This window comes from Centroberyx gerrardi, chromosome 21 (assembly GCF_048128805.1).
Source record: "Centroberyx gerrardi isolate f3 chromosome 21, fCenGer3.hap1.cur.20231027, whole genome shotgun sequence".
NCBI lineage: Eukaryota > Metazoa > Chordata > Actinopteri > Beryciformes > Berycidae > Centroberyx > Centroberyx gerrardi.
In genome coordinates this window covers 18,141,877-18,285,739 of record NC_136017.1, presented here as the reverse complement: position 1 = coordinate 18,285,739, position 143,863 = coordinate 18,141,877, and the positions used below count along the sequence as shown (strand labels likewise).

Genomic DNA, 143,863 nt, shown 5'->3' with positions numbered 1-143,863 from the left:
TTGCTCAAAATGCAAATGTAATCGTTAAATGATAAATGCAATAATTTTGTACTGTATCATATTATTTTTACTGTAATGGAAAAGATTGAATGACCGTTTGAAAAAGCAAAGTGAAATAGAAAACTTCAAATGGATTTGAAAATTGACATAGAAAAGAGAAAAAGAAAAGATTAAAAAGAGAATTGAAGATGAAAAGTGAAATCCAAAAAGTTTCTTGGCTTTTTCTAATTGTGATTTTCAATTTTCAAGGTACTGTTAGTTGTTTTTGGAAAGAGTAAAGTTAGGAGGCAAACTTTGACATTTTTTAAACAACGTTTGAGAACACACCTTTTTAACCTTGTTTTTCACAAAGGAAGCATGTGTTTACTACTTTCATTCATTTTATTTTCCATTTTTTTGTTATTCCTCTTTTGCTTCTCTTGGTGTCATTCTTTTATTTTCTTATTTTAATTTGGCTTTTATTGTGATTGAAATTCAATTTCGGGCTTCCTCAGATCTTTCCTTAACTCCATACTTATCCTCAATCATCCCCTCATTTTTCCTCTCATCTAGCTCATCCACACACCAACGCAGTCATTCTAATACTGATTAATGAGTAACAGACAATGATAGAGTTTGGCCTTTGACACACTGCCACCTGCTAATGTCAGGAGTTACCTTATTCCCACAGTGGCCTTTTTTAACTCTACCCTTTTCTAACTCTACCTGGAAGATTGGCATATGTATAAAACTGCCATTATTATTAAAGTGAGGACTTTAGATAGACCTAACAGTTATCAAATTGGCTAGCAATTTCGGGAACAACAACTAACGATTGCTTGAATTTAGCAGGGAAGTTAGCTAGCTTATTAGCTAGTTCGCTACTAGCTAGCTATCTACGCTAGATTCAAGTAGCTTTTCTAATCAGTGTTAGAGGTAATGCATTATACAAAGTACTGGGTTACTGTAATCACATGATCAATTCTACAACAAATATATAATCAAACTGCATCATATCCATCATATCAGAAGTGGACGACACTGACCGGACCAGATCTGGTTGTTAATAGAAGGCCAATATCGCCTCCATATATCGGTCTAAGTGCAGTGTAAACCAGCTAGGAAGCACAGCTGGCTGGGTTGCTGGAGGCTCTTGACACCAGCTGCAGACTCTTGTGCAGAAAGAGCCACCAGGTGTCGGGGATTTCACGCTCCTTCCCTCCTCCGCTGGTTCCCAGTGCGGCCTGCTGAACCGTTACTGGGCTGGATTAACACCGGCTGTTCCTCCACGGCGCCCGCTGGGTCCAAAGCCCACCATGCTTGTCTGTCTCCTGTCTCACCTGAAACAGATATAAGGATAGATATAAGAATAGGACAGATATAAGAAGGACAGATGTAAGAATAGTAGGTTCTATTGGTTTTCAGTTTCAAGTTTAGTTTGATTCGTCATTTGCTGGTATTTTGATTTAACCTTGCTCTCTTCTCCCTCCATCCTTCCTCTCCTCTTCTTCCCTCCTTCCTCCATTCTCCCCTTTCCTCCTTCCTTCCTCACCTTCCTCTCTCCTTTCTCTCCTCCTTCCTCCTTCCTTCCTGTCTTCTTCCTCTCTTCTGCCTCCCTCCTTCCTCTATCCTTCTCCTCTTCATCTCTCCTTCCTCTCCCCCTCCTTCCCCTCTCCTTTCTCTCATCTTTCCCGTCTTCTTCCTCTCTTCTTATTCCATCCTTCCTCTCTCCTCCCTCTCCTTCCACCACTCTATTCTCTCTCCTTCCTTTCTTCTTTGTCTCTCCTTCCTCCATCCTTCCTGTCTCCTTCCTCCCTCCCCTCCTTCCTCTATACTTTTCTCCATCCTTCTTTCCTTCTTCCTCCCTGCTTCCTCTCCTTTCCCTCCTCCTTCCTTCCTCTCTCCGTCCCTCCTCTCCTCCCTCCTACATCCATCCTCCCTTCTTCGTCCCTACTCCCCCTCTTTACCCTCCTTCCTCTCTCCTTCCTTCCTTCCCCTCATCCCTTTTCCACTCCTTCCCCTCTTCTTCCTCCATCCTTCCTCTCCTCTTCTTCCCTCCCGCCTCTCCTTGCTCCCTTTTCCACTTTCCTCCTTCCTTTCTCACTTTCCTATCCTTTATTCTTTCTTCCTCCATCCTCTCTCCTCTTTCCTGTCTTCTTCCTTTCCTTCTCCCCCTTCTTTCCCCATCATTCCTCTCCTGTTTCCTCTCTCCAACCTTTCCTCCTTTCTCTCCTCCTTTCTTCCTTCTTCATCCTTTCTCTCCTCCTTCCTCCCTCCTTCCTTTCTTCTTCCTCCATCCTTCCTCCATTCTTCCTCTGTTCCTCTTCCCTCCTTCCTCTCCTTCCTCTCCTCCTTTCTTCCTTCTTCCTCCATCCCCTCTCCTCCTTTCTTCCTTCTTTCTCCATCCTCTCTCCTCCTTCCTCTCTCCTTCCTCTCCTCCTTTCTCCCTTCTTCCTCCATTTTTCCTCTCCTCTGTCCTCTCTCCTTCCTTTCCTTCTTCCTCTCCCCTTCTTCCCTACCTCCTCTCCTTCTTCCCTTCTTCACTGTCTTTTCCATCGTCACATTCTTCTCTCCTATTTCTCCATTCTTCCTCTCTCCTCCCTCCTTCCTCTACTCTCTCCTCTCTCCTTAATTTCTTCTTCATCTCCCCTTCCTCCTTCCTTCCTCTCATCCTTCCTACCTCCTCCTTCCTCCATCCCCTCCTTCCTCTATCCTTTTTCTCCATCTCTCTTTCCTTCTCCCTCCCTACTTCCTCTCCTTTCCCTCCTCCGTCCTCCATCCATCCTTCCTTCTTCCTCCCTACTCCCTCTCATTACCCCTCTCCTTCCCCTCTCATTTCTCCCTCCTTTCTCTCTCTTTCCTCCCTCCTTCCTCTCCTCTTTCTACCCTCCTTCCTCTTCTCCTTCCTCTCTCACTTCTTTTACTTCCTCTTTCCTGTGTCCTTCCTCTCCTTCCCCTCTTCTTCCTCTCCTCCCAGTCTGTCCTTTATCTAATCACGAGTGTTTGAAGCTTAGCTGGGATGTAAACACACAGAGGAAGTCTTTAGAGTAGTAATCACAGCCTCACTCTACACACACACACACACACATGCTGACACATATACACACACATGCATGCGCACACAAATACATATTTGGACACATGTATACACACAGAAACCCACATAAATATGCACACACCTACACCCATACTCATGTGCACACACAGATACATACTGCACACAGACACACACACACACACGCACACACACCCACTTCAGCCCAGTGCAGCCTATACTCCCAGCCCAGACAACTGCTAACAATTACGGCAATTAGTGGCTCGGCATTGCCAGCCAGCCACACCGCCTGTTTATAATGTGATCGAACACAAATGTCATAACAGTGGAGTTTTGAGAGAAACAAGATGCATCAGCGAGATGAAATTCGGACCGTCACGCCTGCGCTAAACTATTAAGAAAAGGAGGGCTGGTTAAAGAGGAAGATATGTAATCAAGCCGTTCTGGATGCATCCTAATCCTCTTCCTTTTAAAGTCCTCTCTCTCTCTCTCTCTCTCTCTCTCTCTCTTTCTGCCTCTCTTGCTTTCTAGCTGTCTGTCTTCTTCTATTGTTACACACAAATACATACATATAATTAAACACACACATGCACATGCGCACAGGGTGAACTCCTGTTATGAGAAAAACAGACTGTAACAACAGTGTGACTGACTGACTGACTGACTGAATGACTGACTGGCTTATTGCTTTCCTGCCTGCCTGAATAAGTCACTGACTTATTGACTGATTAACCAACTAAGTGGCTCATTTACTTACTGACTGACTGTTAACCAACTGACTGAGTGACTTACTTATTGACCGACTGCCTCTAAGTAGCTGTGTGAGTGACCTCCAGTCCAGTTGGGGCTCCTCACACTGTCTGTCAGCTAATCAGATCAGTGAGCGGGGGATTTGATCACGGCGGCCATATTTATATACATGATAATCATTGTAGCAGTCAAACTCACTGAGACACCCACTAATTGGAGAGACACAAAGACAGAGACACTGCACCACTTCTTTAAGATGATTTCTATTTGGAATTTGCAACATGTACAGTATATAATGTAATGTATAATGCAACATGTAACATAATATAGTATATAATATAATTGAGCAGTGCATGTGATCTGTCTCTATTCATCTCATTTGTATTGTCTGTTAGCGTTTTCTTTTTTGGCATTTGTGGTGCTCCATATTGGTTGATTGTACAAATGATGCAGTCACCTCTTGAGGTGATTAGTAAATAAATGAAAGTCATGCGGGAAAATCTGTTTTTGAAGAAACTCATAATGGGGGAAAATCCGATATGCCGTACATTGATCGTCTCAGAAGCAAATTTGTAGAGCAAGAATGGATACATGCACCAAATTTCATGTCATTCTAATTTGTGGTGTGGGAGATATGACTGTTACGGCAGTCATATTGTAAATGTAAAATATACATCAAAGTGATCCTTCAATATTGTTGAGCGATGAGAAGAGCTGGAGAAGGTCCAGATCAAGATCAAAGATAACAACACTGATGAAACATCCATGATGCTGAAATAAGACCTGCTAACACCAGCTTCACTTATCCATAATGAATGTTAGCAGTTAGCTACTTCATGTTGTTAAGTACCTCCAAACCAACTAGGTTGAATTGTGTAAGTTGTACCCAACAAGTCGTTTTAGTGGTAACAGTTTTAACCAACTAAAATCACCCAGCATTATCTAGCAGACAAAGCTAACACACAATTTGACCAATGTTATAGCAATAGGCTATAAAGCGTAATGTTACTATAACTAATGGGTGATGAAGAATTCAACCTAGTTGTATTGGAAAAAATATAACACTAACATCATGACATAGCTGACATTAGCTAGGACAGCTAGCATTAGCTAACATTATGGATCAACAACATGGATGTATCCAGTTCTGCTCATCTTTCCGTGATAAAATATATACTTAAAAAAAAAAAGTGTAATGTTACCATATAACTAATGGGTGATGAAGAATTCAACCTAATTGTATTGGAAAAAATATAACACTAACATCATGAAGTAGCTGACATTAGCTAGGACAGCTCGATCAACGACGTGTCCAGCTCCACTCATCCTTTCACAATACAATTACACAGACAATTTTAATGTATACTTTATTTATTTATTTATTTATTTATTGTAAGCGGAATGTTACCATATAACTAATGAGTAATGAAGAGTTCAACCTAGTTGAAAAAATATAACACTAGCATGAATTAGCCTAGCTGACATTAACTAGGAGAGCTAGCATTAGCTAACACTATGGATCAACATGGATGTCTCCAGCTCTACTCATCCTTCCACGATAAAGGACAACTTTAATGTATATTTTAATGTTTTTTCTAACAACTGTTTGAGTTTGCCTCATCTACTTCACTGTCTTCCAGGTAGGGTTTCCCACCTTGTGTCTTATGTTGTAGCCGTGTCCCACCCAGGTGGGTATGAAGGTATGGCTGCATCATGTAATGGTAGGAGGGCATTATCCTATTAGGCTTGCCGCTGGAATGAGCAGCTCTAACTGGATTAACCGGGGGAGGCAAGTGACTAAAATGAGGTTAGTGGGCATGAGTATGAGTGTGTGTGTGTGTGTGTGTGTGTGTGTGTGTGTGTGTGTGTGTGTGTGTGTCATGACCACCGCCATGAACCCACCGCCGTCCAGGGACCAAGCCTGGCCTCATGCCAGTGCCCATTTCACCTCACAAACTCCCAAACATACACACACACACACACCTATGTGGCTTTATTTCCACTGAACACACACAAAGGCTGTGCTGTGGGATTCAGAAAACACACTGATTGAAGCTCTGGTTTGTGTTCTTCGTCGACATCTTTTCTGTTTATGTCTAGTGACTATGGCAAGTATGTAATTCCAAATATAGTATATTGAGAAAACTTATAAAACTTATGCATTATTAGGGTTTGACCAATATTGACCAATGCCGATATTTTTGGATTGAAGCTGCCAGTATTCATATTTTGCGCTGAAAATCGGACTGTTTTCATAATATTTTCAAAAAATATAAACAATGTAGAAATATTCAGTGTAATTCCCCCAGAACTGTATTATTTTCAGGATGGAAAAGCCTCTGAAACAGCATTGAGACCAAGGGACACTAACTTTCCATTGAAACCCAGGGTATTACTACTACTACTACTAGTTTTAATAATAATAATAATATTTATGCATACAATATCGGCTCCATATATCGGTCTAACCCTACTCATTCCGAATTGAGAAAGAAGATTAAGAGGCTTAACAAGTTCAACAAACGACGACGGCCTTCCAGCGGATCAATGATGATCAAACTGTATCTGTCCGTGTCTCTCTCTCTCTCTGTATGTCCTCTTCCATCTCTCCAGTCGTCTGTCTTCCTGGCAGGCAGCAGTCTATCCTGCGCTGGGACCGAAGCCTCCTCGGCAGATAGCGCCCCTAATTTCATTAATTATAAACCAATATGCTGCTGGCGGGCCCCTCTGGAGAGGACTTTACCCAGCGCTGGCATCTGTTCAGCGCAAACACAGCGAGGGATGGAGGGATGGAGGGAGGAGAAAACAAGGACATCTATGACTCCTGCGATGGGTGAAGCATGGTGGTGTACATGGGGAAGGTGTGTGTGTGTGTGTGGGGGGGGGGGGGGGGGGGGGGGGGGGGGTTTGAAGAGGTTGGCGGGTTTTCAAATATTTCCTACACGGATGTTTAAAGTAATAATCCGTGACACTTTTATGTAAATAAATGTCTCTATCACCAATTGATGGTGTCCGAAATGAACTTTTTGGCTCATCCTTGAACTGTTAAGCTCATTAAATTTCCCTGGCAAGACTTCTCATAGAAATATATTACCCTACCAGGTTTCAGTGTTATTGCCTGTATAGAATCAGCTAATTTAGGGTCAGGGTCTGGTCATTTCAGACCCTGACCATTGATATAACACAATAGTGATTCAACCTATATCCAGTCCATGCAAGCTTTTACATTGTCTGTTCTAAACACCCGGTGTCTGGTAGCTCTTTCCTGGGAAAAATCCTCTGCCACACAGGAAGTGATGCCTTTTACATTTCCGGTTTGTTTGGAATAAACAGAAGAAGAAGTGGGTAGTTAGCATCAGCCACCATGGGTGAACAGACAAAGAAAAGAGCGCCACCTACAGAACCTTCATCAACAGAAAATCCAAGGAAAAAGATGTCACAGTCTTGGACACACTGTTTGATTGACAGGTGAACTCTGGGAAGTGCAGTGCAGTTTAGCACCAAAGATGGAGACAAAAGAAAAAGGAGGATCTTGATGGTAGCCACTTTAGCAGTAGCAGTAGTAGTAGTAGTAGTATCCTATAGTCTTTTAATGGGAGAAGTTGTGGAAAAGTCACAGGTAACAGATAATCCCAGACAATCCCAGTGAGGAAAGTCTTTGATCCTCTATGAACCAGTAATCTCTTAAAATAACCTTACATTTACATTAAATTACCCCTTAATTCATGCAAAATCCCTTTAAAATGAGTTAAGGGAGTTATTAATGGAGGACACTTATTAAACACCCCTTAATGTTTGATTGCTTACTTTTTAATTTAATGTAAAATTCAGGAAGACAGGAATTTTACATTAATAACTCATTAATAACCCTGTAAACCATGCATAAAAGGCATGAAAAAACCCTTAATTTCTAGTGTCTCCACGAACCAACCCATGAATAAATCCCTTAAAAACCCATGATACTAACCTTACTTTCTTAAAGCTATGTTATTTTTAATGGATAATTAATGTTTATGTAATAAGAAATTAAGGGCATTTCTGGGATAAAATTAAGGAGTTTTGGTTTCATAACTAATTGGTAATCCGATTAATCTTACAAACCCTTAAAGCATGTTTCTGATAAATCAAACAAATAAACAAGTACTACTTTTTTACATTACAGTTGCTAATATTTTTTGTAATCACATTATTGTAATCCTATTACATGTGATGCATTACTATAATCCCATTACATGTAATCTATTAAGGAACAGAGGGGTTGGTTGGTCGGTCGGCACTTTGGACTTCAGGTGGCATCAGGATAATCTTATAGGCTCATAAACGTGTGTGTGTGTGTATGTGTGTGTGTTTGTGTGTGTCCCCACCATGCCCAGACGGATAATGGGGTGTGATGAGAGCAGATGTTGGGCTAATAACCGCCTGGTAGCTCTCAACCTCGCTATTAGGCCACACAGGCACACACGCACACACACACACACACACACACACACACACATACACACACACACATCACCACCAGACGGAGAAATTCCCATCCACACTGTCCCTCATGATGATGCATGTGTATTGTTTCACATTCTATTCTATTCTATTCTAGGCTGCTATGCTATGCTATTCTGTTCTGTTCTGTTCTACTCTACTCTAGTCTATTCTATTCTATTCTGTTTTCCAATTCTGTGGTGTGACAGGCTGCCCAATTTTTATTAGTATTATTATTATTTTATGTTTATCTAATTGAGGCTGCTTTATTCTTTTGTCACTATTTATGATTCATTCCTATAAACTTACTCCTTTGTAACACATATTGTAAGCAATGTTTGTATTTTTACTTAATTTAAAGTAAAGTTTGATTGAATTAAGTTACATTTATTTTATTTTATTTTTTTAATATGGTTTATTGTTGTTATTTTTATTTTATTTTATTTCATAACAGCCACAGTAATAAGTAGAATCAAAGCCGACACTCAGACTGTTGTTATGAACTGATTTACTCCTCCAAAACAAAACAAGCTTCCAAAAGAAATGCACCGTCATAAATCATGTAAGCCAGGAGGATTTCCGCCTTTTTTTCTGTCTCGCACCGTTTTTAGGAGCGGCTTCTGCTTTATTGTAGTCAGTGATTTCAAATTCTTTACCTTCACTTTCTGGTTTATTGGAAAGAGAAATCAATACTATCAATGCTATCTCACTTACAGCATTGTTACTTATATTATTGTCAATTACCATGTATATTTTAAAATAGACAAGACTCATTTACAACATAATTTAGTCTTATGGGAGAAAGAAAGAAAGAAAGAAAGAAAGAAAGAAACACACAAACAAACAAACAAACAAACAAAAACAGGCAGAAAATGAGGAAGAAAGAAAGAAAGAAAGAGAGAAAGAAAGAAAGTGCATAGATCAGATCAGACCAGACCCAACCCCCTACCCCCCAACACACACACACACACACACACACACACACACACACACACACACACACGCACACACACACACACACACACACACATTCAAAGTGCAAAAGCATGTCACCTAACTGGAAACTGTTTACTCCCCAGTTTGCCTCATCAATCATAAATTATACACACACACTCACACACGTACATGATCACAGACAAAGGCGTGTGTGTGTGTGTGTGTGTGTGTGTGTGTGTGTGTGCGTGTGTGTTTGAGTGTGTGTGTGCTTTAGTTTTGTTTCTGTGTTGTCTCATTGTCAAATGACAGACATGGTGAAGCCCATGAAGACATTATTATTATTGTTATTATTAGTATATGTTAAGTAGAAATATGAGTGCAGCAGTAGCAGAAGCATTTGAAAAAATGAATGAAAAATATCTATGAATGATAATAAAAATAAGTGAAAACTTGTAATATATAACATAGAATATGAATAATTAAAAGTATGAAAAATATGAAAACATATTGTCAATACTAATACAAACAATAAAACATTTATTGTTCAAATTATTAAATTAAGTAGATTAGAATTAGAATACAAAATATAAAAATCAAATTATTATAGAATCTCTTTTGCATTGCTGTTCATTATTTAAAACAAACTTGAGTCAGTACAATGATGACAATACACATGGTCGAGCTTTGAAAGGTAAGCATTTCAAAAACAAAATCAACAATGACAACAGTGAGCGACGGGGAGCGGTGAGCCACTTCCTGTATTGTTGACGAGGTTTAATGTGATTTTCAGCTCTAATTAGAATTAAGCCACTTAGTGTGTTGTAATGATGTTTGGCTCACAGAGCAGCAGACACCGTCCATCAGCCCAATGAAATATTAAACTGACCTGTGTGTGTGTGTGTGTGTGTGTGTGTGTATATATATATATTTGGAGTTGTGTCTTGAGACCTCCACATAGCGCACTGTGGGTCCATTGCTGTCACATATTGTAAACACACACACACACACACACACACACACACAAAGATAGACAGATGCACACACACACACACACTTCTGACCTATATTCACTATACACACACAACAGGGCGTCATGAGGGGCAAAACAACAAATTGGAAATGTGTGTGTGCATGTGCGCGCGTGTGTGTGTGTGTTGGGGAGTGTAAATGTGCAGGTGCATTGGGCCGTGAATCTAATGCAAAATTAGTGTTATCTTCGTGCCAAATAATTCATGATCCCGTGTCAGGAATTTTAACAGAATGACTTGACTTGTTGTTCTCAGTCTCTGTCACTTTCCCCCATGATGTTTTATTCAAAATGTCACAGGGAAAAGAAACTAGTAAATAAGCATGGCTGCAAGCGCCCTCTGGCGGCCATGTTCTAGGTCTTAAACTATAGGCAGCAAAGGCTGAGAATGAATGATTGTATTTCTTAGCATAGGCTATTACTTACTTTACTTAAGTAATAATTACTTAATTACTTACTCTCAACGGTATTCAATGGACATGGTTAATGTCTTGCTGTTTAGCTGGAGACTGATCATTTTACCATCATCAAACTAATCAGTTTTGTGTTAAGATAACAGCGTGTTAGCTAGCTAACCACAGTATACTGTCAGCTAACTATCACTGTCTTGTTAATATATTTGCTTTGCCAACCCAGTCTCATAAAATATTTTGAAATGAGCGCCAACTTTGAAACGGACATTACAAATTGTGGATGAATTCTGTTCCTCCACCGCAAATTGAATTATGTGACAATAGCACAAATTGGACATGCCAGTTTCTCTTGTAAAGGTTAATAAGCAGTTACGTTTGGCAAGTAAAACAACTTATTGTTCTAGTTGTAACTAAATGTTCACTGACAAAATTGACATGTGAACTTCATCCACAGTAATCCCAATCAGATTTTCTATAGATGAGCACAGGCTCTGACAATTATCATTCAGTTACCAAGAAGATACTGGAAAAAAACTTCCATGAATTATTAACAGCAAACTGCATGGCAGCGATACCCAGCACATTCGCAGATCTGGTCCTCCATGAGTACAACCAATGGAGACATAATGAGTATTGGATTCTTCCTCCATGCCATTTTCTTCACCAACCTAGGAGACCAGGCTCCATTTTCACAATAGCTAATGTTACATTGGTAGCTAATTGTAGTTTGGATTTGCATGTTAACATTTAACATTAGTTGCTTAGTTATTAGTTGTTAGCTACCAAAACTAAAAAAAACAGGTTATTTGAGGTTAGTTGAGGTTAACTGAGCTGTACTCTTGTCAAGCTACAACTGTTTTGGAGTAGAAGATAGTACTAAATTGACTAGAACTAAATGGACTAGGGCTAAAGACAAGACAGTTTACTGCGTCACAGTAACCAAAATTCAGAAACAAATCTACTTTATCAGACTACTTTAAGCCTCTAATGAGTAAGCCATGTCAACACACCCAAAGCACAACCAAACGTAACATTTACTAATGCTTGTGCCTAGAGCATGTGGACCAAATTTTATGAAATTCCATTCATCACATTGGGAGATACAACTTTATGGTATTTGTGGCGTCCCCTGTTGGATGATTTTGGAATGCTGTTGCAGACATACTTGACCTCTGCTGAACATACAAACTTTTCTGTTCTGTCAGGTCATGCCCACTGACAAGTTCACTAGTTGATGGTGGCCATATTTTGCAGCCGAATTTGCTGAAAAATGGTTACAGATTGTATCCCTTTGGCTATAACCCTGTATTCAAGTGATGTCCTGTTGTACTTTTCTCCAAGTTGGAAATACGTTACAACTTGGCCACATGAGTAGTTTGTGTTCACATGCACGTTTCCTCAACTGTTTACACTGTTCACAATGTGTGTAAATGAAATGTTAGCAATCAAGCTAGCGATAGCCTAGCTAGCAAGCAATCTTCGGCTATTTCAGGGGATTACAAATGTAAATACCACAGCTTATTGAATGCCATAGCACTATATATCAAGGAATATCCATGTCTTTTAAATTTGTACTTGTAGTTCATTTTCAGCTTTATTGTATATTGTATTGTGCGACTCTGCGCTCTGTTCAGCATGTTGGAAAGAACGGTTACGTCACAACTCCAATTCACGCTGCATCTACAATCCTGATTTCTCAGAATTGATCATCCAACATAATAAGGTGTTCATGTGGCACTTCCTAGTCGGAAACTTGTTCAGACCATAAATCCGACACCATTTGAATGCAAGGTAAGTTAAAAAAAAAAAAATGCAAATGAGTAAAAAATATATCAAGGCAGACATTTCTGGTCCAAATTTGTAGAGCAAACACAGGAAATCTGTTGGATCTGTAATTTTAGCACCACTGTCAAGCCGATTTGAAAAATATTTGAGCATTTGGCCATAATTTCCAATCAATATGCAAAATTTAAAGTCTCTAGCATGTAGCCTAGTGTCTCACGGTTAATTGAAAAAGTGGAATTATTAATCATTTTTTATCGCTGCCTGTCTTGATTCATGCTTCCTTGACTTCCTTTTCTTTCATCCTGAACACTGAAGGTCCAGACACTACAGTAAGCTTGCTGCCATTTTTTTTTATAAAGTAGTTTGAAACACTTTTTCTTAAGTAACTTGAGTCAACAAAACTATATTTATCTTGAGGGAAGCTTTGCTGTAGATCAACGTCTTCCAATATGAATGAGCTGGTAGCTTGGAAAACTAGACTTTCAAAGTAGATTCCATAACTCTGTTGATCAGGAATGTGTAGAGATCAAGCTGATAATGTCCACTGGCTTGTTGGATATGTGTTTGTGTATCTTTCTGCCTCGGTATGTGTGTGTTTGTGTCGACAGTGGCTTTGTGCACACCCACTAACTATAGCCAGGGCCCCAGCATATAAAACCCTAAATAATATGTTTACATTTAGAGAAATCAATGGGTGTCGCTGGCCAATGGTGCAATCCAACACCATTGTGGTGAAATATTTTCACAAAAGACCAAACAACCAGCTGTGGGAGACGGAGGAGGGACGACCCATGCTGCCCTCTCCCTCTCTCTCTCTCTCTCTCTCCCTCTCCCTCTCTATCTCACTCTCTGTGTGTGTGTGTGTGTGTGTGTGTGTGTGTGTGGTGGATATATCAGTTTGTCAATATAAAGGGCCAATATTAGCCTTTTATTAAAGATTAGATCTGGTCCAGGCAGTGTGGTCCACGTATAATATGATGGATATGATGCACTTTGATTGACTTCATATTTATTGCAGAATTGATCAATACTACACTGTTTGTCAATGGGAAGCCTTTAACTAAAATTTCAATGGAGAGTTTTAGCATCCCATGGTCTAAATGTCGATTTAGAGGCTTTTCCACTCTGCCAAGGAAACACTGATATTTGTTGTTTTGGTATGAAAATGGTCAAATATAAAGACACAGAATATCGGCACAAAATATCGCTTCAGTACCAATAACAATAACAGTAACAATTGTGTTATCGGCATTCCAAAACCCATTATCAATCAAAAAAAGTTTCTAGTTCGTTTCCGGCCATGGATAGAGTGACAGACGCTATATCACTCTATAGTCTCTCCTATCAGCAAAATGGCATAAATCACCTGTGAAAGTTGTAGATACGTAATAATAATGATGAAATTCTGAAAAGCTGAACTCTCTGCAAGTGAAGGAATTGTCTGCACTATCTTTTCTATTACATTACGGATAAGCCAAGGCTAACTTTGTGCCAGTGCCAATGAGTGGAAAGAGCAGAAAGACTAGACAAAGTGAACAAGAGCCACAAACTTTAACTAGTCAATTAATGGAAACAGAGCGTTTGCAACAAGCTATACCATCGCTATTACAACGGAGGTGAAGAAATTGTCCATTGACAAACTACAGATTTCCTATATGCAAAGCTACAACCTACTGTTAATTCTCAAGATGAGAAAATAAAAAACAACTCGAAAGGGCAGCTACACAGGTCAGAGATTAAATAACTGAAAAGAATGGGTTCTTGTCCATCATATGTTTTGTGTGTGTGTGTGCGCGTGCACATGTGTGCGTTTGGCAGGTCTGTGTTCTTTTTACTGGTGCACAATTTCATGCTTTGCCATTGTTCAACAAATGTATGAAATGATTGTCAATTATTAAAAGCTTCTCTTTTTTCCCCCTGGTATTAATAAAATATGGTTAATTGAGTTGAGTTGAGTTGAATTTAATCTCATGGAATGTACACAGTATGACAGGAAGAGTGAGGAGGAGACAAATTATGAATTATTTAAAAAAATGTGATACAGCAATGCTGCAAGAACCTACTTAAAGCAATATTCCACTTAATTTTAACATGGGGGTTACTTCGCACTTGACCACCTTGAAAACCAGAATATAAACTAATCACCAAGATTGGATGGAGCTGGACGAGTTTGTAGCATTCAGATTTTTACTTCCCATTCATTTGAATGAGGCCACCAAAATAGCCTGAAAACTGACATTTAACACGTTTGTGAACATATTCAACAACAGATCCTGCTTTTAAGACAACAAAGCAGTCCTGGGTCCATCCTCATTTTTTATTTCTATTCTTGGTTTACACTAAAATGTAAACCAGATCTAGTTTTATTTAAAAATAACAGTAGATCCGGTCTCCCAAACAGGAACTATCTCTCCTAAATGGTATCTCTCCGCTATGTTTTCTTCTATCAATAAAAATGCTATTTGGCAAAATGATGTTCTAAAACGCTGGAACCACAGTCAGTTGAAAATCACAGTAGCAGGATCTGTTGTCGAATCTGTTTACAAACGTGTTAAATATCAGTTTTCAGGCTATTTTCATGGCCTCACAGTAAAAATCCGAACACTACAAACTCGTCCAGCTGCATCCGATCTTGGTGAGTCATTTATATTCTGGTTTTCATGGCGGTCAAGTACCAAATAACCCCCATGTTAAAACTAAGTGGAATATTGCTTTAAGTATACAGAGACTGATGGTGACTATCATTCTCTCCTAAAGCAAGCGGAGTAGCCATAATTAAAAGAAATATGGTCCCAATGAGGATTCATCCTTTTTTTAACTGAAATCCAAAGCCAGCTAATTTCCTGGCATTCCTTATCAAAGGCGGTGACTTCAATGAAGTCAGATATGTATAGGTCATGCAAGGTAATGGCTCATGCCTCTAAATCTAGGATATTATTGCTTGACCTTATGGAAAATACCTCAGTGGAAGATATATGGAGATTATTGCATTCAGACGCAAGGGAATATACTTTCTATTCACCTGCTCACAAAGTTTACTCAAGATTGGATTTCTTTTTACTGTCTAATTGTGTTGTGCCCAAAGTCAAACATGCCATTATTGACAAGAATATCGCTGACATGCCCCCATTAAATTAATAATAGAAATGAATGTCAAGTCAAGATTTATTCAAATCTTCTAGATTTGTCTGTTTGTTTATTTGTTTGTCTGTTAGCAGGATTTCTCAAACTGTTTTTAATGGATTTGCATGAAACTTTGTGGAAAGATTGGTCATGGGGTAAGTAAGAACTGATTAGCTTGTCGTACCAATTGGCCAAAGGAGGGCTTGGCTTCTCACAAAAAGGCATACATATAACGTACAAACAGATTCACATAACACCATGAAACTTTGTGGCCAATCAGCAGACAGAAGAAGAGGCAAACCCTCCATTTTTGGTCCAATCAAACAACATGGGGGCACTGGAGAGCTCATTTCCGGTTTAGACAGAACTGATTTTGCAAAACTTGGTCCAGTGGTAGAAGGGCAGCACTAATGGAAACTGAACAGATACAGTATAGAGGTGATTGGCCATGTGTTGTGATGTGATGTATTGTGTTGTGCTGTGTTGTAATGTATTGTAATAGTATTGTTAGTAAAATAAAATAAAAAAAAATATGTGTGTGGTGGTTTTACAGCTTGTCTGTCCTTCAAAGGTGATTATAGATAATCATCAACAGAGAGCGAGCATAAAGTTTATGTGGGAACCCAGTTTTTAGACTTTACTGTTATGCAACGCCCCATGTTGAGGTCAGCGCATGCTGAGTGATGATGGATGAGTTTTCACATGGAAAATCACAGTACAGAATGAAAGATTGATGAAACTGAACTGAGTCGCAGGCATTTTTTAAATAAAGTGAATCTGATTTTAACAGAACAAAAAAATCCAACCTAAAACACTGCTAAAATACTAGCCAATGGCAATGTACGTCGCATTGTTCGGTCTATTTTGTTGTTTGGTAGTGTATTTTTCTAATTTCCGTGGATAGCTGGCCAAACATGACATCAAGTTGAGATATTTCCAGCACAGATACAATGGAGTTTGAAAGCAGAACATTTTTTCAGCTATTGAAAAAATCAACATCACAGCTGAATGTTCACACTTTCAAGCTATTTATGCGCCCACCTTGGACTGAAAGCACGTTCATGCCCCTCTCTGCATTCTGGGAAATGTAGGGAAACTACTTACTTACTACTTAACTAACTGCAGTAGAAGTAGATTCACTTCATCAACACTTCATCACAAAGTAACTCCTGGAATTCATCATGCAAGGACCAAGCAAAAGATGACAGTGACAAAGAGGTTAGAGAGGCTCTTTCATTCTTTAGTGTGGAAAGCCTACAGTGAAATCTGCCTCACCCACCTGAAAGAATTTCATTAGTTTGTCTTTCAGTGGAGAGTTTTAGTGTCCCATGATGGGTCTAAATGCTGTTTTCAGAGGCTTTTCCTCCCTGACAAGACTAAAATTAAAGATATATGAGATATTGAATATCGGCACAAAATAGCGACTATTGGCAGCTTCAGTCCAAAAATATAAATATCAGTATTGGCCTTCAAAAATACATATTCAGCATGTACTTACTGATCAATAAATACCAAAACAGATGCATGAACCAACAACATGAAAACGTTTGTGAAGGACCTAAGAAAGTAATTATTTGTAAGTAGGTTAGACTTAAAAAAATCATAACTAATCATAAACGAAAGAGTCCAAGGGTTACGTTTTTCATTGGACAAACATAAAAGACAGAGTCCATTTTCAATAAATCAGTTAGATAGAACAGAATTCAGGTGACAGTGTTGTAAACGCCTCGCCTCACAAGCTGCCTTATCTTAATAGATCACCACTAGAATTTATGAAAGGGTCAAATGTTGTTCGGAAATGATGAATGTCTTCGTCTGATGCTTTCAACTCAGCATGTTCAATACACCAGCCCATAAGATATTAGCAATGATGTAGTGTTAAATAAAAAGGAGGGTAAACTATGACCTCCTGTTGATTATCATCATGAGGCAAACATCCATTAATACAGCCAAAATCTATTCTATTTTCTGAGAAGCCGTGATTTATGCTTTTTTTCCTCAAAATACGCTATCTTCATATAATTTATGACCAGTCTGATACAATTCTGTACATTATGAATGTCTGAAAAGGTGATCAACTCTATTCTGCAAATAAACATGTGAGTAAACTGAATGTTAGAGTTGACCCTCCTCTGCATTTCTGGATATGAACAACATGTAGCCCATAATCTGAGCCTTATTTTTTATAATATTATGCCTAAAAAATAATTTAGATACTTATTACTTATCCATAAAAATCATTTAGATACGTATTACTTATCCATAGGTTATCATTTCAATAATGATTACCCATAAATTCATTTAATTACCCATTGCACTAACAGTCAAAAGTTTGGACACACCACATTTTTCTTTATTTTTACTATTTTAACATTTTAGAATAATAGTAAAGACATCAAAACTATGAAATGACACAAATGGAATTATGCAGCGACCAAAAAAAGTGTTCAACAAATCAAAACTATCTTATATTTTAGATTCTTTAAAGTAGCCATGTAGCCTTTTGCCTTAATGGAAAGGCATAGGCATCAACTTCACTATTTATATTTGTCAAAGAAACTAATTTCAAGCATTTAAGCATAAGCCTTTAGATCAAAATGGCTTTAAGTTAATGAAAAACATAATACATTCAATCAGGTGGGTCCAAACTTTTGACTGGTAGTGTAGAAAAATTTGTCGTTTTTTAATCTATAGATAATCATTTAATTAGCCATTACTTATCCATACATAGTTATTTAGATAATCAGTTAATCTTGAATAAATAAAAGACTGACATGTCCTCAGATAACACTTCGTCTTTACAAGTCTGTAAGATGTATCAGTCAAATGACAGATCAGGCCAGTCTCATGATGCCATCATATTTGCCGACCCTTTATATGCGATGTAAAGTGCTATCAACCTCAGAAACAGCCTCAATAAACTGTAATATCATAAGGATTTACTACATGCGAATAAATCCTGATTACATCCCCACCCTCCCTACACTGATCTCCCTACAGCTGTGAACTGACACTGTGCAGAGGCAGACACACAGACAAAATCACAGCATTCTGGCTTGTAGTTGAGGTTTTTTGCCTCGTTCCCACAGAGAGACGGACTATCAAAACGCATCAGATCTCAGCCATGCTGCACTGCCATCTATTGGACCAGGATAAGATAGCATACATGAGTAGATGAAGCAAAACTGAATGGAGAAATGAAATTATGGACAAAATATGGCAGGAAGCAAAAACAGTAAGGGACTGAAGAGTCATGCAAAAAAGTAGAGTACTTAGAATGGAGTTGGATGGATATGATGCCTCCTGGTGAGGCTGTGCATATATTATTTATGTATATATGTCATATATTTTTTATATTGTCAATAAAAAATTTCAATTCAATTCAACTCAAATCATCTATCATTATGAAGGAGGGCATAGAAGGAGACTTTGGTAACACTTCCTATGACTGGTATATCTATTTGCGTTGGACTGATATATCACCTTGCTGATGTATGGGGCCGATATTGGGCTTCTATTCAAAAATCAGATATCATACCTCTGATATGGAGGTTACTTCCTGACCACACACTGTAAAAAAACAAAAAAACAAAAAATGGTCAAAGGCTTGGCAGCACAGGTTGCCAAATGTAAAGTTACAATTCAGGATAGTATTTTTAAATAAGGTGATTTTTCTGTGAAATAGCACTCGTGTATGTTAATGTAAAAAAGTGTCAGATACTGTAAATATACAGACTGCATGCTAACATGTTATACAGACTGCATTAACTGTCATTTTACAGTTAATGTTTGGCAGCCCATTCCACAACATTTTACAGTTTTTTAAGGGGATAGACTCTTAAAAAAACAGATGTTATCTGTACTTTTCAATTACAAACAAAAATCTGTAAAATGACTACAATATTGGTCATCATTTTGTTGACATATCTTGTATACAATGCTGCTTGTAAAATTAGCATATTGTCTTTTATAAAACAGAGAATGTCTTTACTTTTCAACAAAGATATAACCTGTTAAATTACAGGACAGAAATTTAATAAAGGGTAATAACTGTAATAATGCAATTTTACAGTTTTTGAAAATACATGAAATCCTTGTGAAAATCGACAGTATATTGTCTGGTTTTTTTTACAGTGCAGCTACAGAAAAAAGCCTAGTAAAGCTGCAGTGAAATTTGATTTTCTTTGCACATTTTATTTATTCATGTAATTTGTCATTAATGTTTTTGGTGAATAGGTGTAGTGGGTCGCCCTGTCCACTGGTGCAAGGTTAACCAGGGATTTGAACCAGCAACTTTCCATAAGCGGCCAGCTTCTCTAACCTTTGGGCAAACCTCCCCCATGGCATGAAATACTGGTGGGAATACGTGGGATACGAAGCCCGGATCCTAAGCAGGCCACATATGATCTTTATTTTCTCTTGATAAACAAAGGTTGACAGAAAACACAGCCAATGGGAAAGTCCTCATTGTAAATAGGCTTCTCTGATCGCCTAAACACACGCGCATGCAAAGACACACACACATGAATAGGTATACACATATTCACGCACAAAGCCACATGTCTTAGTTGATCATATTTACCAGTGAAGTCCTATGATTGCAACATAAACAAGCCGGAGCACAAAGAGGGAGGTCTGAGGCTCGTAGTCACCTGAGTGTTCGCAGACGTGAAGGTGTGTGTGTGTGTATGTGTGTGTGTGTGTGTGTGTGTGTGTCTGTGTGGGTGTGTTTGTCTGTGTGCGTGCGCTTTCTTTTACACATGTAAGAAAACAGCTTTCAAATTTAGTTTACAAAAGCCTTGCATACATGTTCATGTACGTTCTGCCAGGCTATAGATTTCATCTCAGTTCATACGTGCTCTTTTGTTGAACCATCACATCCAACCAGCCACCCCCCACCTCCTTGAGCAAACCCTCTGCCATTTGGAATAACAGATGAATGAACGGACGAGGGGGAAAAACAGTAGACTGAAACCACAGTGGAACACAGTAGTGGTCAGTCAGACCCACCACGCCTCAGCAAATGTTTGTCCAAACCCGTTATTTCTGGTATTGTACTTTCTCAAAGAGATCATTTTATTCTCCAAGAGGAATGCAGCAGCTATAAATAGCCTGTAGATGAAGGAGGGGAAATCAGAGATTTGTAGAGTAATTATAGAGTCAGGCTCAAACCCTTCTGTTATGGTTCATTTTTCATCAACCTCTGTCTCCACTACTGTCTGACTAACTGACTGACTGACTGACTGACTGACTGACTGACTGAGGGAAAATGCCCGTTTTTTTGATGTGACATGCATGTCTGACCTGAAATCTGACCCCTTCTATTCCTTCTAAATCTATTTTTACTCTGCAAGTCTCACATCTAACATTTAGCAGTTTTTTTCTTTATTGAGAGAGTAGGGAGGCTGAGAGGGTGAAGTTTCTGACAGGGTTCAATCCAAAACCAGCAGGGTTACATGTGTTTCCAGAGGCAGAGGTCTTAAAGGAATACAGCAAGTTTTTGGTAGATTGTGCCATTGGTCAACGTATCCATTAAATGATGAGAACATAGACACCAAAATCATCCATGGGCCACCAGTATATCATTGGCTCCAGTGCTCCCTGCTAACACTTTAGCATACACTATGTTGAGTGATACTAGGCTCCATGCTAACACTTTAGCATACACTATGTTGAGTGATAGTGGGCTCCATGCTAACACTTTAGCATACACTGTGTTGTTAAGATAAGATTGCACTTTATTGATGCCCTGGGGGAAATAAATTTGGGTGTCACAGCAGCAATTGGCAGAACAACGTACATTGGCAGAAAGTACAAAGTACAGGAAAGGTAATAAGGTAATAAAAATAGTACAGGGAAGATATAAGGCAATATAAATAAATATAAAACTATAAAACTATGAAGATAAAAATATAAAACTATTAAAAGTGTCTCAAGTGTCTAAAGTGGTGTTGATCATCATGTCCGGTGTAATAAATAACTCCTGTGTACAATTGAGTCCAAGGATAGTCAAGAGGTGCATAATATCCATATGCAACATAGTCCAGATCAAGTGTTAGTGCAGGCAGAGGGGGGTCAGGGGCAAGGGTCCAGGGTCCAAGTTATTGTTCAGATTATGGGAGAGGGGCTGGGGCTGGGGCTGGTGAGAGATGGTCACAGCTGACTGGTGCAGGGGTCGCTAATGGTGTTTAACAGTCCAATGGCCGCTGGCACAAAGGAACATCATCATCATCAGCCTCAGCTCATCGTAGAGAGGGTGAAAGGGGTTCTCCAGGATCATGGTGATCTTTCCCCTCATCTTGAGTGATAGTAGCGCCCATGCCAACACTTTAGCATACATTATGTTCAGTGATAGTAGGCTCTATTCTAACACTTTAGTATACACTATGTTGAGTGATAGTAGGATCCATGCTAACACTTAAGCATACACTATGAGTGATAGTAGGCTCCATGCTAACACTTAGCATACACTATGTTGAGTGATATCAGAGATTTTTTTTTAATTGAGACAAAGATTCTGGGCAGTGTTTGTCCTCCAGAGGACAAAAGATTTAAAGAGCTTGTCTTAGTTTTTCTTTTTCTCTGGGAAGCTACAAACTGGGTTAAAAATTTGGCAAATAAACAATTTCTATGCTATGTGTTACAACAAAATAACAATCCTAAAGCTGGTAGTTAAAAAGTGACAATTGGAAATAAGAATGCAATCAACTTAGAAGGAACATTGCACATGAAATTAACAGCAAAATCCTCAATTATTTCACAAAATGCTACAAATACTGTCAGTCAAAACCCTGCCACCTCTTCTTTTGCCTCATTCGAATCTCTTTATCTGAAAACACATTGGTTGCCAGTGCAGTCTAGTATTATGAACAACTGTCAACCATTGGTTGCTATTGGGAACTTGGGAGGGATAAACAAAAATGTACATGATTATTATTAAAATGTAGATGTTTGTGTAGTATTTAACAGTATTAGTAGCATTTTGTGAAATAATTGAGCACTTTGCTGTTAATTCCATGTGCAGTTTTGCATATCAGTGTTTGTTCTAAGTTGATGAGACATTTGAAACACAAACATTTTTAGTTCACTTTATCTGTTTATTGGTTCTATATTACCTTTTGCTATGTTCTTTAAATTGTGTCTTATTTCTTTATCCCTAAGGGGAAGATTGCTAATGTTTTTTTTTAAAGTAGCCTATATAGGACCTTGTTTCAATTCTCATATCCATTTCAGGACATTGAGGGTTTAGCTGGTTATCAACTTAAAGACTGAAAAGCAACAAGCATTCTGTGTCTCTAAGCAAACTCCATTGTACCAGGAGCAATTTGCTGTCACGCTATATCAATTTTAGTCATCATCCTAACCCACCAGTTTTGACACATGAGAATCACCACTAGCGCTGTGGGAATCTCCCAATCTGTAGGATACCTGTTCTTTGAGGCCTAACAAGCTGCGCAATTACATTTGTTTCCTCCTCGTCCTCTCAATCAAACCTTGTGTCTCTGCAGCTGTCAATCACAGTTCTCCAGTTATTCTGCGTATTCATTGTCTGAGCTGCCAGGAAAGGATAACAGCACAGGGTTTGTTAAGTACACATGGATCTAAAGCCTCACGGGGTTGGAAATCAGGGAGGGCAATCTAGCACCACAGGAGGCTAGTGGACATGATGTCTGTAGAGAGAATAAAAAAAAAAAAGTATCTTGCTGAGTGTGTCAGGGCTCGACAGTAACATTTTTTCATAAGACAGAAAATTTGGGACTTCCGGCAGGCGCATCCAGCATGACAGCAACCTAGAAAGTGAGTTTCCCGATATTGAGTTATAAAAGCCCTATTAACTAATAGTACACCGTGTGGAATAGTGACAAACATATCAGAAAGGGCATTGATTATGAATAAAGGAAAACAAAGACAATCCGTGAAAGGGAAAATAAAGGTTAATACTGAGAAAGACAACGAGCCAGCTAAGCTAACGCTAGGTGAAGAGCCAGCTAAGCTAGCGGAAACACCGAGCCAAGACTACGAGGAAACTCAGAACAACCAGAGTATGGCAAACCTGGACACGATTCTACAGGAAATAAGGGATTTTCGTCGCGAGAATTCCGAAACTCTTAAAGAAATTAAAGAGGACATTATTAAGGCAAATGGGAGAATAGATGACGCGGAAAAACGCATCGCGGAATCGGATGAGCGTATCCAGAATATCGAGGACGTCACATTGGAACTTCTGAACTTCTGCGGAGGAGTCTGCGGACTCAATGTGTACGTTCGTAGAAACTCTTCTCAGGGAGAAATTGGAACTGCCTCGCTCTTTTGAAATCAACATTGAGAGAGCTCATCGCGCTCTGGTTCCGCGACCTCCCCAGGACGCACCGCCAAGATCCATTGTGATGAGACTGTTAAGTTACAGAGTCAAAGAAGAGCTAATTAAAATAGCTTGGCAAAAGAAAGGCTTCTTATACGGAAAAAGAAAGGTGTTCTTGGATCATGATTATGCACCAGAAGTGTTGAGAAAACGGAGAGAATACACCCAGGCAAAAAAAGTGTTAAAGGAGAAGAAAATACGCTTTCAGACACCATTCCCAGCAAAACTACAGGTGTTCTACCAGGGAGAGACGCGGACCTACATCACAGCAGAGGAGGCGACTACAGATATGACGGCGAGAGGATTCCCAGTGACAGTTGTCAAACCAGCGGATAATTTGATGGAGAGGATTCAACGCCTGTCATGGCAAACCAGCCAAGCAGGGAACCGTCAAGGTCCGACGGACACAAGAGCATTATACAAACAGAAGTTGCAAGCCTTCAGAAGACCGAGGAACTAAAAGAGACGGGACACCGTGCTGGATGGAAAGATCCTTTGAACTTTATGTTTATTTTGCTCAAGAATTAAGGTGATGTACATGGCTCTATTTACGTTAAGATTTAATTGGACGGTATTTCACATGTTATAATAATATGTTCTATTTCCCCAAACTATTCTAAAGATAATGGGGATAACTAGCGGCTAGAGATCAATGGTCTACGTTAATGACAGCAACGAGGGCCCTCTGCCCCTGGGGAACAGAGGACATCCCTCAGAGCCGATTTACCAACACGACTCGAATAAGGTCGAGAAGCAGACCTCACCAACGGAAGTGTTGTTTTCTTGGAGTGCGTTCACTCCAATGTTTTGTTATGATTGTTCAACTGTTAACTATTTTGTTTGTAGCGTATGGGGAATACACAGAAAGAACGGCAATATAAAGACACAAAATGGAAGTAATGAAAAGGAATGGCGACGCAAAATAGTTTGATTAAAATAGCTTCTTATAATATAAATGGAGTACTTAATCCAGTAAAAAGGTGTAAGATATTAAATAGGATGAAGAAAGAGAAGGTAGGGGTAGCTTTCCTACAGGAGACCCACCTAACTGAAAAGGAACATGAAAAGCTTAGAAGAAACTGCTTTAACCAAATTTTTTTCTCATCTTATAAATCTGGACACAGAAGAGGGGTGGCTATATTAATATCAGGGAGAAATTCATTTGACAAGGTATCTGAAATTAAAGACGAAGAGGGGAGATATATATTGGTTAAGGGGAGACTAGAAGGAGAAATGGTTACTTTCCTTAATATCTATGCTTCTCCAGGGTCAAATTGGATATTCTACAGAAAACTATTTGATCTGATGACATCAGAGGTCGAGGGTATTCTGATAAGTGGGGGAGATTTAAATTTAAGACTAAACCCAAAACTAGATTCATCTGCAGGGGGAGCACAGAACAATACAATTAGTAAGAAAGTTACAGAGCTAATGTCTGAACTAGGTATTATTGATGTATGGAGAGATTTATATCCTACAGGCAAGGATTACACATATTTCTCATCTCCTCACTTAGTATATTCAAGGATAGATTATTTTTTAATGTACAATAAGGACAGATTCAGGATAGAGAACTGTGATATTGGACTAATGGATTTATCAGACCACAGTCCAGTATATATGACCTTAAGTCTGACAAATAAGAGGAAAGCAACTCTCTGGAGACTAAACCCATATGTGCTGAAAGGAAATATGAAGGAGGAGATGATACAGGAAATCCAGACATATATAAGGGAGAATGATAATGGTGAGGTATCCCCGCCCATGCTATGGGATGCATGTAAGGTTGTGTTAAGAGGGAAAATTATTACAAAGTCAGCATATTTAAAAAAGTTAGACAAGAGAAACTAAATACACTACAATCAGACTTGAAAAAGTTAGAAAGAGAAAACAAAGATAAATTAGATAAAAATAGGACTCAAGAAATTAAAAACAAGAAAAAAGAGATAAATGATATCCAAGCACAGGAGATACAAAAAAAATTAATGTTCATAAAGCAAAGATACTATGAAGCTGGAAGTAAATCAGCAAAATTACTGGCTTATAGACTAAAAAAGCAGCAGGCAAACAATAGTATTTTTAAGATAAGGGACCCTCGGTCCAATTCAACAGTGTATAAGGCAGAAGATATTCATAATTGTTTTGAAACGTATTATAAAAAATTATATGCCCAACCAAGTGTTAACAACAACAAAGCTCAAATGGATTCCTTTTTAGATTCTATAAATTTACCAAAAGTAACTGAGGAACAGAATATAGCCCTGATAGAAGAAATTTCAGCAGAAGAAATTAACACAGCAATCTCACATCTTAAAACTAACAAATCCCCTGGTACAGATGGATATACGTCAGAGTGGTACAAATCACTCAGAGAATCATTAATCCCCTTACTAAAGAATACGTTTAATTGGGTTTTAAAAGAGGGGGAAATTCCACCCTCTTGGAGGGAAGCTATAATATCTGTGATTCCAAAAGACGGTAAGGATAGGTTGGAATGTTCTAACTATAGGCCCATAAGTGTCCTTAATCAAGATTATAGATTATTTACTGCAATCCTGGCCAGACGAGTAGAAACAATTCTGCCAAAAATAATTCATATGGATCAGACGGGTTTTATAAGACAGAGACAGACACAAGACAACATCAGACGTACATTGCATGTAATGCAACATGTTATTGAAAAACGAGTAGAAGCAATAGTGGTGGGGTTAGATGCTGAAAAAGCTTTTGACTCAGTGAAATGGGATTTTTTATACAGAGTTTTGGAGCATTTTAACTTTCATGACACGTTTGTCAAGACTATAAAGTCTCTATACAACAAACCAACCGCTAGGATTAAAATTAATGGGGGACTCTCAAATTCTATCATACTGGAACGTGGTTGCAGGCAGGGATGTTCGGCTAGTCGACTCCTCTTCGCGATTTTCCTGGAACCGTTAAGCCAATGGATAAGGCAAAATGAAAATACTAAAGGTATAGTCATGGCAGGGGGAGAACAGAAGATAGCTTTATTCGCCGATGATGTTCTGGTTTATTTGTCTAGACCGGCTACTTCCCTTCCTGCACTCATGGCTAGTCTAACAGATTATGGATTACTATCTGGTTATAAATTAAATGTACAAAAAACCCAGGTCCTTACTTTTAATTACAGCCCAGATCAATATATTAGAGAAAGGTATAGATTTGATTGGGAGATGAAATCAATGAAGTATCTGGGTGTCAATCTTCCAAAGGAGCTAAATCAATTAAAATCCATAAATTATAACCCATTAATCTCTAAAATAAAAAATGATATTTTAAGATGGAACTTAATTCCTTTCCTGAGTATGACCTCAAGAGTGGAGGTGATTAAGATGAATCTACTCCCCAGGCTGCTGTATTTGTTTCAGACTCTTCCAGTGGAAGTGACAGAAAAGGAGTTTGATGAATGGGACAAAATAATTTCTAGATTTATTTGGCAGGGCAAGAGACCGAGGATTAGATTTAGAACATTGCAGTTACCCAGGGATAAGGGGGGGTTAGCGGTTCCTTGTTTGAAGAGCTATTATCAAGCTGCACAAATAAAACCGTTGGTGAATCTGTGTAATCCAGCATACTCTGCAAGATGGAAAGAAATCGAGTGCAATACATCTGATGGCACCCCGGTACAGGCTATAATAGGAGATGGCAAACTTAGAGAACACCTGGGAGAGGAGAGAAACCCATGGTTGGGAATATCCCTTAATATTTGGTTCACAATAACAACTAAAAACAAACTGAGCGGACCTATTAAGATCTTACGTTGGATTGCATATGATTCAGATTTTACTCCAAATATAATGGATAAAAGGTTTAAATCTTGGGAAAGGGGACCTACAATTTACTGGGATCTCTTCAAGAGGAAGGAAATCAAAAGCTTCCAAGAAATGAAGGACCAATTTGGCTTAGCTAATCAGGACTTTTATAGGTATTTGCAATTGTGACACTATCTAGAGCAAATTATAAAAAAGGATAATCTGGGTGGGACAGAAATGGAATTGATTAAAGTTTTTATCTCAGCATATAAATCAGAAACAGGGAAAAAATTAATATCAAAACTGTATACAGGATTGGAAAATTTAAAAGGAAATGATACATTATATATAAAAGAGAAATGGGAGAAAGAGGCAAATATTGTGTTATCAGTAGAAGAGTGGGAAGAAATTAATAATATACAGTGGAAAACCACGTGCTCTCTATCCTGGAGAGAATACGCATGGAAAAATATCATACGGTTTTTTATAACGCCTGCACAGAAGAAATATTTAGATATAGGTATGGGATGCTGGAGATTATGTGGAGAAAATAAAGCGGATCACTTCCATGTTTTTTGGGGTTGCCCTTTGGTTAATCCTTATTGGTTAGAGCTTAAGAAATGTATGGAAAAAGTTTTAAGGGTAAAGCTTCCACTTACTTTTGAGGTATTATACCTGGGAAAAATAAACAAGGCACTTGAAAGATTTGGAGACAAATATATGTTTAAGATAATGTTAATTGCAAGTAAAAAAACTCTTACTAAAAACTGGTTGAAAATAGAGGTACCTAAGGTTGAAGATTGGATTGAGGTAATACATAATATATATAAGATGGAAAAGCTGACTTTCTCCTTAAGGTTGGAACAGGACAAATTTAATAGAATTTGGGAAAACTGGATTGAGTACGTCACGCCAATTAGATCTGACTTTACATGATAGACACGGTAATACAGATGTGAAAGATGTGAATCAAGATTCCCTATGTTCAATGCTACAATGTTCTACTATTGTTTTTGGAACTGTAATACTTAACTGACTCTCTATTCAAGAGAAAATGTAGTTATAGATACAACTGTTAAAAAAGAAAAAGAGAATGTTGTTATCCTGTACTTTTAACTAGTTTTAACTTTATGTTTCTTTTTCTTTTATTTATTACCCTTTTATTTATTTTATTTTTTTTGGAAGACCAAGAGTAGATGTTGACGTCTATAGAAATATAGGTTATATAAGTAAATATATATAAGATTATATGGAGATATGTTAATACAGATGTAAATGGATACAGTATATATAGAAATTGGTCTTCTATTGTTCTTATTTGTAAAAAAAAAAAAAAAAAAATGTAAAAGACAATATAATTACAGCAATAAGTGATTTTGTCAATGTTTCAATAAAAAGAAATTTGAAAAAAAAAAAAAAAAAAAAAAGACAAAATTTGGGAGCACAGAAAGAAATGTAGGGGCGCACTTACAAATTAAAAGCGGCAGGTTTTAACCAATAAATAAAAGAAATATTTGTTTTTGAGTCGTGCCTGCGTGACGAGTTTCAGAGCACTAGCTTTAACAAGCTCGCGGGAATTCGTGAAAAACAATTGCGACGCCCCCTTTTGACCGTTTTTAAGGAAACTTGTATATATGGGTTAAACCACTTATGTTAACAAATCTACTGATTTCACGAAACTGACATGGAGTTCTGGCCAATTATATAGGTGGCCATGATTTTTTGCAAATTTATTTGTTGATAACAATGGCCAAATGGTTCATGCGATCGGGTTGGCTTATAGTAGGTTCAGTAGTAGGTTCAGTCTCCTGAAGCTGTCTACCAATTTTGGCGCAAATAGGACAAAAATTTAAGTAGTCTATTGGGAAAAAAACTGTTTTCCATAAAATACAAAATAGTGGAAAATCAAGAAGGCGGACATGGGAAGCTCCCATGGCAAAGTTGTACATCTAGGACGCCCGGATGTGGACAAAGTTTGGCATCAATTGGAATTGCGGTATAAGAGTTATGGACCAAAATGTAAATATGTGCACTATAGCACCACCATCTGGAAAATATGCATGGGCTGCCTTGCCTTAGTAGTGGGGGCCATAGGAGCCTACCTGACAAATATGGTTGCTGTAGGACTTACCATTTCTGAGCTGCAGACACTTTTAGCAGAGAAAAAGAAGAAAGAAAATTCCAGCAATACAATAGGGTTCCAGCACTTATGGTGCTTGGACCCCCAAATAGTAGCATCTTGCACACCTTGTTGTGAACACAATAACTCAAGAACAATACATGCTAGAAATGTCACACTTACACCAGATGTGTAAGTAAATGATCTGATTAGATACATTTGCATATTAATGAGGAAAAACTGATTTTCTTGAAACTACTATAACTCCTTAATGCTTTAAGATACAGACTTCATATTAATACTACACGTTTTATGAGAAGAAAAGTATGTTGACGTAGAAATATTTGCTAATTAATGCATTCATTAGCTTAATTAATGACCTCATTAACATGGCTGGTTATGTTTAATATATCATGGTGTTTATGGCAGGACATTAGGCAGCTCAAGTGTCTCTTGTTGAGGCACGAATGGCAACAAGGACAAAATCGTCATCCTCCTCTTCCTTGTCCTCCTCTTACTCTTCCTCCACCTTCTCCTCCTCCTCCTCATCCTCCTCCCTCCAAATTTCCTTTGTGACAATATTGGCTCCTTTCTTATTTGTGGATATGAGCAAGTATGTTCAAGTATTGACTATGATCACTTGAGGGATTTGATATAACTGTGCCAACCATCCAAAACCTAAAATACTTCTTTTCAGTAACACTCTACTTGGTGCTCATAAGCCATCATAAGGCATTATAAACACATTATGAGTGAATGATCATTATTATAATCAAAACATGATATAATAAGAACTATGTGGAAAAAATTGTGGTTAAATACTTTACGCGCCAACTGTATAGTTAATAACATGATATTAATCTAAATGTAATTTTCTTATGTTTATCTGGTGATGATATTGTAAGAACAGTTTATCTCTGCTTCTAATGGGATTATCTTCTGCTGGTAATGTATCAAGTGTTTCTGCATTCTCACAACACAACCCAGACGCCTATCAGTTGCTCAGTGGCAGAAATGAATTGCTGTTTGCATTTGTGTTGTAGTGTAATGGATTAGCTGGGTCGCCTTCGGTGTCAAAGCTGCCTCAAACAGTCCAGACGTTGACCATCGCCGCTGGGACTGACTGGGATTTACCTGAATCTGAGGCCTGGAAAAAAGTCCCATGCTCTGCTCTGTGTTTTCTATTGCTGTCTGGCCTGGTCTGGTCCTCCTATTCCAGCAGCCCTTATTACCCACATAATGCTCACTTCAGAGCCCCATTACTCACATCCTGGCATTTCAGGTAAACAACAACGTAGATGATGTAGTGCATAACTGGAAATGGGAAATGAAAACTTGCTGTTGTATCAAAAAGTCAAGCACATGGTTTTTGTGTGCAATGGTGAGAAAATATGATGTGATGAAAATGTGACACCCCCTGCTGACCTGTTGTCGTTTTGTCTCTAATTAAAATGAATTTAAAAATTGATCCTGAGATCAATATTAGATTAGATTTAGATTAGATTAGATTAGATTAGAATTTTAATGAAAATGGGGGAAACTGGATTGCTATAGCAGCAAATGGTAATAGGATACAAGGAACATGCAAGGAAACAGGATATAAATAAGAATAGAGCAAATGGGGATGATATAAACATACTCAACTGACAATTCCAGTCCTCAGACAGTTATGTATAACAGACAAATTATATATACTGTAGGTCCAAAATCTTCAAACTTATCCTTTAAAGTCACCTGTGTGGCCACTGTGTGGCACAGTTTGAGAAACCTTCTCATTGATTCTCAATGCTACGGATTTACTGTATAGTTTACTTAGTGTGATTAATAATTCACCAACAATAAATGGATAAAAAATGAATGCATTGTATTAATAATTAAAAAAGGGAATCATTTGCTTGCCTGCTTCAACTTATTGAAAGTTAAGCGGTGATCCAGCCAACAGCCTTCTCCCAAAATAAACTTTTTAAAAAAAATTTTTTTAATCATTTTTAAAATGCAATGAGACAACCACTGAAGTTAGGGCTACTCTTTTGTTAAACTGGCTAGCTGATATATTCCACAAGAGTCTGTCTATCACTTCATCATTGCTAACTTGGTAGCATTATTTTCTGATGGAGATCAGTGAGAAAATTAATTTGGAGATCAATGAGATTTAGATATTTTGTTAATTTGAATGATTTCCATTCATGAGCGTTGAATTATTGAGGTCATACTGTAATCTGCTTTTGCATCATTTATCATTTTCTGTCATCCTTTATCTGTATTGAGAGTTATGTGATGATCATTTATTTATTCAGTTGTTTATTTATTCAAAATTGATGAATTAGCTAAAGGCTTTTGTCATATACTTTGTTACGATGCTGTTATTGTGGTTGCTGCTGTTGTTGCTGTTGTTGTTGGTATTGTTGCTGCTGTTGCTGTTGCTGCTGTTATTACGGTTACCGCTATATATTATTATCACCTTTATTGATATTGTTGATGGTGCTGTTGTTGTTGATGATGTTGTTATTGTTGTGGTTGTTGCTGCTGAAGATGTTGTTGTTGTTACTGATGTTGCTGCTGTTGTTGCTGCTGTTGTTTTCGGTGTTGTAGATGATGTTGCTTTTGATGGTGTTGTTGATGTTGTTTTCATTGCTGCTGTTGTTTTTGATGTTGCTATTGCAGATGTTCTCAATGTCATTGTTGTTGTGGTTGCTGCTGCTGTTCTTACTATTTTTGAGGTTGTTGCTATTGTTGTTGCCATTGTTCGTCTTCTCCTCCTCCTTTTTGTTTTTCTTATTGTTCTTATCCTTCTTCTTCAAATATTATTTCATAGATCAGCTTTAATCTACTTCTCTTTTGTTTTCAGTGAAAACTCAAACAGGTGAGCTGCCTTGACAGTACTTGTGTCTTAAATGCTCTATGTGGGATATAAATCGACTTTTAGCTGGTAAATTGCTGTAATTATCAAACATACCCTTCTCATTTTGCACAGTCAGACCTCATTGGCAAATTCATCCAACATTTAACGAAACCTGGAAATGAATGACAAGTGGGCCTACCACCAATGGTGTGTCCCACATTAAATAGAATAAGGACAAACAATGTGGAGAAAGGACGGTGTAATAATGGAAAATGAGCAAGAGAGGCAGAGAGTCATTACAGACAAAATTTCATGAGCCTTTTTTTGAGTGGTAGGGAGCTGTAAATTAAAGCTTTTGTGTGTGTGTATGTGCGAAAGTGAGAGCAACAAATCAGGAGAAGTCAAGAGTGAAGTTGTAAAAAAAAAGTTCAAAAGGAGCAAATGGAAAGACGTACTTAACATTTAATAATAACTGGCATTTAAAACCTGGTTATCTCTCCATAGGTTGAACTGACATTGTACATAATGATAAAAGAAAAAAAAAACAACTGAGAAAACTTAAAACAACAAACTTTTCCATACCATTGCCCCTGTTACGAATCGTTAATTCATTACAGGTAATGCTAGTAGTAAAACGGCTGCCTTTCTCTCTGTTGGAGACACTTGGTAGGTTTTATACTGTCGCTTTGTTGTGGTCCGGGGGAGGAGGGGGAGGGGAGAAAATAAGATGCAATTTACAGTCTTTCAGAGCGCGCGCTCTCCAATCATAGAAAAATGATAGCTCCATGAGACCTGTAATCAAAGTCCAAAGTGGCTCCTCAAGGATCTTTTGCTCCACTGTAAACTGGAGCGGAACAGCAGACGTCTGTTGATGCTCCAACTGCTTTACATGAATCCACATTAATTCTCTGAGGCTTTTGTTACCTGTGAAGTAAAACTCTTCCCTCATCTGTCCGTCTATACCTCCATACCTCCATCCATCCATCCATCGGTCATCAATCCAGAGCATTCACATCAGAATTAAAAGGACATTGATAAGGAACCCTGAGGAACACCTTTTATCATAATGGTAGGAACATATCCAACAATGATAAATAATATAATAATGATAAAAGCTACAAATAGGTACAGAAGTCAAGTTGAGATGGTCCTGGCTTGATGCTCTAGCAACTATTTTTAACAATCCTTCCAAAATGGGGCTCAGTGGCGTCAAGGGCACAGGCTGGAAAGAAAAGAAAAAGAAATGCCAAGTGAAGTCACTTAATAGGATGAAACAGCAAACTAATTCAGTTACTCAGTCAGTTTCAATTTGGTCTGCTCTCATGCTGCATTTATGTCATATGGGAAAGACAAGCTTCTTCCTAGAAACTACTGTTCAAGTGTAGGGATTGATATCATCATTACAAAAAATAAATTACAGTTTGTATCACATAAGTAATTTTGTGATTACAACAGGCAGGACACTACTACTTGCTGGATTTTTGGTTTGTGCTTGACATTACAATGTTTGGTTTGCTGTAAAACATGAATTCAAATGTATCATCAATGTATCATCAAGTTCATGTGTGTAAAGTGTGAAACAAACTGATCAGGAGCAACCAAATTCTACAGAAAACTTGTGAAGGTGTGAACACTTCCAAGTTGTTGCTTTTAACTGCCAACTCATTGTGATGGTTATTTCCATATTCTATATTGGCTGTCACTCAGAGCTACATAGAGAAACAGTGACACTCTGTGGCATGTATTGATTACTGCGACATCTGACTCTGAGTACCTTCATGAACTATTTTCTTCCATTTTTTCATTTTTTTTAATGTTATTACATATATACCTTTTCACCAATTTCACTAAATTTTGGTCAATCAAATGCATGGAACAACACAGAATCCATCCAATATAATGTAGTCTGAATGCTACAGATGGGAAACATCAATGTGAATCTTGGTATCAGATTGAAAATTGATTTGACCTGATGCAACATAATATGAATAAACTGAATATATGTTTGTGACAGTGACATTGACAAAGGGAAATTAAAATACTTTTAAATGTGCTTTTTGGTACATTTAGTCATTATTTGTGTATTTCCTCTTCATTTGCTTACCCATTTGTCTTGTGAATCTTGACTGTCAGCCTGACCTGGGCCAGGAAATGCTTGCAAGTGTCACGGCTCTTGCCGTGACTCTAGTTTTCCTTGTGTTTCTCTTTGTTCCCTGCCCCCTGTGTGTCTCCGCCTCCCTGGTTTGTCTCTCTGTGTTTGTCTGTGTCTGTTATGTGTGGCGTGAGCGTGGCTCCCTCTCCCTCCCAGCTCCTGGGCTCCAGAATTACCTACACACCTGAACCTCATCGCTCATCACCTCCAGTATATCTACCCCGGCGTACCTTCCATTCTTCGCCAGATTGTTCCACCAACTCCGTGGTAGACACACTCTCGGTCGCTCTGCATTTTCATGTCTGGACTGTTCTTGTGTACCTAGTTCTGTACGTGTTGATCGTATCTCTCCTGTGTCCAGGATTTCCCTATGAGTCTCTCCACCTGCCCACGCCACACCTGCCAGTCTCTCAGCTTTCCTGCCTGTCCGCCAGCTCGCCACACATCTACCCGAGCTCCAGCCAGCCTGTTCGCTCGCCTGCTCGTCAGCCAGCCCAGTCCGGATCATCTCCTCAACTCCGACCGGCTGCCTTCATCCCACTACACCCAATTCCAACCTCCAATAAACCTTTTTCCTTTTTCTCTTACCTATTGTCTGTGTCTGCATTTTGGGTCCAAGAAAACAACCCCCTTAACAGCAAGTACTTGCAATTCCAGTGAAAATGTATGATGGAAAGTATGCAAAATGTGAGTTACATCATTATGAGGGTGTGCAAAATAACAGTATATAAATATACCAACAAATAAAATAGCCTATATGCAGAATGAAATGAGTGGAATGGCCCATTGTCCTTCAAAAATGACATGACTTATATTCTACAGTGATGCACACTATACAAACATTTCCCCCACAATAGCTCCCAGTGGACAGATACCAAAATATCCTACTAAGGGAGGAGAGAGTGTTACTCATTTCCCCAGTCAGTCTAGGGATTTGAACCAGCAACCTTTCAGTCACAAGTACGCTGCTCTGGCCTCCAGGATGCTGCTGCCTTTAAATATTAACTTAGGCCATTACGTGCGCACGTTTTATATTTATTTGCATGTTTTTTTATGCAACTCCAGTGTACATTTTACAGGCTACACCGTGTAGCCCGGTAGCATGTCCTGCTTATGGGTTAATACATTGTTACCACAAAATAGCCAACATGTTTCCCAGGGTGGGGGCTCTTAAGTATGGCAGGAGGGTGATAGGCTGTGTTAATTAATTTGTTCGCACGAATTACAAAATAATGATAATGGGGGTCATTTATTAATAATAATTAATTGACCAAAACGAGGCCACGTGGTCTATGTCGTGTGCAGGTGAAAACACCGCGTGACTCCAAGTGAAAAGTCGTGGCCGCGAAGTGTAGGATAATTTTTCCTGCGGCCAATTCCCGGGCTTCGCAGTGCAAGTAATTTATTTTATGGATAATACAATTCCTCCACAGGCCTACAGTGTTCATATGTTACATTAAAAAAGATTCAGATCTAATCCGGATAGGGACGCGAGAGCTTCAGAAAAAGTTAGCGGTGTGCTGGAAGTTCCCGGTCCATAAATTGTGCAAGGCACGGTTGAAAGCGGACGCAGGAAACACCGATTCGTTTTTAATAGGCTATGGTTGTTTTGGGATTATAATCAGCCTACAGTCTTTTTACAGATAGAAAGTAAAGTCATGATGGATATGGAAAGCCAAACTGCGGTAAGTGAACTGCTAACTGCCCCTACCGCTTTGCTAGCGAAGCATGTCCAACTTGCTGCCTAGCTAGCCCCAATTCGTGCACTTTCCACGGAACGCCAAACTCCATTCAGAAATCTGACAATTTAAAGTGGCCTTGTTTATTGGCGGCATACCTCATAAAATGCCGTTTCTGAATCGATAGGAGCCACTTTTCAATTCGGCATACCTATAATCCACCAAGCAGCACTTGATTTCAATAAAATGTAAACTTTCAAACCGCTCGTTAACTCCCACCACAGTGTATTTTGGTAGTAAAAGATTGTGGAAGTAATAGGCGAGCCAGTTCTAAAAGTTGAAATAGCGTTAAGTGCTCTTGGAGGTTTATATGTAGCTATACCGAACTAACGATTCGGAAAAGGTCTTGAGTCATTTGTTACAATGTATGTAACGTTACCTTTGCTGATAACCTTAGCCACATCAAAATGACAGATTTTTGAATGGAGTTTGGCCCTACATACAAGAGAGAACGGCGCGTACCGGGACTATAGTTCAGCTATAATGTTAGTAATGCTAGTTTATATCCAGAGATGTGGTGGAATGTTAACCCACCTAAACTCAGTTTTACCTTTTTTTTTTATTAATAGCCTGACACAAATCTTTATGATGTGAATTATAGCATTGCCTACACTACAGTAAGTAACATCAAACGGATGTAAGCTATTTGAGGATAGTTTTTTTTTTAATGAGAAAAACAAACAAACCCATAAATTAATATTTTACTGAAAATATAACAGATTTTTGTTATTCTTGGTGGTTGTTAGCCTTATGATGATCACCGACTAGATGTCATAGTGTACCCTCCTTTTCATTTAACTGCTTAACATCTCTGTTTATATCTTAGCCAACAGTATTCAAAATGTGTTACCATACCCAGGTATCACCATGTATTCTAACCTTCTATTCCTGATCAAACTACACACTATACACAGCTTGTTGACCGTCCACACATCAGCTGAGTTTCCCTGGAATGTAGTATATCCCATAATCTCAATAGCACATGGATGTCCAATAAAAAGATCCAGTCTACTGAGCAGCAGCTCCTCTTAAGTTCCTCCTATCTGTGTTCTATATAGGCTCAGAGGGTGGGCCACAGATGTACTGTTGCCTTGCTTTCACTGGGTCTTTTTCAAGTTTATGTCTTGCTGTCCGTCCCAGACTGGTACTATCTCCCCCTCCCCTGACCCCGCGTCTCCAGAAAACCACAGCAGCACCCCCACCCCCACCCCCACCCCCACCCACCACACCCCCTGCCTCGGCACCATCATCCCCAACCGGATCTTCGTTGGGGGAATCGACTTCAAGGTGAGAAATAACCACAAATTTGCAGTGTGTTATCAAATTTATTCACCTCCTTCGGACAACGAGGAGGTGAATAAATTGGTGATAATACTTCAATGTACAGTCAAATAACTGTGTGTGTATGTGTGTGTGTAGATGAATGAGAACGACCTGAGGCGTATCTTCTCTCAGCATGGTGCAGTTAAACAGGTGAAGATTGTGATAGATCGCTCAGGAATGTCAAAGGGGTGAGTTAATTATATTACTCTTTCCATATGCAATCAGTGACTGAATAACACTGCATGTGACTGCCTATGACTGCCTATGACTTTGTAACTTTGCCTTCTACGATTATTTTCAAATTTGGTTATATTCACCTTTTTTAACCTTTATTTACCAGGCTTGCTGAACACACATGCTATGTTTTTTTTCAGCAACTCTTTGCTTTACATTCACACATTTAAACTAAAAGGCCCCATAAAGTCCCTTTATATTTTTCCCCAAATGTTTCATTTTTTCCTAAATTTGAAATTGTCAGTTTTATTTTCCTCCAGATTTTATATATCTGTAAGATTGTACACCCAATAATGCCTGTAATCCCAATTTTGTCATTTTTGTCAGTATATTTATGCCTACAGTGGGCATACAACACATTTAGCTCTCAACTTTTTTAGCATTGGTACATTTAAATCTAGGCCAGAATATTACATCCATCAGAAAGAGTAGAGTTAGCATTAGGCTTTATTGAAAAGAAGACTGTCCTATGAAGGTGCACACTTTATAAAGAACGCTTCCAACACACATTGCTGCTACATACTGGTTGTGAACAGTTTTAAAGCACTTTTAAGTACTTGAGAAAGTATGTATTTTTGCTTGTTGCCTGTTCTAAATGGTTTGTACTATGGTTGTCCTCTTTCTTATACTGCTCACAGTATGTTCAATCAGAGATTGTCTCTTTTTGTCAGTATTGTTTCTTATTCTTGGTTTTTAAATTGGTCTTAACTTGAGGTAGCATTAAACAGGTCTTAAAAAAACTACTTTTGGCTTCCTGAAACCTGCAGATACCTTGTATTTGAATACATTTCTGTTTATGTTTTTATGATGGAAACTACTCGAAAGTTGTACTATTTGCACAATAATTGTGCCAAAACTTCAGAATCTGAATCTGAATCAGAAAATTGTATTCGCCAAGTACAATGTACAAGGAATTTCTCTTGGTGCAGATGTCAGCATAAAGACTAATAAGAATAAGAAAAATATTAAAAAAAGTATATACTACAATACAAATAAAAGTAACAATTCTGAGGTACTTTTCTATTATATCGAAATTACATTTTTATACCCAGATTCTGTGATTTTGTCTAAAAACCACCACAAAATGGAAAACACAGGATCGTATAGGGAGTTGCACAGTACAGTCACAGTCTTCTGCTGTTGGCTAATGGGAGCTGCCACTGTTTTGATTATGTCTTTTGATCAGATATGGGTTTGTCACCTTTGAGACCCAAGAGGATGCACAGAAAGTCCTTCAAGTAAGTAAAGTAGGCCATTAAAGTATGCTGCAATATTTTAGTTTATTATTACCTTGTGTACGTTATGTACCCTACTTTATCACCTTATGTGTTTTTCATCCCCTCAAACTGACACATTAAAGGCTGATGCAGTCTGCTTCAAAGATAAGAAGCTCAACATTGGCCAGGCGGTCCGCAAGCAGCAAGCTGCAGGACACAGTAAGTAGAGAGTCTGATACTGAAGGACCTCCGACACATGGCTGCACAAGGCAACAGCAAATGTGTCGTCACCTCCAATGATGCATTTACCCTTTGGACCAATCAGTAATTATACACTAAGTTCGGTATTCACCCCACACATGATAACCCAGACACTAGTACCTGGACTTTGACAAAACCTTCAAGAATGACGCATTTCACTTTCAACATTTTCAAAATGACACGGATTAATCAAAAGATACAAAACATGCCTCTAGGACCATAAATGTACAGCATATTGGATTTTCTGCCATTTTCAGTTTCTTGAGAGCCACTTTTCCCCCCAAGGCTTTTTCATTTATTTATCGATTGGCTGCATCATTTGCAAAATCAAGCTATATGGGACCACAAAAGATGAAAAGAAAAGACTAGCAGACAATGGCAATGGTCAAACAAAATGTATTTGCGTTGTTCCATAGGACACTTGAAACTTTGACTTTTTTCACATTTGTAGAACTTTTGCTGCAAGACAGGTGTTCTGGATTTCCTTGGTCTTCCCTCCACACCTTTGTACAATTAAAGGTTCTTTTATATTTTCATGTAATATGTGAATGATTAACTGGGTTCCCACTGGTCATGAAATGTTTGGAATATCATTAATTCATTCATCATTTGAGAGGTGTATTTCAGACAGGGAAGTTTTTATTCATTTTCTGGGACGTCAGGGAATATCAGGACTTTACAGGAATAAAGCAGAATGTATTTTCCAACTTGTTTTGCACATTCATTGCATTAGATGGTTTTCAGCCTAACTAGAGTGGAAACCAGACTGAAAAACAATATTAACAAGGAAGCAGGACAGAAGAACATTCATGGAACAGTCATGGAAGTGTTGTGACTTAGTTTTGGACAGCAGGGCCACGGTAGGAACCCTGGATTAAATAAACTAGTGCAGTGCCCGTTCAAAATGTACCGCTCGGGCCCGTAGTGCAGCTTTCTCGAGAACTGCGCGTGCCCGTACCGCTCATGCCCGTAGTGCAGCTTTCTCGAGAACCGCGTGTGCCCGTACCGCTTGAGCCCCGCTGTTGCACAGAGCGCTGTCCGCTTGTTTATTCAAAGTTTCGTAAAATTGAACGTGTCGCGTGTCCAAATTGCACCAAATCCGACACTGCACGTCCTTGGGTCCCCAGCAATACGCCCGCCAAGTGTGAAGTCAATCGGACGAACGGTTCTCGAGATATGCGACGGACACACACACACACAAACACACTCACTCACTCACTCACAGAAAGAGATTCCTTGCTTTATAGTTAGATAAGTCATTACTAAAGGTCTAGTCCACTGAGTGTTAGCTCCTCTTCAGTTCTTCCTGGCCCACAAAGTGACATATTTGTTCCTGATCGGCCCAGAGGGGGGCCACAAATTTACTGTTGCCTTGTTTCTTTCTTGTCCCAGCCGCCAGCGGCGGCCCTGCCATGCCCCCGCCGATGCCCTGTGGGACTTTGCACCTGACCACCTCCACCGGCTACCCCTACACCTACCACAACGGAGTGGCCTACTTCCACAACCCCGACATGAACCCTCCTGCTCACCACTGGCCTGTCAGTCCTCACTCATATCACACACACACTTAACAGACCTGGCTCAAACAGCAATAATAGCAATACATAATTCTTATCGGTTATTTAAAGCTGCTTGAATTACCACCACAGGGCCCAAACCCCCACCCTTCTTGAACAAGATACTGAATCCCTACCAGCTTGAGGGGTGCTGCTGTGTGCTGACCCTGACCTCTGACTTCCCTGTAGAGGGGACAAGAGAAAAGAGGATTCCTGCACAGTATCATTATTATTATTATTAGCGTTCATACCCCGAAGGGGTAGAACCCTATTGTTTTTGTGCTGGTTTATTATTATTTGTCTTCCGCCGCGGCTCAAATTGCCGTGAGCTGGAATGAGCGAAAACCACGAAACTTGGCCCAATAACTGGAAATGACTTGCAAATGCTTCCCCAGAAATATGAGCCCAATCGGCCAGATGGTGACGCTGTAATTAAGGCCAGCTGAATGTGCTCTACAACCATAAAAGACCATAAAAGTCCGCCTAGATGGATTTTTTGCTAATTTGCATAATGTGAAAAACAGTAATGTGACATCTACTTTTTGGATTTTGACCAAATCAACATCAAATTTGGCATAGGGCCTTGGGGGACTGCGATACACATTTCTATTATAAATGAGCAAGATCGGTTGAAAAACATGGCCGCCATCAACCAAAATATCTTCGCAAAGGGCAGGGCTTAGCAAATATTGGCCATAACTCATTAACCATTTGTCCGATCATCATAAATCTTGGTAGGTAACTTCAGTCCGTGTTTGGGAATAGGTCTCCCAAAGCATTTTGAGCCCGACGCCACAAATGGCACAAACGCCACAAATGTGTATCTGAAAACCCTGTGGACAGAATTTCACCAAAATTGGTGTGCATGCTCTGGGGGCAAGTATTAACCAAAATCTGAAGTGCCGTATTGATCGGTACAAGTGGGCGTGGCCTATCACATATTTGCTCATAACTCAAGATGCCTTTGAGCAATCCTGATTAAACTCACTAGAGACATCCGGCGCTATCTCCTGAACATACACAGTGCGCAATTATTGAAATGCTGCAGGCTTTGTGATGATGAAATAAGTGTGTGATTGGTCTCGCTCCTTTTTTAAACAGAATTAAACTAGCTGAAGTGACTTTGCTCACCTTTGTGAAGCCTGAAACCCGCTCGTTGCTGCTCGCGGCTTTAATTTTGGCCGATTGAGCTGCTTCCTTCTGTTGAGCGCAAAAAGGTATGAACCCTCGAATTGCCGCTTGCAGCTATATTTATTATTGTTATTATTATTTAACTATTTTGATGGTGAAGACATGCAAACAGGAAGTGAAGCATCATTTCTAAACACTTGATGCTAGAGCAACCAAATTTCACACACATGTTTGGGATGGGCCCAGAAGTGTGTCAGATCACATTTGGTCATGCTGAATGGCACCACCATCTGGTGGTCATCAGGTGGTCTGACATATTGTCATTTTTCAATGACAATATGTCAGACACCATTTCACCTGCAGTTGCAGGACTTTCACTAAAATTTTCTATCTTTGAGATGGTTATCTTTTACAAAATGATGAATCAAACTTACATTCTCACTGTCAAATCATTTGCCCCATGGGCTTGGACCCTATATTTAATCATTGTGTTTTGTATGGTTCTTTGGCAGTCTGGTTCTCCAATGATGCTCCCCCACCCTCATCAACCTGTCTATCAGCAACCAGCCTATCACCATTATCAGGTCAGCTCAACCAACTAGTGCTCCGCTGATATAGAACTTCCAAACGATGCTTGCAAAATTGTCAAAGTTGATAGTAGACTAACTTGCCAGTCACAGTTTTAATTTACTAGAAGTTCACTGGTGGCTAATGGTGATTTCCTACCCTGCCTATCACCCCATTGCGTCACAGTGAACCAATATGGTAATATGGTACTTACTGGTTTGCTCTCTCTCTCTTTAAACCCCCCCCCCCCCCCCCCCCCCCCCCAGTGCGTCCCAAACTACCTTCAATGGAATGTCCACCAGGTAGGCAAAAAAAAAACACATTTCCAGGTGCAATAGGTCAAGTCTTTCAGCCACCATGGCAGATTGGTAGTATTTTTGCATTGGCTCCACTTTCTATATGCGTTTCTCTGAATATACTACATATGTTGTTCAGACTCCAATGGCCTCCAGTCCAGTAGTGTACACGCAGCCGTCAGACTACCTGTACCAGCCCACTGATGGCGGCTCTGTCCAGCCTCCTCTGCCTGCCCTAGAGGGCACCATACCAGAGGTACAGCTTCATCAAGGAAAATCTAAAACATAAGTACAGCCATTAGAGAAGTCTTGTTTTGTTGCTGTATGCTTGCTTAACCACTGCTGCACTTTGGATCCCTTCCCAAGTGGAATTGTTTGGAAAATGTTTTCCTCTCTTAGCTGTTGGAAGGTACAAGGAACGATTGGTTGATTGAGAGTGGTACACTCTATAAATTTGTAGTGTTTGTAGTGTAGTTTGTATTGCCGATACTGATACCGATATTTTTGGACTGAAGTCAGTGATAACAATTTTGCGCTGGTATTCAATGTCATTAAATTTGACAGTTTTCATGCCAAAAAATAAAAGTATTCAGTTTTACCCCAATAATTTTAATCTTGTCAGGGTGGAAAAGCCTCTGAAACAGCATGTAGACTAGGGTGGGCGATATGGGCAAAAAATATTTTCTGACATTTTGACAATGTTGCTATTTGACGATATATGCTGACTGTGTGCAGACTGTTGCTGACCCATAGCGGCTTATGATGCCATCTTTCCTCTCCAGGATCAAATGTTTCCCCCCTCGCTGGTCCATCTGAAACCAAAGTACCACCGCTACACCAACCACAAAGACTACACCTACCTGCCAGAACCCTCCGAGCCAACAGACCCCTCCATGCTTCACACCGCCCAACCACTCATGTAGGCTGGATGTCCCCCCACCCCCTGCCACCCCCCCACCTAACAGCTTTTCCAGGGAACATGTAGGCTGGATGTCCATAGCACTCACCAATCTGATGCTGCATTCATGTCTTATGCAAATAACTCTTAGAATGACTTGATGGTTAAAACCTTTTTTCTGTAGACTTTAGTTGCTCCTGAGCAACTTTTTCACACTTAACATACACAAAGTTAGCGATGTGATCCCAAAATGTCTTACGTGATGAAAATCGCACATTTTGTTGGTTTTACTTGAAATTAATCATTGTCTACATTTGACAACAGGTACTTCCTTATTGGTGACATCAAAATTCAGCAAGTCAGAGAAATCGGGGTCCATCACTAAACCCAAAGTAGCATTAACCAGCTGAGTTCTGACGTGAACAACATTTTCAAGTTATATCTACCGTCTTTCCCATATGACTTGAATAGAACATAGAGTGCTAAATGCTAAGCTGTCAGCACTGTCGGCAGCGTGCAACTGCGCCTCCCTTCCACTACGTACTGTACTATGTACAATTGAGTTGAAAGCCAACTGCTCAACTTGCAAGCACGATGATACAACAAGAAGTGTATTCAAGATCAGTTTTCTTTGTTACAAAGGAATACTACCATGTAAGCTCATTTATTTCACAGTTCATTTTACTGTCAGAAGGGGGTGACACTGTAGATCTTCAGAGTATTAATAATACATTCATTTAGTAGGATAAGTAAAAAGGCAATACTGTTGATTTATACACTTGCATATACTGTGTATTTTTAGCTCATGGGCTGAATCTGCATCTCAAAGAACTCTTATACTTTCTGAGTGAGAGACAAGGAGGCTTCGGCAACATTTGTCCGGCTTGAACCGTGGCAAACACCGTCAGGATGTTCTATATAAGCGCCTGGATCTTAGAAACTACAAATACCTGTGTATGGATATCAACGAGGAGCGACTCTTCCCTCTGCGTATTGTTGCCTTTCGGCTCTGTCAGTTTTGGGACGTTTTTAGGATCCTCTGATCCACTTCCTGGTTCGTCCTCAGCCAATTCATTTTGGAGCTGTGCTTAAATCAGCATATTCTGTGATTTTCAAGTTTGACGAAGAGAAGAAATGTGTCTGCAGGATTGTTCCTGGGCTCTGGCCTGTATCTGCTTGAAACCACCTCCATTGATTAGGAATTAGTAGCCATAATACCCAGCAGAGGGGTTGAACTGAGAACCCTGGACCTCGACAGCGGCCCAAGCAGCTCACCAACTTAGAGACAGTGCAGCGTCATCAGCAACAAGGCTTCATCTGTACTTTTTGTATTTTGGCATGGCCATATTTTATATAAACTAGGCTGACTGTTATGTGTACTTTGAAGTGCATATTTTTGCGCTGTTACACTGTTAATCCATGATAGTATATTTGTAACCAGATTTATGGTTACTTAAAAAAAAAAAAATCATAATTTTATTACATTTGGAAACATCATCAGCAGTGCAATTTCTCGTCTAATGCAGCTATCTGGATGTTTCACTTTGTATTTTCAAATGTGCCCAGTAGAAGTCAGTGATGGGCAAACATGCCATGCCATGAATGTAATTTCCATAACTGTTTTGATCACCTTTAATTTCTTATTCAAGGGTATCTCCTGTGTGATAATTGTGGTTTTGTATTTAGAGAACTATGCTTCTCTTTCAATTCTATGCCCTTTCCTTTTAAAATTCTTGGTCAACAACTAGGTAAAGAAAGCCAAGATCAAAAAATGATGTCATTTTTGTTGGTGTAAATTAGTTACTCACTTTTATAGTTTGATAAAGCTTCTTGGGGTGTGTTTATGTTCTGGATTTGGAGGTTACATTGTTGAGGTCAAACAACTTAAGAAACTGGGATGTTTCCTCATATTTAATAAGTCAGCCTTCCTTTTCATTGTCCAATTTAACATATTTTACTGGATATTTTATTGTGAAACAACTCAGTTCTCATCAGGTTGATTTCAGGTTGATGTTTGAATTGATTGTTCTCAGATAATTTTGCTAATATGTACCTAAATGCCTTTTAAAATCTACAGGAAAAACAATTTGCAGTGTTTTGATGAGCCATAATATTTTATGTATATATTTGATTGTTTTACTGTTTGTACAAATATATTTCAAGATATGAAGACTACAATGACTACAATGATGTCTTTGGGTCAAACTCAGGGCTTTTTTTTTGTTTTCTATTAAAATCAGTGGACAAAACATATGACTGAAACACATGACCTAATTAAAAATCTGTTTTTGGAAATTTGGTTATAAAAAACTAAATATATGTACTTGTTTCACTTTACATGACACTACACACTACATGAGCACCAAATATTGTTTTGTTTTTGTGGCAGCATCAACTAAAATGTTTTAGTTCAATATGTTTTAAGTTCTAAGGGATGTTTTAATGGAAATAAAGGTTTCCCTCAGTGTAGTGGCTGAGTTTTAATTCTTAACACCATGTTATCCAGTTGACATTGTATGGTAAGTGACAATAGAATGTTTATGATCATGCTTGAACATTTCCTTTTGAATTTGCCCTTACAAAAGTTTTAAGATCAAACGTCTGCAGATGCTTTCTGTTGAGCGCCAGCTAATAAAGGGTCAGCTTTGTTTTACGCCAAGGCAATAAGTAGTGTCCCATTTTGATATTATTGGACTGGCATACTTCCCCAACCTGATCTGATAATGTATTTGTATACTGTGTACTTGGTACTGTACTTAATCTTAAATGTCAATTGGTCACTATATAAGCAGGCCTGATATGAATCTGTGGACTGCTTTAGCATTGTTTTACCCCCATTTACAAAAAACAGTTTTTCAGAAATAATTAAAAGGCGTATTATTCCCAAGGGACAGCAGTACGTCAGGGCTCTATAAAATACACTTGACACATGGTTGCAAATATACAGTATATTTTAATTAGAAAATGTGAATGCTAATCCACCAGGGACACATAACAGAAAATACACCGTTTTAATGTCATTTGAGTTAATAATTCCTTATCAAATAGGAATATAGAAATTGAAGTTTTTAAAAACCTAAGGCAGTGCTGAGCAGTTGGCATTAATCATTCACATAAACCAAATGAAAACAATAAATTACTCATTATGTATAAGCTGTTAAAGAAGGCTAGCCTTACCAGCAGTATAGCTGCGCTAGCCATCCCAATCATCCATTTGGTGTCATGTACAACTGAGTGTAACAAATATTAAGCTGTGTTTTTTGACTGTAGGATAGTAGCATACCAGTTCCAAGCTACATGTACAAAGTACCCATAAAATACCCAACTATGAAACCAATGACCAAGCTAAACAAAAACCTTTCTAAAGAGAAATCAAGGGCAGAAAAATCAGATAAAACTAGTGGGATGTATGTGTCCCAGTATAAAATTATGATTCATTATTCCACCAAGATAAATGGTTTTAAAAGTATATGTGCTCCTACACTGGTCTGATGTAAATCAAGCAATGTGGGGTAGGAGGTAAGACCACTTAGAGAACAGGGTGCAAAACACAAAATATTTGGATAAACACAAAGTCACATGTCTCAAACCAAGAAACCAAGAAAATTTGCAATGTACAATTTTCACCTTGATTCTTATGATGTGGTCAATGTTTTGTTTCTTATTTCATAGCCGTTTCCATAGGATTTCTCAAAGTACAAAGAAAACACGGCCACCAATGCTCTGTTCATTGAGGTATAGAGCCAAATATTTAACAATTGTGGCTCTCCTTCACTAAATACAAACATCTAAGTACAAGTACTGTGTAGAATACAGAAAGCAGAGCAGAGCTATAGTCAGGTGAACACATGATCCAACCACTGGGTATAATGTGTGTGTACTCTCATTTTATACTTCCTTCACAACACTGAAGTTTCCCTTTTCTTACAAAGATGCTTTATGCTTTGCATTTGAGCTAAAATAATTGGTAGTCCCTTAATGTATGCTTGGTGTCCTGGGCCTGTGCCATAACATGTCAAAACATATTTTTGGCTTGTGTGCCCCTCAGAAAATCGTAACCTTTTCATGGTTGGAAAACAAGGAGGCTCATAAGTGTACTTGGTACCAGAGTACCTTGAGCCAAAGTTCGATGATCAACTTTGTTGTTGCGGGTTGTCAAGCTGAAAAAGTAGGCCTTCCAGGCCTGTTTGGCAAGGACTCCTGATTCAGCGGATACCAGCAGGCCAAAAAGGCCACCGCTGCTGTAGTTGCTGAAGAGAAAGCCTGGTTGGCGAACGAGTTTAGAGAACGACTTTCGTTCTTTCCTCAAAGAGGTTTTGGCATTCCATATGGTGATATACTGAAGGCTCTGGATATTGCTGGGGTATCTTGGGTGCTTCATCTTTAAGAAAGGGGACTAGAAGAAGTTTAGTCCCAAATACCAGGGAATCGCACTACTCCCTGGGAAAGCCTTTGACAAGGTGCTGGAAAGGAGATTCCAGCCCATGGCTGAGCCTGAGATTAACAAGGAACAATGCGGATTCACTCCTACCTGTGGAACAGAGGACCAAGTTTCTACCCTCTCACAGATAATTAAGGGGTGATGAGAGCTTGCCAATCCTGTCTACATGCATTTTGTAGATTTGGCTTATGACCATGTTCCCAAAAGTATCCTGTGGGAGGTGCTGTAGGAGTATGAGGTACCAGGGCTGCTGCTGCAAGCCACTCGGTTCTTATATACACTCAGAGTGAGAATTGTGTTCACATTCTTGGCATTAAGTCAAGCTCATTAGAGGTGGGTGTCAGACTCCAACAAGGATGTGCCTTGTCCCCTCTCCTGTTCAAAATATTCATGGACAGGATATCAAGGTGCAGCCGAGGTCAGCCATTTGCAGATGATGTCGCCATTTTGGCCTCATCTGACTGTGATGTCCAAAGAGCATTAGAGTGGTTTGGAGTAGCTGAGCTCAGGTATCCAAGGGTCTTTTTCACAAGTGAGGGTAAAAGGGATTGAGAGATTGACCAGCAGTTAGGCTGCAGTAATGCTGGTGACTGGTGGTCATAATGGACCATGATGGTAAAGAGAGCTGAGCCACAAGGCAAAGCTCTCAATTTACCGGTCAACCTTTGTTCTGACCCTCACCTGTGGTCACAAGCTCTGGGTAGTGACTGAAAGAATGAGATCGCTGATACAAGTGACTGAATTGAGTTTTACTGATGACTGACCTCCCACTCCAAGACAGGGTGAGGAACTCAGCAATCCGGGAGGACCTTGGCATTGAGCCCCTCCACTGCAGAGGTTCAGGCACCTGGTAAGGATGCCCCCTGGGTGCCTCCCTTTGGAGGAATACTAGTCATGGCTAACTAAGAGGAGATCCTGAGGAGGACCCACAACACACAGGAGGGACTACTGTACCCAGTATGGGAAGAGGGGTTGGAGGAAGTTTCTGAGGAAAAGTACGTCTGGGCGGCTCTGCTTGCCCTGTTGCTCCGACGACCGTGACCCAATAACCAGCAAGACAATGAACAGATGGATGGATGGCTTGTGTGTATTTTCAAGAAGACAACATGTGCATCATACCTGGGTTACACTGTAGCTATCTGTTTTAATGTGGTTGGGGTGCCAGATGGGTGAGGTTTACTGCAGGACAATTCAGATCATGTTGGGAAAGTATTCTTAATTGACTTTCAACTACTTTCCTGCGATTGCCTGTCCTTTCTAGGCCTATGTGGACAACACCACCCTCTGGCATTTAAAGAGTAACCAAACCCCTCCAAAATCTGTGGTGAAGTCTGACACCTAATGGTGAAAAGTAGGGTACTGCACTGCTCATCTACTATTGGCTGGTGTTTGTGCCAGGTGATGTCACAGGTACAACAGGTGGTGACATCACCTTGCACAAAGACCAGCCAATAGCAGATGAGCAGTCATTAAGCGTCAGGCTTCACCACAGATTTGGGTTTGGGCTTTAGTTACTCTTGAAGTTGGCTAAAACAAACCGTAAAACGTTTTTTGCAAATAGTATTTGGCCCAAGTGTGTGTGTGTGTGTGTGTGTGTGGGTGGGTGGGTGGGTGTGCGTGCGCGTGTGTGTGTGTGTCCTCAGGCTTCGCTCTCTGCCTCCGCTTCATTCTGCATTTCATCCTCCATGATAGGAACTATCAGGTTGTCTTTTGACATCAGGTTGTACTTCATCACAAAGCGTGTGAAGCGATGGCACAGGAACGTCTCATTCTAGAAAGGGAAAACAAGGAAACAGTAGTTCACCACTTAAAGTCATTGTGTATTATATCCTCTTTAGCACCTACACAATAAAGAATGTATGTGATAAGAGGCACTTATTTGCCATGTAGGCTATAATTACTATATAGGAATTGACATTGGTGGAATTGGAGACATTTTGACCATCATTGGACACCAAAACTCTCCATTGTAACCCATGATGATAATAATAATAATAATCATATTCATGCACACTTGTGTGGAATCCAATGAAAATGTCACATCAGAAACAGTTCAGGTTAAGGGCTTTCCATAGACAACCAGTTGGTAATAATTACATAATACGGAATCAATCAAACTGCATCACATCCATCATTTTGGAGGTGACTGGCCGATATACAGTATGACTTTTAATAAAAGACCAATAAAAAGCAAACACATATTGATCTAACCTTAGTACAGACGCATGTTGGCAACATATAACTCAGTACATGTGGCTCATCATTTAACCTGTTGGCAACATTTGAAGGCTTTAATCACTTGTATTCCATAGAAAAAAAAAACAACTAATCTCTCTACCTCATACTTGTCAAAGATTTGGCGGTGGTGGAAGTAGGCATGGGAGAATATCCGGTAGATCCGCCGGCACACTGAGCCCAGCTTGGCTACTGAAGATTCCTTAATGCTCACCCTGTAGAATGAAACACCACAGCACCAATTAAGACACAGACAGAAAATGTAAAGAAAATCTGATTTCACTAGGCACAAGGATGGGCAAGAATCCCTCCTGGTCATCTCTGGACAACAGTAACAGAGAGCAACAGTAATCAGTTAAACAAACAGTACAATATATCGAATGATTATTATTAGTGCTAGCAGAAACAAGCTTATACACTGGATTGGAGAAGTAGGGTTTATGTTGGAGAAATCTTTTTCACCTGCTGGGGAAGTACTTGTTACTGTTGAGGAGACACGCAGCTCCGTCCAGAGTGTGTCTGGTGTAGTCGATGGCTGGACACTGGGGAAAAAAGAAAATGAATATACTTGTATGTGTATATATATATATATACACACATACACACACATATATATATATATATATATATATATATATATATATATATATATATATATATATATATATATATATACACATATACATATACATATATATACATTCAGATGTGAGAAAATTATGTGACTGGTGAAAAAAAACAAAGAAGACAAAGAAGAAATCTTTGCTTAAGCTTCAAGTGCCGGATTGGGGGAATTTATTCAGTTATGTTGAGATCAAGTCTAATCAGAAGTAGGCTAGTTGAAGTGAAGGATTTGTAATACACAGGCAATCTGGGTACTTGCAGGGTCCAGCCAACTATCTAGCACAGTGCACTTTTACCGTGGGAAAGCTTTTCCTAGTAACATGAATTTATTTTTAGAGCATCATGCTACTAAAATAGCACCACTGTAGCACCCTGATATATAGTAGCCTATTTTGTAATTGAGACATGAATAATGGAGGTGTGAGCATGATCACACCTCGTGTTGGCCATGAGGGCAGAGATTCTCTCAACTTGGCTTCTGTCACACTTCTAAAGAGTATTACAAATGTTGTCATTGTAATTTGTCTAGGTCCATCTTCCTGGCTTGTAGAAATAACTGGATGCTTTTTGTTGTGGTTGAGCCATGCTACCTTCCATTGAACCAGACTGGCTTTTACCTTCTTGAAATTTGTGTGGTTTTGAGAAAACTGCTTGTGAAAGTGGCGAGCAGAGGATGAGAACAGAACACCACCAGAGAGAGGTTGAGGGTTTTTTAAATGACAACAGCAACCCTCTAGTGGCAGGTCTATGCCATGGCTCTTATTCAACAGTATGAGCTCTACATAGTTCCACGGTTATTTTAAAAGGTCCCATATTCTACACTTTTCAGTGTTTTTTTTTTTTTTTTAAGATTTATTTTAGGCATTTTATGCTTTATTGATAGAGAGACAGTGTGAGAGGTATGAGAGAGAGAGGGGAGGACATGCAGCAAATGACCGCGGGCCGGATTCGAACCCGGGTCGCTGCGGGAAGGACTGAGCCTTATGGTACGCGCTGTACTCAGTGAGCCACCGGGGCGCCCCTGCTTTTCAGTATTTTATGTCTTGAGGTCCATTAAAAAAACAGTTGTGTGGTGTTCTCAATCCATTTTTACACATTCATTTTTCAGCATCTCTCTGAGCCTTGCCAAGAACAGGCTGTTTCTGTCACTGTGTCTTTAAGGCTCATTAATATTAACAACCCTCTGTTCTGATTGGCTAACCATTTCAAGAGTGAAACATGAGACACCACAAACACACAGACAGACAGCGACAGGTAGGGTAAACTCCCCGGTAATAAACAATGACAACCGCTCAACAGATTTGAAAAAAATGCTTTTAGCCTATTATTTCTTACAAAAATGATAATGAGCAAACCTTTGTGACGCCACAAAGTTACGGAAGTCCAAACAGCTCGTTTAGAGGCTCGCTTTTCTAATATGGATTGTGTGGATTTAGTTGGCGACCGTGCGTTTTGATACTTTCATGATGTTTAGCTAGCACATCCAACTCCTTTATAATCAAAGAGGCAAGGGGAATCCTGTTTTCCACTATATAGGACCTTTAATGGCACTTCTGTTAAGTCAATGTTGGTCCCCATGAATGACTCTTTAAATATTTGGTCTTTATGACCCATCCCTAATATGTTAGCGGTGGACATACCTCTTTGGGAGTCTTGTGAGCTGCACAGAGGAAGATCCACTGCTCAGTGGCGGTCATCTGGGTGCATGTATCTGGATGGCACTCTCCCTATTGACAGACAAAGCAGAGGACTTCAGCGCTCTTCATGTGATTCCCAAATAGAATGGCTAGTATGGGATACTGCCTTAGTATAAAATGCATAACACAAGCTTGATAAACCAGTTGCCAGAGGTCTGTTCATGTTAGACAGTATGACCAGAGAAACGTTGGCCAATATCAGCTAGGGTTTGAATAATATGGGTTTTAAAAGCTAACGATACCAATATTTTTGTACTGAAGCTGCCGATTATATTGCAGTTTATATTCAATATCTTTTCGATTCATAATTTTCATGGCAAAACATTAGGATCTTCTTACACAACTTGGCGTATACATAGGCCACTTCATTTTGGGATGACGTTTGTGGGATCCTTTCAGGTTCGAATTCAGGAAACACTGATTGTAGTAGAAATATGCAAAATGATACTGAGGAAGCATACCTGTAATTTGACTGCCAGGCCATTCAGCTCTAAGCAAAACTGCCTGAAAAAAAGAACAGGAAGCATAATATAGTATTGGATTTTTTTTAGGTGGGGAGAAGTTTGCAAACAAGCAAGCCCTATATCTAATATGCCATTACATTATCACATCTCCATTCATTGTAATCAAATGACAGCCTCAGCCAATGATAGGAGGATATGGCATTGTGCCTTACTGCAAGAAAATTAATTTAATCCCATCAGATTTGGCAGTTTTCCACAACATTTACAGGATATTGATCCAGGGTGTATCCAACAAAATGAGGAATAGTTTAGTCCCACAATATTCTGCAATTAGAGAATGAATAAGCATGGCTATCTTAATCATAGGGTTCCCTCTCACCACTATCATCTCCCCCATGTGCAGTGTAGACAGTTTAATTCAGTATAATTCAATACTAAATCAACAACTAAAATCTTCACATATGGCTCTGTAGAGCTAAATCGGATCTAATGGGAGGCTGTTGCTTAACGCGTGTCTATTGGGGGGGTCCATGATGTGAACATGTTTGAAAACCCACATGGGAACCTTAACACTATCCCAGTACAAGTGTGTACAGCCAAGGTCTTTTGAGGAGGAGGTTACCTGAGATGTTCATACTTCCAGACTCCTTCATCCTGCCCTTCCGGAGGCTCTAAAATCTTCTCGATGTCGGCACAGTCTGACCGGATGTTCTGCTGGATGTACTGAAAGACAAAGTTAGACTTGAATGACAGTAATACAGTGGTGGAACCAGTAATGGTAAATACAAATTTTATGTTTACACCGCAAACATCATAAACTCATGGGTCGCATGAGGGAAAAAAAATGTTTTGGGACAATGTCAGCTGCAGTGTGAACGCAGCCTGTGACCTATAGGCCTAGTTGATGATCATTATCAGGCAACAACCACCAATATGAACAAACATATCAGAAAAGCATTCATTTATGTTTTTTCCTTGTTAACCACATTACTTTGATACAACTTAATATGATATGTATGTATGTATGTATGTATGTATGTATGTATGTATGTATGTATATAATTAATGTCATACACATTTACATCAGGCTAAAAACGTGGTAAACTCTATTCCACAAATAATAAAAAGGTTTGTTAAGTGAGTTTAGGTGGGTTTACCCTCCACTACCTCACCATCAAATCCAGTAACACTGCATTCTGTATCTTTCACCACTGCTTCACACGCTGAGACAAAGTAAAGCTAGCAGGATGATGTCTGTATTTTGAACTGTTGTACTGTTTAGGCCTATGTCTAGTGATTGCTCACCTGCTGCACAGCCAGGGTGCTGTCCATGTCTTCGAATGACTCATCAGGCCAATTGTAGAAATCCTGAAGCCACATACAGACACACAACAGTCAGCAAACTCTCAGACTATTGTTACCTTCACAGCCACAAGTCCATTTCTGTTGTGAACCACTCAGGCCTCTGTCGTTGCTGGTTAGTTTGCTAGCAGCTAAATTAGCTAACCGGAGTAAGTGGCTCAGCTGTCACCAAATGACAGCTGCACTAACATTAGCCAGTATGCTAATGTTAGCTAGAGCTAGACATTACTATTGCTATTGGTTTAATGATTCTGCAATTTTGATAGGAAACTTAGAAGTCTTGGTTACCAAAGATACGATAATTTGTCTAGTTAACATTTCAGTCGAAGCAGTCTACTGTAACGTTACAGTGTATCTAGTCCCGATACGTTCAGGTAGTGTCTTGCATGGAGAGAACGTCAAGCCATTCAAAAATCTGGCGATAATGTAACGTTAGCCGTGCTTATGGGCAAACGTACACACCTCGTAAATGGCCTTTTCTAGATCGACTGGGTCTTATGGTAAATTCGGCTAATATACGATCCATCGCATTGCTGTTATTTCAATAAAATCTCAACTTTTAGAATTCAAGAAGATTGTGAGAATAACAAGCGAACCAGTTCTTAAAGTTGCCACTATTGCCAAACTATTCTCACTACTCAAACTATTCGTAAAAGGTCTAACGTCTACGATGTATGTATGTTTACCGATAAGCAAGGCAACATTAAATAATGAAAATTAAATTCCCATATTTTTTAACTTAGTTCAGCTGATCTCCATGCAATAGGGAACCTATCGGGTGTACAGTGACTTGCTTGCTACTTTGCTTGATGGAATCGATTGGACAAACTGTTGCAAAACAGATCCAAGGTAGGCGCATAGTTTGCTATCATTTGCTCGCATACGTTAACTCTGAAAATAGCCTACCTTGGCTTTAGTACCCGGTCGATTCCTCCTCAAGACGGCTGTACCCTCCGCCATGACCATCTCGCCTGGAATCCGGACACTAGCTGCTGCTGCCCAGCTCCACCGAGGAGCGTGAAGTTAGCCACAATAAAGAACTTTACTTCCGGTAGAATTTCGTTCGTGACCATCAAAATAAAAGTCCCGACGCCTTACACCAATGCAGATGTAGGCGTGACATATAATGCATTCAGTAAAGCATAAAAAAACACTATTTCCACATTAAATTATTGTGATTGGGAAAACGATAAATTGTGCCCCCTTGAATTGGAGGTGAAATTTAATCTTCAAGAGGAGAGGAATAGCAAAACGTATAGTATATAGTATAGTAATTGGTGTGGGAATGTTTCTTAAAGTTGCAGCAGGTAACTTTTATAAATTAACATTTATTTGGAAGTAATAAAAATAAATCACCACGTTTAGCCAAAGACAAGCAGGATAATATGTTAGAATTTCAGAAACAGTGGTAGCCCCTTTCCTCTGCTATTCTCATTTCAAAGTGAAATGTATGGAAGCTCATCCGACCAATGAGGAGAAGTCTGAGGCAGAAGGCGTGACTCAGTCCTGTCAATCACTCCTCTTGTCACTCACTAGGAGGAGTGACACTGAGATCCGGATGTAAACATTGTAGCCTTGTAAACAAACATTAAAAATTAAGACTTTCTGAACATCTTTGAAGGTATAGCCTACATTTATTCAACATAATCATTGGGGTCTAACAACATAGGCCTCTGTGTCTGTATGAGTGAATTTATAAATGTAAATAAATCCACGTTGTTTATGGAAAACTCCGTTGTTCATCTTTAACGATTCATTTCTGCACATACAAGCCTTTTTTTTAGTGGCAGCCTCGCGGAGGTTTTATGTTGAAAGGAAAATGTGTTTCGGCGACAACACCGGAAATAAATTGTAGCTAACTTCACCTAGTTTTACGGTACTGCGACACTGCATGGAAGTGCTTCTTCTTCTTCTTTTAATTTTTATGGCGGTTGGCAAAGAACTTATTGGTGCATTACCGCCACCAATTGCACAGGAGTATGAATCGGGAAAGAATATAAATCATCTTTATTTAACCACACCAATTAATAATAATTAATTCATTAATAATATATAAATGAAGTAAATAACTACAGATTAAATAAAGACTAGCTCAGAGCTGTAGAGCTTAAAAATACCCTTTTCTCTCAGGTGTTCACATAGTTGGTCTCTCTCTTCCTTAAGGCCAATTTATACTTCTGCGTCAAAGTGCAAAGGTCGTGCCGGGGATTGATGGCCTACCTGTGGACTTTTATATGGCCTTCTTGGACATTGTTGGCCAGGACTTATATGGTGTTCTGTATGAATGTGTCGAGGCAGGGTGCTCATAGTTAATAACTTGGTAGCACTGTCCCTGCCTGGCTGTACTATCCCCTCCTAGTGGTTTTCTGGTGGAGATCCAGAGGACACTGGTGGACTTCTTTTGGTCAGAACATCATTGGCTGAGGATTGCTGTCCTCTACCTGCCTGTACAGGAGGGTGGTCAGTGATTGGTCGACCTGGAGAGCAGGGTGACAGCCTTCCAGCTCCGGGCAGCTCAGAAACTATTATACAGAACCAACATCTGCTGGAGAGAACCAGTGTTTAGCTTCCTGATGGAGTTGGAGGAGCTGAACACCGCAGGTTTCTCAGGATTTTATATAATTTATCTGACCTGAGGGCCTGGTGCCTGCTGTGGAATACATTTGTGGAGGGTGCAGTGCCTGGACTGTGGGTATAGGAGGAACCTCTATTCCATAACCTAGTGTTTCTGTTGGAGTTGGTTCATTTTGTCACCCTAAGGTTTATGAGAGGTGGCATCACCGAGCTGGAACATCTACTATCTCCTGTCGCGGGAGGTTGGAAAAAACCCCAACAGCTTGGCCAACAGACTGGGCTGACCTCGCTAAGGGGTTCATCAGGGAAGTGCTGGGTTTTCTGCTGTGTGTTGTAAGGGGCTGCCTGGTGAGGCACGGGGGGAAGTCGCTGAGTTCCTTCTACTGAGGGTATCTGAAAACTAGGGGCTGGAAGGAGGAAGGGAGGCTGCTGTCTGCTGTCATGGCAGCAACCCAAGGACCCACTGGTGACCCCAGTGGTGAGGGAGGTTGTCAATCTTGAAGAACGAGGCCTTCCAGGCCTGTTGGCATGGGTGACTCCAGCAGACAGACTAGAAAGGCTGCAGCTGCGGTAGTTGCAGAAGCAAAAGCCCAGGTGTGGGAGAAGTTTGGAGAGGCTATGGAGGATGACTTTTGGACAGCCTCAAAGAGGATCTGAAAAACCATTCGGCAACTCAGGAGGGGAAGGCAGGACATCACTGAGGCTGTTCTCAGCAGGGGCAAGGAAATGCTGGCCTCGAGCGGGGATATTGTGAGAAGGTGGAAGGAGCACTTTGAGGAACGCCTTAACCCGATAGACACGTCCTGCAGACAGGAGGCAGAGCTGGAATATTCTGAGGATCAGTCTCTTTCAATGTATTTTCAATATTGCATGGATTTGGGGAACAGTGCCTTTGGATTGGCTTCTTCAGGGCATACAAGGTAGGATGAAGGCCTACTTGACCGAAAGCTTCGTTTAATAAAGAAACTCGCATGGACCTACGTGTGCAGAAGTTTTGTCATCTTTTTTGACCTCTAGCACCTTAGCAATAGATAGTAGTCGAGTGTGCGGTGATCTTCCTACGGTCCCCATTTTCAAAAAAGGGTACCGAATGTGTACCAACTATCGTGGAATCACACTGCTGTGTGATTCCTGGCATTAAGTCAAGCACGTTCAAGGTGGGCATCAGACTCCTTCAAGGGTGTGCCTTGTCTCCTCTCGTCTATTCATGGACACAATATCAAGCCAAAGCCAAGGTTTGGAGAGTATCCAATTCAGCGACATTACGATGGAATCTCTGCTGTTTGTACATGATGCCGTCCTTCTGATCATGGGATTGCGGAGATGCAATCTCATTCAAACGGCAGAGATGAGGTTCCTCCACAGGGTGGTCTCATTCTGCGTGACAGGGGGAGTAATTCTGAGAGGACCTTGGTATCGAGCTGCTGCTCCTCCACACTGAAAGGAGCCAGTTGAGGTGGTTCAAGCATCTAAGGATGACCCCCGGGTGCCTCCCTTTGGAGGTGTTCCAGGCACGGCCGACTGGGAGGAGACCTCGGGGTAAACCCAGCCTGGAGCACTTGGGGATCCCCCAGGAGATGCTGGGAGGAAGTTGCTGGGGAAAAGGACATCTGGGATATTCTGCTCGCTCTGCTGCCACCACGACCCTGACCCGGATAAGCAGCTAGAAAATGGATGGATGAAGGGATTACACTAATGTCTGTGTAATGTGGTAATGAGTACAAGTACACAAAAAAGCTACTCAGTTACAATAACCAGAGTAATTAGTAGTAGTAGTTTGTTACTTACACCCTTGACTGGGGACACAGTGGAGAAACAGGATTCTCAGAATGTCTCAAAATTAACGTGGCAATCATTTATTGATGTTAAAAAGCTACACATAGCACCATTCACATTTATTGTTAATTTCATCAATTTATCCTCAATTTAACTCATCTGTCATTCTCCTTTCATCTCTTACAAGAAGTATTGCTAGTGTAGGCTGCAGCCAGTAGTACCAAAAAAAAATGATCAGGACATCCCTAATTGTGAGTGTCTTGAAACTCCAAAGTGCCAGCCAGAAAGTGAGTTTTGAAAGCCAGAAATCTCAGCACCTGGCCAAGTAATGGTTGAATCGTTCGGTATTGATCAACAACCCTGTCAACCTCCTTTCCTTAATGCACCTTTAAAACTGAGCAAGGATGTAGTGGAGTAAAAACATCTAAACATAGTTTACATCTTTTTTTGTTTGTTCAATATAGTTTACCCACTTAAAAGCTGAAAAGAATCTTCTTGATAGTATGAGGCTCCTGAAAGTTACATGAAAATAGGGTCTTTTCAAGCAAATAAAAGAATAATAATAATAATAATAATGTAATCCTACTCCAAAAAAAAAAATATTTTTTGTTTGTTTTTATTTGTTTGCCATTTGTTTTGTCATTTGTTGTTTGCCATATGGTGAGCACTCACTGGAGTTCATAGTGAAGATGTTGTACATTTTGATGGTATAATTATATTAGTAAACTATTTAATAACTATCTTTATTATGGTTGGAAAAAATGCTTAGTTAAATCAAATCAAATCTTCACCTAACCCTTTTGCATTACAAAAACACCTTTTCAATTTTATTGAACATAGTGTATTTAAAATTGCACATAAATATATTCAAATTTGAACTAGTGTGTACACTGAGCACTGAAGACTGTTTTGTTGTTACCAGACAAAGTTGGTACAGTTGGTCAGGGTAATAGAAATTGACCGTAATACCATTACCATTCTCTACCATGGTTTACAGTGAACCCAGTATACCTGCCTGGCCTACAATCTAGCACTCATTTCAAGTGGCTGCAAAGAGTGATGATTGTTATTATCTGAAGCATTCCAACCCTAAACATGCATCCACTACACTGTGGATTACTTTTGGTGGGCAACCTATGGTATAAAAAGAGAGGAGAGTCAATAATGTGCCAGGCTAGGCCATTTGCATTGATGATTCAGGGTTTTTATCTGTATGGATGGGATCAAGTTCTTGGCAGGGTGGCAAAAGCGTCAAATCCCCGCTCATTAAAATAACAAAACATCTAATCCAATGACCTTTGATTGTGGTTTATAAAACTGCCGCATGTCTCTGCTACAGTGAGGAGAATTGCTTCAGCTGTCTGTGCAGGATGAGTAAGGTAAAGTACAAATAAATAACTTATTTGGAAATGTTAATATACCCATTATATATCTTTCTACTATTTACAGTGACTTTTAATAATTTCATGTTTTAGACAGTTTATGAGTTTCTAAAAAAACACTCTCTCATGGCTATAATCAAAATGTATTAGAAAATTGCTATGTGGCAGAGTAACCATTCAGATGCATTGAATATTGCACAGCATTATTTCAAATACATTTGCTACATTGAAAAGTAGTAATTCAAAAACTACACTAAAATTCAAAATAGGCTTTTGAGTGACATACTGCTCAATATACAGCATGACTTAACCTGGATGGAAATAATGCATTCATTTATATTATCAAACCCAATACGTACATATGTATCGGGTTTGATATTTGCATGTCTGCTGTTTTCCCATGCTTGAGTTACAGTCCAGGAGGTAGCAGTGGTGTTGATATATGTTTAATCCCTCTGCCTTTTGACTGTAGATCATCTTCTATGAGGACAAGAACTTCCAGGGTCGCTCCTATGAGTGCGACTCTGACTGCGCAGACATGCATCCCCATTTCAGCCGCTGTAACTCCATCCGGGTGGAGAGTGGCTGCTGGGTGCTGTATGAGAGACCCAATTACACCGGCTACCAGTATGTCCTGACCCGAGGAGAATATCCAGAGTACCAGCGCTGGATGGGCTACAATGATACCATCCGCTCCTGCCGGACCTTTTCTTACGTGAGTATCTGGGAGGTAGGAAGAGGGATTTACTGCACAGTGTGTTCAAGGTTCACAGACTCATTTGTTTTGGCACTGGCACACTGACACACTGCCTTGCTTCAACTGAGGTCCATTCATCCAAGAGTATAAGAAATTCTAAATGAATAAACTAGAAATAAACAAAAAAAACATGCATTTGCAACTGATTTAAAAGATTATCTTGTATAGTTGTTTGGATAGTTTAGTCCTTTTGTAACTTTATTTATAAAGTGCCTTAAACACAAAACACTTTATTCCAAAGCATTCCACAGAGTTTAAAGAAAAAGATAACAGAACAAGAAACAATCTGAACACTCAAAAGACAGAGAACATTTCCAAAGTGCATGAAAGAGCATGCTTAATGCTGAGAGATCTGGGTAAATCATGCAATATGATCTCCAGGGTTTAAAGCAAAAGTGACATTTTCCTTATTTTAAAGCAGAGCAGAGTTTTTTTTATATAAAAAAACCAACATAGGAACCATTCATACTTTCACACACATCAAGATTCAGAAAATGGATATTTTATAAATAACTGTTAAGTGTACTTATGTCCTTCTTGCAACAAATGTAATGTTTTTTTTGGATTTTCCAATTTATTTTAATTTTGCTTACAATTACAAATCAATGATATGTAATGCTCATTTTCAGCTAAAATTGACGTCCCTTTCACACCAAACCATTTATCTCTAGACACACCTTTCTCAAAAACATCAATGTGAATCCTGTTGTATTTAGTCTGCTATTATTTGACTTAGTCATCTACTAAATTTGTCTCCTTTTAGACTTACTGTTGCTGCTGATGGTTCAGGCAGTCTCTCTGACAGTTGACCTGTGTTAACCTGTATTTTGCCACTGTCCCAGCAGACCAGCGGAGGGCCTTACCGTATGAGAATCTACGAGCGGCCTGACTTCCAGGGCCAAATGATGGAGTTTAACGACGACTGTGAGTCGGTCCAGGAGCGTTTCCGCAGCCGCGACATCTACTCCTGCAATGTCATGGAAGGCTACTGGACCCTGTACGAACACCCCAACTACAGGGGGCGCCAGTACTTCATGAGGCCCGGCGAGTACAGAAAGTTTAGCGACTGGGGAGCGACCTGCGCCACGACCGGCTCCTTCCGCCGGATCACGGACTTTTAAAGAACCGATCAACCTCTCAGCTTGCTAGTAAATAAAACAATGCTTCAAACGGTCCCTGTTGTCATTGGTTTCTTTCCATTGATTCAGATCTTTGAGGTGATGAGTTGTTGTCTGCATCGCAAGAGATGAGTCATGTTTGAGCAATGTTGTTCAGAAGCAGCGATACACTAGGCAACTGTTATGGCCAGTAACGCCTAAGCATTGCCTCAGGTTGTTTTTACACTGTGTCTCACTTTGTTGCCTGGTGCTGGGAGCATTGTTCATCTTGGCCAAAAAAGTGCCTTAACACTAATCCTGTTAGGATCCACACTACCAAGTCAAATGTCTAGTGATCATTCTGATTTAGTGGAGATGCTGGCTCCTTCGGCACAGATTCAGTGGGTCCAATCAGGTCAATAGAGGCTCAACATGCCTCGCTGGCAGAGCGCCCAACCTGAAAAGCTCATACACAATGCTTTGCTGGAGAGGAGAAAAAGACCTTTGTCTGCAGAGGAAAACTGTGAGGATGAACACATTCGTACTGATCCCCTTTACATAACCCATGGTAGAAACTTCCCCCTTTGACACCTACAAGAGATCTTGTTGGCTAGATGACTTGTCCATTATATTTCAAATGAATAGACACATATCTAAGTAATATATTTGTCTAATTCAGCATAAGATTTGCCATGGCAAATTCCAGCTATGATTTGGGAGTCAATCAAATCAATTGATCGAATTGACAAGATAGGCAAATGAAATGGCATGTATAAGTACTGATTACAGCACAGGTTTAAATAAAATTATATTCTTAATGTTCCTCTGATCTTATAGTTTTTACCTACATAAATACTATGAACCATATGACACAAGTTTCATTTTGCCATAGTATCGCCCATAAATAACAGGCTTAGCATTTTAGCTAAATTGTACTCCAATGAGGGTTTTGTAACACTTTGATCTCCAGACTCTTGTGGTTATCACTCTTCACTGTCATAAGCTACTGTTGTAAAACCATCCGAACAGACGACAGAGGAGAAAATACCGGTGAGCACTCTGCTGACTCACCTACCTGCCTATTTGAATGACAACAGTTAGCATCACACCTTTCCAAAGCTCCCACATATAAAAGGTATTTCATCGATGCAGTGGAAGCACAGAAAGAGGCTCACTTACAGCAAATATGGGCAAGGTATACAGTATGTGTTTTGTATTCTAAATGGGACAAATAAGATGTGCAAATACATTTCATGGTTTGTAGTCGCTTACTCAGGTGCCAGATGGGCAATAAAGTTTAGATAATGACAAGAAAGTATTTGAAAGTCAATTTAGTATGTTTTCTGGGACTGACAACTAGCCTGACACTATCTGAATTGTCCTGATGTGGTGGCAAACCTCAAGAATTTGTCACAAATAGTACTTTACCTAGATGTGATCCTTCATGTTTTAGTACCAGAATGGCCTTTATGGATGATGTATACTGTCCTATTTTATTCTCTCTCCTCAGATCATCTTCTATGAGGAAGGGAACTTCAGCGGCCGTCACCATGAGTGCATGAGTGACTGCGCTGACCTGCATTCCTACTTCAACCGCTGCCATTCGATCAGGGTGGAGAGTGGCATGTTTATGATCTACGACCGCTCCAACTACATGGGCCACCAGCACTTCCTGAGGAGGGGTGACTACTCCGACTACCAGCGCATGATGGGCATGAGCGACTGCGTCAGGTCCTGTCGCATGATCCCCATGGTAAAGAGCTGTCAGGTTATCAATAAATAGTAGCACGCACACCCGAAGAGGTGCAGTATTAACTCCCAGCGTGCATTTGGCGGACAGTGACATGTAGGAGGTGCCCATGGCCAACCCCTTAGGTTTACATGAGGTTTACTGTGAGGTTTACTGTGTATATTTAAACAGCTTTGGAAACTGTTTTGAACTGATATCAGAGAGTTAATTAGGTCCAAATTTCACAAAACTGCTTGTACACTTCCCGTCAAAAGTTTGGGGACACCACATTTTTCTTTATTTTTACTATTTTCCACATTTTAGAATAATAGTAAAGACATCAGAACTATGAAATAACACAAAAATGGAATTATGCAGCGACCAAAAAAGTGTTAAACAAATCAAAACTATCTTATATTTTACATTCTTTAAAGTAGCCGCTCTTTGCCTTGATGGAAAGACAAAGGCTTTGGAAAGAAATACATAGGCATCAACTTCACTATTTATATTTGTCTAAGAAACACATTTCAAGCATTTAAGCTTAAGCCTTTAGATGAAAATGGCTTTAAGATAATGAAAATCATAGTACAATCAGGTGTCCCCAAACTTTTGACGAGCAGTGTATGTATGGATGTCTCAACAGTTATTTTGGTGCTATATTTGCAGCATGTTTGCTGAGCCATGGGAAAACAAAAAAGAAAAGTTGTGCACCCCTTAGATTCACCGTTACTCACCCAGCAAACATTTGGACATTGAATAGAGGTGGATAGGACATCCTGCACCAACATTGAAAGCTTGTGTAAATATAGCAGCCTAATGAAAGTTGAAAGTCATCCATAGCTGTGTTTTGTGATAATCTGATCATTTTGTGAAATCAGGACTTAAATGTCTTTTCGAAATCATTTCACATTTGTTTTAATCTTAATCTTTATTATGCCATAATATCATATTGTTAAAATGTTTTGCTTGTTTGGGTTGACACTGAACCTGCATGCACTGTAAACCTAAGGGGTTGGACTTGATCTCCTCCTGCGTGTCACTGTCCGTCAAGCACCCTAATGAAACCGTTATTGCTGAAATGTCAGTACATAAAATAAATGTCACAGCAAATGTAAGGGTGTCTGTGCAACTATTTCTTTTTTTTTTTTATAAAGAGCTGTTAGGACCCGACAGTGGCTCTGGTTAAACTTGGGTTTGGCAAATGTTATGCAAATGATTTTAGAGTTAAAGTGGCAAAATCATTTGCATAAAGAGGTTTCATCCATCATTTTGAGAGAAGCCTACTGCAACTCAGATTAAGTAGTTTGACAGACGAACGCAGACAGACGTTTGCGTTTTGAGTAGGTTTTATTTAGCCTAGTGAATTAGACCTCCCATCCAGCTGTAGCTGGAAAGTGACGTTCTGGAAACCTGAGACAGAGCTTAACAATGTGCTCCAATCAGAATGCGCTCAGTATTTGAGTGTTAAGTTTTATTGGTTGCCAGATATGTCACTCCAGCGAGGGTAGGCAGCATAATTTAGTTGCTAAGCACTTGGAAGTGAGCAGTAGATGCAGCCATCCTCACTTTTAAAAAGATTTTTTACGTTGTAAAGTGCCATTCATTTTCAAGTTGTGCCCACACAGTCTACATAAACTTTTACAAATTGAAACAACTGTAACGTTCGTTATTGCTATAGACAGCATCAAAGAAAGTCCCCAGACTCTTTAAACAGTCTGGCAAGGTTTTACTTGAATAAGAGGCTTACATGGTCGTTAATGTGCCGACCCATGTGCTGAGTGAGCGTCATGACTCTAGAGCCCGTGAAACCCATTCAAAAACCATTACATCATTTAAAAATTGAATAGTTGTCAATCCGAAAATAGGATGGCTTCTCTCAGTTATTGAAAAATTTACTTTAGGGGTACAGTTTCCACCCAGTGCAGTGAAATGCTATTAAAATTGATTAAAAAAAAATAAAAAATGGTTTTACAATCCTACAGTATGTCATGTTTATGATATGATATGCCAGAATTAAAGTTATTGGTTAAACACAAAAAAAGAGAGAAAGCAACAAATACGTCAACAATGGAAGAGTACAGACGAGGTCACAAGCAACTAGGCTACACCACAGTGAAACAACAGTCTATTCATGTTTTTGTGTGTTGGATGCCCCCCCCCCCCCCCCCCCCCCAGCACCGTGGAAACTTCAGGATGCGGTTTTATGACCGCTATGACATGGCAGGCCAGATGATGGAGCTGAGCGACGACTGTCCCAACATCATGGACCGCTTCCACATGTCTGACATCAACTCTTGTAACGTGATGGACGGCCACTGGCTAATGTATGAGCAGCCCAACTACAGAGGCAGGATGTACTACCTGAGGCCCGGAGAGTACCGCAGGTTCGGCGACTGGGGAGGGATGAGCTCCAGGATCGGCTCCATACAACGCCTCATGGACCTCTGAAGAGGAGGTCCTCATCAAGTGTCTACTGTATGCCTTTTTTCACACATTGAATAAAATGGTATCAGTCCCTCGTATCTCTCTGCTGCCTTGTTCTCCACTTCTTACCTTATCCATTCCCTTACTTATAACACAACTTCCTATGTCCATATTGACACCCACAAGATATTCTTTGCCCAACGTAAAATACTTTGGTAACTGAATTTCCTAAAAATGTACCTAATCAACAGTTCCTTTCTAGGAAACTATTAGGAAATTGTGGTCCCAGGAAATAAAGCGTTATCAATACTTTTTCCATGCAACAGCTGATGTTATGTCAGCTAGCAACATTAGGTAGCTAGTTGTTAACATAGAACATTAACAATTGTAAGTGCAACTTTACATTTCAATTTTATATGTTTGACCGTTTACCACACAGGGCTTTTTGAAAGATTGACAGTCATGCAATGATGAAAATCGAGCTGAAGTATATTTTGAAACGTGTAAACATGTCAAAAGTAATGTCTGTGTTAACGTCAGATAACCTCATCTCTGAAACCTTTTCCTCATTGGAGTTTGGAGTTTCCTCCTTGGAATTCCAACTTGAAGGGTCTCTCCATTCCATGGTAGGAAGTCAGAATGACCAATTTTCCGACATCTCTGGAACGCAGCATGAATGTCTGGTGGGGATAGAGGTGGTGAAGAACTCACTTACTGCTGTTTAGGAGACACTTTTGGATTTCACTCTTAAACTTGCAATAAGCGATATCAGACTTTAAAAACCAATCCTGAAACTAATGTGTGCTATGTGGAGATTTAATTGAGACAGATATGAACCAATATCCACACACGCAGGCCAGCTATGCTGCTGTTTTCAAAAAACATAAAAACAAAAAACAAATATGTCAATGCATTTTGATAATTTTATTATTATTAGCAATGACACCATGAATTAAAAGCAACATGATGCATTCAAAGTTTTGGTGAACAAAAGGAAGAAAATGCCTTCTTTAGAGGCCAAAATGATATATCATTGAACTGCAATTCAACAAGCCAGAACAAGGAATTGAATCCATCGCTTAACTAATTACATTGTGGAAAATATGGATAAACGTGCATAAAGGCATATAGCTTTATAGAAATCTTTTGTGAATGAAAAGGACACAAATAACGTCTGTTGTTTTGCTGATGCTGTAAGCAGTGACCCCTCGGGCGCTAGTGTACAGTGGTGTTTTGATCAATAGTGATGAACATGTGAAAACTGGACAAGAACAATAACTAATCACACTGTGAAGCATAGCTATACATAACCAGATTTGTGTCCTTATCTGTAGATAAAACCGATTTGAATGACAATACTTTATGCTGTGCAATCACACAGCTGCTTTTTTTTATAAAAGGACAGCAGCACAGAGAGCATCTATTGAGTGTCTATCTGGGCCCCACTAATATAACAATGGGAAAGGTAAGCTTGTTACATATTACTATTAAAAATACAAAATTAAAACATGCAGAACGAAAGCCATGATAAGCTTTTAACGTAGTGGGAGTTGAAAGTTAAGAAACGATGGTTTGAAAAACATTTGCAGATCATCTTCTACGAGGACAGGAACTTCCAGGGTCGGCACCATGAGTGCATGAGCGACTGTGCCGACCTGCACTCCTACTTCAACCGCTGCAACTCCATCCGGGTGGAGAGCGGCTGCTTCGTGGTGTATGAGAGACCCAACTATCAGGGCCACCAGTACTTCCTCCGGAGAGGGGAGTACTCAGACAACCAGCGCATGATCGGCATCAACGACTGCATCCGGTCTTGCCGTATGATTCCTATGGTAAGCCTCAGTCAGCTGTGGTTTCACCACCATGAGTTAAGATGAGATGAAACTATATTGATCCATGTGGGGAAACTGGGTCGTTGGAGCAGCAGCAAAAGTAATAGGAAAAAGTAAACTATGATATAAGAATGCAAATAGAAAATAAAGTAGGCAATAAAAACAATAGAGACAATAAGAATATTAAAAACAATAAAACAATAAAAAAATATATTTTGAAATATGTCCAGAGGAAATACAATGCAGCAAATAGATGTGAAATCTGTGCAGTATTATTAAGTAAATATAAATCTATGTAAGTATATATAAATATGGGAATGCATATGTGTGTATAAATATATATATATTTTTTTATAAAATATAAAAAAATATCTATGTATACAGTAGGAAATAGTGGAACCCTTATGACAATAAAATATCATTAGTATATGCAGAATATAAAAGAAGCCTGAACTAAAAAGTTCTTCAATGGACATCTTTCATAATATACTTAAAGAACCAAGATTGTGAAAAACAATGTTTTATGTTTTCAGTTAGGTCCCTCAAATACAATAATGCAATAACAGCTATGTCGTCTTTGACTGATCCAGGAAAATATGTCTGACCGTTATTGAAAAAAAGGATGAAAGATGAAATGATAAAACAAATGACATGAACAATGACATGTCCCAAGAAAATGAACCTTGCCATAAGACTAGTTCCAAGAACCTTTCTTGAACCCTCTACATGTGCAATAAAGAAATGATCGGTGTTGGATAGAAATCCCCCAAATCAAAGACCATTATCATCCAGAACTGAGTGAAATAGCATATGCAGATCATTCTTGGTGTTTGCTTTAACCTGCATAGAGTATTAGATAGGTGGGGTTTTACCACATAAGGACTATTCAGTGAGTGTTGGGTTGACAATGACCAAAAAGCATGCTAAAATGAATTTCAAATACTTTTCTGTGATTGTCTAAACTTTGTGGAACTCATTCACTTGTATCATGTGACAAACCCAACCCATCTGGTACCTTAGTGAGCTAAAACAAATACTATTTGACTCATGTAAATGATGTTCTTATCTTCTTGTAGTACCGCGGCGCCTACAAAATGAGGCTGTACGAGCGTCCAGACATGGGCGGCCAAATGCAGGAGGTGAGCGATGATTGTCCGAACGTCCAGGACCGCTTCCGCATGACTGACATTAACTCATGCAATGTGGTCGATGGCCACTGGCTGTTGTACGACCAGCCCAACTACAGGGGAAGAACATACTACCTGAGACCCGGCGAGTACCGAAGATACAGCGACTGGGGAGGTCTGAGTCCAAGGGTCGGCTCATTCAGGCGAATCACTGACTTCAACTAGAAGTCTTCATACCTCCTTCCTTCTGTCTGTTCTCAATAAACTGCTGGGTTTAAACTGTGTGTGTTTGTATCCAAAAGACATGAACATGGGATGTGTGTCTATCATGTGTTTTTAAATTTTACTTGCTGTTGTATGTTGAAGTTCCTTTCCCCTAACATTTGATTATATACACCAAGAGGTCAGATTTAATGTGCGATCCACTCATGAAACAACAAGTGTGGATCACAAGAATTGTCTGGACCTTTCCTTTTGTTACATCGGTCTAATCCCTTGTGTGTTGCTGTCTGCACTTTGAAAGGCAATTCATGACAAATTAACCGCCAACTAAGCAAACTTTGCACCCTATGAAACAACCCAACTGGTAATATAAAATATTTTTCTTTGAATTAAATGCTTTCAAAGAGCCTCCAGATAAACCAAAAACAAAAAAATGCAGTCCACAGAACCGTGGTATTTGGATGGATTTATTGACAGTACCTAACAAAAACACTGTTTGGACATGAACTCGTCTCACATAGTGATGCGTCTGATAGAACCCACCCTAGCGCTCGTGCTTCCCCACTCGTTAAATCTCCTATATTGGCCAGGGCGCATCAGGTACTGGCGTCCCCTGTAATGGAGATGTTCATAGAAGATCCAGTGGCCATCCATCACGTTGCAGGAGTAGATGTCGTTGTAATGGAAGCGCTCGAAGAGGGAAGGGCAGTCATCGGACAGCTCCATCATCTGACCTCCGAACTCTGCGCGCTCGTAGATCATCATTCTGTGAGACCCTTGGTGCTGCAGAGAAAATAAAGTGTTTATAAAGTTCTGGACCAGTGAAGGATCATCAGAGAAGCACATCTTATGATGATGCGGTCCCAAACCAACTGACTGAAGCTTACCGTAGGGATCATGCGGCAGGATCGCACGCAATCATTGAATCCCATCCAGCGCTGGTAGTCTGGATAGTCACCCCTCCTCAGGAAGTACTGGTAGCCCATGTAATTGGGTCTCTCATACACCATCCAGCTACCACTGTCCACCCTGATGGAGTTACAGCGGCTGAAGTGGGAATGCAGGTCAGAGCATTCACCACTGCACTCATAAGAGCGACCCTGGAAGTTCCTGTCCTCGTAGAAGATGATCTGGAAACAGATCAATCGAGGGATTTTTGGGGGGGATTGTAGGTATTTTCAAGCAGTTAGCCCAAATTAAGGAGAATATGCAGATTTTACCACATGACAATGGGACTCAAATGACCCCTGTTCATTGGTTTCGGTTGAATAATCTGTGGAGGTACGCAGAAGCACAAAAGATGCATAGCAAAACAAGCAGCCTTACCTTTCCCATTGTGTTGGCTAGCCTTCGTCACACTGTAGCAGCAGTTGTGGTCTCCGCGCTGCCTTTATAACCCATGGATGACCTGCGGCATTGTCATTCAAATCAATGACTGGGCTGGCTCGTCAGCTTTTTTCACAGAACAATATATTTTTTGTTTGTGTGGTCAACAAAGCAAATCAGCTGTTTTCCTTTGAACATTGGCTTCCTTTGGAATTTGTTTTGGTTGATGATGAAACAAAATGAAATAAACTACAAATAAACTATAAATATATAATAGCTTGTATTTTGTATCAAACATGCATATTTGTAATGTCTTAAATTGTATTGACTGTGGAGGTTGGCATAATGGTTAATAAGAGTGAAAATCATATTTGTTTGTCAAAATTTATTTTGCCTTCCACAATTTAAATACATCTTTATCTATCAGTGCAGTGCACAAAAGACCCTTCAACATGTTATGGCCATTTTAGCTTTCCTCAAATCCAGTTCAATATGGTACTGTACATACTGTATCGTCAAAGCTGTCAAAAACCACAATATATAGATACAACAGTTATCAACACAGCGATTCTTATCATGAAACCATTACGTCAGCAAGACGCTTGCCTCAAATTGTATGTCCTTTATCTATCCCATTCGATACATCAACCAATCACATGACATATTGAAATAATTGAAATAATACAATTCTTTCTAAATGGACACTATAAAGGTATGAGTTCTGTGAATATTTAAAATGATGCCACATTTAGAAATCTTGTAAACTGCACACAACCACTGCCACTGCCTTGCTTCTGTACACTTAGTGACAGCAGCTGCTTTTATACTATTTACGGTTCAGTCACCATTCATTTCTTTATGTCAGCATAACATGTTCTTTTATGTAGTTACTAGTTCATTCATTTTTGCTTTTGTTTGGCTTGAATCCCCCGTTTTGTGGCACTCTCTATGGGCTAATCTCTAGAATGTTATTTAAATACAGTTTGCATGTGACAGATTTTATCCAGTAGAGCTGCTCAACTAAGAATAGCGACAGCATCAAATGTAAACAGTTTTTTATCACACATATGAGATATTTAATTTAAATCCAAGCTTTATTCTCTCACAATTTACATGAAGAAAAATAATTGCTTGTGCATTTACAAAATCAAATATCAATCAAAATAATACACAACACATTAAAGTGTAAAAGAACAGGGTACTAAATGTTTATCTGTTTTTGTCAAAGGTGCAATCATTACATGTTGCATGCCCTTAATGGACATTTTAGATGGTACGACAATAATGGTTCAAACATACATGCATACTAACCAGTGAAGTATCATGCAGCACATCTGGAAATCAATACAGTCTTAGCAGTTGCCTCACAAATCTCCCAACAACCATGGATGGCAACATCATGGAGGTCCATTGGAGAACTAGCTGTGTGCAAATAATGGATATTTATATATAATCAGGCTAGAAACAAGATACCTGAAAAACTTGTGGTGGTATGGGAGTAGATCCATTCAGTAGCCTAACGTTATAAGCAAAAGTGAATAGTTGTTTCCAGATGCGAGTGACCATGATTATAGGAGCCAGGCACAATTATTTTATATGACTGCGATCATTGTTTTGTATTCACCTTAAGAACTGTCCTCTCCCATGTTAACTTTCAAATAAAAGCAAATATGTTTGCAAATTGGTCAAAATTTATATCCCGTGGCTGCCTCTTAAATAGCGTAAATTTGTGCAGGGAGAGTATGGAGGAGAGGTTAGACGATTAGCACTTGAAAGGCCGTGGGCTGATGGCTAACTGATGAACTTCATGGAAACGAATTGCACACATGATTACTCACATATCTGAACAATTGTGTGATGATGCGCAAAGAGGTTTAAAACAACATTTCTATGTGGTGTTGTGTCAGAATTTGTTGGCAGCAGGTAATTAGAGTTGTTAAACCTGCAATAAGCGATTTCAGACCCTGTAACCAATCCTGAAACTAACGTGTGCTCTGTGGAGATTTCTGTGAGACGTAATGATATAAACAAATAGTCACACACGCGGACCAGCTGTGTTGTTGTTTTCACCTCTTCGGCCCAGGTCGTAGCTTTTCCTTTCTTTAAAACTAGCTAGTCTCCTCCCTCGCTGTTTGAAAGCGCCGCTCTCCCACTCCCATTCTTGAAAAAAATTCTGGTAATGGCAGAATCGATGAAGCGAGTGAGTAAACGTTTTCAACTAGTAAACTTGTTACCTACCTCTTCACTTGTCATTGTGGGACATGTAACCTTCAGCAGGAGAAAAATCTGGCAAAGCAAGACTGGTACCGGCAATATTTCTCCGTAGGTAAGTTTATTTTAGCCATTAGCCTTTATGCACGGTTTGTCTTTAAGGGCTTCCGTTGCCCAGTAGTTCTGCTGTGTATGTTTACAAAATGTGCTGTGTGTCACCCTCTAGTGGTCGGAAAATCGCTTAGTGTAGCTTTAACTATCTCGCAAACCCATACTACAAAATTCTAGGTAGGAAAAGTAGCAGACTAATGTTAGCCCATTAGCTGTTAGCACTAGCTTGCACTATTCATACATTGGTGTCATACTTAGCTCTTGTTGATTTCATTGCTGGCACCATAGTTTACAGCTGTATAATCGCTCTGTTAAATAGGTGATGTTAGCATAGTCAATAACCTTGAACAGTACCCTTGAGTTATGACTATTTTTGGAAATCATGTCTGAGAAATATCCCTAACTACATTCTGACAGCTGAGCATTTGGTCTTTTGTGATTAGGGCTGGGTATCTTTAGGATTTTACCGATTCCGGTGCCACTAGAGGAAAGAAGAAGTTTAGAGAAATAAAAGTCATGTAAGATAAATGTCTTATTGGACAGAGATCTAACATTGATCACTGCAAAGTTCACAGGGGTATCAAGATGCACCAAGTTGGAATGAAACACCAGGTTTACTGTCTGAACAACCACCAACAAAATGCAGTGACCACAGGTCGGGATAGGGCCAGACAGATGAAACAGCCTCCCGAGACCCAAACTGTTTCAACAATGACCTCAAAATAGTCATGTAGGTTCTCAGATTGTCTGAGCCTGGTGCTATTAGTGCCAACATGAACAATAACAACGTGCACACTTGGGTATAAGTCAATCAAACCTGGGATGTGCTCATTTATATCCAGGACTTTTGCACCTGAGAAACAGAGGGTGATGCTGCCCTTATAGATTTCCATGTTCCGGGGGCGTGGTTATGGCTCTGAACTAGGCACACGTCTTTTTGTGAGCTCCTGGCGATACTCGATTAAATTCCTGTACAATATCCTTTAAGTGTACGGACACGAATACCAATCGTTTGTAATAACTTTGCAGTGTACACAATCGTTAATATGCCGTTGAGAAAGGCAAAGAACAAGAATAAAGCGGACTATTTCCCGATCGAGGAGGACGACGAGTTGGAAGCTAGCAGCCTCGCTAGCTCAACAGGTGACACTAGCCCTTCCCTCCAGTCAGAAGTGCTGATTGTTGAAATGGCTCAAAACTTGGATGTTATTCAAAGACTGGACATGATGAGAAGTGACTTTGCCACAAAGATTGATGGAGTCCTGAATGCAATTCAAGATGTTAAGAGGGATGTGCGAGACTTCTCTGGTCGCATGGATGAGGCAGAAGAGCGTATTAGCAATGTCGAGGACATAGTTAACTCAGAGAAAGGCAAGACTGAAGCGCTAGTTAAACAAGTGGCTCTCCTTACATACAAGCTTGACAAGCTCGAAAACCGCTCGCGGAGATCCAACCTTAGACTGGTTAACTTGCCCGAAAAAGTGGAAAAGAACGATGCAATCACTTTTCTCGAGAAATGGCTACCTGAAGCACTGGGACCTGCAACCTTTCCTACACCACCATCGAGAGAGCACACAGGCTCCCCAGTCGGGCACAATCCAATCGAACCCCCCCACCAAGAGTCCTCATTATGAAGTTTTTGAACTTCCAAGATAAAGTCTGAGTAATGCGAGCAGCCAGGGCCAAAGGCAAGGTACTGTGCGGCGAACAAGAGGTCATGTTCTTCCCGGACCTATCGGCAGAGCTGCACCAGAGGAGGCGTTTCGACGGGGTAAAACAACAACTGAGATCCCTGAACATTCGCTATGGAATAGTGTACCCAGCCAAGCTTCGTCTGACGATTGATGGACAACCACGTGAGTTTGAATCCCCAGCAGACACTGAGAAGTGTGTTCAGGGCATACAACGCACAGAAGTCACACAGAGGAGCTAAATTGGAACTATTGAGAATAGCACTAATATCTAGCGCCATGCAAGAAGTGACATTGTTTGACCTGCTGACTAATAGGTGAACCTACAAATGCAAAGGGTAACGTTTTCACCTCTTTATTGTTGTTTTCCTAATTTTTACTTATACCGAGTTATTATGGTGTTAGCTTATCGTATGATGGCCGATATTTTCATTAAGATTAACAGTGAGGTGCACGTTTCGACGTTCACCCTAATAGCTGTTACCTATAATCTTTGTGAGAAGTGGACAGGCACTCTATACGGCCGGTGTCCCTGGAGTAGACCTATACCACAAGAGAGACTACTTTGATTATTTCATAAATGCTTGTCCGTGAAAATATCGATTTGGTGCCAGGAGACACAATTGTCTCGTTTGTTTTGTTTATTTTAGTGTATTAATATACCGATAGCTTAGTTTGGTTTATCTGCTCTCTTGCTTGCACTGGATCAGTTTGTGCACTTAATCACACCCCAAGATAAGGGGGAGGCTGGGAGGGTGCGAGAGGCTGTCCTGTTCGGGACGACAGCTAAGGGGATTTGTTTATGGCAAAATTTCGTTATTCTATTTGTCTGTCTGTATTTCTCACAATATAACTCCGTACGATGGCACATTTTTAAGGTAACTTCCACAACGAAGCAACAGGTTTGTTTACAGTATAGAGCTGATAATATGCTGTACAACCTGGTTTAACATTAGTTTAAGATTACTTCAAATAAGGAACTAAAATTCACCTCTTGGAATGTAAGGGGGATGGTTAAAATGACTAAGTTGAAACAGGTTATTACTAGGCTTAAGCAGCTTGATTCATCTATTGTTTTTATCCAAGACACTCATTTACTTAGGGACGACTTACTGAAGGTACGAAGGAGATGGCCGGGCCAGGAACTGGCATCATGTTTTTCTTCTCACTCTAGAGGGGTTATGGTGTTGGTTCACAAGTCTGTGCCATTTCAAGTGAATAATATTATTTCTGATAAAGCTGGTAGGTATTTGGTGGTACAGGGCACCCTTTTGAGAGAAAACATCAATTTGGTTAATGTCTATGGTCCAAATGATGACAATCCCTAATTTTTTGAGAATCTATTTTTACTGATTGCCTCCCTTCCAGGTAAAGTAATGATAGCAGGCGATTTTAACTGCACTCTAGACCCCGATGCTTGATCGTTCATCGAGGTTGGATACCTTTCATTCTCGAAGTAGAAAGAAAATACAACAATTCATGAAGGAACTGAACCTTTGCGACCCATGGAGGATGCAAAACCCAATTAAAAGGGAATACTCATGTTATTCATCATCATTTAAAACCTATTCTCGTATAGATTATTTTTTAATCTCCACTTCTCTGCTACCCAATATAGCTAGCTGCATATATGATAGCATTGTTTTGTCAGATCATTCCCCCACCTCACTATTTTACAAAGATTCGCAGTTAATCAAAGGTTCCTCTAGATGGCGCTTGCACCCTAAATGGTAACAGGATTCTGACTTCATAAAATTTGTGGGGGAGCATATAGATATATAATATAGTTTACTTTGCAATAAATATGGATCAGACATCTGCGGCCACCAGGTGGGAGGCTTTTAAAGCATATATCCACAGGGCAAATGATTAGTTTCACTAGTTCCAAATCTAATAAATTCAAACAGAAAATGAACGAGTTGGACTCGGAAATCAGAGAATTGGAGAGAGTGGCTAGCCTTGATGATTCAGTACAAACAAAACAAGAACTATTTGCCCTTAAAGCTGAATATGAGGAGCTTTCCACACTAAAAGCTGAAAACAGTCTAATAAGGCTTAAGCAAACTTTCTATGACCAGGGTGAAAAACCTGGTAAATTGCTAGCCTGGCAAATTGAGAAACTTAACTCAGAAAGAGCCATAAATGCAATTAGGAATGAACAGGGGGAAATAACTACAGATCCATTGGAAATTAACCATGCTTTCGTTTCGTTCTATAAGGCCCTCTATCAGTCGGAATATCCAATAAATTCAGTAAACTAGAACATTTTTCTAGATAGACTAGACATTCCCTGGATCTCTGAAGACACAAAACTTGAGCTGGACAGGGAACTGGATTTAGAGGATGTTTCCAACGCCATTCTTAACATGAAAGGCGGTAAAGCGTCAGGACCCGATGGGCTCCCAATAGACATTTATAAATTATTTAGAGAAAAACTAATAGCCCCATTGTTAGATGTGTATGCGGAATCCTTCGAACAAGGTTACCTTCCTCCTTTGCTACGAAGTGCCCTGATCACTCTTATTCTAAAGCCAGGTAAACCGCCAACAGAATGTGGCTCCTACAGACCGATCTCACTTTTGATGCAAAGAACATTGCTAAAGCCTTGGCTATGAGACTTGATAGGGTCCTGCCACCCGTGATACATGCAGATCAAAACAGCTTTGTTAAAAATCGTCAGGGGTTCCACAATGTGAGGAGGGTACTCAATATAGTCCATGTATAGGAAGGGTCCCCTGACACTGCCATCTTGTCACTTGATGTGGAGAAGGCGTTCGACAGAGTCGAATGGCCCTATCTACTGGAGGTGCTTAAGCGTTTTGGGTTTGGTGACTACTTTCATAGATGGGTTGAAATTCTGTTTGTTGATTCATCTGCAGAAGTATCTACAAATACTTTGATTTCACAACCGTTTAAGCTCTTTCGCGGCTCGAGACAAGGCTCACCAATTTCACCTTTACTTTTTGTAATAGCCATGGAACCGTTGGCAATAGCAATAAGATCACACCCTTCAATTTGTGGTATTAAAACAGGGGACCTAGAACATCATATCACGTTGTATGCAGATGATACCATTGTGTTTTTATCAGATCTTGGAAAATCAATACCATCCCTCTTAAAGTTGATCAGTCAACTCTGGTTTTAAGGTGAACAAAGATAAATCATCTATTATGTTTCTAAATGAACAAGAGAGAAGAAAACCAACAATACCCCACCCATTTGTAAACGCTGTGGAAGGTTTTATCTATCTGGGTATTAAAATAACACCAGAGATAAGCACCCTTAGTTCAACTAACTATGAGCCCATCTTAGCTAAAGTGTCGGAAGATGTCACAAGATGGACGCCTCTGTCTATAATGCGAAGAATAAATATAATTAAGATGAATATATTACCTAAATTTTTATGTTTTCCAATCGATTCCATTGGCTCCTCCACCTTCATTTTTCCCAAAAGTCAGAAAGCTGCTTTCAAATTTTATTTGGAATAACAGGAAGCCAAGACTTAGACTCTCTCTTTTGTATCTGCCTTACGATAGGGGAGGGTTACAACTACCAAATTTACAGTGGTACTACTGGGCTGCCCAGTTGAGGGCTGCAATGTTTTGGTTTTCTAAAGAAGTTGCTCTGCCCTGGTTACAAATTGAATTGTTGCCCTCAAGGGGTTTGGCGCTGGATAGCTTTTTATACTCTGCTCCCTTTAAGAAATTAAGGAAAAACACAGTTAATCCTTTTGTGAAAAATACTATTGTTGTCTGGCATGAAGTACATAAATATCTGGGCGACTCCCCGGTGTTGTCTTGTTTTTCACTGATTTGGGGCAATGAACACTTCAGCCCGGCTAAAAATGACATGGGATTTAAAACATGGTTAAGTAAGGGCATAGTTAAACTACTGGATCTCTATGAGGACAACAATCTAATGTCATTTGACGAGCTGAAAGTGAAGTATGACTTGCCACAGAAACACTTCTTCAAGTATTTGCAACTTAGAAGTTTTATTCGGGCACGCTTAAAGAATTCAGTGCAACAACCTCCGATGTCCACACTGGAGATATTTTCCACAGGAAATTGTTTCAGTAAAGGACGGGTTACTCAATTATATAATATAATGGTGGAAAACCATAAAGACAACTCTGAAAGTAAGAGACAGGAGTGGATACAAGATTTACAAGAGGACATCTTAGAGTATGAATGGAGTTTAATATGTTCAAAGGTACAAACACAAACCATCAATACCCGACTGAGATTAATACAATATAATTGGATAATGATAACGTACATCACCCAGGTGAAGTTAAATAAATTTGATCCTAATATTACTGACCAGTGTTATAAGTGCAATATTTATCAAGGTACTTTGTATCACTGCTTGTGGGAATGTGGAGAGATTCGAGTTCGGTGATACATTATATCTCTCAAATTACCTTTTCTCCATTACCTCTAAGTCCTAAACTGTGTATACTAAGCATTTATCCAGACAAGTGTTCTCTATCTAATAGGGAAAGAAAAATGGTTGACCTATGTCTACTACAAGCCAGGCGCTCGATTGCCCTGTGTTGGAAGAATGTGAGTTGCCCCTCTCTAGGCCACTGGTTGAAAAACTTAACATCAAGTTTGGCTCTTGATTAACTCACTTATATAGTTAGGAAGAAAGCTTCTGAGTTTTATAACATCTGGGAGATGTTTTTGGAATTTGTTAAAAATGGTGACATTGAAGAGGCATTGGAAGTGTGAAGTTACAGTGAAAATAACTAATCTATTGTGAGGAATGTGTGCTGTACGCTGCTCTATGTTGTGACTGTATTCTTAATTTATTTTTTCTATTCAATTTATTTATTTACTTAGTTAATTTTTCTTTTCATTGTAAATCTTTGTCCTTTTTAACTTGATTATTAGCTAATTAATTATTTTCAAGTGATATTTTATTATTATTTATATACTGCCATATGTTTGATTTGGGGGAAGGTTCAGTTTTGTATGTACAATATGTTAAATGTATAAAATCAATAAATATATGTTTAAAAAAAAAAAAAAAGGTGATAAAAGCAAAGTTAAGATAAAACATAAAACCATAGTCACATATAGGGCTTCCAAGTTTCATACTACAAAAGCGGCCACATTCATACTGTTAAACTTATAGAAATCATATATATTATAAACCCAAAATATATACAAATCATAGAAAGCAGGTGTACTATAGGTAATGAGTAGAGAATTAACATCAGTCAGTTATAAGGAGGAGGCCTATAGAAATGTATGCACCCAGGCAGAATCTACCTAACTCCAACCAGTGAATTCTCCTATCTTTATCTTTCTACTATACACTATGTAATGCAGCAGAAATGCCATAAAAAGAACAGTAGGCTTCCCCAAAAAAGGAGCACAATTTAAGTATAGTTTGTTTTCATGGGACATTTCACCTCCATGTACTGCATTTTTTACTCAGGGAAGGCGGCAGGACCGCGTGTAGAAATACACTTGTGGTGTGAACAGCCCTGATGTGACTCATGTGCACATCTTCCGCTCCCTGTCCGTTCTGCGTCTGGTGTGAACCAAGCCTTACATTTCAAAATTATATGTTTAACCAATTACCACAAAGGTGTTTTGATGGATTTAAGATCATGTAATGCTGAAAATAAAACTTAAGTGTATTTTGAGGATTATTAAGATGTTAAGAGTAATGTGTTTACAGTGTATGCTGCCATTTTTGACATTTCTGGGATCACTTTCTCAGTTTTTGTTATGTGGTGGGAGCAAATCCATACAATTATGTATGTCTAAATGAAAGAACAGGGTGGTCGCATTAATTGGATAGTTAGCAGACTTTCGTCCCACCCGGTCAAAAATTTCAATAGCAGTCTATAGAGACTGTCTCCAGTCCAGATGGATAAAATAACTATTTATTACTGGAAAGAAACAACACTTTAGAAGGGTAATGGGTATATCATGCATTATAAAAACCTGAAACTGTAATACACTAAATGTTATCATCTGCATCATGAGTATTTTATTGTAGTTACTTACAAATTCAATTCAAACTTGATGTTTCATGCACAAGCCTTTATTAAAAACGAAACAAATTAAATGTTCACAAAAAATCATGAATTAACAGGAATCCATGATGCGTCTGATGGAGCTGAACCGCATGTTGTCCATTCCCATCTCTCTGAGGTTCCTGTACTCTCCTGGCCTCAGGTACATCATTCTGCCTCTGTAGCTGGGCTGCTCGTACATCAACCAGTGGCCGTCCATCACGTTGCAAGACTGGCAGTCAGACATGCGGAAACGATCCATCATGTTGTCGCAGTCGTCCATCAGCTCGTGCATCTGGCCTTCAAAGTTCTCCCTCTCGTAAATCCTAATCCTGAACTCTCCCCTGTGCTGCAAAGGGATACATATGCACCATGAGCTAAAGGAAAAATCCCCTCTTGGATACTCTTGCACTGTCAGAAATCATCAATTTATGACATTCAGTACATTTTGTGATGAAGTGTTGTAATTTACTTTTTTGGTGTACCCACTTTCTCTCAACCTGTCATGTCTACTTCTACTTCAGTTAGTGATTTCCTATGTTTCCCTGAATGCCTTTTGACAAAACCCAGAGAAGGGGTGTGAACTTGTTGTTTTCAATCAAAGGTGGACATATGGGCCTACAAATTTAGCTAGCTAGCCAACTAGTTTGTGAACATTGGCACGGCTGGCTATAGTTGTGGCCATGTCCCTTACTCAAAACATAACTATTATTATTGTGAACTGTTATCTGTTGAGGTTACTGTAGGTGAAGAAATTGCCATCTCTACCTCCTCTATGATGGATATCTCCTTGTATGATTTTTGTCAGTGCAAAATGGTGACTCTAGAAAGAAGTTCTTGCTCTTTGATTCTGAGGGACTGGCACCAAAACCATTTATGATTAACATAAACATGGAAATATACACCACCAGCAACCAGATGGGCCCAGAAATGCAAGGTACATCACCAATAGCTGTTATTAAGCACTAAAGTGTTTTAGGATGAATTTTTCCTTCAAGAATAATAATTATAATGATTCCAACAATTGGAGAACAAACAGGGTTGGTTAGCATTCTCTTAAACTTTGTCTACCTATTCCATGATATGATTAGATCTGAAGGCTTTTGGATTACCATGGGGATCGTACGGCAGGACCTGATGCAGTCAGTCATGCCCATACGCTCGTAGTCAGAGTACTCTCCTCTCCTGACAAAGTACTGGTTTCCCATGAAGTTTGGCCTCTCATAGACCATGAAGTAGCCGCTCTCCACCCTGCAGGAGTTACACCTGCTCAGGTAAGAGGTCAGCTCAGGACAGTCACTGCTGGTCTCATAGGAGCGACCCTGGAAGTTCCTGTCCTCGTAGAAGATGATCTGTGAAGGATAAAAGAAAATAATTTCATTATTGAATATTTATTGAACCCCATTATAGAGGACTTACAGGTGATGGAATGCATCCTCAGGTGGCCATATTGGAGGTCCTCAGCTCTTGGACTGAGAACGGCTGTGAACAGCTGATTGCATTTCACATTGTAGCCTATGACTGCCTTTTTAACAGAACTGTGTGCACATGGTTAATTTCTGTGCAGAACTGAGTAGACATGGTTAATTTCTGTGCTGTTTTTGACTGGGAACTGATCATATGATGATTTCACCACAGATGAATCTGATTTAGTGATTTGCACACTAGCTAACGTATCTAGTAGAAGCAAACATTAGCAAAAGTAATGGTTAGTAACCACATGTTAACATTAACATTAGTTGCTGAGAGATAATTATGTGTTCCCAGAACGAAAGGGTTACATGAAGGAGGCACGACTATAAACAGGAAGTAGTCTCACATTGAAATAGTGCAGTAGAAAGTAACAGTGTGGTTGGAATGGTCAAAGGACGTATGCATTTGCCTTCAATGCTGGTGACCAGGGTTTGAATCCCAGCTTGTACAGAGGAAGAGGATTTCTATCGTAAGTCAAATTGTAATTTTTAACAAAATTTGTACTTATTTAACCATGACCAAAGCCTTTCCCTAACCTTAACCAAGTTCTTTTAGTTGCCTAACCATAACCATAATCTAACCTTAACCATAACCTCAACCAAAGTTGTTTTACTCGCTGGGAGATTTGCAACACAACTTCTAAGCCTCTATAGAACTACTATTATCATTAAAGGTTTAATTTAAATTTCCAGTGCTTAGCTTACCTTGCCCATGGTCATGACGAGATGTTGCGTATGGATGAATGTAAAATGATATTCAGCCAGTAACAGTGCAGCTAATGCACTGCATTGGGTACTTTTATACATGGATTAACATCCAAAGAATCTCCATATCCATTGTGTAAAGCCCTGACTGGACAGTATGATATAGGGGCACTAGTATACTGACACACAGTCACCAGATTGTTATTGACCATTGTGTGCAGATGTAATTGGTCCCTGCTATTGTGCCTTTTCAATGGGAGAAAAAAAGAAATTCTCACATTAGCACAGTGTCATGGCACATATTGATGGCAGCATTACACATACAGTACACTTTTTGGCAAACATCTTTATTAACAGGTAAAATACAGCTGTATAAGCAGATCCATAAATAATGGGTAATTATTTTGCTGTGCTGTACGTGGTGAACCTGTCAATTTTAATTTGAACATGATGGTTCAAAGATGGTGGAACTAATTGTCTCACTTAGGTTAGATACATGTCATTAGTTTAGTGTTAATACATGTAATAGTTCCTCTTTGCATTCTTGCAGTTTGACCTCTGCTAGGTTAGGGTTAGGGTTGAGAGGAATGTATGCCTCTATTTAGCAGCTGAACGTGATGAATGAAGTCTGATGAATGAAGTTTGGTGACATAACAGCAGCTCCTCTGTAAATCCAAACATCCTCCCAGACTATTATTTTGCCTCACTGTCACTCCATGACAACACGTGCTACACTCTTAAAAAGGATGTGTCACTTTTACTTACATCTGTCTAGTACAGAAAAAGCCACACTTTTCACCAAAACATAACAATATTAACAACTGGTAGCCTTCAAATCATCACAGTGTTTGCAGAACATACTTTGTCACAAGTAAGTAGATTATTTATTTATTTTCGTTAACCATGTCTGCTTTAGCCATTCCATTGCTGAACCTTTTTGTGCTAGTTAGTTAAAGTGATAATAAAGTGATGCTGACTTGTTTTTCTTGATTTTGGCAACACCTTTGGTGATAAGTGGTCATTGCTTTGATGTTTTGCACTCAATATAGCTGGCCCAACATAATAATAAAGACACTAAATGTAGACTACAGCTGTCGCATCTGCATAGCTCCTCATCGTCCCTTCTCATCATGGAGTGCTTTTCATCTTGGAAAGGCAATGCTCATGTTCACCATAGTTTGGGCTTGGAGATGGTTGCTCCTCATAGTCCCTTCTCATCTTGAAGTGCTTTTCATCTTTGGAAGGCAATTCACTCACAATTCACATTCAAAGGATGAGAGGACAGAGTTAAATATGTAACATTGTACATGTTGTTATAGACTATGCTGTGTGTGTTATAAAAAATAAATAATGTAATTTTTCAATCTGTTCTTTGAAAAAATGCCCATCGCCACTATTACTACATTTATGTTTATTTTGCTATTAGCTATCCAGTTAAGGCTAGCGAACTAGCTAGCAACCAGGCAAATGCAAAAAAATAATAGCTGGATGGATGTTAGCTACTATCATGGATAAATAGGGAGCTGAAGCACATGTGTAGGTTGAAGCCTTTTCACACAATTTTCCAATGACCGCAGAACAAAGTAGTGAATGGTGTTGAGATTCACCTCTCAGCACACTACCTAGCGCAAGCTTTTAGACAATTTGCAGTTTAGTTTAGGTGTAGAAACTTACAGAAAAGACTTTATTTGTATCAATGGAGAACTACAACATAGAATGCATCAACTGTTGATAGTGGGGTTGATCCACCTGAGTAGGGAGAAGATGCTGTCGTGCATGGTTAGGTTTTCACCTCTTGAGATGCACTTTGGGACTTCACTAAAGTATGAGTTGACAAAAATCACAAAAATCCAGGGAAATAAGCTAGCTACTGTAGCTTGTTTCCTTTGCAGGAGATGAAACACTCCAACTAGCGTGACTAGGCTGCCGGGTAGTGTAGTTTGGTAACTAATTTTGTCATTCATGTAAATAATACTGAATGGATGTGTTGTGAGATGTGTTGGTGCTTGCTACAACATATTTCAAAATCAAAGCCATATGCTTTTTAGATTGCTTATAAGTAACCTCCCACATACTGACATAGGGTAAAGTGCTGACAGAAATTCCGTCAACTTCAGCTCCCTATTTGAGTTATTTGTTACAGTTATCTAACTTAACATTCCCTCCACATGTTTGAACAGGTTTGTTGCAGATACAGTTTGCAATGACACTGGTTTCTGATGCAGCTTTCGGTGAGACTGTTTGGGTAAAGCATTAGAAATGGGAGTTAGGTTTTCGAACAATCAATTGAAGCTTCACTGTCTGGGTGATTTTTATACAAGGGTTTCAAAATAAAAGTGAATTTGTGGTGGTGAGTACAGGTCTGTAGAGAAACCAGTATAAGTGGTTGTCAGATAGGTGGTATCTCCATATTCATTAACAAATATAGAAGTGTAGCATGGGCACAAAAAAATAAAAATGTTCTGTTAAAGTGAAAATTTGCTTTGTTTTCAGTAAAGAGCGATTACTTAATAGGTATGGGTTTGAACAAAATTTCTAGATCTATGTATGTACAGTATGTATGTATGCATGTATGTATGTATGTATGTATGTGTCTATCTATCTATCTGATAAGACTGGAGAATCAGATATCTTATATTTCCATACCAAAATCTAAGGTATTCTCTTTTCATTTTACAACATCTACATATTAGTACACCAATCTACTTATTAGTAGACCTCTTAATATGAATATGAGCACATTTTTTGCACAACCTATATATGCTGTAATTTCACATAGTTTTTCCTCATATTGTAATTTTCCTCTCATTTGTTATTGCATATATACTGTATATGTATATATATATATGTATTTCTTTTTCTCAATAAGTTCTGCTGCAGTTTTGCACACCCTCTTAATGCTGTAATCCATATCCTTTCATTCTTTCATTCATATATTTCTATTTTGCATGTTCTAGTGTTGTAGTTGTCATTGTGTATGTTTATTTAACCCTCATTTGCTATGTTCCCATTTATATTCTTGTTTTCTTTGCTGTATCCTATTACTATTTACTGTTGCAGAAGCATAATTTCCGCACAGTGATTATCAAAGTTGTATCTTGTCTTATCATATGTCATTAGTTGGGTAAATATATTTAGGGATATGTGAATATATGTTTTAAATATAGTAACAACACAATATGAGAAAAACATATAAATATGAACAAAAAACATCTTTCATCATTAGAAATTGGTGACTCAAAATAATTTTGCAAACATCTGTGGCAAATCATTTTATTTTGTGCATCACATTGCTTGAGTAATAGAAGTAAATGCACTGTGTCTGATTTGTGCAGTACAGCTGGAACTAGAGTTATACATGAAAACAATGCACAACTCACTGTTTCTGGATGCAATTTAAAACATGTCCTTTCTTTCGTTAAGCATGAGGTAAAGATGCAAGGGTGAAAACAAAAACGTGGTGGATCTATACCCTTGCCTGACACTTGTACGGCTAAGAGAAATATTTTCTCAGTCTTACAGCTGTACTGTTTAATGATACATTTATCAGTGGTAGTGGGGTTCAGAGGGGATCAGCAACTGCTAATTAAAAGTTGTACCTGTTTAAAAATCATCAGACAGTTTAATAAGAGTCTGTGATGCGTCTGATAGAACTGAACCTCATGTCCTCATTGCCCATTTCTCTGAGGTTCCTGTACTCTCCTGGCCTAAGATACATCATCCTGCCTCGGTAGTGGGGCTGCTCAAACATCAGCCAGTGCCCGTCCATCACGTTGCAGGACTGGATCTCGGACATACGATAGCGATCCTGGATGGAGTCGCAGTCGTCCATCAGTTCATGCATCTGGCCGCCAAAGTTCTCCCTTTCGTAGATCCTCATCCTAAAAGGTCCTCTGTGCTGTAAGAGCAAATGGGATATTGCAAATGCACTATATAGATGAATACAACAAAAGAGTCTGCTTGCAGGTTAAAATTATAGCTAGCTGCTGTGATATAAAAACAGTTTATGTACTGCATCTGTGGCAATAAGCAGCTAAATATAATATAATTGCATAATTTAAAGCGTAACTAAACCTCACCCAAATCTGTGGTGAAGCCTGACACCTACTGGTGAAAAGTAGGGTAGCCAATAGCAGATGGTGAACTGGCCATCTGTTATTGGCTGGTCCTTGGTGCCAGGTGATGTCAGATTTGGGTTTGGGGTTCAGTTACTCTTTAACGCATGGATTATCAAGTGCACCTAACAGGCATACTTGTCTGTCTTTGGCTGATAATAACATGCACACATATTTACCACAGGGATCATGCGGCAGGACCTAATGCAGTCGCTGAAGCCCATCATGCGCTGATACTCTGGGTACTCTCCCCTCCTCAGGAGGTATTGCTGTCCCGTGTAGTTGGGCTGGTCATAGACCATGAATGTCCCGCTCTCCACCTTGCAGGAGTTGCATCGGCTCAGGTGAGAGGAGATCTCAGAGCAGTCGCTGTTGCACTCATACGAGCGACCCTGGAAGTTTCTGTCCTCATAGAAAATGATCTAGAGAGAATGAAACAGATTGCACAAAAGCTCCTGAGGTAAATCTTCAAGTCAGTACTGTGATGGTCATAAGGCCGATCACAGTAATACTAATTCCTGCATTGAATGGCAGCAATTATTATGTGGTACATAGTATTTGGGCCAACACAATAACTAAGACTGAGGATTGCAAAATTGAAATTGCAAATATCATTGACAGCTTGGCAAGCTGCTTCTATTTGCAATAAAGTTTCTATCTCCTAAATTGGCTGGTGCAGAGATCATGATCTGTTCCCTTCATTACCTTTCCGTTCATGGCCACGGTATTTGATTTCTGTTGTTCTTCTCACTGGCCGGCTGCCTTTTATGCATGATGTGACATCAAAACAATCTGCCCCTCGATTGAATTAAATAACTGAGTCAGCTCAACAACACAGAGGTCCCTACTGTACTACAGTATGCATCAAAGCCATGCAGACTGCAATCATCGAGTTTAAATTAAATAGTAGGGGTACGGATTTTGCAGTAAGAAGCAAGCTCCATGAATTGGTATGTGTCACTCAAATACTTAAATTACCCAGGAAATTAAGTTGCTGTAAAATTCTTTTTACATTTGTGTCATTATAGTCAACATTTAATTGGCCACTATGTTTGTAGAACATTGTAAAAGAGGAAGACAGTAAGACAGTGGCAATATGCAATTACTGTAAATGCAAAAAAATCTTTGACCTATAGTTGTCTACATGAAGATCAGTATTGATGGTGTTATGCATGTCTGCACAAACCAGTTTATTGTTTATCTTTACAGAACAAGAGTGGAACAGCTTTTTTAAATTGAATTCTGCAAGAATTTTGCAGTGTTGTGCATGAACAAATAAAGATGCAGTCTTATGTGGGAATTCATCTACATTATTTATTGATGATGTCCGCTTTGCCTGCAGAAACCGATTTCTTTTTTTAACTTTCCTGTGCAAAGGTCAGACAGTTTTCATATACTTTTGCAATGATTTTCCAATGTTGTACATAAAGTAATGAAGATTTGCATATATTTTATGCAGTATAATCCAATGGATTACCCAAATTCATTAATGTAATCTTCTTACTTTAAAGTATTTTTGGATTACCATTCCTACAAAATATGTTAAGTAAATTATGTTCCATTGGCATTTTATTACAATTTAAAGATTTTAATTTGAATAATGTACTTATCATCACATCCATTATTAACTTTTGCAAATGCTGAATGTGTCCATAATGTCCCTGAGAAATGTCTTTTTCCCTTGGTGAACCCGAAAAATCTTTCAGAATTACATATTATCTACTTACTGTGGGGTATTTTTGCACAATAAATGTGAAATCATCAGTAATTTCTGTAATCCTGGTTTATGTAATCAGTTACTCCCCAACCATGGGATCAAACAATGCACCTTCTGTCCTTCCAGCAAAAGTTTTAATAATCTGTATCCCTTAAAACTTTATTTATCCAGGGAAAGTTGTTTGACCTCAATTCCCTTTTCCAGCAACGCTCTGTTTCACATTCACACAGTTCCACACATTCACACTGGGAGCTGACCAGTGCAACTACAGTCTTCTGCTGGTGGCGACTCAGCAGCTCCTCTGGTGCAGCTGGGGGTTCCTTGCTCATCTGCAACCCTAATGTTTTGCACTAAAGGTCCCATCAAGATTTTTCCAGTCAGTCCAGAGATTGCAGTGTATTGCACTGCAGGCATAACATGCATACACCTACCTACACTACCAAATATGGGTTCTCTACTGTAGAAAATTCCACCCTCAGTTACTCTTACTCTGTCATCAATCTGTGATGTTCAATTCAATCCATTTTGTGATGAAGTGTTGGAAGTTACTTTATTGTTGTTCTTGCTTTCCCTCAACCTGCCTCGTCTACTTCTACTTCAGTTAGAGATATCCTACATTTCCCAGAACGCCTTTTGAGAACCCCCAAAGAATGGTGTGAGCTCATTGCATTCAGTATGTGTAGGTGGAGAGAGCAAAGACAAGACAGCAAGAGCTTTTCCACTGCATTTTGGTCTATTGAGGTTACTGTGACAGGACAAATTGGTCTCTCTCCTCTTCTTTCTCCCTGTATGATTGTGACATTTCAATGGCATAGGGCAGTATCCAGTCTGGTTCCAGACTCCTGAATCGCGACCCGCCCACTCTTCAGATTTGGTCAAGCGATTCAGAGAGTCTGGTGTTGCTCTATTCAAAGGCAGTTTCTCGATCGGAAAAACGATCGGGCCAATCAGCGCCTTTGTGGGCGGGACTAAAGTTTGAACCGTTTTTTTTTTACGGTTTTTCATTGGCGTTTCGCAGAATAATTAAATAATTCCTTAACCAACATATTGTCTTAGCAAAGACGATATTTTTGTCAAAAACGACCAACATTCTTGGTAAAGTTAATAAATATGCTCAGCATCAGTGTAACTGAAATTAACGTCAGAGCGGCCGGAAATGTCAGTCACTAGTGATTGGTTCAGGGAAAATCAACCCGTCCCCACACAGAAAACAGCTATCATGGAGGCAATGTCAGACTGAATAATGGAGTGAGAACGAAATGGCCATTCAGTCTGAATATCAGGCTAGGTAGTATCAGTACCAGAGATCAAACCAGAAACCCTTTGACTGCTAAGCAGCAGCTGGCCAACATGCCATCCAATGGTTCCATAAATCATCATTTTACCCACATTGAATGTCCATTGAACCATCTTTTTGCAATATACAGGTGTTTGAGTACCAGTTATATAGAATAGAGAATAAAGAGGATACCATTTTCATGTACTCTTCCCATGATTTTTTAATGTGTTCTCAGTAAAATAGTAAGACCGCACTGTGTGTATGCCAACCTATTACCTTTCTTTCATATATAATCTAGCGAAAAGTCTGCTGGCATAGTAAAATGCAAAATACTGAGCAAGCAACATGCAGCAAAATGAGCTGCCACTGTGGCCCGCTATGCAGGATTATTATGCGCTATACTTTGTATTGTGATGTGTTTCATTGTCTTCTTTTAATCACTGAGGCTCAGAACATTCGACATGTTGCAAGGTTAACATCCAAAAACAGGTCCACCACCACTCATGCCAGAAAGTGATGCTGGAAATACGTGTTTATGTTTAATGAAAACAGTTTATATGATTCAGCTAATGTCTTAATTAATAAACATTACTTACAGGCACAAAATGACCATAATATCTGCAGGGGGTTGATAGGGTTGTTGCTCAATACCAATGACTCCTCAATGACCATTGACTTCTCAATGACCAATGACTCCCCAATGACCCCCCAACTGCTCAAAATTGGAGGACGGTGGTATGAGCGAGCGACATCGCAACACATTTCAGCTACAAAGGCTAAAAAGCCTCATTCTCAAGAAGAACACCACCCGCCACACACACACACACACACACACACACACATAAATGTGACTATATTTGTGTCAATAACAGGCCACTATAGCTCAAATGGGGGAGGGGGAGTGGCAGTGGGGGAGGGGGTGGATGTCGAGTTTTGTGTCATGTTGTTGCAATTCAAACTGGTTGCTGATAGAAGTTGACAGAGGTCATAGATTGCTTCAAAAGAGCCCCTTTAAAAGAGGAAGAGTTTGCAAGAATATATATTCACATTCAATAAATGGCTAAAATAGGCAGTAGAGCTGGTAGTTAAAATGGAGGAAGATAAAGGTAAATGGTTGAGGTTTGGGTTTGTGACGCGAAGGTGACAAGAACAAGCGTAAATGGACCAATGCTTGATGAAACCTCAAACCCCGAATATGCAGGACTGCAACAATATTTTCTTTTTGTTTTGTTAATCCAACCTCCTACAAAACAACAAAAAAAACTTTGGGAATTTGGGAGCAACACTATATTTTTCATTATCGATAAGTGAGAAAGGCATCTCAAGCTACCTACCAGCTCTTCTCTCCGTCCAAAGACACACATACCTACATAGCTATCACACATTTGCTTTCTTAAGAAAAGAGCTTTGGAAATTGGCCTTCAACAGCCATCATGTATCTCTTCTTGTAACACAACTTTAGGAAATGTTCAGTTAAATGCTAGCATTCTAATATCCTACATATCCTACATATCACTGTCTGACCAATGGTGCTGCAGCTTACAGTCGATTAGCAAGTAGCAGGCAACTGACATAAATGCAGCACTGTTGTATTCTTTTGAAAGATAAATACAGTAACTGTTCCCCATGCGCACAAAAGTTCCAGTATCCAAATAATGGATCACAAAGATTTCTAGAACTGCAAACACTAAGGCTCAAGAACCAGTAACTGAGGACCAAAAACAATACAAATAAATGTGGGAAAAATACACAAAGTCTTGGGTATTTCTTTATTGAGCAAGGCAAAAAATTGCTGTCCCAGCCAAACATTCAGGATCGGGGTGTGATGAGTTGGCTGCTTGGAAACTCAAGGCAGGACAGTTCCATGATCTTCTAAAACTTCGAGGGGCAGCCAACTATGATAAATAGCTCGCATCAATTAGGCTATCAAAGAGAAACTTTAAAGTCTGGATGAATGACAGTTGTTCTCATAGAAGTTCCCACATCTTGAAACACTTTTTAAAAGTTTACTGGGAGTGGGAAAGAAATGTGTTTGAATAGTTTACAAAATTGCCAAGAAATCTTGTAGTGTTCTTCCACCCAAACAATATTGTTTGATGACAAGTTGTAGATTCACAGCAAAAGAGATAAAATAGGATTTTTATTTCTGACAGACATAAGATTTCTCATCCTGAGCAAGAAATAACACTTCAGCACATATCCATGATACGTCTGATGGAGCTAATTCTCATGATGTTGGTCATTCCCATCTCTCTCATGCTCCTGTACTCTCCTGGCCTCAGGTACATCATCCTGCCTCGGTAGTTGGACTGCTCGAACATCAACCAGTGGCCGTCCATCACGTTGCAAGACTGGCAGTCAGACATACGATAGCGATCCTGGAGAGACTCACAGTCATCCATCAGCTCGTGCATTTGGCCTCCAAAGTTCTCTCTTTCATAGACCCTCATCCGGAACTGTCCCCTGTGCTGTTGGAGGAAGACCAGGCCAAGGTGTCATGAGGACAACAAGTTTGTCATTCCAAATTGTACACAATTCATGCACGACAATGAAAAACCCCAGTAGCAAACCTAATACAGCATGTCAAATGTCTTACCATAGGGATCATGCGACAGGAGCGAATGGTATCCATCATCGCCATGCCCATCATGCCCATCATGCCTCCCATACGCTGAAAATCAGAGTACTCCCCTCTCCTCAGGAAGGCTTGATTACCCATGAAGTTGGGGTGGTCGTACACCACGAAACAGCCGTTCTCCACCCTGCAGGAGTTGCAGCGGTTCAGGTGCATGTTGATATCGGAGCAGTCGCTGCTGCAGTCATAGGAACGACCCTGGAAGTTCCTCTCCTCGTAAAAAATGATCTGCAACAAAAAAACACGTACAGTGTATACTATCCTCTCCAAGCCTGGCAATAGTGAATCCACTTTGCAAGTGGCAAAGCATAGTATAGTATAGTATAGTTGCAAGTATATAATTCTAGGACAGTATATATTTTGGCTGGATAAGCTGTTACTCCATTACTCTGGAACAGACTGCATAGTTAACATGCTCTGCCCTTGCAAAACAGATAAACAACAATTTGCAATGGCAATTTTGATCTTATCTCTAACCTACTGATGAATTTATTACAGCTTCTGTACATAACTGATAAATGCTGTCACTAAGGATCATGTAATTTGCAAGTGAAGCATTGAATAAAATTGAAGCACTAAGTAAATTGGACTTTTAAACATTCACTTTTCTAACCGAAGTCAGATTCTAAGTGAGTACTTTACAAAAATATGATAAATATTACCCTGCCCATGATGACGGATTAGGTTGCTGCAGATGACCAAGTGGCATGTTCGATGCCAACCCAGTGCTATTTTTATATTGACTATCAGCCACAGACCACCTTGCATACTTTTGTGTGAACATCATGAGTCATCACAAGGCCCACGTGGGCCTGCATTCATTTTTTTTCACATCAGACCTCAATAGTTATTATTGTATGTTGATTGCGGTTTAGGGAGGTCATACCAGAGGACATCGTCCCTACACTCCCCCTACGCCCCCACCCCCTCCCAGGTCATACCAGAAGCAATCATATTTTCCTCAAATCACTTTCAATGTCATGCTAGAAATGGCATTTTTACCATTCAAATGATATAAGACCTAAGCATTGTTGTTTTGTGAAATCCACTGTATATCTTGCAATTTGTTGAATGCATTTAGTGTTATCATCAAGTTCAGCTCACGTCTTTGCAAAACTGTGATCACCAACCCTATTTGATAATGCTGTCTCAGTATACCACATAGATTTTTACAGAAGAGATATGAATTACATAGGATTGGTGTGAATTGAACTAGCTGGAAGGAAAACATAAAACCCATATTCCATCCACAATAACAAGAAACAATAAAGAATAATAAGAAATTGTGACATACAGTAAAGTCTGCCATCCTATGGTTCTGCACTGTGCCACAATATAGAATGATGACTCAAAGGTTTCAGCACAATACATGTGGGGATACTGTGGCTGTGCAATGTATAAAAAGGGAAAAGGGTCGATGTCGAAACACTGCATCTGAGATTAGCTCACAAACATCATGACCATGGGCAGGGTAAGTAAAATTTTTATCATATTCCTATTAACATCAAAGGCATGACAACATTCAGTACTATAAAACTTAAAACTCACTATCCTCTAAAGTGGACTTCATACAGACTAAAGTTATCACAGACAACATAATGTTACCAATAAAAGTATGGAGGTCATGAGTTTACATATATAAGAATGCAAGAGTCTGTCATCTGATTTCTGATAAGATATTTAATTGACCAGGCACACTTGTTGTTGTTCTTTGCAGATCATCTTCTACGAGGACAGGAACTTCCAGGGTCGTTCCTATGAGACCAGCAGTGACTGTCCTGAACTGACCTCCTACCTGAGCAGGTGTAACTCCTGCAGGGTGGAGAGCGGCTGCTTCATGGTCTATGAGAGGCCAAACTTCATGGGCCATCAGATGCTGGCGAGGAGGGGAGAGTATCCAGACAACCAGCGCCTGATGGGAATGAGCATGAGCGACTGCATCCGATCCTGCCGTATGATCCCCATGGTAGGTGGAGTTTCAGTTTCACTGCTCTCAGCCTTAAAGCTGTACTAAATCTGCATGTTGGCATCTCCAAATGGCAGTGAGAGATAACTGTAATAAAAATTAGAACTTCACTACCCAGAAATTCTGTAAAGTGACGTCAGTAAATGGCACACCAGCCTCGGCCAGTCTGTGATGCTTTATCCCGAAGGATACCAAAGGCACAAGAGAGGAAAAAGTTCTAATGTTGGTGAGTCCAGCTTTCTCTGGACAGAGCCCTTGCTCTCTTCTGCTTAGGAGACAGTTTGTAGTTTGCTCTTTTTTGTTTTGATTCATTTCTGTGCCCGGAGAAGTGAACATAGCCAACACAAGAATTTAATTTGGGCAAAGAGGGTGAATCTGCAGTATCTCAATTAGTGGGGATGGGATGCTCTTCTCTGTTGCAGACTCACTCACTCAGGCTGATAAGACGGCTGGATTTTTACCTACAAATCTTGCCTAGAGCAGAGGCATTTAATGGAGGTCTTGTGCCATTTTTTAGATCACCAGTCTCATAAAAACAAGTTAAGATTGTGTCAAGTCCCACGGTGCATTCATGGCAATGACATATAGACCTAATTAATGTGGTAAAAAAGGGTGAATCTGTTCAAAAGGTTCATCGTCATTTTCATGGTGTTTCTTAATCAACAGCACAGGGGACAATTCAGAATGAGGATCTATGAGAAGGAAAACTTTGGAGGCCAGATGCACGAGCTGATGGACGACTGCGACAACATGATGGATCGTTTCCGCATGTCTGACTGCCAGTCTTGCAACGTGATGGACGGCCACTGGTTGATGTACGAGCAGCCCAGCTACAGAGGCAGAATGATGTACCTGAGGCCAGGAGAGTACAGGAACCTCAGAGAGATGGGAATGGACAACATGAGGTTCAGCTCCATGAGGCGCATCATGGAATCCTGTTAGTTCAAACTGTATTAGGTGGATAAATAAAGTCATTTGAATTCAAACGTTTCTGATGCCTACTTGTCCCTTGAGTGCAAAATAACCGTTTTACAAATCATATCATAACTCAAATTGATTACCACAAGAGAAGAGTGAGTGTTGCATCTTGAAAAAGTAATTGGTAAGAACATGGAGGTACTTTAAGGGGTAATAAGTAATCTCTGTCCTCTTATCAGTGACCAGTAGGAATTGCAACAACACTGATAGAACTTGTCTCCTCCTACACAAGTCTCTGTCACAGCCCCTCCTTGAGAGCTTGAGATTGTGGCTTTTTAGCCTTTGACACTTGCTCATAGCACCGTCTTCCATCATTGAGCAGTTGAAAATGCCAGTAAGTACTGTTTGAGCTTCCCTCAGCTCCAGAGGGAGACAAAAAGCAGCCTCCCCCTAAGTCTCTGTCTTGCATAAAGATAAAACTAAAAGAGAGGAACTGATCGATCTGAGGGTTTTGCCAGGGACATATTTAGTGAGCAGATCCTTAATGTAATTTGGGGCAAGTCCGTAAATAGATTTAAAGTCCAATAAAAGAATGTTAAAATCAATTCTAAAATTAACTGGTAACCAGTGTAGGAACTTTAAAACAGGAGTAATGTGTGCTTTCTTCCTGGTTCTAGTAATAAGTGCTTTACAGTAGTAAAGCCTGCTGGTGGTAGAAGTGTGCATTAATTTCTCTGTATCATTATGGGTGAGAAAAGGTATGACCTTAGTAATATTTTTCAGGTGATAAAAGGCAGTTTTAGTTATATTTCTGATATGTACATCAAAGCTTATCACCATCAAAGATAGCCCCCGTTCTTAGCATGGGATTTAATGTTCTCTGTCAGTGACTTAATTTGTGTTATCATGTTCTCTCATGGCAACGGGCCCAATTACCAGAATTGCAGTCCTATCTTTGTTTAACAGAAGAAAATTCTCAGATCTAAGAAATACAGTTACTAAAGGCATTCGAAGAACGCAGATCATCTGGCATGACTAAGATATACAGCTGCGTATCCGCATAGCAGTGGAAATTGATGCTGGGAATAATGGCCCCAAGTGGGAGCGTATAAAGGCTAAAGATTGGACCTTTTCAAATATGTTGTTTGTGTTGAAAATCTCAACCAGTTACATGTGGACTAACTATTTTACTGAGAAACATCAAATTTGAAATTGGTCTGTAGTTACCTTACTATGGCAATCTAATTTGTCACATATTATCATGGTAACTTTTTTGCTACCTTTTATGTAATGCCTATGTCATTTAAAAATGATTTCTTAATAATTAACATATATCAGTAAATCATTAGTAACTATTTCAATTGTTGCTAATTACATATAAATAATTTGCAGTAAATACTCATGAATATATATTATGTACTGCCAATTATTATGTACATGCCACACTGAGCATTTGTGCAATGGAGATTATAAACAGTGCTTTGAGTTAAAAATACAATGGTAGTGAATGAGGCTCCTTGACATCAATGTGTTATGTAATTCATAAACGATGAAAGCTTTCATTATGAAATATTGTACAGTTGATTAGTATGCCATAATGAGTATTTAGAAAATTTAATGGAGTTCCTACTGTTTTCCATGGCGGAGTTATAAATACAATGGAAGTCTATGAGAGATTTAGTTCTTATCGTTGCCATTCGGCCTTACTTTCACCGATTGGGATGAAACTTTGTAGGAATGTTCCAAATAGGATTACTGAGCAGCTCAGCAAATTTTGTAGCAATCGTCCAATCATAAGCCAATATATAAGCTAAAAGGTTAGGCCACGCCCACCGGAAATAATTTTGATCAAATTTTGGATTTTGATTATTACCTGTCCACTCACTATGTGTATCAAATTTCATGAGATTTGGTACAACCAGTTGTGAGAAATACATTTTTAACATTTTTGCACCCCCTATTGGACAATTTTAAAGTACTTTTGCACACGCAGTTGGTGAACACTAACATAAGTTTGGTGAAGATTGGACAAAGTCGATGAGTTATGTACACATTTTGGATGCAAAAAGTCAAAATGGTTTAATGTTTTCACTAAAACACAAAATGGCGGAAAATCCAATATGAACGAAATTGACTACACTATGTGCACCTGATTTGGCTGGATCCAAGGAATCTATGGAAAAAATTATTTTGAGTCTAAGTCAAATGGTTCAGACATTATTGGCCAAAACATAATGTGGTTGCTATAGTGCCACCATCTGGCTGATTGGTGTAATTTTTGTTGCCTGAGTAGCAGCTGAGATTTTAAACCTATCTGCCAAGTTTGGTTGCTGTGGGTATTACGGTTTTGAAAACAAAACAAAACAAAACAAAACCTCTCTGTTGGATAAATACAGTATCTTGCACATGATTGACGCTCTCCTGGGAATGTGTCCAATAGGTCATGGTTCATGGTAGCTTTTATGTATGCTTTGAAATGGCTTTTTGTCATTCAAATTCCCAAACCTGATGAATAAGCAGGATACTTCATGCTGTAAATCTTGTGCAACTGTAACACAGAGGGACTGTTTTCACTCTATTATACTTGGTTAACGTATCTGTCATTATTTGTTACATATATTTCCCCTAGGAAAAAAACAACATTGGATTTTAATACTTTTTGGAAAATAAATCTTGTATGTTGTGTATGTTGTTAACATTTGAAACTATGAAAGAATCAATCCATGAATTGTATGAGAATACATTTTTTTGCCAATGGCATTCTCTGTTGATCTATCTCTTTGTGATTGTGTTTGTAGAGGAAGTCTGGTTTCCCACAGTCTCAGCCTCCTGAACACTGAGAGGGGCCTGGGTGGGCGGCTGAATAATATGTCTGCCACCCTGACAGCTATTTATGAAAGGTGGACGTCAACAGTCCTGGGAACAGACGGGGTCACAAGGTCACAGCTGGATAAGACTACAATGACGCAGCTCAAAAGGACAGTCAGAACTGTACACAATGAGATGGAGTATTGGAGATGTTACATTAGTAGAACAAAACTGCTCAGTTTCTACAATAACTTAGATGATGACCAGAAATGTAAATGAAATGTAATGATTTGGACAATTAATGAAATGCATTAAAATGTGTACAAATGGATAGCAATATGCCTTAAGTTAAGGCAATGTCTCAAGCAAATTACATCTAAGATGAGAAACAATCAGGTGAAAAAATTCAAACCCTAATAGTGATTGAATGGCATAAGTTAGTCCAGTCCATAAATATAGATAATATTTTATATTATAAGTAAAGTTAGTCATCACCTGCAATAAACTCCCACAAAACATTCACATAAACTCACTATACAGGTACTCTTCTTTTAAATCAGCCAAGCAATGAAGACATGCCCTTCAAAATGCAGTCCATTGCAGTTTTTTTTTTTTTTGCATTATTGCCCCAAGCAGATTGCTTTGAGGAGACCTTTGAAGCATTGCCTTCACTGTTCCAGCATGTCTTTGATACAGAGTCATCATTAGATTGGAACAAAGAGAAATCAAACACCACCGAACCATTTTGCTGATATGTAAATCTACCTCATTTGGGTATCAAAGACTTGCCACACTCTGCACATTTTGTTTATAGATAAATACTTTGATGGGGCTGCAGCAAAGAATGGTTTTTAGTGCGTCCAAATGGGGAAGGTAAGGCAAAACCTTTAGAGATAACAAAAATACTCTGCTTTTTAATGCCCTTTGTTCATTTAGTTTACATGTATACAAATTAAAAGTTGTACAGATTTCCCCTTTTCCTTAATAAAGAGAAAATGCTTGCATCTAATTTTACTGCTCACTTGTTGTCTTGCCTCTTGCCTTTTCCATAGATAACATTTTTTGAGGAGAAGAAGTTCCAGGGCCGCTGCTACAACTGCAGCAGTGACTGTCCCGACCTGCACACTTACTTCAGCCGCTGCAACTCCATCCGGGTGGAGAGCGGCGTCTGGGTGATCTATGAGAAACCCAACTACAAGGGTTTCCAGTACATCCTCAGCCCTGGGGAGTACACCGACAACGAGCAGTGGATGGCCTTCAGTGACAGCGTCAAATCCTGCCGCGCCATAAAGAATGTAAGACTCTTGCTTCGGTTTTTGTTTATGCATTCATTTCAAATAAGATGGAAGATTTGCATTGAAATCGATGTGTGACTTAAAAGGTTAAGTTGGACATGTTTGGAATTTTTAAGTTTGCCCAATTTATTAAGATAATGTGTTTGGGTAGTGAACAGCAGGAAAGGAATGCACAGGGGCAAAGCACCAAGCTCTGTGAACATCGTTAAGCCAGCAGAGAAAACAAGCAGACAATAGCAAGAATATTTGGCAGCACTTTACTCTGCACCCAGTAGCTTTTGCTAAGACGTTTGCCAAGAAACCTTTAATGGGGAATATACTTCAGTATTATTATTATGTTTAACCCTCCCAAAAACTGGCAAAAATCTAGCTACAAGTTGTTTAGCTCAATACTTGTATACTCGCTATACAACAATCATTTGTAAATACTAAGAACGTACTTCAAATCTCATATCATGACGAGTAATAACCCTCTAAAGCAAAGTGAAGCAATGGTAAACCTATGAGATTATTTTTGTAAACTAGATATGGTGCAAGGACAGGACCACCACAGCTAAACAATCAGCTTCTAGCTTAAAAAACACTGTTCCAGGGATCCAGCTTACCTCTTTATTAATCAGTACCAATGCTATATCGTAAAGATGCTTGACAAAGGTTCAGTTTACTTTATAAAACAAAAAATTTAAAGTGATCATCTGCAAGACTCTTGTTTTTCTTGATTCTGGCGATGATAAGCGGTCATTACTTGGTGTTTTGCATTCAATGTAGGCCCAACGTACTGTAATGATAAAGACACTCAGGTGTTTAGAGCAACAGATAGAAAAGCTTTCCTCAACTGGCCATAGTTTGAATCACTATTGTATGGTATCAACTGGCGATAGAGGGCAGCAAAACAGACATTTACTTGTATGAAAAAAGTAGCAGATTATTACTTAAAGCACGTCTCTCTGTTTGTCTTGTGTGTTTAGGTTTATGGAAATGCGTGGAAGCTAAGGCTGTACGAGAGACCTGACTTTGGAGGGCAGATGGTGGAGTACTCCGAGGATTGTCCTTCGGTGTACGATGCCTTGAAGCTGAGCGAAGTTTACTCCTGTGTGGTGACTCACGGTGCCTGGGTTTTCTACGAGCTCCCCAACTACAGGGGGCACCAGTACTTCCTAGAGCGCGGCGAGTACCGGCAGAGCAGCGACTGGGGCGCCACCTCGCCTGGCATTGGTTCCATGCGCAGGATCACAGAGTTTTAAGATCACCTTTAGCCTTGACCAGAAATCGATGCAAGACCCTTCCACATGCCTGCTCTGATATGATCTAATCAATAAACGAGAAGCAAAATTCTGACTGTATTCTTATGAGGTTCCGTTGAATGAGGTGGATTTTCTCATCGTACAAATGTTTCCTAAGTTACCTAAAACTAATGCTAGATTATTGGTTCACAATTATGGTCCATGGAGGTCTAAGAGTCTGCAGGCTTTCATTTCAACCAAACACTGCAGCAGCTTGTTTCACTGGTTAGCACAGCTTCACCCAGAGAGAAGGAGATAATCAGTGAAATCAGCTGATGTAGTAATTTGTTGGAAGGAAAACCTGATGCCACATGGTTGAAAACTGTGCTAGATCATACCTAGATCTATTGTCGTAATACACAAGGCACATTGTATGAGTGATATTTGATTTCCAAATGATTTTCAGGGGAAATTAGTTAGGTTTTTACTGGCCCATAGTGTAAAATGACCATAATATACATGGTTGATGGGGTTGTTGATCAATACCATGAAAGAGACTTGTGTATGAGGAGATAAGTTTTATCAATGTTGTTGAGAGAGCAGTAACCTCAGTAGCTTTGTTTACATGCATGGAGGACATAATAGTCATAACTGGGTTAGAATAAACTGGATAAGCTCATAGTTTCATTATGAAAAAGTTTGATATTGAAATAGCGCAGTGGAAAGGGTGTGAAGGTTGGGGGATGGATGAGCAGATACATTAACCCGAACCCAACGACCTGGGTTCAATTTCCAACTCATACCAAGAAGATTTCTACTGTGAGTTTATCTTATTTAACCATGACCAAAGCCTTTACCTAACCTTAACCAAGCTGTTTAGGTTGCCTAACTTTAACCAAAGTTTTAGTTGCCTAAACCTAACCTTAACCAAAGTTGTTTACTTGCCTATAAACTTAACTGTTAGCTAACCTTTTTACGTGGCAAACAGGAGAAAATGACCAATTCGTTCTATTGTCACATAATCCAATTTGTGGTAGAGGACCATCATTTTCACATAATTAATGTCTACAATACTGTTATGAAACTGTGTTCTACTATTACTATTGGGATCATCATTTGTTGCTCCTGTATTAGAAGCCACTATTGCTCAGTTAAAGAGGGAGAGGGAATATTTTGTTAACTGGTTTATTCATGGCAACAGGGAGACTCAATCACACGGTATCAAAGGTTCATCCTGAACAAGACAGAGTATTGACAATAGCCAGGGTACCTTACGAGTATGTATGTGTGAAGGGGGTTTAATGTGTCTAGGTAGGATTTGCATGAAAACAATCAATTCTTATTTTAAATCAACTGAAATTAAAATGTTAATTCGAGGTAGTATGATATATCTGAATTGCATCAGCGGGGCAACCTACAGATATCAAACTCCTTGTTATGCCTGCAGATAATGTTTTGCCCCAGAATGAACAGCAAATGTTGAATACAAAGAGTCATAAGAGATGCTTGCACAATCCATCAATAAAACAATTACTTGAACACATTTGTTACATTTTGTGACACAAGTCTGTTATCTTGTGATCTTTTCGTGCTGATTGCATCACCCCTTATAACGAATCATGTGTTAAGTATTTTATGAGCTCTACCAGATTCATTTCACAATATCACTGTCGGACTTACGATTGGATTAAATAAAAATAAAATAAAAACATTTTAAAATGTAGATACCAAAATATTCAATTTGTGTGTTTTTGGGTGTTTAGTCAAGTGATAACTACAATTTTTGAAACCTTCAAATCACAAGATTCACAACCTCACCCTCACCCCAAAATTAAAACCAATTCAGAATAGCTGTTGTGCTCCATGGAAAAATTAGATTTTGCTTTATATTGTTTTACACAATCTTTGCTCAACAAATCAATACACCGTTGAACACCTTGTGGAATCTGACGTAAGGACTGAATGAATTGTGCCATACAGCTGATATGAAGCACTTGTTATAGTTTTATGAATGTGTTATAAACCAGAGGTCATATGAAATATTACTGGTTGTTGCGCAATTCTTTTTTAAATCAAAAAATAAAACCAATTATTCCGGTTCACTCCTCTGTTTGGCTGAGTCACATTCAAAGTTGCTGTAAAAACACAGATGAACGCAAACCTGTAACCACAGGGTTAATTTAAATATATATATATATGTATATAAACATACCGGTACTTACAGTGGATGATTTTTAAGTAAATTACAAACAACAGTGCAGTCGATATGACCACATTAAGTATTTAATTGATCTGATATGATACAATCAATATGATACGATTTGATTGGATTCATTGTCATTAAGAGCAATGCAGTTTACTTGTTCTGGTGTCTTTATTTTGACTCTGATTGGGACTCATGGTAATTAACAAAAATAAATCATGTGGAATCAACATTATCCAGCTATGAAGCAGAAATGTCAATGCTAGCATGATAATGTCATGAGAATTATATATAGGCAAGGCACCTGTATAAAAAAAAAAATGAAAATTTGGCCCAAGTATTATAAATTGGTTAGTTTCTACCATTGCAGTGATGTGTCACTCAGCAATGGCTTTGTTTAGCTACTATTCAAGAACTATATTACTATAAATTAGGGCAATATTATTATTATTATTATTATTATTATTATTATTATTATTATTATAAGTAGTAGTAGTAGTAGGAGTAGCAGTAGTAGTAGTTGTAGCAGTAGTAGTGGAGGGTATTTCAGCATTTAATATTTTAGTGCTATTTAAATCTATTTTTATAATACTTAATAATAATGATAATAATAATAATAATAATACAATATTATTATTATTTAATAAATATATGATTTTGTTAATTACAGTGTGTGTAGCCACCATTTTATAACAGCAGTATCCTCTTAACTGTTCTAAAATCACTGGTGCCTTCCTGCCTAACCAACTGTCTCTAGTCTGTCACTGACTCAGCCCAAAGCATTTGATATCAAACCAAATGTCCTGCAGTGCACTTGTTTTTGTCAGCACGCTCTACCGCATCCAGTGGGTTTGGGATGCTTTGCACTTTGCATTTGCATTGTTTAGGGATGCAGGATTCACTGCTTCAGAACAATGTGATGAGCCTGGATAAATATTTGAATCGCTGATTGAATTATCCAATTCAAACAGTGCAAACCATGTGCTTAGTTTTATTGTTCTTGATGTGTATAAAGAGAATATTCGAGGAGCCTGCTTTATTGCTTTATGTATCACGCCAGGCCAACTGATATTAACTATGGAGAAGGTAAGTGTCACATCACTAAAAGTATATTATTACACATATTTGATGCCACAGAATGTGGTTCAACACATGCTGCATCTTTGATGGTACAATCAGCAATTTATTTGGCCATCAAATTTTGCGTAGATTCATTTATGATCTGGAAGAGTTTTAATAGCTTCTTTTCTGACTCTTTTTTTTTTTACTTTCTTAACTCATAACTAATACATTAGCAAAAGCTTGTAAAATATTTTTTTAGCTGTGATATACTATCAGTCCTCATAAAATAAGATCAGACAATGAAATTAAAGCATTTAAATAAAGCCACTACTGGGGTGACAGTGTTTCAGCAGGGGGCGACAAACTGCAATTCCAGATTTGGTCTATAAAGTAACCGACTGTGATTCATATTGTGTTCATCTTTTTCCAGATCACTTTCTATGAGGACAGAAACTACCAGGGACGATGCTATGACTGCAATAATGACTCTAGCGACCTGCACACCTACTTCAGCCGCTGTAACTCCATCAGAGTGGAGGGAGGATTCTGGGTAATCTATGAGAAACCAAACTACATGGGTTACCAGTATGTGCTGACCCCAGGAGAATATCCAGACTACCAGCGCTGGCTGGGCTTCAACGACACCATCAGGTCCTGCCGCATGATTAGGAATGTAAGTAAAGAGAGGTCGATCATGTCAAAAGCACAGGACATCAATCCATGTATCAGATCCATCAGATCTGTCATGATTTTGCCTGAAAAAAAGTAGTATTTAGCCAATTTTACCTGATTTCCAATCAATAAAGTTTCATCATATTCTATCTATCCTCAGATTTGATGACTTGCGATTTCGTATTTTAGAGAAGCATTGCTTGGGTAGATGTATTTTTAGGATCTTCAGATATGTTCGCTTGTGAATCAGTGATCCGCAACCATGTGCCATCAAGACCTAAGAGTCTGCAGGTTTTCATTCCAACCAATCACTACAGCAGCTGACTGATTCGTTCCTCCTCTCTGGTTGAAGGTGTATTAATCAGTGAAATCAGCTGCTGTACTGTTTGGTTGGAATGAAAGACTGCAAACTTTTAGGTGTCGATGGCACATGGTTGCGGATCACTGATCCACAAGCAAACAAATCCTAAAAATACCCATGTCCCTCATGTCGGGTCAAGTAACTTTCTGACTTCCCAAGTAAGACTTCTATTATTTAGTATTTGTTGTAGATTCAGTCATATTGAAAAGTGGGTGTAGTGTACTTCACCTTTAATTTGTCACTTCAACCTGTCCCATACGAGTCCAGGTGGGGAACTCGTGGAGGATGAAGGTCTGGGAGAGGGCCAACTTCGAAGGCCAGTCGATGGACGTGGCGGACAACATGCCCGCCTTCCACGAGCGTTGGCACAGCCGCGACGTCCACTCCTGCAGGGTGTTCGAAGGCGCTTGGATCTTCTACGAGCATCCCAACTACAGGGGGCGCCAGTACCTGCTGGAGAGGGGCGAATACCGACGTTACACCGAATGGGGGGGTGAGCAGGCCAGCGTTGGCTCCATCCGCCGGGTTAAGGAGTTCTAGGCACGTCAAACCTGAAGGCTGAACATGCATCGCGTGGTACTGCTCCAAAAATAAAGCAATGATACCAAATCAAAAAGCTACTGTTGCTTCGTTTCCTCTGTTTTTGAAATGATTTCCCATCTCCTCTTTTTCATTCATTTGCTGTGATTGATTTAATTCAGTCCAGCTGCTTAACAGTGGCATACCGTTATTAAGTTTCACATCATGAAATATGTATTATTACACATATTTGATGCCACATTTTTAATATGTTTCCAGACATGTTGCATAAAGAGTCTAACTTAAGAGTTTAACATCAAGAGTTTAACATGTAGATGGACAATAACGATTTTGATATTTTACAACCGCAAAGTACATGTAAACTTGTATGTAAAATATGTAAAATAAACGCAAAAATGTTTAGCTGTGTTAGACTGTCAGTCCTTATACAATAAAACAACAAATTTCATACTGAACACAAACATCTTCAATTCAGTGAATCACCTTGTAAATAAAGTCAACTTGCAACATCTAGGTGGAAAATAACTTGTAAGCAAACATTTTACAGCCTTAAAATCTATGTAAAACTCACGTTACTCTTAACATGAGTTAATACTCTTAGTCTTATTTTTAAAGAGGTTTTCAAAATGAAAAAATATCTTCAATCCAATGAATCAATATGTAGCCAAAGACAATAATGGAGCAACAGTGTTTCAACAGTGAGAGCCACACTGCAACCACAGACTCGAGGTTTAGCAACAGATTGTTTCACACCAAAATGTATATTAAACTAACTTTTCATTATAAAGGAGTATTTAAATGTCAATGGGAAAAGGAATTTTGACTTTATCCACTGAGGAAAAAAATTGCCATATGCAAAGTCATATGCAAACCTGTGCATTTTTATGAAATATTAGCTAATTTGAATATGTTAATAACAAAATAAATAAAAGTCAGAAAACAAAAAGTGTTTGTATTTGTGTCCATATTCAACATTTCAAGTTTAATTCTGATAGGATGGAAGGATTTTTTTTCCTATTCACATGTGATGCCTTGCCTCAATAGCACTGATTTTCAATACTTTTACCTGAGTAGAATTTTGACTAGAGTCTGTTTAACATGAGTACAATACTATAGATATTTCTAGTTTTACTTAGTTAAAAAAATACATTTGTGTACCACCTCCATTACTGGAGAATATCTGGCCAGTCTTATAAAATAGAAATAGAAAAAAAAAAGGTGTAAAAAAACCAAGCTTTCTGTCACTTGTGTTCTATTTGGATAGGAACTATTTCTTCTCAAAGAGGCACTACCTTCTAAACTGGTGTAAGCATCCACGAGAGCCAGAAGAATCCAAAAATAACTGCTGATAGAAAGCTCGGTTTTTTACAATTTTCTCAAGATAACATACTGACACCGGTATGATTATACTGTGAATGTTGTGTTTTGCAAAACAACGTTTATCATAGTTTTCAAAGACTGTCATGTATGCCCCTAGGTTTCTATTGCAGTAGAGTGGGAGGGGGCAGCCCGGTGTTACCGGACGGGCGGAGCAGACGGCTAGCGAAGTTATGGTTTCTACTAATAGGGATCATCACAGAAAACATGTTATTTGGGCCCAGGGTTCAAAATACCGAACTATTCATTTAAATATGGATTACTAAATTAGAAATATGTGGTATACATGTAAATATAAGTATACATAAACATAAATACACAAACAACATAATTAAAATATATTAATTACAAATTACAAAATTTCTGTAAGTATACAGTATGAAATGGTGAAACAATTATGAAAATACCATTAATATATGCAGAATATAACAATTGTAAATGTGACTGAACTGTCAACCCCTCTTTGCGATGATTGCCACTAACCACTGACAACAACTTTATTAGATCCACCAAATCTCTCTTTTTCTGGAATCCAACAGCATACTCTCAAAAGGTCAACATCGACACAACAAGCATCAAACATTGCATAAACATCATGTATTTTACAATGAACGCAGCATCAGCTATTGTGCCAAAGTTAATGCTGGGCTCATCTGAATGACAATCATTCTACTGGCAATGCATTTCAATGTCGCTCATATATAGATGTTGACCATCCGTGTGTATCAGGGGGTTTAATCTGATTGAATGAGGGAGAACATAAAATAAGGTCTGATGATGGAGCGCATTGGGAAGGTAAGTACTGTGACTATTTCTAGCCACTTTGCATTGTAATGCACCTGAGACGTGGTTCCAAATAAAGCCTACATGTAAACTGGTAGAAAAAAGTTGAATGGAACCCCTCTGTTGACAGTCATCTTCTAGTCCTTCTCGTCCTTTTCAAATCATAATGAATGACATGGTCAAGGAAGCAGTGTCACTGATTACAGCCTAGTATTCAAACTGTAATATCTTAACAGACAGGCTTTTGTGTAATTTGTTTGACCTATCTTATCTTATGATTGTTATATTCTGTTTTTATTCTGGCATTTTTATTGACTTTCATTTATTTTTGTAGAAGTTGTTGCAAAGCAATTTGAAACACTGTTTAGAAAAGTGATATATTAATGGAGCTTCTTCTTCTTAGTCTTAGTAGTAATAGTAGTAGTGGTAGGGATAGTATTAGTAGTAGTAGTAGTAGTAGTAGTAGTAGTAGTAGAGGTAGTATTAGTGGTAGTAGTAGCCTAGTAGTAGTAGTAGTAGTAGTAGTAGTAGAAGAGGTAGTAGTAGTAGTAGAGGTAGTAGTAATAGTAGTAGTAGTGGTAGTGGTAGTAGTAGCCTAGTAGTAGTAGTAGTAGTAGTAGAGGTAGTAGTAATAGTAGTAGTAGTGGTAGTGGTAGTAGTAGCCTAGTAGTAGTAGTAGTAGTAGTAGAGGTAGTAGTAATAGTAGTAGTAGTGGTAGTGGTAGGCGTAGTATTAGTAGCCCTATAGTAGTAGTAATAGTGGTAGGGGTAGTGATTAGTATTAGTAGTAGTAATAGTAATAGTAGGCCTAGTAGTAGAACATTGTTGTAGGGGTAGTGGTAGAAGTAGTATTAGTAGTGGTTGTTGTAGTAGCAGTAGTAGTAATGCTTAGTAACTGCTCAGTCTTTACTTTGTAGACTGGGCATTTTCTAACTCAGAGTCCTGCTTGTAGATCTTCTTCTACGAGGACAAGAACTTCCAGGGTCGCTACTATGAGTGCAGCAGTGACTGTCCTGAGCTCAGCTCCCACTTCAGCCACTGTAACTCCATCCGGGTGGAAGGCGGGGCCTGGGTGGTCTATGAGAGACCCAACTTCACGGGCTACCAGTACGTCCTGATGAGAGGGGACTACCCCGACTACCAGCGTTGGAATGGCTTTAATGACACCATCCGCTCCTGTCGCCTTATCAGAAATGTAAGTCTCTTTTATATGAAGCACTTTGCCAGTATACACTATCAGACAAAAAGGCACATGGTGGTAAGAGTGACCTTCTCTGGTGTTCATACCATACCAGAACACATGAAGAAATAGCTGAATATGAGCATCAGTCCAGACTTCATTTTGTTATGCTAGGCTTTCCAAACATGAGTAAATGCTGGTTATCAACATGTCAACATCTTTCTACTTATACCCATAAACCCTTGCGCTTTGGGGGTCTTTTCCTGTTGTTGGTTGGGATTATGTTCTCTAACAAACCATCCTGCAGTTCTCTTGGAAGAGGACTCATTTTCAGGCATCTCAGTGCTGTTACTTGGTGCCATCCGAGTTCGAATGGCCAAATGAACTGAACTAAAGGAGTAAATGTTCCAGAGTTTAAATAAACCACTGCAAACATCTTTGGTGTGAACACACGCAAAGAGTAAGGAAGAATCAGAATTAGAGGTCAACCCATCCTTGCCAGTTCAGAGGAAGTCCACCATTTGTCCTACTGCAGAAGTGCCATTCTCTGCAACCCTATGGTTCCTTTAGCATGCAAAGACCAAATTTACCACTGTAAAACAACAGTGACATGTGGACTAAACATGAAAATCCTAATGTACAGGGCCATAATGCTGTACCATGCTTTTTATTGTGTTTGTTGGGTTTGTTTTGTCTGAGTATCACGCTTATTGCAAAATTATGGTCTATGTGTGTCTGCTAGACACAGGATAGTAAATTGATTTTGACAACAAAACAGTAGTTTTTAGTGTCTATTTTTCACGTCTATCACTCATGGATATACTGAAGGTATATACTCAAGGAGGAAGCTGTTGCATCTGAAAAAAATGTAACTTCTTGCCTCACGGTATGTAGACAGTATGTTTACACTCAAGATGCAAGCAAATGCCAATGGATGAGCTAAGGTTAATCTAGATGGCTAATTTGGTAGAGAGAATGTATAGGAGGCCCATTAGTTAGCATGTCTGGTAGATGTTTGGAAGTCTGCTTTATTTGTCTTGGCTTTTTTCCTGGACAGGGAGGGTGCATATCAGTGAACATTCCTCATCAATATTGAGAATGCACTCATCCACCTCTTTATGTTAAAGTCTTCCAGAATGCACAGGATTCGCATCTACGAACGTCCGGACTTCAGCGGCCAGATGATAGAGTTTGGCGAGGACATGCCCAACCTGCTGGATCGCTGGCGTTACCGTGAGGTTCACTCAGCCCATGTCCAGGACGGCATCTGGGTCTTCTATGAGCATCCCAACTACAGGGGGCGCCAGTACCTGCTGGAGAAGGGCGAATACAGGAGGCACCCCGAGTGGGGGGCCCTGCACGCCTCCGTGGGCTCCATTCGACGTGTCGTGGACATTTAGACCCATCTTAGATCCATCTTAGACTGCACCTCCCACTTCCTTCATCCAATCATTCTCCCTAACTTAAGACTTTGTAAATAAAAACACAGGTGTACGCAAACTCCAGCTGAGTGGGTCTGTTTCTATTTCCGCTGATTATGAAATACAAACCAGATCACCATCAAACCAGCAGTGCTGCAACCTTGCCATAACATAACAATAACATTAATACAGGTGAAAACGAGAGAACAAATAAAACCCCATGATGAAGTTTTGAAAATGACATCACACTATGATGAAATCTTGTGCATTATATGTTTATGTGAGGTTGAAAGTAATGTGAGTGTAGCATAGAGGTTAATCATCTACCTGCCAACAGTACAGCAGCTGTTGAAATACCACAGAGAACTTTCAGGAAGAGGCACAATATACTGTATTAGCCTTTTGTCTTTTGACATGAACATCAACATAAATGTGGGTAGTAATTGTACTCAGGCTGGGCAGTGAGTTTGTACGTGTGTGTGCATGCGATGCAGATATTTTATGGCAACATTCAATATCTTTAAATTTGACCATCATGCCAAAAGAATTCCAAAAACTACAAATATTCAGTATTTCCCCCCCAGAATTGTATTCTTGTCAGGCTGGAAAAGCTTCTGAAACAGCATTTAGACCATCATGTGACACTAAAACTGTCCATTGAAAGCCATAATAATGAAATTGTTTTCGGCGAGTTAGCAGCTCCTTAAAGGACTACTCTGACTTTTGGGAGTTTGGCTTATTGGTCTACTTAGCCAATATGAAGGGAGAGAATCGGCACCAAAATCATCTCTGTGTCTTCGGTACATAGCTCTGTCCAGTGCACATAATGCTTTAGCATACAGTATGCTAAGTAATCGTTACCGACTAGCATTAAGTGAGAAAATGAGAACTTGTAGCAGCTCTAAGGCTGGATGGTTAGTTAAATTGAATAAGTAGTTAATTTTATTGACACACATTTTCATAAATTCTCTCTTCCCATGAGACTTCGAGCATAACTTTGTTTACACAGGAAGTGAGCAAAGTTAGCTAGACAGCTAACGTTTTTACATTGTTGATTCGTAATGGTCTTCACTAATCATGAAGACAACCTTTTTTTTTACTGAACCATTACTTGTCCCAATTGAGATGTGCACAGCTAAAAATATCAATGCGCAGTGGGTGAGCAAGTGGTTGTTTGCCTGAAATAGTTTCAAAATAAGCCATTGCTACATCAGTTATATTGAGTTTATGAGATTTCTTTCTTATAAATTAATCTACACAGCATACTTTATACTTTGGATTATGCTAATCGCCCACGATAACATACTGCATGCTAAAGCGTTAGCATGCACACTGGACAGAGCTATCTAAGACACAGAGATGATTTTGTGCCAATCATACCTGGTCAGACACTGAATATGAAAATAATAATAATATAAACATGTTAATGTGTGTGGAATCTGATCAAAATGCTGCATTAGAATTAGGGTTAGACAGATATATTGGCTTCGAGTAGCTGTGGTCAGGGAGGAACCTCCAATATACTAGCCAATATACGATTTTCAATAAAGGGTTGGCCAGTGTCAGCAAGCCAATATATCAGTGTAATCCTATGCATATGTGTGTGACTGTCCATGTATTCGCGGGCAAGTTGCACATGAATGTCTGTGTGAGTTGGGTGCTGACGGTTTGGTGGAGGTGAGCAGTGGGTGCTAGCCGGTGGTGGGTGATAGGCATGGATGTATTAAACTAGGGTGATAGGCACCCAGCTAAAGCCCCGACACAAAAGGGCTGCAAAACCCCACTGATGATTCAGGAGGATTTGCCAACAAGGACCCACAGCATGCCAGCAGCCATTGTGCTGAGGTGGCAGCCTGTGCCAGGGATGGCTGAAAAAACAGGGAGCAGTCCAACTACTATCCACTACCCAGCCTGCACTGGGGCTGCTGATGCGTACACACAAACAGAAAAAAAAAAAAAATAGTGTCGAGGGGTTAGACAAATATATTGGTTTGCTGATATATTTGCTAAATGCTGTTTCAGAGGCTTTTCCACCCTGACAAGAATACAACTCTGGGGGAAACACTGAATACTTGGAATTTGGGGATTTTTTTGGCATAGAAATGAACAAATTGAAAGATATTAAATATTGGCACATATTTTAAATCACGTTCTAAACATTCTAAAATATTTGTAATACAGGCCCTTTGTGTGTCAGCATCTGGATAGTGATACATCATGCAATTTCCCATGTATGCATGAATACTGCAAAAGACAATCAACAAATTGATGATAATGTTGGTTTTTAATCATGATAACTTGCGCAGATGCACAGGGAATATATTTACTGTTGGAGGTGTTTGAATACATTCTACTAATCCATGTTTAATGAAAATTTACTTCCACACACACCAATCAATCAATCAATCAATCATTCAATACATACATACATACAATACATACATGCTTTTAGGTGTTTGGTATTACCATATTATCGGCTTGGAATCATGAAGTGGAGCTATTGTAGTATTAAATATGTCCAGCAGAGGGGAGTGCTGTACATGGATTTAACCAACAGAATACATACACACACACACACACACACACACACACACACACACAGGCATTCAGCACTGAGCCCATGCAATTACAGTTAGTGCTATTCCCTAACAGAAATATCACTATCATCATCTCTTTTTTTACTTTTAGTAAATAGAGACTTGTGTACATACCGGATCTGGGTCAAATGGTATTCACAAATAATTCATAACATTTGTTTTAATCTGCTTGGAGGACCAGATGGATGCAGTTTACTATAATAAGAACATTCAAATAGTGAGGTAATTGTCAATCACAGAAAATTGTACTAAATTGACTTTCACCTACCATCCTTTGATCCTGTGACTTGCACTCATTGCATTGTTCTATATGACAAATGCCACCAATCACACACTCAAGAAAGCTAAAACAATATATGAAAAATATTTGCAAATACTATTTTGTCCAGGTGTTGTGCACAGGTAGAATATGAGAGGGTTGTATCGTTTGTTATCCTGTCCTATGCAATGAGGGTTTTGCACCATTACAAAGTAATAGCAAACCACAAGAAAAAAAGATTAACTTTGAAATAAGTAAGTCACAATTGCAAAGGTAGCTACATATGGCAGTCATAAGTTGCATAGCAATTAGCAGTATGTGAGCTTTAAAAGAGCTCTGATAATCACTACTTTTATGTTAGTTTTTAAAGCAACATGAGGCAACAATCAGAGTTACAAAGAGGCCAAATATTCATAGAACATTGGCCACAAAAACTGCAAAAATATTCAATGTGTTGACAGGAACAGTGTGGACTGGGTTTTGACATCATAAAACTACAGATCACCACAGAACTGAATCAACACCTCTGTGACAGTCTCTACATAAACTGTACTGAGCTTCACTAAGCTGGTGTTTAAGACAGGGCTTCCATTCAGAAACCACTTGAATCCTATTCCATTGCACAAAGAGTCATAACCTAGTATAAGGAGCACAAATGGAAAATGTAATGTTGGCTGGCTGTCATTATGAGAATTATATTTCATAATGAGTAAGTACATGGGTCATTGAAGGAAGGATACCGAATAAGACACAGGAGCCACCTAGTGGTACAAGACCCTCATTACACAGGACAGGACACAACCCCTTGCGCCCTGAGTTTCCCCTTAATTTTTAAAGTAGCTTCAAAGTTAGAAAAAACATTTTTAGACAGCAGCGGCTCTGTGGATCTAAAGATTGAATGTACTATGTTTTTCATGATTTTAAAGCCATTTTGATCTAAAGGCGTATGCAAAAATGCTTGAAATTTGTTTCTTAGACAAATATAGTGAAGTTGATGCCTATGTATGAATTTCCTTCCAAAGCCTTTGCCTTTCCATCAAGGCAAAGGGTGGCTACTTCAAAAAATCTAAAATATAAAAGAGTTTTGATTTGTTTAACACTTTTTTGGTCACTGCATAATTCCATTTGTGTTATTTCTGTAACACTGGTAATAGGACTCAAGTGCAGAGAAGACGAGCAGGCAGGCTGAACAGAAGTTGACTGGAGCTTTATTCAACAGGCAAAAAATGAACAGAGGAAAAAGCCAACAAGGCTCTAAAACTAGACTAGCCTCACAAAACTTAAAGAGGCAAAACAACAAACACTCTTAGATACAACTTAGAATCTTGCTGAACCACAGATGGACATGAAGACAGCAAAACTTCTCGGTAACGACTGCTCAAGACTCAGCAACTGGAATGAAGAGCAGACAGTTATATAGACCCAAGACCATGTGGAGGCAATACCATTAATGATCAGACTAGCCTGAAGCAGGTGGGAACCATGATCACTGATGATCAAGACTAGTGATGCTGTGTGGTTGTGACAGTACCCACTCCTCAACAGACGGCCCCTGACGTCCTCACAACCTGATCCGGATGTTGCAGACGTAAGTTTCGGATCAGCCCAGGGTCCAAGATGTCCCGTGATGAGACCCAGGAGCACTCCTCCGGACCGTACCCCTCCCAATCGACTAGGTACTGGATGCGTCTTCTCACCCGACGGGAGTCCACTATCTTCCTCACTGTGTACACCAGGGAGTTGTCCACAAGGTGGGGAGGAGGTGGCGCAGCAGCAGCAGGAAACAGTGAGCTGGAGTGGACCGGAGAAGGGATGTGTGGAAAACCAGGTGGACCTTCATGGTCCGTGGAAGACGGAGACAGTAGGACACTGCGTTGACCCTCCTCTCCACCTCGAAGGGCCCGACATAGCGAGGAGCAAGCTTGCGGCTCTCCACCCTGAGTGGCAGGTCCCGGGCAGAGAGCCACATTTTATCCCCAGGTTGGTAGGATACCGCAGGTCTTCTCCTCTGGTTAGCGAAGCAGGCCAGCCGGGACCTGGCAGGGCTGCTCGGGCACGTCTCCAAGTGTGACGACACCTGCGGATGAAGTCCCGGGCTGCTAGAACCACCACCTCGGACTCCTGCTCAGGGAACAGCGGTGGTTGGTACCCCAGCTGACACTCAAATGGGGACATGCCTGAGGATGATGAAGGTAGGCTGCTGTGGGCATACTCTACCAAAGCCAGCTGGGAGGCCCAGGAAGCAGGATGGTCCGAGATCAGGCAGCGCAGAGTCGTCTCCAGAACCTGGTTGGTTCTCTCTGTCTGGCCATTTGTGGATGAAAACCAGAGGAGAGACTTGCCGATGCCCCAAGCAGCGTGCAGAAGGCCCTCCAGAACCTAGATACAAACTGCGGCCCCCTGTCAGAAACAATGTCTCTTGGCAACCCATGTAGACAAAAGACATGTTCTATTATCAACTGGGCACTTTCTTTGGCAGTGGGGAGCTTGGACAAGGCAATGAAATGCGCAGCTTTGGAAAATCTGACCATGATTACTGTTTTACCTTCAGAGACCAGTAGGCCAGTGATGAAATCCATGGAGAGGTGAGACCAGGGCCGCTTGGGGACCGACAGGCGGCATAGTAGGCCTAGTAGCTGCCGTGGATGTTTCTGTCTGGCACATGTGGAGCAGGCTGCCACAAAGTCCTCCACATCCCTCCTCATCGTTGACCACCAGAACTGCCTTTTTAAGAACCTGAGGGTTCGGTCCGTGCCAGGGTGACCCACCAGTTGGGATGAGTGCCCCCACTCGGGCACTCTAGATCGCATGGCCCCTGGAACGAAGAGCCTGTTAGGAGGACCTCCACCTGGATCGGGTTCCGTGCGCTGAGCCTCCCGAACCTCTGCAGCGATCCTCCAAGTGACGGGAGCAACTAGAATGTTCTGGGGCAGAATGGGCTCCGGATCCTTTGTCTCCTCAGAGCTGTCAAACTGCCTTGACAAGGCATCTGCCTTGATGTTCTTGGACCCTGCACGATAGGACAAGGTAAAGTTAAAGTGTGTGAAATATAGAGCCCACCTTGCCTGTTGGGAGTTGAGCCTCTTAGCCGTCTGGATGTAGGAGAGGTTCTTGTGGTCTGTCCATACCACAAATGGATGCCTGGCACCCTCCAACCAGTGACGCCACACCTCCAGAGCCTCCCTCACTGCCAAGAGCTCCCGGTTACCTACATCGTAGTTGCCCTCAGCTGGTGTAAGGCGCCTGGAGAAGTAAGCACAGGGATGGAGCTTCTCATCACTGGCAGAGTGCTGGGACAGGACAGCTCCAATGCCTACATCCGAGGCATCCACCTCTACGATGAAAGGTCGTGAAGGGTCAGGATGCACCAAGACAGGGGCAGAGGTGAAACAACGCTTCAGTTCAGTGAAAGCCCGGTCTGCCTCGGGGATCCAGTGGAAACCACCTGGGCTCTTGCGGGTCAGGGCAGTGATTGGGGCTGCTATGGTAGAGATAGAGCGTATAAAGCATCGGTAAAAGTTAGCAAAGCCCAGAAGCCTCTGTACCTGCTTCACGGAGGTAGGTGTGGGCCAGTCGACCACTGCCTGCACCTTGCCTGGATCCATCTGTACACTCCTTGGGGTGATGATGTAACCGAGGAAGGGAACTCTGGTGGCATGAAACAGGCATTTCTCTGGTTTGACATACAGATGGTTAGTGAACAACCGCTTGAGCACATGCCTCACCTGCTGGACATGTCCGGGAGTAGATAAGGATGTCATCCATTTACCAGGGCCTGGAAGACACCAGGGGCATTGACAAGACCAAAGGGCATAACAAGGTACTCATAGTGCCCAGTCGGTGTGTTGAACACTGTCTTCCACTCATCTCCATCCCGAATGCGCACAAGCGTTGGTGAAGATGGTGGCGCCACGCAGGTGCTCGAAAGCAGAGGCCAGCAAGGGGAGTGGATACTTGTTCTTAACTGTGATGTGGTTGAGTGGCCTGTAATTGATGCATGGACGGAAACCCCCATCCTTCTTACCCACGAAGAAAAACCTCGCCCCTGCAGGAGACATGGAGGGACGGATGATTCAATTGGTGAGTAATGTACTCCTCCATAGCCTTTGTTTCTGGAACAGAGAGAGAGTAAAGGCGACCCCGAGGAGGGAAAGTACCAGGTAACAAGTCTATAGCACAGTCATAAGGACGGTGAGTTGGCAAAGTGGTGGCTCTCCACTTGCTGAAAACCTCTTGGAGGACTGTATATTCACTGGGAACGTTAGTTATAGAGATCTATGGTCTCACCAGACTGAGAGGCAGATGGATGGCAGACAGTGGTTTCTGACGGCTGTAGGCAGAACACATGGCAGTGTGGACTCCATGACACCACCTCTCCTGTGACGCAGTTGATGTTGGGATTGTGATGTGCTAACCAGGGATAACCTAGAAGTAAGGGCAGGCTGGGAGAGTCTGTTAGATGGAAAGAAATAGTCTCTAGATGGTGCTTACACACCCTTAGTTAGTTGTTACCAACCACTCCTGGGCCTTTGTCCTGTATAGGAGGTTATCTCCAGCACCAGAATCTACAAATGCTGTTAATCTGTATGTGTTCCCTCCCCAGGTCAGGATGGCTGGTAGCAAGACCCGGGAAGAGGGGAAGGTTATAAGGGAGACTTGACCCGTCAGGACTCCCCTGCTTACTGGCTCCTCTTTTGGCCGCTGGGGGCAGGTGGCGCGCAGATGTCCCTGGGCTCCGCATTAGAGACAACGCCCCTCTCGCTGTCGCTTGTCCTCAGCAGAGATGTGCATGCCCCCAATCTGCATGGGCTCCTCAGGACTGGGTGGAGACATAGAACGTGGAGTGGGTGGAAAAACGGATGAAGGTGTCGGACTGGCCTGCTGAGTGGTGCGGGATGTAAGGAATGAACTGGACCGACCCCCTCGCTCTCTGCGTCGCTCCCTCAGGCAGCTGTCAATCCGTAGGAGAAGGTGAGAGAGAATTATACTCCAGACCTCCTACTGGAGGAGCTGAACCACTTTGGGCCAGAGCTGCTGACCAGGATTGTTGACGTCAAGGTGGGGGAGATCTGTGTGATGTGATGTTTGAGCCCCAGAAACACACAGAAATGTCTGAAGTGCTGAACACCAAAGAGGTAAGAAGACCTGTAGAAGCAGTATGAGATCCAACTAGCCAGCTGTAGTGGATGGCGCCGTGAACTCAACCCCTCTTGATGGAGATTTGAGCCTGGAAGAGGACACAACACCAAGCCCAGAAATTGACTCTGCTGTTGCTTCAGCTCTTCTGGTTCCTCTGACCGGGAGGGTCAGAGGAACCACAGGAGCTTCAGTAGGGAGTACTGAAGCTCATGTGGTTCCTCTGACCCTCCCTACTGAAGCTCCTGTGGTTCCTCTGACTCTCCCTACTGATGCTCATGTGGTTCCTCTGACCCTCCCTATTGAAGCTCATGCCATTACTGCAGTCCAGGCAGGCTTGACCAGCAGCCTGGTTGGCACATCAGGTAGGAGTTCTTCATCAGGTCCATTCACACTGTAGCTAATGGCTACGTCCATCAAGATGAGCTGAGGCACTGACTGTCCTGTTTTACCTTTCAGAGATCAAAAAGACCAAGAAGAAGAGAGTTCAATGCTTCTTCCGCCTGGCTGTTTAAAACACTCAGCTGAGGAAACAGAGATGTAGGGAAATTCCCTCTGTAAAAAATAAATTCAGTGTTGCATTGCAGTCAGTCTATGTCTTTTTTAATTTTTTTTAATATACTGTGTATTAATGTAAAATGAAGAAACTATTATAGTGGAATTGCATGTCGTTGTCATGTGAAAACCTTCTAATCCCATGTAGTACAGCTAGCATCATGTGAAAACCTTGTAACTCCAATTTTGCTGATTTTCCTGTTTTAACTTAAGGATTACATGCTGCTGTATGGGTTGAATACCTATGACCCTTGGTGATTATGAAACCCTTTCAAAACCCATTGGAAATCTGATGATATGAGGTTGTCACCTGACAAACACTATTTTAAATGCTTTATTTGAATCCAGTAAATTCCATTATTATTCACATGAGAAGTTTCCAGAGGTTCCAGAGGTTTAACACAACACACACTTAAGAACATTTAAAGATACAGAATGCATCGTCATTGTCTCAGCCGCACGATCCAGGCAACTCTTACTGCAGAGACTGAACCCAATAGTTGTTTGGCTGTTTTCAGATGGACTTGCAGTCAGTAAGGCCCTAACAGTCAGTTTGTGAATGCGTCCAAACCTGTCAAATATCAGGAGCATAATTTTACCAACATAACCTAGGTCATGGTCATTTTATCTGTCAAGGCTCGGTCCCTACAAAGGTCTTACGGATGATCTGTCTCAAAAATGAGCACTTCTCTGTAGTCTTTGTTGACAGAAATCATGGGTGAGAAATATCTCGAGTCACTTAAAAACCATTTCTAACACACAAACACACACACACACGTACTGACACAAACACAAGACAGGAAGGCAGGGTTGACCAGGTAGCAGCTGCTGATACAGATGCCAAATCCTGAATATGAGAACACGACTCAGGATTATACATCAGGTTCTGTTTATTTGAAATGGCTGTTATGGCAATCCTGCAAATTTATACAATGTAATGGATGTGATTTAAGTACAATACTGAGGTCAAAACATACCAAAGTAAAATTACTGACAAGAAAATACTCAAAAAAGCCCCGCAACAAATGAAATATTCAAACCCAAGGTGTCATTTTTTATGGCACCATTCATCAATTGGAAAAAATCATCTAGATGTTTGTGCACCATTTTATACACATGTCCCTGTTATTCAGCATGATATATTTGGTATCTTTGGAAACCTTGGGATCTTGACTGAAATTTTAAATTTTAAATTTAAAAGTTCTGTGGGTTTGAACACAGCTTGACTGCAAAACATGTGTTTGTAATGATAGTGGGTAGATGGCAGGTAGATGTGGTTTTAAAGGATCACACCATTCTGTTTTTTGTACATTTTTTTGCATGTTTTAGCCCATTTACTACCGACCATTTTTCAAATGGTCAAATTTAGATGTTTGCGTTTTTCCTACCTTACAGGCAGCCATTCGTTTCCATTCATTTCATTACCGTATGAAAATCAACTTGCAGAGACTTGAAACTAGCTTGAGATATGTAATCCATCACTGTGAAAATCCCACCAGGAGTTATTTTTGTCAAAGTTACTTTATCGTTGCGTGGTCATTTAGCGGAATGATTGATCATGAACATTGATTCAAAAAGTCTGCAGGTCTTCTGGTGCGTTCAGGTGTTGGTGGGAAACTCCGACAGCCAGGAACATCCAAGTCGGCTGCCAAAGAGCATTGCATTCAGTGCTATTTTGTTGGAAAATCAAACATGGATGTCATGAAAAGGATGTGGATTTGGCTGCTACTTGCTTTAAAAAAAACTTATGATAGTCTGGCTAACTAGCGAGTCGAAAATGTAGTTTTACGACTTGGAAGTCCCAGATGTCAGAGCTTTCCACCAGCACATCAACGCACAAGATCTGCAGACTTTTCAAATCAAATGTGTGCATTCAGCTAAATTACCACACAAAAATAACGTAACTTTGACAAAAATAAACCCAGGTAGGATGCTCACTGTGATGGATTACCTATCTCAAGCAAGTTTCAAGTCTCTGCGAGTTGATTTTCGTACCGTAAGAAAATGAATGGAAACGAATGGCTGCCTGGGAGGACAAACACTTTCAAACATCTAAAAAAACGATGGTATGCTTTGGAAAATGGTCGGTAGTAATGTAAGTATGTGTGCAGTGTAGTAAATAAATGGGCTCAAACATGCAAAAAACGGTATGGTCCTTTCAGCTCTAATGTAATAATAAATAAATCTGGAATATGATACACTTGCTACAGACTGTTAATGGGAGGTCATGGATCATAATTGCAGATTTTTTTTAGGACCGTCAGAATTAACTGGCTGTAATCAATGGCAGCCAGTTAATCATTAGCGTGCAACTCATAAGAACACAAGGAAATGACTCATCCTGCAAAGAACAAGACGTCATTAGCCTGCTTTTTATTATAGGGTAATTCAATGCTGACCTGAGCTTATTGTTGTCGTTGCTCAGTTTCCACTCACTGCCCCCAATCTATGTGCTTCATTTTGCATCTTATCAACAGAGATTGTTGTCCGTTTGGCTAGTTTCAAATGGAAAGACCGTTCATTTTGATGTTGTGAACATTTTGAGGTTGCCCTGGCAGTGTAGTGAAAGCCAGACTACAAAACCCACTGAACCTTGAATGGGTTGAGTAGGTCTGAGTGGGTTATGAATGACAAGTTGGCAGATGGTCAGATATGTAACCAGGAGAATCTCATGTCTAAGGCCTGTAAATATACCATCTGGTAAATACAACAATAAAAATATTGAGACCTTCCTCTTTCCAATGAACAGGTTTACTGTTATCTAGCCAAACTTTTATAGCACGTTTGGCTGTATTTTCCAACCTTTTAGCTCAATATAGATCAACTTGTAAACATTTCTGCGGCAGTAACATCAATACAGCAACAACACGCAGCTACATGACTATTAGAACCAATACATTAATGCAGGATATGTGCTAGATAGTAACATCCTTGTTTATTTGGCCCCGCACCAAACGGAAGTGTAAAGGCCAGCGATGTGTTATGTACACACGATAGTAGACACGTGACGGCAGAGTTCACAGGAGAAATGGCAAATCAGTAACAGGACTGCTGAGCTCAGCTGATGGGTGAACTATGGCTGTTATCATACATAGATCCGTTCTGGCGTTCCTCAATGCTGATCAAGCCGTTTCTGAGTGGCACGTAAACAATCACGATACCACACTGTGCAAAAAAACATCCGCTTTAACAAGCCATTCAGTTTTAAGACTTAAGATGTGATCTTTATCTGTGATTAGAGAACTGCCAGACTGCCAAACCAACTGTATTCAAGAATCTTCTTGAATCAATCTACCTTTAATAATCTACCTTATCTCGAGATGTTGTCACTACAAATGAAACTGCATTGGAAACAAATGAAATTTTCTTACCGCATTAACATTTTAAAGGGGCAATAAGTAAGGTTTTTACTGCTCCATAGCACAAAATGACCACCAGCCACTCTATTATTAGGTACATCGATCTAGTACTGGGTAGGACCCACTTTTGCCTCCAGAACAGCCTGAATTCTTCCCAGCATGAATTCATCAAGGTGCTGGAAACATTCTTTAGGGATTTTGGTGCATGCTGTAGCATTCAAATGATGCTCAACTGGTATTAATGTGTGCCAAGAAAACATTCTCCACACCATTACACCGCCACCAGCAGCCTGTACCGTTGACACAAGGCAGGAAGGATCCATGGATTCATGCTGTTTACGCCAATTGGTGGGAACCATGTGGTCCTGAGGGAGTTCAGTGATGTAGAGCAGCGGTTCTCAGCGTGGGGTCCGGGGACCACCAGGGGTCCTTGAGGGGGTTCCAGGGGGTCCCCAGAAAGAGAATGTAGAAGAATGACTATTTTGATCATAGTTTCACTGTTATCTCTCTACCTACAATATAGACAGTTGTGGAATTTTCGACAAAATCAAATCAAACAATCAATCAATATTCTCAGATTTGGGTCTGAAAGACAAAATTTCATCAAATGGGGGTCTGTGGCCCTAATGTGGACAAATTTGGGGTCCTTGATATGAAAAAGGTTGAGAATCACTGATGTAGAGTAAAGAGAGAACTTTAGAATGGAGCAGTAGTGTGATCTACTGCATGCATTGCGAGCCCAGGATGTCACCGTCCATGCTCCTATCTCTGATATGAGCAACAGCATTGTATAAACTTGGAAGCTGTGTGCAATACTGAGCTATAGACAACCTGTTGGGTGTGCACAAAAGCATCTTAAGAAGTTTGTGTACCTATTCTGCAAGAGCATGATGCTAAGCTTTATGTAATAATAATAAGAATTGTAATAATTTGATATAAAATAAAATAAATTATGCACACCCTGATCCTAAAATAACCTTATTCCTTACTAGCCCCATAATAGAAGTGCGGACCGGCCAAAATGTCCTCTGAAGATCTAACACTCCAATTGGTTCTCACAACGATAGGAAAGTACAAGAACACACACACACACACAGGCGTTCAGCACTGAGTATCCAGGCAGAATCATAAAGCATGTAGGCCATTCTTTGTCTATTTTTAGAGTTGTATTGCTGAGAGAGACTGCTTGGAGCACAGACATAATGAGAGCAAGCTGAGCATTATATTTAAATTGTTGCATGATTAGGTCGACTGTGGGAGCCCACTTTGTCACATGGGAATGGAGGCCAATTATAAGACTAAGAATATTCTAACTGTACATATTTTAATGGTCTTACACATTATAAGCTGAATGTCTTGCAGTGTGGCATGGCAAAGGACCTTTAAAGTGGTCATTTGCGAGATCCTGTCTTTAATTTCTTTTGTCTCCATCTTTGTTTCTAAGCAGTTATTGATGTGGTGTGTTTTCATTTTGTCTCCATCCACCATTGCTGTGGTGTTTCTGCACTTCCCAGAGATCACCTGCCAATCAAACAGTGTGGGCGGAGCTTGGATTTTCTGTTGATGCAGTTTGAGTTTCTGTAGGTGGCGCTCTTTTCTTTGTCTGTTTAGCCATGGTGGCTATCACTGCTCATGCTAACTACCCAGTTCTTCTTCTATTTACTCCAAACAAGCCTGAAACATAAAATGCATCACCTCCTGTGCTGCAGACGATTTTCCCTGGGAAAGAGCTACCAGACACCGGGTGTTTAGAACAGACAATGTAAAAGCTTTCATGAACTGGATATAGGTTGAATCACTGTTTTGTTATATCAACCAACAATAGAGAGTAGCAAAACGGACATTTATGTATATGAAAATTATTACTGATTACTTTAAAGGTAGTCCTCAAATTTGTCTAAGATTCCCATTCTTTATCAAGAAACATCACTAACCAGAACCACACTAAATACCAGAGCTAGCACATAATCAGGTGACAAACTTAGTGCCCTCTCTGAAAAAACTGGGAATGAGTTCAAAGTGGAATTAAAAGTGGAGAAACTGTTCCCCTGTCTGTGACCCGCCGAGATTAATGGCCTTTGAAGCAGTCATGTGTGATACTGCTGGGTAAATACTATCAAAGAGCAACGAGAACTGTTACGAAACTGCAAAGATGTCTGCTCCTGTTGGCTTTTGTGAGGGCTCAGAGATGGAGAGGTGGATTTGGGATCTGCACCAACAACTACAAAGGCGGTATAGTATTTCCATGGTTGGACAATGGGAGTCACAAGCTGACACCAATAATGGTTAGAGGTTGGGTAAAGGGGTAGAAGCCTAAAAGGGGAAAGGTAGGCTACCTACAGACCTACAGTAAGAGCATATAACATAAAGTCATAGATAGAAACAGACAAAAGACTGTAGTAACAGAATATGGAGAATCAAACATCTAACAGTCAGCCAAACAACTGCTAGTGACCAAAGAAGGTTACACATTGCACATGCAATATTGTGGTAATAGTTAGGAAAGTGGGTATACTACCAAGCAGAGGTAAATATACAGTAATATTTCCATGGTAATCAGGCTGATAGGTGGTTATATTCTAAATGCCCAGACAGAGAGGTGGGTATTAGGGTTAGACAGGTATTTTGCTGATAGTGGCCTTTTATTAAAAATGTCATATCAGCCAGTCAATGTCGCCCACCTCTGATATGATGGAAACTTTTGGCTTTAAAATAGTAAGATTTAAAGATATTGAATGTGGGCACAAAATATCTATGCTATATGCTATCGGAAGATTCAACCAAAAAATATTGGTATATTCAAAAACCCATATCGGTGGAACCAGGTATAACAGGTACAAATGGGCCATCCGGGTACTTGCAGCATGGAGCTAACTCATTAGCACTACTACCATGCCTGTTGTCATTTCAAAGTTGTTAATACTTCCCATTTGACAGGCTGTTGACAAATATGTAAATCGATATGGCTAATATCATGTGAGGCTAACATATACACAATTAAATCTGGTTAACCAACAATCTAGAAATATATTGTTTGGACAGAAATCTACAAACAGGGGATGCATCTTCACACGTGTTCCAGCGTTTAAAGTCACAATATGATGTGATGTATTTCCTGTTGAAACAGGATGTTGGAGCGGGACATAATGCAGGGAGGGATCACTCAAAAGTGTAAACCAATGGGATATCAGTTAGAGAGAGAGAAAGCGAGGGGTTTTTTTTGAAGGGAGGGGCCAGGTTGTTCAAGAATCTGCAATGGTTTTATTGGTTGGAATTTTTATGTATGCCTCCTGGAATACGATGATGTCACCACTAAAGATTTTCTGTTTTCCAGGAAGTAATGAGATTTTGATATAAAAATACAAGGAAAAAAATGTTTTGTCATTTTTTTTTTGGTATAAATTGTCATATAGGTGTTGGTATGATAGTTGCAATGAGCTAAAAAGGCAAATAATTTTTTCAGGTCAGTGTCACTTTTAAAAAAATTAAAAACAATTTGATGGATGTTGGCTCTGCGTTCTGGTGTTTGAGAAAATTGCAGTGATGGGCATATACTTTAAATTCCCCAGAAAAAGAAGGTGGGTTACTTATACCAATGTATACCTTTGATACACTGCTGTAAATATCAAAGTGGTCAAAGGTTAGCCGTGGAGTGGAATACGGCCTCTTTGACATACCGCTATATGAATAATGGATATAAGAGATGAGAAGCACTCTCTCACAGCAAACCACTCCCTCTATTAAAGAGATAAAACATACAGATCATGCATAATACATAGTGGAGCAAGGGCCGGCCACCACAACAATGCTGACGAAACACTCAACCAAGCAACCTTGATTTATATAGCAGGAAAGGAGAAGATCTTCCTTACATTAAATATTATTTAAACACATATTCAATTCGACATATAGGCTAGGCTCTGTGGTTGTTTGAGAATCAGAAAATTAATATATTAATATTGTTCTGCATGTATCCTCAAGATGAGAATTATATTCATGTAGGTCCATTGTGCCAAATTATATCTAGAAATAATAAGTAGGCCTAAAGGTAAACTATGAACTAGAAATCTAGAAATAACTTATTACACTTTCAGAAATATATTTATTTTAAGTTTTTAATTTTATGTATTTTTGATGATATGATTTACTAATAATATACAAATTAATAGCCCAATATGAATTGATATCATAAAGATTTACTCTTGGAGCGATATGGGTTTATGAAGGCTGATACCAATGTCTTTGTATTGAAGCTGCTGGTAGACGATATTTTCTGCTGATATTAAATATCTTTAGATTTGACTGTTTTCATGCTGAAAAAATAACAAAAAATTACTCATATATAAAAAGTATTCAGTGTTTCAGTTGTGGAAAAGCTTCTGAAACAGCATTTAGAGCATCATGGGACACTAAAACTCCCACTAAAACCATTACTAATTAAATTATTTTAGGGTTAGCAGTTCTTTAAGGCAGGGTGACCCCAGTAATTAATCTTAATTTCAGTAGGCTAATTACAAAATAACTTAAAATTTGTTAATTTAAACCATTGTCATTACTGAAGTTTTAAGTTTTTAAATGAATTTAAAAATGAATTTGTTTATTTACAATTAATAGTTTGAATTAATAATTTAATAATTTGAATTTTTAAACTTCTATCATTAAAAGGCAGTGTGCTCGGCCCTTTAAGAGAGCTGCAGAGACATGAATGAAACGCAGCCATTCATAAAAAACAAGGGGCGAGCTTAATGGCAGTCTTGACGGGGATTGGCTAACTCTTTGAATGGCATTGTGAAACAACCAATGGGAGCGAAACACAGGGATCCGTTTGCGCTTCGGGGAAAGCAGACCTTTCCATTGACAAAATCCACAGTCGTGTTTTATCCGAGGAGCTGCGGGGAATGTAGAGGAGAAAAGCTGCGTCAATTTCTGTTTTACCACTGCCAAGAAACTTCACTTGCCAACGTGAGTCCTGCACTAATTTTCGGCCACTATAACAAAGCCTAGAGGTGTATGCTTGGGTCTGTTTTGCTGTGATTAATCACTGTATCAACACTGATTGCAGCGTTGTGATTTGTTACTCGCAGTGAGGGGGAGATGTGGGTAAATGCGAACGCCATTTTATGAGAATGATAGGGTACAGTAGACTCTTCTGGCGTCCATTTTCCTGCATCTGTCAGTTTCCATAACAGTAGTGTTGTTTGCAGCAGGTCTTTATCTCCTGCTCGTATCGTGATTCTTTCTCTGTGGTCTCTAGCAAATTTGTGAATGGTGAGCTGAAGCTCCCCCCTTCCCTCCCTTCTCCAGCGAGGATCCAATTTCACTTCATTGAGAAAAACAAGGCGGCCCCATAGTCTGGATACATGCCGTTCTCTCTTGTATTGAGGAAACGGTATGCCAAACTATTGAAACATCTGTCAGTCTAATGTTGCCTCACTTACTGACAGAAGTACGTAGAACATGACTTAAGACCTTTTTCGACTAGCTACGAGCCACTCTTCGAATCGGGATAACGTTACATGCAATAGCCTACACCAAGCAGCACTTAAATAAAATATCAACTTTTATTCCCACAACCTTCTTCCATCAAAACACACCGTGGTTGGCGTTAGCGAGCAGCGTGAACCAGTGGTAAAAGTTGTCAATTTCTTGAAATAAAGTGCTTCTTGGTGGATAGTCTCTATGCCGAATATATGAGAAGAGCCTACCGACGGTCTTAAGACATCGCGTACGAAGTGTGTGCGCTTGCCGATGAGAGAGGTAGCGTTAATTAATGACTGATTTTTGAATGGAGTTTGGCGTGATAGAGAGTAGCCTACGAGACATATCGGTGCTAAGAGGCCCTATGGGGGAGGGAGGGAGGGCGTGTTGTACAGTTTGGAAACTGTCCGTAAAAGAACACCAAATGTATTTTTTTGGGAACTTTCCTGAAACCGAATCTCTTCGTTTTTACATTGTACTGGCGCACTTGGCCGAAGTATTTGGCCTCCACACTGCAGTGAACCTCAATTTGGGGTATGTAACTTGAATTAAATCTCACAAGTCTAAAATTATTTTGCTGAGGATGAGTTACAGTGGTTTGATGAGTGTCCCGCATAGTAACTCACAGTTACTCAAGTAAAAGTAACAATACCATCATGGGAAAACACTTGATTAAAAGTAAAAGTTTACTTAAGTAAAAGTATAGAAGTAGCCTATTAGCAGTAATATTTACTAAAGTATGAAAAGTAAAAGTACTCATTCTTTCAGAGTGTTAAATTATTGATACATTAACCTGTAAGAAGTATTTTAATGTTCTCGGTCTAACTGCTCCATATGCTGTTGGGGAGTTTAAACTATAACAATGCATCACATTTTATGAGCTTATCGTATGTTTTGCATGTAAAACCTTATTCTGCAAAGTAGTAACTACTGCCATCAGATGTAGTGGAGTAAAAGTACAATATCTCACTCTGAAATAATAAGTAAAAGTGTAAAGTCTCACAAAATGGAAATACTCAAGTAAAGTGCAGTACCTCAAAATTGTACTGAAGTACAGTACTTGAGTAAATGTACTTTCCACCTCTGACTATGAAGTATACTATGAATTTAACTCATTAAGATTGATATCGGGCCTAAAAAGGTGGTAAACTATAGGAAACTGGGTTTAGATAGATTTAAGCTCCACTGCATCCCTGATAAAGCTACAGCAGGTTATTATGCTGCCTGTTACAGACCAGACAAAATAGACTCCCTTCTTATACAGACAGCCAGTTTAACATGATCAAAGTCTTGATTGGATCGATCATAACTTTGAATCAAGCTGGTGAAGACGTCTTCGAGAACTCGTTGCCTTGCAGGCTGTATTCCTGTCAGAGCTGACTTACAGGAGCTTACATAAGGCCCTCATTGACAACAGGGCTTTTACAGTCACTGTAAACCCTCCCAGAGGAGCATGGGGGTTAGAAAAACACAAACACACCAAGACGCATGAAAGGAAGGATGGTCAGATGGATGGAGAAGGCAGGCGGTGTTGATGCCGAGTAGCCTAACAGGTGACTAGATCTTACTGCCTTGCTGCGTGGCTCTTCTCTGGTTTCTCCACAGAAAGACGAGGGTGAGACCAATATATTTGCCGATACTGACCTTGTGACTGACCATATTATTGGAGAACTGCATGTGACAACTTAAAACACTGTTAACAATTTGTAATTGGTGATGTACCTTGCATTTCTGCGTCCATTTTGTTTGTTGGTGTTGTATTTTTCTTATTCCTGTGGATAACTGGTCAGACGTAGGCGTTGAGATATTTCCGAGGCAGCTGCAATGGAGTTTGATCGCAGAAAAAAAGGAAAACATCCAACAGTGAAAACTAGTAGAGGCTAGTACATGTTCAATAATTACAAATTTCCACACAAAAACATGTAGTTAATTTTCCCATGGATGGAAAATTGGTCTGACATTTTGTCTGTCAGTGTTGTTTTAACATTATTTTCCTGAATGTTAAGGAGCTGCTAACACACTTAAAAGAATTTCATTAGTCTGGGTTTCAGTCGAGAGTTTTAGTGTCCCATGATGGTCTAAATGCTGTTTCAGAGGCTTTTCCACTCTTCTTCTGGGGGAAACGCCGAATAGCCTATTTGTATTTTGGGGGGATTTTTTAGGCATGTAAATGGTCAAATTTACAAGAGTCAAAAGATAAAAAGTGAGAAAAGTGCTCATTTAGGCTGATAAGACAGTTGGATTTTTTACTTGCCTAGCACAGCTTTAAAGATACTGATATTTTGTGCTGATATTCAATATGAGTCAAACCTCAGAACAAGCATCTCCCATTGTCTGACCATTGGTTTCCCCAACCCCTCTTCCTTCCCTCCCACCTCTGCTGTATTACAGAGAGAGTGAAGACTCCTGCAGCATGGACGGCTTTTACGACCAGCAAGTCCCTTTCCTGGTGCCACGGAGTGTGAGTTTGAAACGTTTTTTCACTGTCTGCCTCAGCAGAATGTCAAATTATTTCACGGATTAAACAAGGATGTGATCAGGAGCACCAAAACAATTGAAAAAGGCAAGGAAACGGGAAACTCCCATCAGAGCTGAGGCAGGAGTTGATTGTCCAGAAAATGACATCCTGCAAAAGCATGAAAGATCACTTCCTTGAAATGAATACAATTCGATTTCAGTTCATTGACAAATCTGTTCATGTAATAATTCTGTTTTTCAACTTGTGATTCTAGAAATCTCACCTAGAGGAACCGCAGAACAAATCTCTCAACGACAGAAAGAGGAAGTTTGTGGACACAGAGCTGGCTCAGGACACAGAAGGTAGGCATATTATGGGATGTTGGCCCTTAAATGTAAGACGGTGTACCATAATGAAGTCAGCAGAGTTCATTGTCTGTACAAGAGAAAAGCCCAGTGGCATGTTCAGCAATTTATGCATAACCATTGGACTCTTTTACTGTACAGCCTACAGGAAGACTGATATATTGGTTTGCTGATATTGAGCTTAAAAATCAGATATTAACGATATGATTGATATGATGCAGTTTGATTACATATTTATTGTAGAGTTTATCAAAACCACACTGATTGTCAATGGGAAGCCCTTAACCTGAATTGATTCTAATAAGATGTTTTCATTGGATTCCACACAAGCATGCATCAATATGTTATTCATCTTATTATTTTCTTATTTCAATGGAGAGTTTTAGTGTCTAAATGCTATTTCAGAGGCTTTTCCACAAGAAGAAAATTCTGAGGGGGAAACACTGAATACGTTTGAATATTTTTTGGCATGAAAATAATCACATTTAAAAAATATTGAATAAGGGCACAAGATATCAGCTATACAAAAGTATTGGTTGAACCCTAAAATATATTTATAGTATATGAAACATGCAGCCTGTATTGTTTACATGGAGTAATACAAAGAATAAATTGTAGTTGTTCTCCATTTTGCAGAGCTCTTTCAAGATCTCAGCCAGCTCCAGGAAATATGGATTGCAGAAGGTGAGTACTGCAAGCATTGGAGAAACTTAAATCATGTTAAAGGAAAAGAAACACTTTAACACTGTTACAAAACAGCTATTGGTGATGTACTGTATGTTGCATTTCTGGGTCTATGGTTTGTTGTATTTTTCTTCTTTCTGTGGATAACTAGCCAAAAAAAGACAGATTGATCATATATAACAGTATAAGAAGATCCAAAGGGGAGTAGTATTCCTTTAAGTAGGAGGCATGTTTTGATTAGAAGACTCCTTTTAATTTTCTCCTTTCCCCTCTTGCAGCCCAGGTTCCTGATGACGAGCAGTTTGTCCCAGATTTCCAGTCTGATAACTGTGAGTACCAGCTTCTCCTGTAATATTTATGGAGGTGGTAAGAGTCCTGCAACAGTGAATCAACGCTAAGCGGAATTACACACATTCTTTATTTATGCCTCCATTTCCCAAAGACGACATTGTTTCTGAACACGAGAGCGCTGAAAAGACGACTCTGTTTCACCATAACAAGCAGATGTCTTTGCCGATGGAACCACTAAGGGTGCGATCACACCTACAGTTTGTTTTCTTTTGGTTTGAACCATTGTGGAATAGTTCACTTTGTTGCATTTTTGTATTTGGTTCGTTTAAGTTCACACTGCTTGTAAACTAAAGTCACATGGACTCACAAGTAGCTTGTTTTTTGGACAGTATTTTGTGTAAACTGTCATCCTGCCAGCTTAGAGATTTTGGCGAGAAGGGGGGGTGTCAAATCAGATTCCAGTCCCTGTAACTTCAGCTGGTCATGTAAAGGTTAAGCGCCAACTAAATGATGGCAGTTGATGTGGCCCAGGAAATGAGGCTGTGTGTGTTATAAAATGACTTCCTACCAGGCCTAACTGTACCCTAACAAGATCAGATAAGGGAGGAGGTGGGGAAATATTGGTACGTTTGGTGTTCTATTCAGGAGGCTCACAAAGACGTCTCTGTTTATTGCTGCTTGATAGCTGCCTCAATAAAGTGACTCTCAGTATAAAGCAGTTGACAAATCGGTGCTAAACAGCAGCTGCATTGTGTATTGAAACATTACCAATAGTATGTCATCATGGCATTATGCCGATGAGAATCTTGTTACAGAAAATGGTGCTTTTCCAGCTGAGGCCATACTCATGTAGGAGTCTTAGCGGTGAACGTCGCTAGTAACAGAGAGAGCGAGAGGTCAAAGGGCACAAAGAACGTTACATCATTCTCGTTGCTATACAACGCAAAGTTATACAACAACTTGCAAGCTTTATAATTAGCATGAGCAAGCTAACCTGAAGTAACAAAGGAGAATATCGCTGAAAATAACAATGGACAAGAGAAAGTAAGCAATTGCTCTTGGTGTTACTCACCAGGAAACTAAGAGGCTGCTTACTTCTTTCCAGGAATTGCAATTTTTTTCTGACAGTAGTATTTGTTTGTTAATTGCTTGGGGCCACCTCTTTGACAGCACAGCTCTGTGTGTTCATTGGTGCATTTGTTCATGTGTACTGCTTTGCTTCTCTCCATTTTGCTGAAACAAAATTGTTCACTGTGTGTGTGTTTTGCAGTGATACTTCATGGACAGTGTGTCAGTAAAGTGAAGCGAGAACCCAGTCCGTCCAAAGACTTGTCTCCCTGCAGAACACCATACAAGTGCCTTTATAGTTACAGGTATGTATTCGTGTTAGACCGATATATGGGGCCGATATTGTCCTTAAATTAGATATCAGCCAGTCAGTGTCACCCACCTATGATATGATGGATTATGATGCAGTTTAATTGATTACATATTTATTGTATAATTGATTAATACTACAATGGTTGTCTATGGGAAGCCCTTAACCTGAATTGATTCTAATGAGACATTGTGATCAGATTCCAAAAGTATGCATGAATCTGTGTTGTTATTGTCATCATCCTCAGTTTCAGTGGAGAGTTTTAGTGTCCCATGACAGTCAAAATGCTGTTTCAGAGGCTTTTCCACCCTGACAATAAAATTCTGGGGGAAATGCTGAATAATTGGGATTTTTTGGCATGAAAATGGTCAAATTTTAATGTTTGAGTATTGACACAACAACGCAACGACACAATTTCTGCACAATTTCATCTCCTTAACTCTTCTCTACCCAGTGCCTATGACAGCAAGCCAGTTGGGATCAAACCACCGACTCCAGCCTCCACGTCGGCATTACCATGTGGTTCCACCCATCCTGCTGGACCTCACCCTTTACAGAGGCAGTTGCCACCCTCTGCCCCCCAGCTGACCAATAACTGCCCCCCCAGCCCCTCCCATCACCACACCCTTCCACAGGCCAGCCAAAGCCAGCATTTTGCGGTGCCCCGCCCCCCCAGCAGATGCCCCAATGGCTCTTTCAGCACAGAACAAAGGTGAGTTGGGTTGGAAACCATCCGGGGTGGGGTTCAAGGGCCAGGTAATGCTGCATTCATGACCCATCGGAAACAAAGTAGATTCGAGCTACTACTGGAAAGTACTCTTCACGTCAGCTTTCAGATGGTCAATACTACTGGAAAATATTGTTCCCCTAAGATTTCAGATGGTAAATACTACTCGAAAGTACTGTTCACATCAGCCTTCAGATGGTAAATACTACTTTAAATACTATAAATACCGATTTCTCCAACTTTCTGAAGTCATTTTGTGATCACAACTCTTAAAATGCCTTGGACACAACTACTTTTGGACTGGATTTTTGGTTCATGGTTGACACTGGAATGTTTGGTTTGCTGTAGAACATGAATTCAAATGCTTCCTAACTAAGCATGTGTGTTAAGTGTGAAAAAGCTGATCAGGAGCAGCCAAAGTCTATACAGAAAACAATCATGGCGTCTTGGCGTCAAATGAGTTTGAACACGAACACTTTCAAGTTGTTGCTTTTAAATCAAGTTGTTCCCATGGTTATTCCCAGATGGTTATGAATGTAGTATTATACCAAAGAGAGCAGAGTCCTATTAAAGATGTGATGGCCATTATAAACTGTAGGATCATTTGTTGTCTAGGGGCTAGTTAGGATGTCCTAGAATAGAAGGTACCCTAAAGACATCATTAACATTTGCTAAGTACAACGATCATGGATGACTGAGGTAAAGTGTTCTTTTTACTTCAAGACAAGAGCGTATTATGAACCCATAAGACCAAGGAGACTCTTAAGGCGCGTTCACTCCGAATACGTTCTGATAGGTTTATTTGAACTCTGCAGCATTTAGTTGTTTCGTGCTGCTCGGGTGGTACCAAATAACTGCATCGAAATGCCTGAAAATGTGAGTGTCAGTCCTCTTTCAAGAGAACTGAGGTGTGGTTCATTAGGAGTGAGAACATAATCCGAACCAACTGCAGTAAACGACCCAAAAATGCAAGGGGTCATGGGTATAAGGAGACGGATGTTGACATCTGATAGCCTGCATCCTCATGCTTGGAAAGTCTAGCATAACAAAATTAACCGAGGGCAAATTGCAGTCTGGACTGATGCTCATATTCAGTTTGTTTCCTCATGTGTTCTTAACTGGTATGAACACCAGAGAGGGTCAATTGCGGCAAAGAGCACAGACAAGTCCATCATGCTTTGCTAAAGCTACAGGGACTGGAATCAGATTTGTTTTGACTCCCCCTGACACCAAAATCTCTAACCTGGCAGGATGATGGGTAACCAAAACCAAGAAACGAGCTACTTGTGAGTCATGTGACCTTTGTTTATACGCTTTGGTTTACTTGTATTTGGGCAGTGTGAACCAAACAAACCAAATGCAACAATTTAAACTTTTCCACTATGGTTTGAACCAAAGAAAGCCAACTGTATGTGTGATCGCACCCTTAAATACCATGTACACAATGTTTAAGATCACATACTCATTGTTTGACTGGTCCTGACGCTGCTACTTTCCCTGAAGTAATGCCTTAACTGACTGGCATCACACCTGGTTTTGGCCTTGTGACCGACATCCAGAGTTTGATTAGGACGATCTCACCTACCCAAACGAATTATACCAGGCGGGTAAACACTCCAGAGTTCGTTTAGGGCATTCTCACATACCCAAACGAAAAAGCTGCTCAAGAATTACTATTTTCAAGAAGGAAAAAAATGGTTCATGTTGCGATTGTGTTGAGATTTTACAAGCCATTTTGTCAATAATTTTTTGTCACTATGTTTCTAAATATTAACCAAGTTAGACCGATATATGGGGCCGACATTGGTCTTACATTAAAAATCAGATGTCAGTGTTGTCCACATCTAATGTGATGGCTATGATGCAGTTTGTATGATTGCATATTTACTATTGTATAAATGTAGAATTGATCAATACTACGTTGATTTTCTATGGGAAGCTGTTAACCGGATTTGATTTTAATGCAGCATTTTCATTATTACTATCCTGCATTTCAAGGGAGCGTTTTAGTGTCTCATGGTCTAGATTTTTTTTGCCACAAAAATTGGGAAATATAAATATATTGAATACACGCAGAAAATATGGGCTGCTGGCAGCTTCAACCCAAAAAATATCAAAAACCCATTTTGGTCGAACCCTAGTGTTAACCTCCTCCCTGCCATTCCTCTACACCTCAGGTTTCATCGGCAGCTGTCGGAGCCCTGCTTGTCGTTCCTCGCTCCAGAGAATACGGCCAGGACACCGTACAACCCTCCAATCCGCGACGGCCGACCCCTGTACCAGCGCCACCTCTCAGAGCCCCTGGTGCCCCGCCCCCCCCAGGGTTTCAAGCAGGAGCTGGTGGACCCACGCTACCCAGAGCAGGGGGTACCCGGTATGGTTCCTCCCCAACCCCAGACCACCTCATTCCACCCTCTGTCCATCAAACAAGAGCCAAGAGACTTCGGCTTTGACTCAGGTTTGTGCATTATTTGATATGTTTACATGCTACTATTCCAAAGTCAATTAAAGTTAAGGTTCTTTTTCTGGCATTTTTTTGCCTTTATTAGAGAGTTGAAAGTGGAGAGAGAGGAAAGATTGGGGTAGAGAGAGAGGGATGAAATGCGTCAAAGGTCCATTCGAACCGAGGATGTCGCGGTTACATGGTATGCACCTTAGACCACTGAGCCACCAGGACGCCCCCTCCCATTCATTTCTAATAGAACTAGTTCCTCCCTCTAGTGCTGTTCTGATCACATCCCTGGTAGAAGTAATATGGTTTTTAAGCAGTGTACTGTGGGATGCTTATGTTGCATATCTCTCTAGCACCACTTTCTACAAGCCAGGTCATTAATGTAGTAGTCAATCCTATTAACGTTGCTTAGCTAGCCAAAGTGTGTGTGTGTGTGTGTGTGTGTGTGTGTGTGTGTGTGTGTGTTTTATGGAAGCAAAATGACCTAACTAAAGTCTTACAATGGAAACCATTGACACCTTTTGGTCTTTTATCTTACAGAGGTACAAACCTGCCAGTCATCATTTGGGAAGTCGTCAATCTTCTACCAGAATAACAATGATGGTGAGTGTTTGTATTGGCTTTGAAATCGATTTTTCTTTATTGTGCCATTGTGTGAGCCAGCAGTTTCTAAGTAAAGTGAACACTTTAACTTTTCTAACCCAATTTTTCATTGGCCCTGCAGGATTTGTTCATGATGGAGAGCCCCACTTGTACTACGACGACACCTGCGTCGTGCCAGAAAGACTTGAAGGTAAAGTTTAGTGATAGGAAACAAGCTTAGTCTGAAATGAAAACAAAATACCATTGGACGTTTTCAAATTGAAGAGGATTTTAGTGTTGGTATAGGTTTAATCCATGTCTATGAAGCCCAGAGACATCAACGATCAGCCATTTGTGGACTTGAAAGTAGAGTTTGAGCTTAAAAACTATGTTGGTTTTTGAAGGCTGTTGATAACCTGTTTTGTGCCAATATTCAATATATTTATCCTGTGCCCCGGCCGTTCCGCTTCCGTGCTGGATCTGGTGGACATTGGGCGTATGTTAATTCATTGACCCACACCACCAATCTGACTGTTCCTAACTAGGTAAAGTTAAGCAGGAGGGTCCGCCTTACCAGCGGCGTGGCTCCCTGCAGCTGTGGCAGTTCCTGGTCACATTGCTGGACAATCCGGCCAACGGACACTTCATCGCCTGGACCGGACGCAACATGGAGTTTAAACTCATTGAGCCCGAGGAGGTCAGTCATCATCGAAGCCCATAGGGATGTTTATAACTAGGGTTAGACCTATATATCATCTTGCCATTATATCCAGACCAAAATTAAAATTCAGGCTGATATGCAATATTTAGTAATATCTCTTTCGTTGTTTCCAGGTGGCTCGGCGCTGGGGGATGCAGAAGAACCGACCTGCCATGAACTACGACAAGCTGAGCCGCTCACTGCGATACTACTACGAGAAGGGCATCATGCAGAAGGTAAAGGCAGGTCACGTTCCAATTCTCATTCCCCTTATTCTTATCTGTATGTACACATTTATGGCGCAGCAATAGAGGTATTTTGCTTGAGGGATTAGTTTGATTTTATATTGATGTTTTTTTGTTGTTTGTTTTTAAATTGCATCCTCTCTATAATCAGTTCAAATTAGGATTAGACCGATATGTGGCGATTTTGGCCTTTTATTAATAAATCAGATCCGACCCAGTCAGTGTTGTCCACCTCTGATATGATGCAGATTGATTGATTACATATTTATTGTAGAATTGATCAATACTACACTGGTTCTAACTGATTCTAATGAGACATTTTGATCCGATTCCACACAAGTATGCATGAATTTTTTTGGCATGAAGGTGGTCAAATTTAAAGGTATTGAATATCAGCACAAAATGTTGTCTTTTAGCAGCTTCAGTTCAAAATATCTGTATCAGCCTTAAAAAACCCATATTGTCCGAACCCTTTTTTGGATCACATCATAGGCCTATCTAGAATCTAGGGACCCTGGTTAACATGTTCCTCTCTCCTCTGATTGGCTTCTTTGACAGGTGGCTGGGGAAAGGTACGTCTACAAGTTTGTATGCGACCCCGAGGCGCTATTCTCCATGGCTTTCCCAGACAACCAGAGGCCAAGCCTGAAGGGCGACCCAGATGCTGTCCTACCCGCCAGCGAAGAGGATGGTCTCCCCACACCAAACTATGACGAGGCGGGGCCTTACCTGTCTGATGGAGGGGAGCAATGTGTCCAGGGACTGGGTTTCCCTGACAGCTACCCATACTAACCTCAACATCCTGGGGGATTGGACTTTGAATGACACATATTTATCAGGAGGAGCCCAAAATTGCTGAGCAGTGTTGGAGATCTCCAAAATTTATACCCACATATGTAACTGAGTTGGAGGGATTGGTTAAAGTAATAATCTGCGACATTTTCATATAAATAAATGTCCCTTTTGCCACGCACTATCACTGATTGATATAATGCAACAGTGATTTAACCTATATTCAGTTCATGAAAGCTTTTACATTTGTTGTTATAAACACCCGATGTTGGGTAGCTCTTGCCTGGGAAAAATCCTCTGGTGCACAGGAAGTGATGCGTTTTACATTTCTGGTTTGTTTGGAACAAATAGAAGAAGAACCGGGTAGTTAGCATGAGCAGCGATAGCCACCATGGCTGAACAGACAAAGAGCGGCAACTACAGAAAATCAACCGAAAATCTCTGGAAAGTGCAGTGCAAAAACACCACAGCAATGAGCGCTTAGCACCAAAGATGGGAACAAAATTAATAATGAAGATCTGGAGGACTGCCACTTTAAACTCACTCTGGTAGAAGAGTGTAGTTCTGATCTCCATTTGTCACGGATGAAATAAGCATGCCTAGCCTTTCAAATAGCTCTGCCCTCAATTTCTTACCCTTGCAGTCTTTGCTGGTGTTGAATGGGTTCCCAAACTGGCTGAACTCTCAATAGCCCAGAACAAAGGCAGCTACACACAGTTTTACTTGGAGAGGGTAGGGATTAGGATTCATGCTGTGATTGCATAAGGCCGTGATCACATAGGACGCTCTTTTGAACTTTTTTTTAATGATTTGGTCGCGGCAGGTACGCATCTCCTCCAAACTACGCGCCTGGCATTTTGGACATTGGACATAGTGTGGCGCTGCCCTGGACTCAGAGTTGAACATGTCTCAACTTTAGCCGACATTACGTCAATGTCACCATCCTCGGTTTCACAAGCTGGTGGAACTGCTCTACTGTCAGGTGAAAATAGCCCTTGAAACGGGCATTATCTAGGCAGAGCTCTTGGACGACATGATGAAACTCTGGGTGCTCCATTCTCCCTAGAACAGGGAGTCTCAAACCATGTGCTATGGCGGGCAGAGAGTAAGCAGGTTTTCATTCAAACCAAACACTACACCAGCCAATTTAACTGATTAGTTCCTCTATGGTTGAAGCTGTGCTAATCAGTGAAATCACCTGGTGTAATGTTTGGTTGGAACGAAAACCTGCAGACGGCAGGTTTTCGTTCTCGGCCCTCCATGGCCAAGACCCCTGGTCTAGGAGGACATCATGTTCCCAAATCGTCTGTTTCAGAACAGGCTCCTCAAAGTAGAGCAATCGCTAAATTTCCCATGTCCATTTTTATTTTCAACAACATTATCCTCTTTGTTACTTCAGGTTAGCTAGCTAATGCTAATTAGATAGCTTGCAAGTGATTGTGTTGTGCTGCATAGCAACGAGAATGATGTCACACTTTTTGCGCCCTTTCACCTCTTGCTCTCTCTGTTACTTGTGATGCTCACAGCTGAGCATTGTCTTTGAACATGAGAAAAAAATACTTTTATCAGATCATGGCCTTACAAAGGCAAGAGCACGCAAGAGCACACAACTAGCCCCATGTCTCATTTCCAGTATAGTAGTACAACAGATGATTGCTGTGTAGCACACTTTGTTTTGCTCTGCTGACTGGTTGTTCAAATGGTTTGGAGACCACTTTGTTCCATTATGAACCATTGCATTGGAAACTAGATTCAAGGTTCCGACACAGTTTCGAAATTTCAAAATTCCATACTTTTCCAAACTTTTTTTGTGCAGTTTCCAAAAATGATCAAGATCTGGAAATTACCTTATTCTTTTTTCCATACATTCCCAGGCTTTCCAGACCTGTGTAGGAACCCTGTGTGTTGCATTTTGACGAGGCTTAAAATATTCAGAGAGGTCCTCCCTCTTGCTCTCAGCTTCCTGTCTTTCAACTCTGGGATCTGTATTTCACACCAAAAATTCTCCCCTAGCCACGGCACTCCTTTACTGGCAACCTCAAAGTGATTGATGTATTTTTTTGTAATGTTGTTGCACTGCTTGAAAGGGATACACATCTGTATTTTCCAGACGCTTTAGTCTTTCTATAAAGATGTATATTGAAATGTCTTTTGTGTACTTTTTTCTTGTGTTTTCAAAGCTAATATTTTTGGTCGCTATATGGACTTGTACGTTTTTCTTATGACTGTTTTATGACAAAGGTACTGCTACTGGTTTTTCTCTGATTCTGTAATACTGCCACTATTAAGCTAACAGGCTGACCTGACACTATCTTGCATGGACTTTCTTACAAACAGCTGTACCAATCATTGTACCAAGATAAGTTTTCTGCTTTTTGTATAGTTTGTTAGCTTCAATGGCTGAAAAAGTCTATAATTATATATGAATATATTTTTGCAAAAGGCTGCATTTCCTCGACATTGTATAAGCTGCAAAGTTTAGCCTGCTAATGTACTGCATCGTCAATTTCAGCCTCTCCCAAGTTTTTTGTGACTCTCCTGGGGGCAATTTTGACAAGGATGACTGGCACTGGTGTGATATCTACCCCTAGGTGTAATGTGTGCCTTCTGTTGCTTTCAGTTGATCTCTGCTGGATACAATAAACTACTTTACTCTCTTTTCTTTCTCTTTACCTTATTGCTCTACTTTCTTGTGTGAAATCACTTTAACAATAGGTAAAAATGAACTAGTTTCCATTTTGCATGGGTTTATGATAACTAGACGTGAATTTATCAGAATAATTTTGAAAGTAATTGGACCACAGGCTTGACTGCAGTAAAATGGATACTGGTGGATTTAACTAGAAGGGAAACAAGCCACCACTTGAAGGGAGTAAATATAATTATAGCTACTCTTTCCTTGCATGATTTTGACACTGGTTTGTACAGAAAGTGGGCCTAGGAAAGATTATGGAGGGACACTTTGCAATCACACCAAGGATGGGAAATTCTTTGACATAAACAATATCACATTTAAAGATATTAAACGTTGGCACAAAAGAATAATTCCAAAAATATTGGCATCGGCCTTCAACAGCCCATATCGGTCGAACACATACATCAACGTTATTAAAACTGACTAATCAACTAAAACCTCTTAGTTGATTAAAAGGGAGCAGCCCTATAAGTCAACACTTGCTCAAGTGATCCACCAGGACATTCATTGTAATAGAGAGAGAACCGTAAGCTGTTCAAATATATTCTTCGTGATAGTTGTGACAAGAAATGAAATTTGCGAACATTTCCAAATTTGACCTAAGCCCAGACAGAAATAAATGTGAGCTCATTCCAGTTTGCTCGCTGATAAACACTGACCCCATGTGGTCAATCAGTTACCATAGAGCCGGTGGTTGTCTATGTAAACTGTGTGTAAATGACCTTGACATTACCTGCTGCTGAGCAATCCCAGCTGGTAGCTGAATATCCAATTTAAATGTGATAGCTGTGATAATTAGTGCACGAAAAAATACCCTAGGTGCAACAGATTATTAAAGTGGTAATCTTGTTTTTCTTGATTTTGGTGACACCAATGGTGATAAGCGGTCATTGCTTTGGTGTTTTTATTGTAGGCATTGGCCCAATAATGATAAAGACACTCAATGTAGACAACTTATATTTCTTCTACCTTCTTATATTTATTCCGAACAAACCTCTGTTGTTAGGTAGAACAGCAAACTCAAAACTTTTCATGAACTGGCTGTAATCGAGGCAAAAAACAACCACTTGAAACAAAAAACAACCATGGTGACAAAAATGCTGTAGACAACTTTAGAACGACTTTATTTTGAAAAAGAAAACGTTGAAGTCACTTCTAGTTTTGCCTTTGACACAATCACCTCCTGTTTTCATATATTTTTCTTTAATTCCTTTTTATAAATTAGAATGGTATATTATGCATGCAATACCGCATTAGCCGTTTAGGTTTCATCTTCCACAGAAAAAAAAAGATAAACACAAAATTCCCTTAAAAGTCCAGATGAAGCTGCTCGGAAAAAGGTCGACTGGAGAAGCCACAGCATGAAGCGATGTACACGGTTTGCGGTTGCATAGTACAGTACATGAAGTTCCTCATTTTAAAACAGCATGCCGTTTTGTATTGCACATTACTGAAACTTTGTATACTGGACCTTGCTGTTGTTCAAAGTGTCCCACACGGGTTGTCGTTTCATTTCAATGCGAGCACAAGTATACAGCAAATAGCATCTCTCAAAGACATTATGTACATTTATGTATTTGTTATAAAAATAATCACCAGCAAATATTCATCTATTACTTTTCTATTGGGATAAATGTTTGTTCTTTTGCTTCTTTTGTTTCCTTTTTTTTTTTTTTACATTTTTACCAGAGAAAATTCTCCCTATAAGTTATGTGTTTTGTGGTCACCTTGAGATTTAACCAATGTTGTGAAATAAAAATAGATCGGAATGAAACTTAGTTTTGAGACAAAAGTTTGGCCACTGAATTCTTAGAAGACAAAAGCAAAAGAAAGCCAGGACGGACACTTTCTGAGGTCAGTGAATGTGACATTTTTTTTTTTTTGTTTTGATCTATCTACACTACTTCATCATCTCATTATCTTTGAGAAGGGGGCGTTCACAGGGACGGGGATGGGGACAAATTTCAATTCAACAACTTAAGTTAATCTTGGAGGTGATGGAAATCAATTCATGGATTCAGTCGCTTCGTTCCTGGTAGAAAATGGTGTGTGTGTGCGTGCGTGTATGTGGCGTGTGTGTGTCCCATTTGTTGGACTGGTGAAGGAGCTCACCTAAACGTTGGCCGGGGGTTAGGAGCCCATGTGAACCCGGCAGAGGAGAGCTGGGGGACGCTGGTCTGGAAATCCCCTCTGATTGTCTCAAGCAGCCCAGCTCAACGTTTTGTTTCTAATGGACAAATGGCTCCCCT

General features: G+C 39.8%; 14 protein-coding genes across 17 annotated transcripts; 9 read left to right on the top strand and 5 right to left on the bottom strand.

Moving 5' to 3' along the window:
- The first annotated feature begins 36,462 nt into the window (after window positions 1-36,462).
- On the top strand, window positions 36,463-44,042 carry LOC139917373 (protein boule-like). The gene is made up of 9 exons (XM_071906486.1): window positions 36,463-36,480; window positions 37,651-37,821; window positions 37,954-38,045; window positions 39,278-39,329; window positions 39,452-39,527; window positions 40,962-41,107; window positions 42,769-42,840; window positions 43,259-43,375; window positions 43,902-44,042. The coding sequence occupies exons 1-9, from the start codon at window positions 36,463-36,465 to the stop codon at window positions 44,040-44,042; spliced, it is 885 nt and encodes a 294-aa protein (XP_071762587.1).
- A 5,485-nt stretch (window positions 44,043-49,527) lies between these two features.
- On the bottom strand, window positions 49,528-55,850 carry LOC139917383 (MOB-like protein phocein). The gene is made up of 8 exons (XM_078291128.1): window positions 55,747-55,850; window positions 54,784-54,846; window positions 54,101-54,201; window positions 53,476-53,518; window positions 52,958-53,044; window positions 51,156-51,235; window positions 50,797-50,908; window positions 49,528-50,229 (listed from the first exon to the last, which is right to left on the bottom strand). The coding sequence occupies exons 1-8, from the start codon at window positions 55,804-55,806 to the stop codon at window positions 50,098-50,100; spliced, it is 678 nt and encodes a 225-aa protein (XP_078147254.1). The 5' UTR covers window positions 55,807-55,850; the 3' UTR covers window positions 49,528-50,097.
- Window positions 55,851-60,560: 4,710 nt separating this feature from the next.
- Window positions 60,561-62,450, top strand: LOC139925403 (gamma-crystallin M2-like). Its single transcript, XM_071916757.1, has 3 exons — window positions 60,561-60,569; window positions 61,045-61,287; window positions 62,175-62,450. Exons 1-3 carry the CDS (start codon window positions 60,561-60,563, stop codon window positions 62,448-62,450), a joined length of 528 nt encoding a protein of 175 aa, XP_071772858.1.
- A 1,162-nt stretch (window positions 62,451-63,612) lies between these two features.
- Window positions 63,613-66,603, top strand: LOC139925402 (gamma-crystallin S-1-like). 2 transcript variants are annotated; one of them, XM_071916756.2, is made up of 3 exons: window positions 63,613-63,621; window positions 63,937-64,179; window positions 66,331-66,603. In XM_071916756.2, exons 1-3 carry the CDS (start codon window positions 63,613-63,615, stop codon window positions 66,601-66,603), a joined length of 525 nt encoding a protein of 174 aa, XP_071772857.1. The 2 variants fall into 2 exon arrangements, with proteins under 2 accessions (XP_071772857.1, XP_071772856.1); XM_071916755.2 differs by having other exon boundaries at window positions 63,937-64,194.
- A 1,417-nt stretch (window positions 66,604-68,020) lies between these two features.
- On the top strand, window positions 68,021-69,763 carry LOC139925396 (gamma-crystallin M2-like). Its single transcript, XM_071916746.1, has 3 exons — window positions 68,021-68,044; window positions 68,169-68,411; window positions 69,488-69,763. Exons 1-3 carry the CDS (start codon window positions 68,036-68,038, stop codon window positions 69,761-69,763), a joined length of 528 nt encoding a protein of 175 aa, XP_071772847.1. The 5' UTR covers window positions 68,021-68,035.
- Window positions 69,764-70,273: 510 nt separating this feature from the next.
- Window positions 70,274-71,095, bottom strand: LOC139925395 (gamma-crystallin M2-like). Its single transcript, XM_071916744.1, has 3 exons — window positions 71,087-71,095; window positions 70,648-70,890; window positions 70,274-70,543 (listed from the first exon to the last, which is right to left on the bottom strand). Exons 1-3 carry the CDS (start codon window positions 71,093-71,095, stop codon window positions 70,274-70,276), a joined length of 522 nt encoding a protein of 173 aa, XP_071772845.1.
- A 10,108-nt stretch (window positions 71,096-81,203) lies between these two features.
- On the bottom strand, window positions 81,204-83,322 carry LOC139925394 (gamma-crystallin M3-like). Its single transcript, XM_071916743.2, has 3 exons — window positions 83,308-83,322; window positions 82,243-82,482; window positions 81,204-81,479 (listed from the first exon to the last, which is right to left on the bottom strand). The coding sequence occupies exons 1-3, from the start codon at window positions 83,320-83,322 to the stop codon at window positions 81,204-81,206; spliced, it is 531 nt and encodes a 176-aa protein (XP_071772844.1).
- A 3,607-nt stretch (window positions 83,323-86,929) lies between these two features.
- On the bottom strand, window positions 86,930-88,139 carry LOC139925393 (gamma-crystallin M3-like). Its single transcript, XM_071916742.1, has 3 exons — window positions 88,128-88,139; window positions 87,602-87,844; window positions 86,930-87,205 (listed from the first exon to the last, which is right to left on the bottom strand). Exons 1-3 carry the CDS (start codon window positions 88,137-88,139, stop codon window positions 86,930-86,932), a joined length of 531 nt encoding a protein of 176 aa, XP_071772843.1.
- A 4,468-nt stretch (window positions 88,140-92,607) lies between these two features.
- LOC139925391 (gamma-crystallin M3-like) lies at window positions 92,608-93,724 on the bottom strand. The gene is made up of 3 exons (XM_071916740.1): window positions 93,716-93,724; window positions 93,015-93,281; window positions 92,608-92,886 (listed from the first exon to the last, which is right to left on the bottom strand). Exons 1-3 carry the CDS (start codon window positions 93,722-93,724, stop codon window positions 92,608-92,610), a joined length of 555 nt encoding a protein of 184 aa, XP_071772841.1.
- A 785-nt stretch (window positions 93,725-94,509) lies between these two features.
- LOC139925392 (gamma-crystallin M3-like) lies at window positions 94,510-95,961 on the top strand. Its single transcript, XM_071916741.1, has 3 exons — window positions 94,510-94,524; window positions 94,771-95,019; window positions 95,686-95,961. The coding sequence occupies exons 1-3, from the start codon at window positions 94,510-94,512 to the stop codon at window positions 95,959-95,961; spliced, it is 540 nt and encodes a 179-aa protein (XP_071772842.1).
- A 2,035-nt stretch (window positions 95,962-97,996) lies between these two features.
- LOC139925397 (gamma-crystallin M2-like) lies at window positions 97,997-101,284 on the top strand. Of its 2 annotated transcripts, none has more exons than XM_071916748.1 (3): window positions 97,997-98,005; window positions 99,798-100,040; window positions 101,009-101,284. In XM_071916748.1, exons 1-3 carry the CDS (start codon window positions 97,997-97,999, stop codon window positions 101,282-101,284), a joined length of 528 nt encoding a protein of 175 aa, XP_071772849.1. The 2 variants fall into 2 exon arrangements, with proteins under 2 accessions (XP_071772849.1, XP_071772848.1); XM_071916747.1 differs by lacking the exon at window positions 97,997-98,005 and adding an exon at window positions 99,610-99,618.
- Window positions 101,285-104,543: 3,259 nt separating this feature from the next.
- On the top strand, window positions 104,544-106,101 carry LOC139925389 (gamma-crystallin S-1-like). Its single transcript, XM_071916736.1, has 3 exons — window positions 104,544-104,552; window positions 104,959-105,201; window positions 105,829-106,101. The coding sequence occupies exons 1-3, from the start codon at window positions 104,544-104,546 to the stop codon at window positions 106,099-106,101; spliced, it is 525 nt and encodes a 174-aa protein (XP_071772837.1).
- A 2,154-nt stretch (window positions 106,102-108,255) lies between these two features.
- On the top strand, window positions 108,256-110,840 carry LOC139925388 (gamma-crystallin M2-like). Its single transcript, XM_071916735.1, has 3 exons — window positions 108,256-108,273; window positions 109,213-109,455; window positions 110,568-110,840. Exons 1-3 carry the CDS (start codon window positions 108,256-108,258, stop codon window positions 110,838-110,840), a joined length of 534 nt encoding a protein of 177 aa, XP_071772836.1.
- A 16,803-nt stretch (window positions 110,841-127,643) lies between these two features.
- Window positions 127,644-141,576, top strand: LOC139925390 (ETS translocation variant 5-like). 2 transcript variants are annotated; one of them, XM_071916739.2, is made up of 13 exons: window positions 127,644-127,729; window positions 130,637-130,706; window positions 130,978-131,065; window positions 131,705-131,752; window positions 132,031-132,081; window positions 133,314-133,416; window positions 133,876-134,133; window positions 136,326-136,606; window positions 137,141-137,203; window positions 137,325-137,393; window positions 137,728-137,879; window positions 138,017-138,118; window positions 138,686-141,576. In XM_071916739.2, exons 2-13 carry the CDS (start codon window positions 130,659-130,661, stop codon window positions 138,917-138,919), a joined length of 1,497 nt encoding a protein of 498 aa, XP_071772840.1. In that variant the 5' UTR covers window positions 127,644-127,729; window positions 130,637-130,658; the 3' UTR covers window positions 138,920-141,576. The 2 variants fall into 2 exon arrangements, with proteins under 2 accessions (XP_071772840.1, XP_071772839.1); XM_071916738.2 differs by having other exon boundaries at window positions 138,017-138,124.
- Window positions 141,577-143,863: the final 2,287 nt, after the last annotated feature.

Coding starts and splice junctions, on each gene's coding strand:
- LOC139917383 (XM_078291128.1), bottom strand. CDS start 55,806: ATGGTCATGGCGGAGGGTACAGCCGTCTTGAGGAGGAATCGACCGGGT. Junction 54,202..54,783: donor GCACCCTGGCTGTGCAGCAG/GTGAGCAATCAC, acceptor TTTGTCTTTCAG/TACATCCAGCAGAACATCCG. Junction 50,909..51,155: donor AACAAGTACTTCCCCAGCAG/GTGAAAAAGATT, acceptor TTCATTCTACAG/GGTGAGCATTAAGGAATCTT.
- LOC139925389 (XM_071916736.1), top strand. Junction 105,202..105,828: donor CCTGCCGCATGATTAGGAAT/GTAAGTAAAGAG, acceptor ATACGAGTCCAG/GTGGGGAACTCGTGGAGGAT.
- LOC139925402 (XM_071916755.2), top strand. Junction 64,195..66,330: donor CCATGGTAAAGAGCTGTCAG/GTTATCAATAAA, acceptor CCCCCCCCCCAG/CACCGTGGAAACTTCAGGAT.
- LOC139925395 (XM_071916744.1), bottom strand. Junction 70,544..70,647: donor CCTGCCGCATGATCCCTACG/GTAAGCTTCAGT, acceptor TTTTCTCTGCAG/CACCAAGGGTCTCACAGAAT.
- LOC139925391 (XM_071916740.1), bottom strand. Junction 92,887..93,014: donor CCTGTCGCATGATCCCTATG/GTAAGACATTTG, acceptor TTCCTCCAACAG/CACAGGGGACAGTTCCGGAT.
- LOC139925392 (XM_071916741.1), top strand. Junction 95,020..95,685: donor CCTGCCGTATGATCCCCATG/GTAGGTGGAGTT, acceptor CTTAATCAACAG/CACAGGGGACAATTCAGAAT.
- LOC139925396 (XM_071916746.1), top strand. Junction 68,412..69,487: donor CTTGCCGTATGATTCCTATG/GTAAGCCTCAGT, acceptor ATCTTCTTGTAG/TACCGCGGCGCCTACAAAAT.
- LOC139925397 (XM_071916748.1), top strand. Junction 100,041..101,008: donor CCTGCCGCGCCATAAAGAAT/GTAAGACTCTTG, acceptor TTGTGTGTTTAG/GTTTATGGAAATGCGTGGAA.
- LOC139925388 (XM_071916735.1), top strand. Junction 109,456..110,567: donor CCTGTCGCCTTATCAGAAAT/GTAAGTCTCTTT, acceptor TTTATGTTAAAG/TCTTCCAGAATGCACAGGAT.
- LOC139925393 (XM_071916742.1), bottom strand. Junction 87,206..87,601: donor CCTGCCGCATGATCCCTGTG/GTAAATATGTGT, acceptor TTGCTCTTACAG/CACAGAGGACCTTTTAGGAT.
- LOC139917373 (XM_071906486.1), top strand. Junction 39,528..40,961: donor GCAGCAAGCTGCAGGACACA/GTAAGTAGAGAG, acceptor TTCTTGTCCCAG/CCGCCAGCGGCGGCCCTGCC. Junction 43,376..43,901: donor TAGAGGGCACCATACCAGAG/GTACAGCTTCAT, acceptor TTTCCTCTCCAG/GATCAAATGTTTCCCCCCTC.
- LOC139925390 (XM_071916738.2), top strand. CDS start 130,659: ATGGACGGCTTTTACGACCAGCAAGTCCCTTTCCTGGTGCCACGGAGT. Junction 133,417..133,875: donor AAGTGCCTTTATAGTTACAG/GTATGTATTCGT, acceptor TTCTCTACCCAG/TGCCTATGACAGCAAGCCAG. Junction 137,204..137,324: donor CTACCAGAATAACAATGATG/GTGAGTGTTTGT, acceptor TTGGCCCTGCAG/GATTTGTTCATGATGGAGAG.
- LOC139925394 (XM_071916743.2), bottom strand. Junction 81,480..82,242: donor CCTGCCGTACGATCCCCATG/GTAATCCAAAAG, acceptor ATCCCTTTGCAG/CACAGGGGAGAGTTCAGGAT.
- LOC139925403 (XM_071916757.1), top strand. Junction 61,288..62,174: donor CCTGCCGGACCTTTTCTTAC/GTGAGTATCTGG, acceptor CTGTCCCAGCAG/ACCAGCGGAGGGCCTTACCG.